The 134,839-nt window shown below is 39.4% G+C and overlaps 3 protein-coding genes, 1 long non-coding RNA gene and 1 pseudogene across 4 annotated transcripts; 3 read left to right on the forward strand and 2 right to left on the reverse strand.

Moving 5' to 3' along the window:
• Positions 1-16,514: 16,514 nt before the first annotated feature.
• LOC118986262 (olfactory receptor 1A1-like) lies at positions 16,515-17,410 on the forward strand (annotated as a pseudogene).
• Positions 17,411-32,755: 15,345 nt separating this feature from the next.
• Positions 32,756-33,745, forward strand: LOC118986251 (olfactory receptor 1A1-like). Its single transcript, XM_037045033.1, has one exon. The coding sequence runs from the start codon at positions 32,756-32,758 to the stop codon at positions 33,743-33,745; it is 990 nt and encodes a 329-aa protein (XP_036900928.1).
• A 41,693-nt stretch (positions 33,746-75,438) lies between these two features.
• On the reverse strand, positions 75,439-76,380 carry LOC118986263 (olfactory receptor-like protein DTMT). The gene has a single exon (XM_037045040.1). The coding sequence runs from the start codon at positions 76,378-76,380 to the stop codon at positions 75,439-75,441; it is 942 nt and encodes a 313-aa protein (XP_036900935.1).
• An 8,203-nt stretch (positions 76,381-84,583) lies between these two features.
• LOC118986265 (uncharacterized) lies at positions 84,584-103,414 on the forward strand. The gene is made up of 3 exons (XR_005066339.1): positions 84,584-84,661; positions 94,295-94,298; positions 103,405-103,414. It is a non-coding gene; the product is annotated as an uncharacterized LOC118986265 (long non-coding RNA).
• On the reverse strand, positions 100,584-121,646 carry LOC118986264 (olfactory receptor 1A1-like). Its single transcript, XM_037045041.1, has 2 exons — positions 121,244-121,646; positions 100,584-101,209 (listed from the first exon to the last, which is right to left on the reverse strand). The coding sequence occupies exons 1-2, from the start codon at positions 121,644-121,646 to the stop codon at positions 100,665-100,667; spliced, it is 948 nt and encodes a 315-aa protein (XP_036900936.1). The 3' UTR covers positions 100,584-100,664.
• Between the last annotated feature and the right edge of the window lie 13,193 nt (positions 121,647-134,839).

Below are 134,839 nucleotides of genomic sequence, written 5' to 3' on the forward strand. Positions count from 1 at the left end.
CGTGGCTAACAGTTTACCTACCTTGGAGATCCCCAGAGACTCTGCCAAACCCAATTCATTGGTCCACCCAAGCTATATTTCCATATGAGTGGCTGGTATTGGCTCATGCTTCACAACTTCCTAAATGCTATCAAAGAAACAACAGCTGGCCTCAGGAGCCCCAGGCCCAGCACCAGCAGCAGCCAGCCTAGATTCACAGCTTCACTTCACCTGGAAATCTATAAGCCCAGCACAAGCAGCAGCCATCTCAGATTTCCCTATAGCTCAGGTAAGGTTGCCCTGGGTCAAAAACAGTTGGGGGCTGACCCTGGTCAGCACCACCTTGGAAACCCTAAGGCCAATACACCCAGCAGACGGCTATAGATAATATCAGAGCACCAACACAGCTGATCATCCATGAAGAGCAGAGATTCATGGTCAGTGGCCACAGCCAATCCTTGCTGTGATTGGCCTGGGAAAATCCCTCCCATTCACCTGCCAATGGAAACCAAGGTTCAACTACAAGAGTGGGTGTACTCAGCCCACACGAAGGGCACACCTCAAGCACTCAGCTTGGGTCATAGGGTTGCTGTACTACTGGACCTTACTGGACACCTACTACATGAAGCCACTCTACCAAGACATGAAGTCAAAGCAGCTCTACCTAGTACGTAGAAACCAACATGGGGAGACTGCCAAAATGAGAAGAAAAAGACACATAGCCTGAATAAATAGACACATAAAAATTCCAGAAAAAGCCCTGGCTGGTGTAGCTCAGTGGATTAAGCGCGGGCCTTCGGACCAAATAACCGCAGTTCGATTCCCAGTCAGGGCACATGCCTGGGTTGCAAGCCAATTCCCAGCAGGGGACGCATGAGAAGCAACCATACATTGATATTTCTCTCTCCCTTTGTCCTTCCCTTCCCCTCTAAAAATAAATAAATTTTAAAAAAGAAAAAAATCCGGAAAAAGAGCTAAACAAAATGGAGATAAGCAATCTTCCATATGCAAAGATCAAAACACTGATTATGAGGATGCTCCAGGAACTTGTTGTGGACTTCAACAGCATAAAAAACATCCAGTCAGAAATGAAGGATACACTAATTGAAATAAAGGACAATTTATGGAGAAACAACAGTGGAGTGCATGAAGCTGAGAACCAAAGCAATGATTTGGAACATAAGAATGTGAAAATAATCAATCAGAACAACAAGAAGAAAAAAATTTTAAAAATGCAGATACTATAAGCAGCCTCTGGCACAACTTCAAGGAGTCCAACATTTACATCATGGAGTGCCAGAAAGAGAAGAGAAAAACTGAGAAATTGGAAATCTATTTGAAAAAACAGTGAAAGGAAACTTCCCTAATTTGGTGAAGGGAATATACATGGAAGTCCAGAAAGCACAGAGTCCCCAACAAGATGGATGCAAACAGGCCCACTCCAAGACACAGCATAAGTAAAATGCCAAAGGTTAAAGGAAAAGGTGCAGCCACTGTGGAAAGAGGTATGGAAATTCCTAGAAAAATAAAAATGGAACTGCCTTTTGACCTGGCAAATCCACTGCTATGATTATAACGTAAGACTCCTGAAACACCAATCCAAAATAATCTGTACACCCCAGTGTTCATAGGAACACAATAGCCAAATCTGGAAGCAACCCAAGTGTCCATCAGTAAATAATGGATCAAAAAATATGGTACATTTACACAATGGAACACTATGCAGCAGAAAGAAAGAAGGAGCTCCTACACTTTTCAACAGCATGGATGGAACTGGAAAGCATTATGCTAAGTGAAATAAACTAGGCAGTGAGGGACAAATACCGTATGATCTCACCTTTTACTGGAAAATAATCAACAAAACAAATAAGCAAGCAAAATATAACCAGAGACATTCAAATTAACAGCAATCTGACAGCAACCAGAGGGGAGGTGGGATCAGATAATTCAGGGAGGGGGGAGGATTTTCAGGAAAAACTATAAAGGACACATGGACAAAGCCAAGGAGGGCTGGAAGCAGGGGAGGAAAGTAGGGATATCTGGGGTGGGGGAGTGGTAGAGGGTAAATGCAGGCAACTGTAACTGAACAACAATAAGATCATTTAAAACAAATAATAAATAAATAGAAATAAATTATATATGGAAGTTAAAGAAGTACTCAATAGGGTGGTTGGCACCTGAAAGGGTTTAAAAAATAAAAATAAAATCAGTAAGAGAAAAAGTTAGTTACCTACAGGGGAATTCTCATAAGACATTCTGCTGATTTCTCAAAAGAAATTTTGCAGGCAGAAGGGATTGGCAAGATGTATTCAAAGTCATTCTAAACAGAGACCTATAGCCAAGATTGCTCTACCCAGCAAAGCTATCATTTAGAATCGAAGAACAGATGAAGAGCTTGCCAGACAAGCATAAACTAAAGGAGTTCATTATCACAAAACCATTGTTACATGAAATGTTGAAGGGACTTATTAAGAAAAAGAAGATCAAAACTATGAACAATAAGATGGTAAAAATACAAATCTATGAATAATTGAATCTAAAAACAACCGAAGCAAACAAGAAGAACAGAGACAGGCCCTGGCTGGTGTAGCTCAGTGGATTGAGCGTGGGCCTGCGAACCACATGATTGCGGTTCAATTTCTAGTCAGGGCACATGCCTGGGATGCAGGCCAGTTCCCAGGTCCCGGCAGGGGACACACGAGAGGCAACTATACATTGATACATTGATCTCTCTCTCTCTCTCTCTCTCTGTCTCTCTGTCTCTCTCTCTCTCTCTCTCTCCTTCCCTTTCCCTCTAAGATAAATAAATAAAATATTTTAAAAAAAGAAGAACAGATACAGAATCATTGTTATAGAGGCCATTTTGATGGTGAAACAGAAAGTCTAAGCCAACCACATTCCACAAAAAATATCATATTAATCATTTCTCTTTTGGTTATGGTGTGGTAGAAACTGTCCTCAGCTCAATAGATTATAAAAAAGATTTATTTCTTCACTTATATTACAAAGCAATTTCAAGCTGCATTCTGCTGTGATTAAAGTGGCCCTTCTTGGGATATGCCATTCTTATACAAAAGGAGAAAGGAGATAGAGAGCTAACCATGCTTCTTAAAGGATTTGCTCTAAGGATTTACTGGTACATATCACGTCTACCTACTCAGCTGCATAGGTAAAACAAGTTACATGCCCAGACAGACAGCAGAGGGACACAGAACTTTGGCCTACCATAGGAAGCACTGACATAGCAAAGAATGGGAGTGTAGCATCCTCCTTCAGGGGAGGTGGAAAATAACTGACCTCCAGAGCACAGTCTAACATCCCTGTCAAAAAATCCTCCCCGAAGAAGGACCAGCATCACTGAGTTCACAGGACATCCCATCAAACTTTTAAAAGGTGTTTTGGAATGGGTGAAAAGGTGAGGTAACTACGAAGTACAAATAAGTAGCTCTGGCTAGTGTGGCTCAGTGAATTGAGCACTGGACTATGAAATTGCCAGTCAGGGAACTTGCCTGGGTTGCAGAAAATGTCCCCAGTAAGGAGTGCTCAAGAGACAACACATTAATATTTCTCTCCCTCTCTTTCCCCTTCCCTTCCCCTCTCTAAAAATCAATCAGTAATATCTTTTTTAAAAAAGTACCAATATATAGGTATAGAATAGCCGGGGAATATAAAGTACAGTATAGGAAATAGAGTAGTCAAGAAATTTATATGCATGACCAATGGAAAGGAACAATATTGTGGGAATGGCCTCAGGCTCTAGGGGGGCGCTAGGTAGGGTGGGGGGCAAAAGGGAAAAAAGCTGGGACAAAAGTAATAGCAAAATCAACAAAAATAATTTTAAAAAAGCTAGAGAATCTCTTTCTCTATTCAGAGTACAGAAAGAGAAGGAAAACTTTCAAAACCACTTGATAAAGCAGGTATAACATTAATTTTAATGTCTGACAACTATTTTTAAAAAGATGAAAATAATATTGGAGAAAATCAGCTATAAAAGTAAGACTCATAACTTTTAGAATCAATAGCACAAATCAGACATTCATATATACAAACAACATCCACTTGGAAGTTGTGATGAAAGAGAAGAACATATTCATAGGGTTGGAGCAAAAGCAGGTTTAGAGTTGAGAGTACATAAAGCAGAATTTATTCTTGTATTATTATTTATTAATTATTATATTGCTTTCCATATGAACAACTGTCAACCTACTATTGCCCCACCCTGTCCAATGGCAGCCAAAAAAGGCAAAATACCTAGGGGAAAAGCTCTTGAGAAGATTTTAAGATCTATATGAGGAACACTTTAAAGCGCCATTAAAGCCTTGATTCAGGCAGAGATAAAAAGATATCAAATGGTGTTAAAGTCATTAGGTGAATGGCTGGTGGAGAACCACATATTTATATGATGCCAAACACACCACACAGATTCCTTCCCAGTCTCACAGGAAGGAACATGTGAGTTTACAATGCAGGGATCAGTCTCTCATTTTACAAATCAAGGAATTAATATTTCTATCTATCAGTCATGGCACAGGGTATAATGTGATGTAGTTTACCAAAAAGTGTTTCACTTCAGTGTGGTCAAACTGCTAGCAATAACTTCCATTTATAGGAAAAAAGGATCTCGAGGAGCAAACTAGCTCCATCAAGAAAAAAAAAGGAGATAAAGATGGGATACTCTACCACCATGCCTCCTAAACTTTAACATGCATATAAGCCACCGTGGGGCACACAAATCAATGCACATTTGCATTCAGTGTGTCTGAAGCGGGACTTGGAATCTGCATTTCAACAAACTCCAGGTTGTGCTGATGCTGCTGTGAGTGAACACAGCTTAGAGAAATAGGAGAGTGGGGCAATCTCTCCAATCAGTCACTGTTGTGCAACACTGAGTTGCTAGAGACGAAGGGTCTGCAGCAGGATTCATAGCAACCAGACACAATGCAAAGTCCTGGATGAAATTCCTATTTTGACAAAACAACTGAAAAAGGTATTTTTCAGTGAAGAAATTTGAATATACAGTAGAATTTGATAATAATAAATTATCATTTATCAGGTTGGTGTGAATAATATTTAGGGAATGTGGAAAACATTGTTTTCAGGACATACGCTTTATATTTAGGAATGTAATATCATGAGTGATCCCAAAGCAATCAAAGAAAAATACACGAATCTGATTCAAACTGTACTACAACAGAGTTTTGTATTTGAAAATCTAATTGGTCCTCTGAATTCTGTTCTTAATTATTAACAAATAAAAGACACATACATTGTCATATCCTTGAGTGTTTAAATTTCAAAGAACATTGACCAAACAATTTAAAAGAGTAGTCAACATATATTGAGAGTTTACTCTCAAGAATACTTTCCAAAGTTTATTTAACCTTCACATCACAGTATGAAATAGAAGCTATGCCTGCCACTTGTCAATAAGTACTACTTGGATTAATGAAAAGGTAAACTACTATGAATAAAAATGAATATCTGTATGGTTTTAATTTGCATCTCTCTGATAACAAGTGATATTGAGCATCTCTTCATGTGTCTCTGGAGGGTGTGGGGAAAAGGGGACTCTGGTCCACTGTTGGTGGGATTGCAGACTGGTACAACCATTATGGAAAACAGTATAGAATTTTCTCAGAAAACTAAAATTGGACTTGCCTTTTGACCCAGCAATTCCACTGCTGGGATTGTATCCTAAGAACCCTAAAACACCAATCCCAAAGAACGTATGCACCCCAATGTTCATAGCAGCACAATTTACAATAGTCAAGAGTTGGAAGCAACCTAGGTGCCCGTCAGTAAATGAATGGATCAAAAAACTATGTTACATGTACACAATGGAATTCTATGCAGCAGAAAGAAGGAGCTCCTACTTTTTGCAACAACATGGATGGAACTGGAAAGCATTATGCTGAGTGAAATAAGCTAGGTGTTGAAGGACAAATACCATATAATCTCACCTTTAACAGGAAGCTAAACAACAAAACAAACAAGCAAGCAAAATATAACCAAAGACACTGAAATAGAGAACAGGCTGACAGTGACCAGAGGGAAGAGGGGAGGGAATTTCAAGAAAAATAGGGGAGGAATTTAGAGGAACATATATAAAGGATACATGGACAACAACTGAGAAGGGTGGAAATGGGAGGGAAGGGGGAGCAAGGGGGGTGGGATGGGATGGGAGTAATAGACAGAAAACAGTACTTGAAAAATAATTAAATATTTTTTTAAAAAAATGAATATCCTCTGGCAGTGAAATGAAAATCAAGTATAGGAATCAGGAGTATGACAGAATGGAAAAGAAAATTTACAAAATCACTGGAAAAGCATTCACCTAAGGAGAATTTTAGTTTAAATAATCTTTGTCTCAGAGTGCTAGTAATAGGTGACATTCCTATAGATGATTTGCAAATGACTAGTCAGGTTCACACAGGCACAGAACCCTGAGTTCTGTGTACATCTCCTGTTTTTAGAAAAGCAATATGATTAAGCCCATTCGGGCTTCACTTTGACCTCAGTTCAATTATGTACCTACACTCTGAAATTTGAGCAACTCATTTACCCCTCTATGCCTGTAAAATGGAGCTATGAATAGCTATTTCATAGTCACTGTGAATAATAAAGTTCTTTAAATATCTACCAATAAAGAGAAGCTATTAGCTCCATCTATGTAAGAGAATATTGATAGATAAACTAAGTAAAAATAATTTGCCTAGTCCACACAGTTTCTAATTGGTAGAATCAAGATTCAAGCTCGATTCCCTCAAAATCTGAAACCTCAGCTTTTATCTTCAACCACACAAAATTGATTCTCCCTCTCATTTCCTGGCTGGCTCAAAGCTTCTTTCTTCCCCATAAGGCAAGAAGAGATACCATTTCCAGTGCTAATAGAATGACATTTATTCACTCAATAATATTACTTGGGTGTGAAGAGAATGTCAAAGACATGTAAGCATCTGAGGATACAAAGAGATTATGTATAAAAAGAAGGATGAATTTGAAAACACTTATTCATAAAGATTTATGCACCCCTATGTTCACTGCAGCACTATTCAAGTTGGCCAAGACATGGAAACAACCTGTGTCCTTCCATAGATGATTGGATAAAGGAGATGTGGTACATATACTTAATGGATTACTACTCAGTCAGAAAAAGAATAAAATATTGCCATTTGAGACAACATAGATGGATCTTGAGACTATCATGCTGAGTGAAATGTTAAATGGAAAAGGACAAGAACCATATAATTTCATTCATATGTGGGATATAAAATAGAAAACAACAGAGGGACAAACCAAAAAACTCAAAGACATAGACAAGAGTATGGTGATTACCAGAGGGGAAGGCAGCTGTGTGCAAGATGAAGAAGGTAAAAGGGGTCAAAATATGATGATAAGGAGACTAGACCCTGGGTGATGAGCACACAATGCAATATATGAATGATGTATTATAGAATGGTACACATGAATGTTATGTTATTAACCAATGTTATGCCAATCAATTTAATTTTAAAAGAAGGATAAATAAGACTTCTGGCCAAGATGGAGGTGTAGGTAGATACATTTTGCCTCCTCACAGAACCAAAAGAAGGAAAACAGCACATTTAAACACACACAGACACACACACATACACACACACACACACAGACAAAAACAGAACTGCCAATAAATAAAATTGTATGGAAGCCTCACAACCAAGGAGTTAAAGAAGAAACATTCATCCAGACCAGTAGGAGGGGTAGAGCCAGGCAGCTGGGGTGGAGAGAACTCACAAAGAGGGAAAAGAGGATGATCAAACATATGAACAGTAAAATAACAACAATTTCACAACTATCAACAACCAAACATAAAAACAAAACAAACTAAACAAACAATTAGAACAAGAAGGAATCACAGAAAGGAAATTACATGGAAGGTTATCAGTGGGGAGGAGGAGTAGGTAGAATAAAGAAAAAGGTACAGAGAAAAAGAAGCATAAGTGGTAGGTACAAAATAGACAGGAGGAGGTTAAGAATAGTATAGAAAATGTAAAAGCCAAAGAACTTATAGCTGTGACCCATGGACATGAACTAAGAAGGTGGAATGGGGGTAGGTGGAATGGGGGGGGGGGGTGCTGGGTGGAAGAAAATAAAGGAGAGAAAAAAATGGGACACTGTATTAGCCTAATCAACAAAATATACTTTCAAAATAAAAATAAAATGGAATAGAATTTAAAAATAAAATAATAAAAGAAAGAAGAATGGAAGAATATATACATGCATGTATGTATGTGTGTGTATATATATATATAATTTCTCCATTCTTGCAAAAGCAATCTGGGACTAGAAAGAGATTCACAGCAGCAACAACAACCAAATCTATGAAATACTGAGGAGTAACCGCAACAGGAAAACATAGGACTTACATGGAGGAAACTATAACATTTCATTGAAGATAATTAATCAAAATATAAAAAGTGGAAAGACATTCCATATTCTTACCTGGGAAGAATTCAATAATGTAAAAATTCTAATCCCTCAGTCCAAAATTCAATGCAATTCCAAGAAAATGACTGAACCTCCACTTTGAAGTCTCAGCTCAAGTTCTCCTCTTCAGAGAGTTCCTTCTTGACATCTGTATTTTAAGAAGCTACGCCCACAGCCCAGTTACCTTCCATGGTGTTCTCATGCTCATTCTTTTCATGGCACTTTCTGCTTGCTAAGATTCTCTTCTTTGTATGTTTATGTGTTCATGGTCTTTTGTTTTCCCTCAGGAAAGTAAGTTCCTTGCCTGACTTGTTCACCACATTATTCTCTTCATTGCCCCCAAGGGTGGTGGTGGAAGTAGACTAGAAACTCAGTCTTTGCTTATAAGCTGTTATAATAGCGAGTTACATAGGATGCCACAGGAGCACATTGAAGGGATATTCAATTCAACCTTGTTGGTCTGGGAGGGCTTCCTGGAAGAAGTAACATCTGAGCTGAGGCAAAAGCAAGTGTGGTACCCTCAGGGCATTGAGAGGGGGTCAGAGAAACTAGGGAATCCAGGGGAGAGAGTAAGGGACCTCTGCATTGATAGAAGGAGAAATTCATGCGTGAGTAAAATGTGGTCTGAAGAATATTTAATAATACAGAAAAATGCATGCAATATAATACCACCTGAAAGGCATTTGAAAAACTTGTGTGAACAATGTTAAGAGGTGCCCAGGCTTACAGCGTCATGAGGTAGAACGGGAACTTCATCCAAAATGGGGTTTGAGGGTCTTTTGTGGGGGAGTCTCCATCACTATTGGTCCCTAAACTGAGGGAAGACTCATCTGCAGGACACTGGTGCGAGGATTCCTGAGTTGAAAGGAAGGACGAACTGAGCAGCCCTTGCAACACCTCTACGTCCAATGTTCGTTCCATTACCTCTAAAGAGTCACAGGTCTGTGGTCATGAAGGAACAGACTCAAGTCTGTGGGACAGACCCCTGGGATGCTTAGTCTTAGGGGACAGTCTGTGAGGATGGAGCGGAGGACCAGAGCTGCAGGGAAAGGGCCTTTCTTCACGCTGTCAGAAGCTCGTCAGTGCACACTCGGACAGAGGAGGGGAAGGGTCACCTGCCCAGAGGAGGGGAAGGGTCACCTGGACTGGACAGAGACACTGGAATGGAGCGATATCTTAGGCTGAATCCCTGTCCTGGACAGGGCAGGACATGACACACTGGGCTGAATGCCTGGCTGGGGCACCCCTGAGAGTACAGGCTCACAGCGACACCCCCAGCCCAAGTACAGAGCATTTCCTGCATGGTCAGACTTAGCCCAGCAAGTTCCCGCCAGACGCTCCCAGAGGAGGAGGGGGTGGGAATTAGGGGACCATAGTATTAAAAGGAGGGAACTCCCTGAAGAGCCCCTGGAAGCAGACATTGCTATTGTCCGGTGCTGAAGAGGAAACTGAGGCTCAAAGAGGCTGAGGAAGGTCACACAGTAGAAAAATCTGGATCCAATTTTTTAAATCTTTATTGTATTTTTTTCCATTACCATTTAGGATCTGTCCTTTACTCTTGTCACTCCTATTGCCACACTGGCACCCTCTGAGGGGAGGAAAGGAAGGCCTCTCCATCAGCGCCTGCCTGAGCCTGAATGTCTCCCTGTGACCTGTTCATTCCTCACCACCATCAGTCTGACACTGCCCCTGCTCCAGCAGTAGCACCACATTCCCTACCAGTCAGCCTCTTGGACACACAGGCTCCCCTCACCCCGCTCCCTAGTCCTCATTTCTGAATGCTCTTCCTCATCCTTCCCTCCACCTGGAACAGTCTCTACACTGTCACCTCCCAACCCCGTTCCCTGTACTGTCTGCCACTGGGAGCAGTGACAACTATAGTTCCCTGATGCAGAGCCAGAGACGAGTACACATTCTCCATTCCCACTGAGACCACCTAACACCAAGGATCAGTAAGACCACCACTGAGACCACCCAACACTGAGACCACCTAACACCAAGGATCAGTCCCATAGGAAGCAGTTTCTCAGTCTAAACACAGACTCCAAATTTCTGAGTGTTCCCTCAGGGGCTAGAAAGTGAAATTGTAGCCATCCTCAAGATGTCATGCTGAAAGGACACTCCAGTCACCAGTCCCTTCACCCTGCTGCAGTAGGGGGCAGCTCTACATCCTGCCTGCTCTCCTGGTCTGCAAAGCTTTCCCAGACACACCAGACTGTAGGGATCCTCCTTTGTCTGCTCTCCTCCATTGCCTACTTTCTGCACCCTTCATTTGGTGGCTCCCACTACCTGCAGGGAGAATCTCTTGTTTTCTGGTAGAAATGAATTTTATACTTACATCATCCTTCCTCCCGAACAGTGTCAAGTTTTTGTTATACTCTCATTATTAAATGCTTAGGTCTTTTCTTCCCTGGTTAACTCTGACACTTCAGAGATAGAGAATACTGACCTTCATATCCTCACTGCACCTGAGACATGCTGCTCTGTGTTTGCTGTTGCCCACAGGGCTGTGCTGTGGCTGCTGTCCCACTCCAACCGTGAGCTTACCTGTCTGCCTGTGCTCCTCTCTGCCAGCATCACCAATGACCTATAGCCTCTTTTTCAATCCTTTGTATCACTGGAGTTGGATATGAAAAGTCTGCTTGTGTATTCAGAGGCAGTCTGCATGTGGAACTATGAACATCATTTCAGGTTCATGTCCAGGTTGCCTGCCTCTGTCACACCATGTCTGTCCAGCACATCAATTGAGGCAGGGCAGCAGACAGGTCTCTCTGTTCATTACATCATGGCCTCTGGAATAACCCTGGGGTGTCAGGCCTGGGCTATACAGGGACTATTGCTATTTATTTATTTCCCAGGTAACATCAGTGTGGTTTCTCTCAGGAGCCCTGTGGGAGTTTGCAGCTCAGTAATTTTCCCATAGCCTTGACATTGCCTCAGGAGCAGTTACTGGGAAGGAAGAAGGATGTGGTCCAGCAGTACTGGGATTTCCTTTAAGAAAATTTGCTAACTGCCCATCTCTTGGGTTGAACTAGAGAGCCACATGAGCCATCCAAAAAATATCTCCTTTGGTTGCTGATATCTGAAATGGCACACTTCAATTGTCATAGAAGTTCTCTGCTAAAATTAGGGTACCTTGTGTGGAAGACAACAACGGTTTGTGAGCTTCCAGACAGAAAACGTTGAGTACTAAGGGGCACCAGGGGCAGCGGGTGCCAGAAAACTCCCAACTCCAGGCACACTCGCAGCTCCAGGGTCACCAGCATTTGCCCTCTCCCAAAGTGTGTACCCAGCGTCAGTATTTCAATTGCAATTGCTGCACATGTGACCAGAGCTTAGATCCAGCACCACCCCACCTCACCAGTATCTCTGGGGCCTGTGCTTTCTTTGCTCTTCCCTCAGAAAAACACTGGAGCCCTGGCTGGTGTGGCTTAGTGGATTGAGTGCTGGACTGCAAAGCAAAGAGTCCCAGGTCCAATTGCCAGTCAGGGTACATGCCTGGGTTGCAGGCCAGGTCCCCAGCAGGGGGCACTTGAGAGGCAACCACACATTAATGTTTCTCTCCCTTTCTCTCTTCCTCCCTTCCCTTCTGTCTACAAATAAATAAATAAAGTCTTTAAAAAGAGAGAAAAACACTGGAAAAGACAGGCTCAGCCCTGGAATATACATGAAGTTGTCTTAGAACTGTTAACCCATCCCACTGAGGAAAAAACCAAATAACTAGAGTATATGTGGCTATGGTTCCTTTTTGAATTTAGTCAAAGGTGCTGTGTCTGAGAATTAGCTTCCTTCCTCCTGCCCCACTTTCAGTGTGGTTATGTTATTCATTTGAAATGCCATGGGAGTAGAGTGGAAATAATTTAACCAGATTATAAACCTCACCATATACACAGTATACAAGTTACACAGATCCTGTACCTGCATCTACAGGTATATTTACATAGAAATAGATACAGGTATAGTATAGTTACAAGTATAGATATAAAATTATGAATAGGGGAAAACCAACTCATACAGAAGGCAAACATAGACAAATAAATGTAACTGCATTTCAAATGAATAATAGAACTACATTAAAAAGGGGGAATAGCCCTGGCTAGCATAGCTCAGTGGATTGAGTGCACATTGCAAACCAAAGGGTTGCAGGTTTGATTCCCAGTCAGGGTACATGCCTGGGTTGTGGGCCAGGTCCCCAGTGGGGGCCACATGAAAGACAACCACACACTGATGTTTCTCTCTCTGTCTCTTTCTCCCTCCCTTCCCCTCTCTAAAAATAACATTTTTAAAAAGGGGGAAGAATGTAAACCTAAATAGCTCTTAAACATAGTTTTTTTACTATGTACCTCAGACTAATGACACATTTAACTGTAAAAACATATTTTATTCTTGTTATTAATTTATTTTTCATGATAGAATTGGTTAGTGATTCTGAATCTGCTTTTGGTGTTCTGTGATTGAGCAAATAAATGACTCTAGTGTGGATAATGAAAGCCAACTTTCTTACTGCTGCCAGGGGGAGTTTCACATATGGGAAGGGGAAAGGCTGGGACAAACCCTGTTTATTGGACTGGGACTGGAGGCATGTGTGTAAACCCATGGTTTTGAAGTGATAGATACATATCCATACAGATAGATAGATAATAGATTATAGATTAGCACACAAGCAGAGAGATGTTGAAGTGTGTGCATATATGCACATCTATGCATACACGTATTTTTTCTGCTCTGTCCACTGAGCAGACCTAGAAGCAATGACACCTCCATGGCAACAAGCACACTTACCATCCATAAATCAGTTTTGAAATATCAGGAAGGGCTTTAAACCCCAAATCTGACAGGCAGGAGGGGAGGAAAGAGCTAACAAAACCCAGGGGTAGAAAGAGACACAGCTATACATAATCAGCTGCCTGGTAGGAGTTATGACTCCTACCAGGATAAGGATAAAGCAGCTAAAAATTTGTATTTTTAGACCTCACTCTCACTCTCTTCACTCCCTCCCATCTCTGCTGCAGCTCCCCATTGACTAAACCAAACCAGACACCAGAGGGAATACAGCAGCACTTCGCTGAGCTGACACTGATCAACTTCCAAAGTGCAGAGCAGGGTAGACAAAAGAGGATGAGTTTGGAGGAGCAAAAGGAAGCTGTCCACCCAGTACAGCATCCAGTGCTATCTAATGGAGCGTTCTTTTTATTTCTCATAGCTAAGTATTCTCATTTCTTTCTTTTATGTTTGGTTACATGTATTTTTTCATTTTAGTTTTTTTAAAATTTATCTTTAGTGGGGAAGGGAAGGAGAGAGGAAGAGAAATATTAATGTATGGTTGCTTCTCATGCATCCCCTGCTGGGAACTGGCCCCTGCTGGGAACTGGCCTGCAATCCAGGCATGTGCCCTGACTAGGAATCGAACCTCGATTGTCTGATTCATAGGCCCGCGCTCAATCCACTGAGCTACACCAGCCAGGGCCATTTTAACTTTATAACATTTAGAATTTCTAGGTCTGTTAATAAAAACGTGACCTGTCAATATCAGCCTAGTTGGACGTGTTGCAGAAAGCCCACCCACACCCTTGAATTTATACTTTCTTACTACCAAATGAACTAACGATAGTCTCTGAGGCCTCGGTTTTGTAGAACCTTCTCAGTTTTGAGTCATTATGATTCTATGGCAATGTAGGAAAATGCATTTCAAGAGAGAACCAAATTCATTTAAGTGTAGACATGAAAAGGCACATCTATTAGGGGAAAGATAATTTTACCTGGATTCCCTATGCCTAGTGTATATTCCCCATGTGCACTATAGGAGACCCCTAGGGCAGCTGGTTGGATGAATGACTGCATCAATTATGGAGTAGAGATCTACTCAGAAAAATTAGTGAATTGCTTAGGATATCCTGGACTATAGTAACAAATAAATTACAAAAGTACATTTGTTTAAAAAGTATAAAAGTTTCTTTTCTATGTAACAGTTCCAGTGTGTCTTTTTAAGACACGGTGGCTCTCCTAGATGTGGAAAACTTCCAATACAGGCTCATTCTGCCTTGTGGCTCAGCCACCCCATTCTGCCTCCTGGCCATTCCCATCAGTTGACAATAGGGCAAATAGAGGGTGAAGAAAAGCCAGAACTGGAACACATGGGTGGGTTGGCTAAAGTTCAGTCACTTGACAATGCCTCAGAGCAAGGAAGGTTGGGCAATATAGTCTAGCTGACTGCCCAAGTGGGATTCAGATTTGGGTAAGCAGCTAATGGTCTGCCACAATTAATATGCCTCAGGATGGACCAAAGAAGAGGGAACCAGTTGTCAAGCAGTTAAGAAAGCATTACAATATTTCAGGCAGAAAATGATGATGGTCAGAACTGAAGCACTGAGACAATAATTAGAAAAATCGTTATGAATTCTTTTCTTTTCTTTTAATTGTACTCTTCCATTACCACTTACCCCCTATACTCTCTTCCACCTCTACCCACTCCTTGTCCCACCACAATCATCATCCTGTTGTCTGTGTCCATGAGTCCTTTTCCTTTTTTGCTCCATTTCTCTACCCCTAAACTTCTCCCAGAGCTGTCATCCTGCACTCTATCCATCAGTCTGTCTCTATGTTGCTTGTTAGTTCAGTTTGTTCATAAGATTCTACATATGAGTGAAGTCATTTGGTATTTGCCTTTCTCTGACTGGCTGATTTCACTTAACATAATGTGCTCCAAGTCTGTCCACATCGTCACAAAGGATAAAATGTTTTTATTTTTTGTGGCCAAGTAGAATTCCATTGTGTAAATGTCATATAGTTGTTTTATCCACTCATCTGCTGACAGACATTTGGGCTGTTTCCAAATCTTGGCAATTGTAAATAATGCTGCACTTATAAATTATTTTAAATAAATAATAAGATCAGATGTAGAAGGGAGGAGTAAATTAGGTGAGTGTGCCTGTGAACATCCCATGTGTGGAGAACCTATAAAATAAACCTGAATATAATTCAATTCAATTGAATTCAATTCAATTCAATATGCAAACACATTGGTGCATGGAATAAAAATATTCCATAATAATCTTGTTTGAAATGATAAAAAGAAACAAGATATGGTCCTCCGCCTCAAAACACATTTGCAGTCTACTTAGATTAGATGCACAGAGTATGAGATTTGGTCAGACAGGTTGACAGGGTGACTGAATGTGGAAATATGGAAAAAAGAGTTGAAGCCCACAAATACAGACCTGAGATTCTACTAAGCACACTGAGGCCATGATGGAGTTAGATGAGTCAGCCAAGGAAATAATAAAGAAAGGTAAAAGAAGGTTGAAGGGAAAAACATTATGATTACATATATTTGAAGATTTGAAGTCAAGATAAAAGCCTATCAAATGTGAATGTCTAGTTTAAAAAATGGAATAGCAGGGAAGTAAATCCCCTGGTCTCACTTTGCCATGGCCTAACCCAGTGACCTTTGCAAATTACAACCTTTTGATTCCAGTTAGACACCTGTTACCTGCTGGTTCTGGGCTCATTCGGAGTTTGGTCAGTGGAAAAATTTCTACTGGTCTAGGGTGCTCACTGACCTTTCTTTACCCTGGAATGTTTTTTCAAAGAGTCCAAAATACTGTTCTTTTTTTTTCATGTGTAATAAAATTAGCATGTGATTTTCACTTCTCCATTAAAATGTAAGGACCTTGAGAGAAGAGACTATGCCATATATGAACGAATGGGCAAGTGAACTGTATTTTTCACATATTCATACTTTTTCTGTGAGCTCTATCAAAGCGTCTAGATATCAGGTGGTTGGGTGATAATCCTGGGTTGGGAATATGGGCACCACTGATTCAAGATCACTTATTACTTACTTGTACAGGAGAGTCCAGAGCCAACTGTCAATTAGTCCTACTGACTAAAAGAAATTCTCCCTCCCACCCCACCCCACAAACCAACATATTTGCCTATTTCTGAATTTAGTCACCCAGGTTTAGACACAACAAATAAGGGAGTCAAAAGAGGTGGTTGAGGATGATTATTACGCAGAATAACTTCATTAATAAATTTGGATTCCTCTCCCTTTTCCTGCTGAAGAATCCATGGGAGAAGACAACAGATCGTCTACCCTGGATTTTATCTTCCTGGGAGTCAACAGGCAGTGGGAACAGGAAGAATTCTTCTTCATCCTCTTCCTCTTCACTTACCCCATTAAAGTGATTGGAAACCTGCTCATCATCTCGGCCATTTGACTTCACAACCTAATGTGTTCCTTCTTGATAACCTCTCCTTGGTTGGCATCTTCTTTTCTTCCGTAACTATCCCTAAGATGCTAGCCAAGTATCTCTTGAGCACCAAAGCCATCTCCTTTGGGGTTGTCTAACACAGATGTATTTCATTATTACCTTGGGTAACACAGATAGCTATATCATAGATGTGATGGCATGTGACCACGCTCTGGCCATCAGCTGCCCACTTCATTACACAACAATGAGCCCACAAGCTTGTGTCTTGCTAGTTATTGGGACTTAGGTGATTAGAGACATCAGTGCCCTCCCCCAGACTCTGCTCACAGCTACTTTGCCCTTCTGTGGCAACCAAGTGGTGGCCAATTTCTACTGTGACACTACCCTTTTGCTCAAGCTGTCCTGTTCTGACTTTAATGGGAAGATGAGGTACCTTGATGTTGCTGTTTTCTCTGTGCCATTGCCATGCATCATCATGTCCTATGTTAAGGTCTTCTCCACAGTCTTACGTGTCCCATCCACCAAGGGTGTGCTCTACCTGTGGCTCCCACCTTACAGTGGTTTCTTTGTATTATGGGACAGTCATGGGCATGTACTTTTGCCCTCTGATCAGTTATAGCTTAAAAGATGCTGTGATAACTGTGATGTACATCGCAGTAACCCCAATGTTAAATCCTTTCATCTATAGTCTGAGAAATTGGGACATGAAGGCTGCCCTGGGGAAACTCTTCAGCAAGAGAATCTCCTTGTAAGCAATGCGAGTTCATACACTGCAGACTGTAGTCACTAATTAAAATGCACTTGGAAATCCATCCCCAATGTCTTCCCTACCTGATAAGCCACCTTTCTTCTTTACAGCTATTACATTCCTCTTTGGAATCTTATAGCAGTTCAATAAGACGTTGTATTGAGATTATCAGTTTGTGCACATTATTGCTCCTTTCAGCAGAGTGGTAGACAAGGAATATTGGGATCTGTCCCAGCTTTGTTACTAATTAATAGAGCAAAGTTGAGAATTTTGGAGTCTTGCTGTCCAGATCTCCATGATAAAAATAATGTCTGGCTTGTCTCTGTCATAGGTTGAGGATCACAGTACTTCAGGATTTGGAGGCTATAAATCACCATCCAAAAGTCATTTTTGGACTTTTATGTCTAATCATCTTTACTTTGCATGCAAACCTGAGGGAAAGGACTGTCTTAATATATCACTCTGCTTTTCCCAAGGTTTGTCATTAAGGAGCATAACTGTTGGTGGAGGTGGAATGAATAAATGTAATCTGATAATGATTAGATGCAATCAGCTTTGACTTTATTTCTCACCCATCATATGTAGATGGTGTTGTCATAAACTCACCCAGGAGCCAATCAGAATTCATATGCATAATGTTTAAACAAAGAATAATTAAAACAGAAAATTAGATGCATAGATGTATTCTCAAAGCAACTAAAGGTGATAAAACATGAATAGTGATGTAACTTAAAAGTTAACTTCAGGAAGAACTTACTTTCACTGGGACTAGGAGAACTGAAGAGAAAAGGTGGCATTACCACAACCATGGAGTTCAGAAGGCCACATAGTACTGCCTCTTTTTGTTATTATTATTGTTGATATAGTTTCTATTCATCTTTACTGCTGGGCATAGAAATAGAAATGATCCCAGACATTGTTGTAGACACAGTCCTCCTGACACCCCTTTGTGTAATATCAACACAATGTCCATCTAATTGGGATCAGTGACTGCAGCCAATACAGAAATCTTTTCTTTTCTGAATGGCCCAAGGTAATTTGATTGAGCCATGCTACAACTTGATTGTTCTTATCATAATAATATATGCTGAAAACATGTAAGTTTCAAAATGCTACTATGGATAAAATTTTCACGAGATTATAAGCAAGTAAAATAACCAAAAAATTCACTTTGTGCGATACACATGGATGCAATAAAAGCACATTAAAAACAAAAACAAAACATCAGTACAGAACTCAGGACGAGAGGATGTTCAAGAGTGGGGACTCGAGGTAATGGAAGTTCAGCACCGTGTAGGCCATGACTAAAGTCTTAATTTTAAGGTTGGGTAGTGGATCAATGATGTTCATAATATCTTCCATTATGAATGAATAAATAAATAGATATTAGATAGATGAATGGACAGAAGCTTGTTAATCAGTAAGAAAACAAGATACAGGGCTTTACATAAAACAGTGATGAGAGTTTTTCTTTAAGAAGGGCTAAGTAGGAGAGAGAGCAGTAAGGGAAGAGTAAGGAGTGGCAAGACCAAGAGGTTAATTAGGCATCTCAGAGCAATCTGGAGTGCAAGAGTGAATACATAGATAAAGAATTCAGAGGCAAAAGTAATGTAGAAATAGAAATAATAGAATGTAGTAATTTTTAGGATAATAAAGGATACCTTTATTGAAATTAGTAAAAAGAGAGTAATTTAAGAGAAATTAGTTCCATTTTGGGCCAATTTTAAAGGGGTCTAGTGGGACACTCTAATGGAAGTATTCAATAAATTTTCCAAGGAAGATATGAAACTTTGCAGCAAAATTAGCAGAGTAGTCCTGGCCCGGTGGCTCAGTTGGTTGGAGTGTTGTCCTGAACACCAAAAGAAAAAAGGTTGTGGGTTCAATTCTTGGCCAAAGCACATACCAAGGTTGTGGGTTCCATCCACTGTCAGGGTGCATAAAGGAGACAATCAATCAATGTTTCTCACATCGAGGTTTCTTTCACTCTCTCTTTCCCTTCCTCTGTCTCTAATATGAATAAACATATCCGCAGGTGAGGATTTAAAAAATTAGCAGAGTGTAAATCAGACTGTAGTTGATAAAGTTCAGAAATAAATGAAATCATGTAAAAGACTGATATAATGACTAAATTTCAAGAAAGCACGTCGTAGTGGAGAATGAAAATTCCAGTTGGGGAAGAAAGAAACTTGTACAAACTCAACTTGATGTCCACACAAATCGACCTATGAGTCTCTCTTAGTTTTCTGTCAGTCAAAGCACATGGCCCGAGATACTTTCGGCATGTTGTCATACTACTACTGAGTATGCATGCAAACATTAGTTTTTCTTTTAATGAAACAATAAACAGACTCAAGACATAGAGAACAGGCTGATGACTGCCAGAAGGGTGGGAAGTTTGAGAGGCTAAATAAAAAAGTGAAGTGATCAAGAAGTATAGATTTGTAGTTGCAGAATGGTCACAGGGGTGTGAAGTAAAGCATAAGGCATGCGGTCAATAATATTGTCATAACTATGTACGGTAACAGGTGGATGCTGGAAATATTGGGGGAACCACTTTATAAAGTATATGAGTGTCTAAGCACTATACTATAAACCCAAAACTCATACAAAACAATATTGAATGTAAACTATAATTGAAATAATTGTAAAAATTAAAATAAGTTAAATAATTAAAAAATAAATGTAGCAATAGTCGACACAAAAGAAAAGTGCCAAGTGCCACATAGTTCAAAATGTGCCATATAGTTCCAAAGAGAGTATTTCATTAAATGTCAAATACATCAAGTACTTATGTACTTTTATTCTATCACATGTATTATTGTCTTTTAAATTTTTTAAATAGCCTTATAATATGCATAATAATAGCCCTCTGTTACAGATGAGGAAACCAAATCCCCCAAAGATGAAGTGACTTACTCGATGTCTTGCATTAGAAAATAGGTGAGGACTTGAGTCCAGTTTCCCCCATACTGACTGCATTCTCCTGACTCGATAGCGGGTCCATGGAGGATATATAAAGGAATGAGCAACGATGTCTAAGTCAGTCAGAATGTGCACACTGGTGGGAGACATGGCTAGAATTTTGAGAGGTAGAGAGGACATTCCAGCCATGATAGTAACTGAATTACAGAACAGAGGGAAACGTGGACTCCCATAGAAAGTCATCAAATTGTAAAGCAAGAAAATGAACTGACAACTCCTGGTCTCAGTTCTCATTCTCATCACTATCATGTGGTCCACCCAAATATACCCAGTCCCACCAAAGAAGATGCCAAGGAACTTCACAAGGAGGAAATGACAGTAACATAAATCACAGCTGTAAGACACTGTTCACGTTTCTGATTTCCCAGGAAGTTGTGGAAATGGTTAAGTGCTGTGTCACTGGGCCATGGGGTTTGGCAGGAACCAAAGTAGAAGAAACATTGTTTTTCTCTAAAACCATGCCTTCCCTGCCCTGAAGAGAAGATGAAAACCAGATGTCCTCTGAAGACAGTTGCTCAAATTATTGACAGGAAAGAAAAACTTTCAAAATAATTTTATAAAGCAATTATTCTATTAATTTTAAAGCCTGATAAATATTTCACAGAACTAAAACCACAGAGGAATCTCACTTGTGAGTATTGCTGCCAAAATTCCCAGAAACATATAAGCAGACACCAACCAAACATTAAAAGGGTTCTCTACCTTCACCACGTGGGGATTATTACAGGAATGCATGGCTAGTTAACTATTAGAAAAAATACTGTTCTATTTTGCCAACTGCTTTTTCTTAGTGCACTGAGATGATTATATAATTTTTCTTTCATTCTATTAATGTGGTGTATCACATTTATTGATTCGTATATGTTGAACCCCTGCTCTTGCATAAAATATTTATGGGGTTTCACTTGCATAAAATATTTTTTTTCATTCCTTCCATTTGAGTTGATGTATGTCCTTAAAGTTGAAGTGAGTCTCTTGTAAGAAGCATATTGGTTTATTTATTTATTTTCTTACCATTCAGCCACTCTGTCTTTGTATCTATTATTAAATTATAGTTGATGTGTAACATTATATTAGTTTCAGGTCTACAACATAATGATCTTACAACTATATAGCCTACAACATGATCAGCCTGATATGTCTAGTAACTATCTGTCACCATACAAAGGTTGTAAATACAATAGTATTGACTAACTTATGTTTTTTTAATAAGAGAATTGAATTCATTACACTTAAAGTAATTGATAGCTAAGGATTACAGTCATTTTGTTCATTGTTGTTTTGGATGTTTGGTAGTTCCTTTGCTCTTTTCTGTCATTTTTACTGTCTTCCTTTGTGACTTGATGATTATTTTTACGGAGGAATGCTTTGATTCTATTCTTTTTGTCTTTTTAAAAATTTATTTAATTATTTTTCAAGTACAGTTTTCTGTCTATTACTCCCATCCAATCCCACCCCCCCCGTTCTCCCCCTCCCTCCCATTTCCACCCTTCTTAGTTGTTGTCTATGTATCCTTTGTATTTGTTCCTCTAAATCCCTCCTCTATTTCCCCTGAAATTCCCTCCCCTCTTTCCTCTGGTCACTGTCCCCCTGTTCTCTATTTCAGTGTCTTTAGTTAAATTTTGCTTGCTTGTTTGTTTTGTTGTTTAGGTTTCTGATAAAGGTGAGATCATATGGTATTTGTCTTTCACCAACTGGCTATTTCACTCAGCACAATGCTTTCCAGTTCCATCCATGTTGTTGCAAAGGGTAGGAGCTCCTTTTTTCTTTCTGCTGCATAGAATTCCATTGTGTAAATGTACCATAGTTTTTGGATCCATTCATTTACTGATGTGCATCTATGTTGCTTCCAACACTTGGCTATTGTAAATTGTGCTGCAATGAATATTGGTGTGTTCATTGAACACCTGTACCACAGGTTCTTTTGGACTGGTGTTTCAGGGTTCTTAGAATATACTCCTAACAGTTCTATTGCTGGGTCAAAAGGCATGCTCATTTTTAGTTTTCTTAGAAAATTCCATACTGTTTTCCATAGTGGTTGTACCAGTCTGCAACAGTCCCATCAACAATCCACTAGAGTCCTCTTTTCTCCACAGCCTCTCCAACATTTGTTGTTTCTTGCTTTGTTTACGATGGCCATTCTGACTGGTGTAAACTGGTATCTCATTATGGTTTTAATTTGCATCTTTCTGATAGCTAGCAATATTGAGCATCTTTTCCTGTGTCTGTGGATCCTCTCTATTTCCTCCCTGGAGAATTGTCTGTCCAAGTCCTTTGCCCATTTCTTAATTGGGTTGCTTGTCTTATTAGAGTGGAGTCGTGTAAGTTCTTTGTATATTTTGGAGATGAAACATTTGTCTGAGATATCATTAGCAAATATGTTTTCCCAAAATGTTGATTCTCTTTTTATCTTAACACTGTTTTCCTTACCATGCAGAAGTTTTAATTTTGATGAGATCCCATTTGTTTATTCTTTCCTTTATGTCTCTTGCTCAAGGGGGCATATCGGTAAAAATATTGCTACGTGAAATATCTGATATTTTCCTGCCAATGTTCCCCTCTAGGACGTTAATGGTTTCACAGCTTATATTTAAGTCTTTTATCCATCTTGAATTTATTTTGGTGTATGGTGTAAGTTGGTGCTCGAGTTTCATTTTTTTTCACGTAGCTGTCCAGTTCTCCCAACACCATTTGTTGAAGAGGCTATTTTTACCCCATTTTATGTTACTGCCCTCTTTCTCAAATATTAATTGACTGTAGAGATTTGGGTTTATTTCTAGGCTCTCCGTTCTGTTTCATTGGTCTATGTGCCTGATTTTATGCCAGTACCATGCTGTTTTGATTACAGTGGCCTTGTGATAAAGTTTGATATCAGGTATTGTGATCCCTCCTACTTTGTTCTTCTTTCTCAAAATTTTGTCTGCTATCTTGGGTCTTTTATGGTTCTATATAAATTTTTGAAGTGTTTGTTCTATGTCTATGAAATGTGCCAATGGTAGTTTAATAGGTATTGCATTGAATCTGTAAATTGCTTTGGGTAGTATGGACATTTTGATGATGTTAATTCTTCCAATCCATGAACATGGTATATGTTTCCATTTGTTTGTGTCTTCCTTGATTTTTTTCTTCAATGTTCTGTAGTTTTCTACATACAGGTCCTTTACCTCCTTGGTTAGGTTTATTCCCAGATATTTTATTTTTGTTTTTGCTATATCGAATGTGATTTATTTCTTGATTTCTTCTTCTGGTGTTTCATTGTTAGTATACAAAAATGCCTTCTATTTCTGGATATTTGTAACCCGATGTTTTTCCAAATTCATTAAATACATCAGGTGGTTTTTTGGTAGAGTCTATAGGGTTTTCCATGTACACTATCATGTCATCTGTGAACAATGCCAGTTTTGTTTTCTCCTTTCCGATTTGGATGCCTTTTATTTCCTATTCTTGTATGATCACTAAGGCTAAAACTTCCAATACTATATTTAATAGAAGTGTTGAAAGTGGACAACCTTGTCTTGTTCCTGATCTTAGTGGAAAAGATTTTAGTTTTTGCCCATTGAATATGATGTTGGCTGTATGTCTCTCATATATGGCTTTTATTATATTGAGGAATGCTCCCTCTATTCCCACTTTTCTGAGCGTCTTTATCATAAGTGGGTGTTGTACCTTATCAAAAGCTTTTTCCCGTGTCTATTGATATGATCATGTGGTTTTTGTCTTTGCTTTTGTTTATGTGATGTATTACATTTACTGATTTGCGAATATTGAACTATCTTTTCATCCCTGGAATGAATCGCACTTGGTCATGGTGTGTGATCTTTTTGATGTGTTTTTGGATGCAATTACCCAATATTTTGTTGAGGATTTTAGTGTCTATGTTCATCAGCAATATTGGCCTGAAGTTTCTTTTTTTTCTCTCTATCTGGTCTGGGACTTAGGATGATGCTGGCTTCATAAAAAGTGTTGGGGAGTTTTCCCTCATTTTAATTTTTTTAGAATATCTGTGAAGAATAGGGGTTAGCTCTTTCTTAAATGCTTTGTAGAATTCTCCTGTGAAACCATCTGGTCCAGGGCTTTTGTGTGACAGGAGTTTTTCATTACCACATTAAATTCATCTTCTGTTATTGGTCTGTTCAGATGTTCTGCTCATCTTTCATTGAGTTTTGGAAGATTATATTTTTCTAGAAATGTGTCCATTTCACCTAGGTCTCCAAATATCTTGGCATACAGTTCTTCATAGTAATTTCTTACAATCCCTTCTATTTCTGTGGTGTCAGTTGTAATTTCTCCTCTTTCATTTCTTATTGTGTTTATTTGTGTCCTCTCTCTTCTTCTCTTGATGAGTCCATCTAATGGCTTGTCTATTTCATTTATCTTTTCAAAAAACCAACTCCTGGATTCATTGATCCTTAAAGTTCTGCTTTTAGTCTCTATGTCATTTAATTCTGCTCTGATCTTGGTTATTTCCTTTCTTCTACTTGCCCTGGACTGTCTTTGTTGTTGTTCCTCGAATTCTTATAGCCATAGGCTTAGGTTGTTTGTTTGAAATGTTTCTACTTCTGTAGGTAAGCCTATATTGCTATGAACTTCCCTCTCAGGACTGCCTTTGCTCTGTGCCATAAGTTTAGGGTTGTTGTGAGTTCATTTTCATTTGTTTCCAGAAACTTTTTGATTTCTTCCCTAATTTCATTCTTGACCCATTCATTGCGTATAGCATACCATTCAGTCTCCATGATTTGGGTGTTTTGGGTTTTTTCTTCTAGGTTGGTTTTTAATTTCAGTCCCTTGTGGTCAGAGAAAATGCTTGGTATGCTTTCAATTTGCTTGAATTTGTTGAAATTTGTTTTGTATCCTATCATGTGGTCTAGCTTTGAAAATGTTCCATGTGCACTTGAAAAGAATGTGTATTAACTTCATTGGGATTAAGGGCTCTATATATATCAGTTAAGTCCATTTCATCTAGGGTGTCGTTTAATGCCACTATATTTTTGTTGATATTTTGTTTGGAAGATCTGTCCATTTTTGACAGTGGGGTGTTAAAGTGCCCTACTATAATTGTGTTGCTGTCAATATCTTTCTTGAGGTCCTCTAAGATTTTCTTTATTTATTTGGGTGCTCCTATGTTGGGTGCATATATATTTATGATGTTAATGTCTTCTTGGTGGATTCTTCCCTTGAGTATTATGAAGTGACCTTCTGGGTCTCTCTTTATGGCTCTTTTCTTGAAGTCTATTTTGTCTGATATGAGAATTGCTTCCCCAACTATTTTTCCTGTCCGTTTGCATGGAAAAATTGTTTCCAGCCTTCTCTTTTAGTCTGTGATGGTCTTTTGTCCTGAGGTGGGTTTCTTGTAGGCAGCATGTGTGTGGGTCATACTTCCTTATCCATTCAGCTATTCTATGTCTTTGGATTGGAGCATTTAATCCATTTACATTTAAGGTTATTATCAATAGGTACTTATTCCTTCCCATTATTGTACCCAAGTTCCTCTCTATCTCTTTCTTTTCCTTCCTTTCCTTAAAACAGTCTTTTTAGTATTTCCGGTAGAGCTGGTTTAATGGAGGCATATTCTTTTTTATTTCTTTTGATTTGCAAGCTCATTATTTGGCCTTCTATTTTGATTGAGAGCCTTTCTGGGTAAAGTACCCTTGGCTATAGGCCTCTATTTCTCGTTACTTGGAATATTCCTTGCCATTTTCTTCTTGCTTGGAGTGTTTCCTTTGAGAAGTCAGTAGCCAACCTTATTGGGGCTCCCATGTATGTTACTTCCTTTTTCTCCTTTGCTGCCTTTAAGATCCTCTCTTTTTCTTGGAATTTTGTCATTTTAATGATGATGTGTCTATAAGTGGGTCTCTTTGGATAACTCGTGATTGGGACTCTCTGTGATTCCTGGACTCGTGTCACTTATTCTCTCACCAAATTAGAGAAATTTTCCACCATTAGTCTTTCAAATCGGTTTTCTATCCCTTGTTCTTTTCCTTCTCCTTCTAGAATTCCTGTTATTTGGGTATTATTACATTTCATATTGTCTTGCATTTTTCTTAATCCCTCCTCATTCTTTCTGAGCCTCTCTTCCTTTTCTTGCTCTTTCTGGGTCTTTTTTCCTACTTTGTCCTCCAACTTGCTGGTATGATTTTCTGCTTCATCAATCCTGCTTTTGATTCCTTCCACTGTGTTCTTCAGTTCAGACATTGTATTCTTCATTTCCTCTTGGCCCTTGCTGATAGTTTCTATTTCCTTTTTCATGTTGATATAGTTTGTGGTGAGTTTATTGTAGCTCCCCTGTAGTTTCTAGTACCTCATTTTGAGTTCTTTGAATGTCCCGATAACCAGTGCTTTGAATTCAATATATGATAGTTGACTTGCCTCTATTTCATCCAGCATTCTTTCTGAGGCTTCCTCCTTTCCTGTTGTTTGGGGATTGTTTCTCTGACTTCCCATTGTTTGTGAGACTCTTCTTGTTAGCTTCAGCTTCTTAAATTGATCTGTTCTGGCTTCCTGGATTTATGGTGTGAACTTCTGTGGTAGAAGACCTGTGAGATTCAGTTGTGCAGTCTCCTGAAGGTATCTTGATATTCTCTGCTTCTACCTACTCCTTTTTTGTGCTCATGTGATCCGTTGGAGTTGGAGGCAAAATGGTTTATGACAGCAGGAGAGTATTTTATGTTATTTACAGTCACAGCTGGTAGAGAAGAGATAGAAGATCTTTAGGCTATATATAGTTAACTGTAATCTTCAACCCAACTTGCCACTTTTAAGAAAGGATGGACAAAAGATAAGTCTCTTGTTGGGAAGCAGAGGCTTATGAGTTGGATCTAGAAAGCAGTGAGATTGCGAGTGGTCAGATTTTGAGGTAAGGTGAGAGTAAAGAATAGTAAGTAGGCATAGCATGTGAGCAAATAGAATTAATCACTATAGTAATAGAATTCAGGAACCTGTGAAGTGGGCTAAAATCCAAGAGATGTGTTGTGAAGTATATAGTGTTGTATACAACAGCAATTATTTACAATAATATTAGAACATCAATCATATGACAGACTCTATGTGATCTGTCTGAATAGGGGGTATAGAGCTTTGGGTAGTGAGCCAAGGGAAAACAAGTGGCATGAAGTATAGAAAATTAGCAATACACCATGGAGGAAAGAACAGGGGAAGCCTGTCAAATAATACAATATAGCCAGCCAAGACTAAGAAGACTATACAGAAAGAGGAGAATACAAAAATATTGTCAAAATATAAAAGAAATTAGAATAATGAAAAAATACAACTATGCAGCAACTTGAGGCTTCTCTGCTATAGCAGAGTGAAATTTGTCTCTCTGTCTCTATTGTTGAGATGCCACCTCTTTGGGTCCCACTCTGGTCCTTTTGCATTTCCCAGTTCTTTGTGTCTCTTGTGGGTAAAAGAAAACAAAACAACAAACAAGTAAAGAAACCAACACAAATAAAAGGCAGCAGAAAGGAGGAATAAGGCATAAGTTTGGGAAGAAAGGAAGAAGGACTAAAACAGGAAAAAAAGAAAGGAAAGGAACAAAGTATTGAAAGATAAAGCAATAATAAAATTAAAAATATATAAGATTACTTTTAAAAAGTTGCTAAAAAAACAAACAAACAAAAAACCCTTCCCTTGTTGGTTTCAAACTGTCCAAACTGGTTTATCTGCTTGCAGCAGGACCTCTCTGAGGGCTGGGGTGCAGGTGCACATGTGTACACACGTGTACCAGCCAGGCTATCAGACTGGGGTGCAGGTGCCCACACACCTGGCAGGCTGCCTGGGTCCCATGGGATCTGGCATTGTCCTTCCCAGTCCTGTGGTGGGACTCAAGTGCTTCCGCCCCTCCTCTGGATGTCTGCCAGGCTGGGTGGGAAGCAAGGCAAGCTGCCGTCACAGGAGAACACCTCAGTTCACTTTCCAATAAAAACTTCTCCGCAAAGCCTGCCTCTCATCCCAGCCCAATCCCCAGCCAGACCAGTGAGAACTGCTCCTCTCAATTCTCCTGGGCTGGCAGGCTGGAGGGATGGCAGGCTGGTGACCACAGAGTCTGAAGTTGAACATGGCCTTTTGTCCTTTTTATTCTTTCTGTAAACTTAAGCAGACAGGTCTCTGCCCGGTATTGCCCAGCCTTGCTTAGACAGGGAGGGAGAGAATCAGCTCTCTCCCACGGACCTTGCAGCAGGCCCAAGGCTCCCAAATAGTATGTTGCAGACCTGCTGGGTGCCTGGCTTCTGAACCACCCTCCATAGCAGACACTTCTGGTGCTGGTCCCAGACTGATGCCTCTGGACCCCAACTGTGGTGGCGGCTCCAAGGCTCCAAGGCTGTTAGGTGCTGGCCAAGGGTGACGGCCCCTGCCGCTGCTGCTGCTTTTGTGTTTACTCACGTCCCAGATTCCCCACTGACCTATAGCTGTCTGGTCTCTCCATCACAATCTCGGTCTCTTATTCTCATAAATACTGGGGAACTGTTGGTTGATTGTGCTGTTCCTCAGTAGATCTTCCAGGATTTTCTCCCAGGGGTATGGGAACTGAAATCGCTCCACCCCCCTCTGTTGCCATCTTCCCTGGTCCCCTGTGTCTAAACTCTTAAGTCTGTTAATAGGTATATTCTTCATTTCTGACATCAGTACTACTCCACTGTTTGAATTCCCATAGTAAATCATATTGATAGCTAATGAGACCATTTCTTTCTCCTTGTTCTCTATCTTCAAATCATCTTAGCTCTTTATGTTTCCTCATTCTTTGCATGCTAAACTCCAGGTTTAAAAGAAATCTGTTGGTTAGGGTTACATCAAATTCATAGATTATTTGGAAGAGACAGATAATTTTACCACCCTGAGTCTCGCCATTAACATTGCTTACCTCTTCATTTTTTTAGCTAATCTTTTTTTGTCCTTCAGTCAAGTTTTGTAATTTTTGAAACCAGTTGAACCTCTTTTGTTAGAATTATTTCTAGATCCCTTAATATTTTCTATTGCCATTGTGAATGAGACATCTTTTTAAAAATTATATTTTCTAATTTGCTATTATTTAAGTCTAAGAACAGTGTTGACTGTTTTAAATATTGATCTGTATCAGACAAACTTGCTGATACTTCTAGAGAGTCCCTTGGGAATTCGTGATTGATTTAGATTTTCTTGGGTTTTCTTTCTAAATAATTATATTATTCTTTCATTCTTTTTTTCCATTTCTCACATACCAAAACATTCTAGTGTTATTTCATAAACAGAGCAAGACTTCACCTGTTTTACACAAAAGACTCAAATTAGCTCTCTCCTTCATACACATCTGTGGCCACATCTCTTGAACCAAAGGGAAATTAAAAACCAGACCCCTGCCTTTAGGGCCTTGTTCCTANGGTCCGTCTCCTCTCCTCAACCTCTGGTCATTCAGTGTCTGCTATACTCTCTGGGGTCCTGCTGTCCCATATGCTGGGTCCCTGTTGGGTGTTCGCCGTGCTCCTCTGCAGAACAGCCTGGTTTTTCTCTGGCGCGTGAAGGGAAGCGAAATCCTTTGTCCTACTCCGCTGCCATCTTCCTGATTCTGGTAGATATATTTTATTACTTTTAAATTATATATAGAATTTCTATATAAAATTTATATAGAATTTCTTTCTGTTTAAATTGGAACAGGATCTGTTGACATCAGCTTAGTCTGTTATATTGCCAAGGATCACACCTCTAAAATAGTACACTTCCATACCAGATGAACTAAGCATAATGTCTGAGCCCTTTTCCTTTATTGAACCTATGAACCCCAAGATATTATGATTCCATGCAAGGACAAGGAAAAGCACTTTAAGAAAGAAGTCTAAATAATTTTAGGTTCAGAGACAGGAAAGGATATCAAGTTTGAGGAAACATACTTAGATCTGCATCCCCTTCGCTTAGCATATAATTCACACAAGCACTATAGGAGATATTGAGAATTAGTGATTGGATCAACTGTGTATTGAATTAATTATTGAGTAGAATTCTCTTTGGAAAACTTAGTGAATTATTCAGGATACCCTAAAAAGGGGATAATAGTGAACACAGGATGATAAATACTGCAGTATAAATAGACCTCAAAATGTGTAATAATTTGAACAGGATAAAAGTTTATGTGTCTCCTATGTAACAGTGCCAGCGGGTATCCTTGGTGGTGGGTGGCTCCGCTGGATATGGAGATCTAGGGGCACCAGCTCATTTCCCTGTTCAGCCATGTGACTCCATTACCCTGTTCAGCCTCTGGGCCAGTTGTGTCTAGCTCACAGAAAGCCCAGAAAGAAAACACATGGATGAACTGGTAGAACTCAGTCACACGACCACACCTCAGTGCAAGGGATCCTGGGAAATCTAGTCTGATTGTACATTCAGGGAGAAGAGAACAAAGTGGATTTGGATGAGTATCTAGTAGTTTTGGCCATTATTAGTATGCCTCAGAGTACAGGTGGACCAAAAAGGGCTGAATCTATAGTCAAGAAGTTAAACATTACAATATTTCAGGTAGAAAATGGTGATGATCTAAGCTGAAGCTCTGAGACAATGGGTAGAAAAATTAAATTATGTAAGAATTATTTTAAATGAAGAATCAACAAGGTCAGATGTTGAAGTAAAGAATAAACTGGGTGTGTGTGCCTGTGAGCATCCCACATGTAGGAATCCAAAGCAATGAACCTCGCTTTCATTCTAGAAATATTGAGTACAAAATTATCTGTTAATAAAATGAACAATATTTCACAATAACCTCTCTGGAGGTGATTAAAATAAATAAAATATGGTTGTACTCCTTTTTTAAAAAGCTTGCAAACTACTTAGGTTGGATGTGCAAAGTAGGAGGTCTGAACAGACATGTTGACAGGGTGGCTGAACATAGAAATAAAGGAAAGAGACATTGAGGCTACAGGTACAGACCTGAGAGTTTACTCTGCAGTCCTGGAAGTGGCTATTGAGTTGGGGAACCACCAAAAGAAATAATAAAGAAAGAAAAGAGAAGACCAAATAGAAAAGCTTTGCAATGTTCTATATTAGAGAGCTTCCAAAGAGGTAAATACTATCAAGGAGGGAGTGAAAGTCTTAACTGAAAATGGGAATCTTAGGGAGGAAATTCACTAGGCTTGTTTTGGCTAAGACTTCAGTCACTGGTCTTTATGATTAAAAGTCTTTCAATGGCAGTGTATGTACCTGTTACTTCCTGGGTTCTGGCATCATTATGACTTTGGTCATTGGAACAATTATTAATTTCCAAGCTGGCCCTTGTACTAACACAGCTTTTCCACTGGAGTATTTTGTCNAATAAAATGAACAATATTTCACAATAACCTCTCTGGAGGTGATTAAAATAAATAAAATATGGTTGTACTCCTTTTTAAAAAAAGCTTGCAAACTACTTAGGCTGGATGCGCAAAGTAGGAGGTCTGAACAGACATGTTGACAGCTTGGCTGAACATAGAAATACAGGAAAAAGACATTTTGGCTATAGATACAGACCTGAGAGTTTACTCTGCAGTCCTGGAAGTGGCTATTGAGTTGGGGAACCGCCAAAAGAAATAATAGAGAAGAGAAGAAAGAAAAGAGAAGACCAAAATAGAAAAGCTTTGCAATGTTCTATATTAGAGAGCTTCTAAAAGAGGTAAATACTATCAAGGAGGGGGTGAAAGTCTTAACTGAAAATGGGAACCTTAGGGAGGAAATTCACTAGGCTTGTTTTGGTTAAGACTTCAGTCCACTGCTCTTTGTGATTAAAAGTCTCTCAATGGCAGTGTCTGTACCTGTTACTTCCTGGGCTCTGGCATCATTATGACTTCGGTCATTGGAACAATTATTAATTTCCAAGCTGGCCCTTGTACTAACACAGCTTTTCCACTGGAGTATTTTGTCAAGAATTCCAAAATGCTATCATTTCCAAATTATATGTAATAAAATTAGCACTTCATTCTGATTTTCCATTAAGTTGTAAGGTCCCTGAGAGCGCAGACTATGCATTACAGGTTAAATTTAAAAAGTAATATATTGCATTTTTCACATATTTTTTATTTTTCCATATACCTAACAAAGTATCCAGTGCATGCAATATAAAAATGAAGTACTTGTTAACTGATTAAATCCTAGTCGTTTGTGTGGTGGTACTGGAATTAGGGAGTGTGGGCACTTCTGATTCAAAGATTACTCACTTCTTAGACATGAGTGTCCAGGCCTAACTGTCAATTAGTCCCACTGATCAACAAGAATATTTCCCCAAAGTCTTGGCTCTCTCCAGATTTACTAAACTCACCTGTAGATATGAGTTGACTTATCACTTGAGTCAAATCTGATGGATAAAGGAAATCATAACACAAAGTAATTTCACCAGTAATTCTGGATTCCTCTTCTCTTTCTAAATAAAAGAGCCATGAGAGAAGATAACAGGTCTTCTGCCCTGGAGTTTATCCTCCTGGGAGTCAGCAGGAAGCAGGAACAGGAAGATTTCTTCTTCATTCTCTTCCTCTTCATTTACCCCATCACACTGATTGGAAACCTGTTTATCACCTTGGCCATTCGCTCCGACATTAGACTTCACAACCCAATGTATTTTCTCCTTGCTAACCTCTCCTTTGTTGACATCTTCTTTTCTTCTGTAACCATCCCTAAGATGCTAGCCAATCATCTCTTGGGCACCAAAGCCATCTCCTTTGGGGGCTGTCTAACACAGATGTATTTCATGATTGCCTTGGGTAACACAGATAGCTATATCCTGGCTGCGATGGCATATAACCGTGCAGTGGCCATCAGCCACCCACTTCATTACACAACAATTATGAGCCCACGAACTTGTGTCCTGCTATTTGTTGGGTCTTGGGTGGTTGGAAATGTCAATGCCCTTCCCCAAACTCTGCTCACAGCTAGTCTGTCCTTCTGTGGCAACCAGGAAGTGGCCAGTTTCTACTGTGACATTACCCCTTTGCTCAAGCTGTCCTGTTCTGACATCCACTTTAATGTGAAGATGATGTACCTCAGGGTTGCTGTTTTCTCTGTGCCATTGCTATGTATCATCATCTCTTATGTTAAGATTTTTCTCCACAGTCCTACCACCACCCTTGGTGGTATCCCATCCACTAAGGATGTGCTCAGAGTCTTCTCTACCTGTGGCTCCCACCTCACAGTGGTTTCTTTGTATTATGGAACAATCATGGGCATGTACTTCCGCCCCCTGACCAGTTACAGCTTAAAAGATGCTGTGATAACTGTGATGTACATCGCAGTGACCCCAATGTTAAATCCTTTCATCTATAGTCTGAGAAATCGGGACATGAAGGCTGCCCTGGGGAAACTTCAGCAAGAGCATCTCCATGTAAGCAATGGGAGTTCATGCACTGGAGACCGCAGTCACCAGTTAAAATGAACTTGGCAATCCATTCTCAATGTCCTCCCCTTTCAAGGAGCCACATCCACTTTTTCCAGCTAAAGTCTCTTTTTCTCAGATATTTTTATCAGTTTGTGATTCATCTTATTGAAACTGTCGCTTTGTCCACATTGCCCTTCAGCAGAGTGGCAGCACACGATATTGGGTTCATGTCTCAGCTATTGTACTGACTCTCAGAAGAAAGTGGAAAAGGTCTGAAGCTCTGCTTCCACATCCACATTTATGAAAACCATTTCTGCCTGCCACTGTCACAGGATATGAATAAAAGACTTCTTTTTTTGAAGGATATAAATCACTAATCAAATGTCAATTTTTATCAAGGTATTATGGTTATTCATCTCCACTAGGCTTATTATCTGCTGAGGGCAGGTCTTAACACATCACTGTATGTTTCATAATTTTGGTCATATTAAGTGCACCCAACAACTCCTGGTGGAAAGTGGGATGTACAAATGAAAATATCAGTCTCTGAAATGTAATGTGATAGTGATCAGACATAATCATGCCAGACATTATTTACCCACCCATAAAATCTTTAAATAAGCTGCCCTGGGGAGATATTTTTGTTCATGCTCTATAGGGAACAGATCAGCATGGCAATGACAAATGTAGCCCAGTATTGATCCAGAAAGCCGATCAATGTGAGGTGGCACATGGGAGCCAGGTGTGCCGATCAGCTTTCCCATGGGGAATCAGGCCTGCATTGTACCTAGGATGCTATGAGACTTGCTTTTGCTAAAACTCCCTCACCCTGAGTTAAGACTGAAAATGTTTAATGTATATCTCTGAAGCAACTCCCTAAATTCTGTGCTAAGATGTACCAAGGATGAAATGTAACCAAATCAATCATTTTATCATTCCCTTGCATTTACAACTTTTTCTTCTTTTTTGTTATCTGTAAGAAGTAATAACTTAACTAAATCTAGAAATAATGAGAACCTTCTTTGATGTAATTTGACTGGAAACCAATAAAAGCCTGTCCAGGAAAGGGTCGGGGCACTATCCTCTTGAGAGAGTGGTTGTGCTCTCTCTTTTTCTCTGTCGGGGCCCGCCAGACCGCAGGGGATCACGGACAGAGCCCCCACTGTGAAAACGGTGGCGGGACTTGGTTTCTGGTCCCCGGAGCCGGCGGGTATCTTGACATCTTCCGGACCTTCTCCTTCTCAGCCTTGAAGGCAGGAACAAGGTCTTGGCATGTGCGTCATGTTCCAGGAAAGAGATAATCTTGAGGACACTGCTATCTGTGGGCTAATGTTCTCAGGATGTGAGAACATCTTGCCCTCTTGATAGCCTTTGGTAATGTACCAACTTTTGTAAAACAGCATTGTTCTCGGGCCACTGTAGTTCTGCATATAAGCCAGCAGTTTCTTGAATAAACTTGCCATTTGCCAGCCAGGAGCACATGGACCTCTCCATTATTTTAATTAAGTTAAGTCCATCGCCTCACTTCGCGACCACCTTGCTGCCGCGGGCGGCGGCATTTCTCCACAGAACTCAGGAGTCTGTGTGAATTTGTGTACCACATCTACAACACACCGACTTCGGAGGGCTGGAGTCTGCATCAGTTCTCTATTGTGGATTAAAAGAGACTGTTTCCAAAGAGCATAACACTCTCCCTAAAATCTTTCTAAAATGGCACTCACAAATAGTTACTGCATTTTCAAGTAATAATTATTCTAATGTAATTAATATTTTAAAGTGCTGATTTAATTAACTATAAAATGAAACAAAGCTACAATGACAAAAATTCGAGTATCAAATAATAAGTGAAGAAAAGGGGAAGTATTAAAAATTCAGGGAGGTGGGGAGCGCTTGGGGTGGGGAGGGGGAGGGGGAAAGGCAGAAAACTGTACTTGAAAAACAATAAAAAATAAATGATATGACTGTGTTTCTTCAGATTGGCCCAGGCTAGGTGAGGCTTTACTTCTGGGTGACCTGCACTGATTCTGTAGGTGATGTCCCCAAAACAGAGGTGGTTAACCCAGCAGGTCAGTAAGTACTCACTGAAGAACTCTGCTAACATATGATTTCATTCTATTCATGAAAAAATTGTAAAGCTTTTTCAAAATATTAATGAAATATAAATGATCATCCTTAAATATCATACTCTCAAAGAGAATAACACTTTGAAGAGATGGATTGAGTGTATCTAAGAGCAGAGTGCAAGTTGCTTCATTATGTACTATTTTAACTACCAGTAAAAACATAAAATTATTACCTTCTACAGATAACTCGCATTTCAGAGAATTGTCCATGAATATTAGAAGATGATGTTATTCACCTTTTAATGCTTCCTGAGCCTCTAAAATACCAAGGAAGAGAACTAACCGAATTATTCTCCTTTTAACCAAAAGCAATTTGATTACAAATGCACATGAATCTGTGTGTGAATGCATTACCAAAGCTTGGAGGGAATTGTCAAATCTGGCTATTAAAAATGTTACATAAACATATGGTCTGTCTCTCCCCATGAGAATATGAAACTGAACATATGTTTTGTTCTCCTGTAGCTTCAGCTCTTGGGGCTAACATATGAGGGTGGACCCAGAAAACGGAATTTATCGAGATGTTTTTTCCATACTCAATAGTCTTCAACTCATTGATTCTGATGCCTTCTAGTGCTTCTGCCATTGTTTCCTTCACCCCTTACACAGTGACAAAGCATTTTCCTTTGAGGACATTTTCATCTAGAGAAAGACATAAAAAAGTTGCTCAGGGAGAGATCAGGTGTATAGTGAGAGTGGGACAGGGGTTGTGCTCTTTGGGGTTTTTGGTAAAAAACATGCTGTGCAGTATGGGCAGGTGCACTCATAAATAGCTCATAGGAAATGGGCAACCTTACTGAAAGACTCTTCAAAAAATGCACTGGTGTGGAACACAGCTTCTCACAACTGGTACACTGACACACATGGGTTCCTAGAAAACTCACCTAGCACGAGAAGCCTGTACTACAAAGGGCCCACCCTCCAGAAGATAATTCCACATTTTTCGGTCTACCCTCATATAATATTTATTTACTGCATTGTATTAAATTAATAAATGAATCGTACAATATTATGTGTAAATAATGAGTGCAACAAAGCTACTTTCTTGTTGTAGTTAAATTCAAAAAAGCCAAATAGTTTGAGATATTTCAAATATTTTCTGCAGTAAGTGCAATATTAAGTGCCAAGAGTGTGCTATAAAAGAAAAATGGGAATGTAAACTCTTAGAAGAACTTCATACCATAAACTACTCTGTCTAGCTGACATTATATCTCTGCTTTAATTTCAACACAGAAAGCTGACCCCCCTAACTGTATTTTCTACAGTAATTGTAAGAATCAATATGCATGTTTATACCTTTAAATGCAAATAAAAATCATTGCTCCTATATGTAAAGTCATTTTCTCAGCCCTCTCCCTTTGGCTCTGTCAAACATGCTTTCCTGGAGTGATTTTAACCCTATCATTGAAATTACTTCCTGTACCGATGTCCAGAGATGGACCAGGTCTGGAAGACTAAATAGCTAGTATGTCTGTTTGGGTCAGTGAAGGTTCATTCAAGAAACACAAGTCGCCCTGGCTGGTGTAGCTCAGTGGATTGAACATGGGCCTGTGAAGCAAAGGGTTGCTGGTTCGATTCCCAGTCAGGGCACATGCCTGGGTTGCAGGCCAGATTCCCCAGTAGGGGATACATGAGAGGCAACCACACATTGATGTTTCTCTCCCACTTTCTCCTTCCCTTCCCCTCTCTCTAAAAATAAATAAATAAAATATTAAAACAACAACAATAACAACAAAAGAGACACAAGTCACATCTGGTATGTTTAAAACAAGAAGATACAAAACAGGGAAGTAGATACATAGTTGTGTCCTGAAAGAGGCTAAAGGATGGAAAAGACAGATACCAAGGTAACTGAGAACTAACTAACTGCAGGAAGGAGGTACCTCCCCTAATTACAAAAGGGAAAGGTGTGGTACCAGAACCCAGGAGCTCAGAAAAGGAATGACCACCTATCTGATGCTCTGAGGGGAGCTGCTCAACAGCTGCCACCTGGGCTTCTCCTGCTGAGGTGACCCAAACTTTTATTCCTGAGGTGGGATCTGATTCTCAATCTTGCTTCTCCTTCTAGGTGGTGGGTACCGTACTTGCCATTAACCTCTGTTGGTGGGGAAAAAAACAATAGGCATGACAGATATAACTTTAGACGTGGGCCCCATTGCCCCTTCACTGAGTCTCAGCCACACGATGTCCTTAGTAATTGGTGAGTGTTCCAGCCAGAAGACAAATCTCTTTTCCCAAATGGCCCACAGAGACATGTGGCAATTTGACTGAATCTTACCAACATAACAGTAGTATTTTAAAATGTAAATCCTAATAGATTGTTGTGGATAACCTTTTAGAAGGTTACAAACAGCTAAAGTAACCCAAAAAAGAAATTTTCTTAGAATAGGTATAAATGAAAAGTTGCATGAAAAACAAAGTCAAGCAAGAGGAGCATAGAATTGAGAATAAGAGGAAATTCAAGAGGAGAGAGTTAGGAAAATGCAACTAAAGAGAGAGTGTAGTTAGATGTAAATTATTATTAAGGACTCGACTTCCAGGTTGCATGGTGGATCTCAGGCACAGGTCCCCACAAGCCAGATGGTGGACCAGTACTGTTCCAGGCCTGTAAGGTACTGGGCCACACAGCAAGTGGTGTTCTTGAACATAATGTGTTTGAATCATCCCCAAACCATTTCCCCATCCCATTTCGTGGAAAATTTGTCTTCCATGAAAATGGTTCCTAGTGCAAAAAAGGTCGGGGACCAGTGGTCTAAGGGCATTTATGGTATTATTCATATGGATAAATAGGAAGACAGATGATAGATGATGATGATGATGATGATAGACAAATAGATAGATAGATAGATAGATAAAAGATGGATAGATAGATGGATAGATAGATAGATAGATAGATAGGTAGATAGATAAATATAGATGATAGTTGATAAAAGGTCTCTGCATGGAGAAATGATGACAATTTGCCTTGAGGTGAGACCGGATAGATAGAGAGAAGTAAGGGATTAGGAAAAGGTGGTGAGAGCAGGAGTTTAATTTGGCAGATGTAAAAAACTGAAAAGCTCCAAAGAATTTACAGCAATCTAAACATGCAGTGAACATAGAGGTAAAGGGTCTAGATGCCAAGGTAGGGTGAAAAGAGAAACAATTGAATGTGGGCTTTCTCCACACCTGTTTTTCCTCCCTCGTGCAAGCTGAATGGAACTAGCTCAGAGGCTGAATGGGACACTGGAGCCTCGTGGTGAAAGGAGCCACCCAAACCTAGGGTCCTTGCAGGCATTACTACAGAGAAGGCATAAGCTTTTATTCTGTATAATCTCTTATACATTTTGAGATCTATTCATTACTATGGTATTTGTTATGTTCTACTGCGCTATTTATTATCGTTTTTCCAGGGTATTGAGTAGATTTCCTTTAGAGAAATTACTGAGTTATTGGGTGGTTATGGATGAGGGAGAGCTAAGAGTGTCAAGGGTGATACCTGAAGTCCAGAGCAATTTTATTGATTATTTTGGAAGATCATCATTTCCCCCTTAATTTTAATATTTCTAAAACTTATTATTTTATCACTACAATATTTTAAACATATAAAATAGACACACAATAAAACTTATTTATTTTTATTTTATATTTCACATGCATATATTTAACATACATGTTTTATATTATGCAATTTATGTATTACAGTTCAATTGCATAACCAGTTCAAATTACTATAACAATACAGTCTGCTGTGCTTTTCAGCTAATCCAAAAAGGAGACAAACATACAGCTTGATATCAACTCTACACTGTTCAAGTCTCTTACTTCTCCCATCAGAACTCTCATTCTGAATCAAAATTCAGTCCTTCTATAAAAGTCTCAGGTTTGAGGCTCATAATTCTGGGTGATTTTATCTATTTCCATAACTTTGCCTATCAACTTCATTCTCAGATCCATGCTCTGTTAATGGTACTCCAAAGTTTCATATGTCTCAGTCTTCTTTTTATTTGGATATCTCCTTTAAAAGATGATCTGGAGGAACTAGGTTCTCTTAAAACACTCTTGTTCATTATTTTCATTAAAAGCTCAAACTTAGTTTTCTTTCTGTAGCTCAACTTCAAAACCTAGAAGATACCTTCTTGTTGTTTAAATCCCTTGTCTGGTCATTCTAATATCTGGGTCATCTCATGGCTGGTCTTCATTAAATGTCTTTTTCTCTTACATCATAATTAAAATGGCAAAATTCCAAGACAAAGAATCTTAAAGGCAGCAAGGGAGAAACAGGAAGTAACATACAAGGGACCCTGATGAGGCTAGCANTACATTTACACAATGGAATAGTAGATGGCAGAGAAAAAGAAAGAACTCCTACTCTTTGCAACAGCATGGATGAAACTGGAGAGCATTATGCTAAGTGAAATAAGCCAGGAGGTGAGGGACAAATACCATATGATCTCATCTTTAAGTGGAACCTAATCAACTAAAGAAAAAAGCAAACAAAATATAACCAGAGATACTGAAATTAAGAACAATCTGACAGTAACCAGAGTGGAGATGGGAGGGCGTAATGGCGGGGAGAGTGGAAGCAAGGGAGGGAGGTGGGTTTGGTTGGGTTGGGGGGTGGTGATGGGGGATAAATTTAGACAACTGTAATTGAACAACAATAAAATAACTGAAGAAAAAAGGCACATTTTGAAACAAATGTTAGGCCAAAAAAAAAATGAAATAATAAAAGATGAAGTTAATTGTCACCAATAAAGTGATTGTGTTTGAATGGAAGTTATAATCATACTTACTAACTCCATAATATGGAAAACCAATTATGATAATAAATGGTTTCATGTTCTTAAAAAATTAAAAATGATACTTCCTTATGACCCAGCAATCCACATCTCTTAGTTTATCCAAAAATAAAACCCTGAAACACTAATTCAAAAGAAAATAAGCACTTCACCTCAATTTTCATTGCAGCATTATATACAATAGCCAGAATATGGAAGCAGCCCAAGTGTCCATCTGTAAATGAGTGGATAAAACAGCTATGGTGCATTTACATTATGGAATACTACTTGGCTGTAAAAAAAAGAAGAAGAAGATTTTATTTTCTGCAATAGTGTAGATGGACCTGGAGAACATTATGCTAAGTGAAATAAGCCAGTCAGAGAAATAAAAGTACCATATGATTTCACTCATATGTGGAATCTAATGAAGAAACTCATCTAACAAGTAAAATAGGGACAGACTCATGGAAAGAGAGACGTGACAGCTCAGGACACAGGGTTGGGGTAGGGGTGGAGGAATCAAGCAAAAAAGAAAAAGAACTCATGGACACAGACAACAGTGTGGTGATTAGGGGAGGTGGGAGTGAGGGGATGGGTGTAGATAGAAGAGGATACAGGGAGGATGAATTGAAGGAGGTATTGAAAAAACACACAATAAAAAGTGAACTATTCAAAATAAAACATCCCATGAGGCAAATGTTAGAATTTTTATTTACAAATGTGGAAAGCCCCAGTAGTAAAAGTTCTGACAGAGAACACACTGTAATGTTTGTTAGGGTGGGCGGGTATAGGAGGAAGCCCCTGGCTGGACTACAAATCAAGATGGCCAATGGTCAAAATGGCACCCAGAAACGACGGCTGAGGTCCAATCAGAGAGCCGGGAGGGTGGGCTTTGCCAAAAGTGACATCCGCACAGAAACCAATGCCGTATGGCCGCTTTGTTTAGAGGGGACCAATCCCCAGGGGGGCCAAGGGAAATAACCCCTTCCACCCCCCATCATCCCTATTCAGCGATGAGCCTCCCTGACCTCCTCTGCAGAGCAGGGAATCTCGCCCAGGTGAATCTACCTCAATAAAGCTCTATATTTAGCCTATTTTTGTGGCTGATTGGCATTTTTTCCTTGGCAGAGGTTGAGAAAAACCTTTCAGTGTTGTCTGAATTTTTTTCCCAGTTAGTTTAAGTTTACATCACCTGGCTTCTGTCAATCCCAATTTATCTTACTAAGCGCTCTCTAAATTATGCTCACTGCTTTTCCCGCCACATCTCTTAAATCAGATCAGGGGCCTAAGAGCTGCTGGTGGGGCCAATGAATAACAATTAAGAAACCATCACCACAACATTTCCACTCAGAATTTCTCATGCAACTCCTCTCACAACTGGAAAAAAGCAAACCCACTGCCCATCCCTGCTGAAACACACAGAGCCCTCCAGTGTATTTCCAGTGGAAACTTAAACCTCTTTGCCAATGCTAACCTACCTTTGATCAACATTTGCAAAAAGCATAAGAATTTGACTTATTGACTAAAATAGGCTCAGGATACCCTACCCAATAATTCACTTTTGAGAATGCTAAGCTTTTTTAAAGTATTTTTTATTGATTATGCTATTACAGTTTTTCCAATTTTTCCCCATTTATCCCTCCTCTGTCCTGCCCCCTCAACCCTCCAACATTTCCCCCCACACCTTAGTTGAAGTCCATGGGTTGTACGTATAAGTTCTTTGAGTCCTCTGCCTCCTACACCATATTTTATATCTCCCCATCTATTTTATGCCTTCCAATTATGCTCTTTCTTTCCTGTAACTTCCACCCCACATTCCTCCTTTCCCCTTCCCCACTAAAATCCCTCTATGTGATGTCCATTACTCTGGTTCTGTTCCTGTTCTAGTTGTTCCCTTAGTTTTTGTTTTCATTGTTTTTCTTTTCTTTTAGGTTCATTTTTGATAGTTGTGAGTTTGTTGTCATTTTATTGTTCATATTTTTATCTTCTTTTTCTTAGATAAGTCCCTTTAACATTTCATATAATAATAGCTTGGTGATTATGAAATCCTTTAATCTGTACCTGGGAAGCACTTTATCTGCCCTTTGATTCTAAATGAAAACTTTTCTGGATAGAGTAATACTCTTGGATGTAGATCCTCGCCTTTCATGACATCAAATGCTTCTTTCCAGCCCCTTCTTGCCTGTAAGGTTTCTTTTGAGAAATCAGCTAATAGCCTGATGGGCACTCCTTTGTAGGTAACTCTCTCCTTTCTTCTTGCTGCTTTTAGGATTCTCTCTTTATCTTTAATCTTAGGTAACTTAATGATGATGTGCCTTGGTGTGTTCCTCTTTGGGTCCAACTTTTTTGGGACTCTGTGAGCTTCCTGGACTTCCTGGAAGTCTATTTCCTTCACCAGATTGGGGAAGTTTTCCTTCATTATTTGTTCAAATAAGTTTTCAATTTCTTGCTGTTGTTCTTCTCCTTCTGGCACCCCTAGGATTCAGATATTGGAATGTTTCAGGTTGTACCAGAGGTTTGTAAGACTGTCTTCACTTTTTTGAATTCTTGTTTCTTCATTTTGTTCTGGATGGAGGTTTATTTTTTCCTTTTGTTCCAAATCTTTGCTTTGAGTTCTGGTTTCCTTCCTGTCACTGTTGGTTCCCCAAATATTTTGGTTTATTTCATTTTGGGTATCTTTCATTTGTTTTTTCATTTTTCAACCAAGCTCAATCAGATGTGTGAGCATTTTGATTACCAGGACTTTAAATTCTCCATCAGATAGGTTGGCCATCTCCTCATCATTAGTTTTCTTTCTGAGGTTTTGTTCTGTTCTTTCGTTTGGGCCATATTTCTTTGTCTTGGCACACCTGGTATGTTGTAGGGGGACAGGGCCTTAGGTATTCACTGGAGCAGGGCAACCCTCCTTGCTTCACTGCAGTGCTAACGGTGGGGGAGGTGCCAAAGAGGGAGCAATGCAGCTCTCCCGCTCATCTCTAGTGCACTTTTCAACAGACTCTCCTGTGAGACTGGGAGTGTCTCTCACTGCGACAACTGCTGTAGTCCACCATAAATTCTGAGCCTCAGTTCCCCCTTAAGTCAGCCCCGCCAGTGCAGCCCACCACCTCGCTTTGGTTTTTCTTAGCCAGCAGGCCCGATCTGCTGTCTTACCAGTCTGGTTGTTCTGGTTGTTTTTTTTCTTTAGTTCCTTGTTTGTTGGAGTTCTATGCACTTTGATTTTCTGGCTCTTCTGGTTGTTTATTGATTTTCGATTGGTTGTTATCCTCCTTTTGGTTCTGCAAGGAAGTGAAAGGTTTCTACCTACACCTCCATCTTGGCCAGAATTTCAGAATGCTAACCTTTTAATGTGTCTCTTCTAGGTTTAATTGTCATGCATTATAGAGTTAAAAAATAAAAGAAACGATGGCTCCTCTCTGCCTTCCAACTTCATGTCATGAGGAAAACTATATAATTCCAGTTCTAGATGAGGAAAATGGGATAAATAAAGAGTTTGGAGAGAGTATTCCAGGAGTTATCAGCACTGTATCAGACACTACAGAGTTCACTTGGCTGAAGCTCACTCAATGTCAATATCGCACATCTCCCTTTCTTAACAGTAATATAGTTTTCTTCATGCCTTTCCCATCCTGATGCAGCCCATATGCTTTAGCAGAAGAGGAGTCCATCCGCTGCCAGCTCCCTTACTTCACCATTGGCTCAGGTAACCAGTCAGCAAAGGAAACTCTCTTCCATCACCATTGGCAACCTGTACAATCAGAGGAGCAGAAGGAGGGGTTTGTGATCCTCCTTTGTCTGGGGCCCTTCTCTCATCCTAACCCATGATGTAAAATACATTATAGTGATTCTCTCCTTGTTCTTTTGTTTATTATCGTCAGTCAACAGTGTGTAGAAGATCTTGCCATTTCACCACATACACTTGTATAGCCTGATTTTGGGGCTGCTTGACGTTGCTGCTTCTTTTGCTAAACTTTTATGTAAACAGGATAAATATGACCTCTCTGTATTGTCCCCTGGGTTGTATATTCTTTCTTCACTGCAGTCTGAGGCCTGTTAGCTCAAAAGCCTGCTGATATCAAACTGAAAATTTTACACATGCAACTATTGTTAAAATAAAGGTTACTCTCCCCCTTGGGAGTTCCCTTGCCCTCTTATCCTTCAGAGTAGCAACTCTGCGGCTGCTGTCCAGTCTGCTCTTGGGAGAGATGAACCTGCATGCAGACCCAGTGAAGTTTTGCAAAAGTAAGCTTGTGTGTGCTACTCCCGCCTAGTGGTTATATCTTTTTTCTTGCCCAGTCCCCAGAGCCCACAAATTTTCCACACTGATTTCCCTTGGGTTTCTTATGGACTTCTAATCCATGGGCCTGGAGTGGGGCTGTATCTCAGCTCTAGATATGGCCAAGCAGCATCCTCATCCTCCAAGGTTATAGGTTTAGGGAAGGGCATGGGACCCAGGAGGGGTCTTTGCCTCCCCATGTATAATGCGCAATTTTTTGCCCAAATTTTTGAGCGAAAAACAAGTATGTGCATTATACATGGATATAATGATTACATACCATAGGTATAATAATGGGCATGATAACCCCAGGTATAATCCTCACAAAAACGTGGGTGAACATTATGCATGAGAGTACATTATACACAGCAAAATACGGTGTATAGAAAGAGCTGCTACAGCATCATCCTGCCATCCCAAGGAGGAAACCTCTCAGAGTCCAAGGAATCGAAGCCTCCAAAACTCAGTTTCTGTCTCTCTTAAAACTGCCTTTCTCTGTTTTGACCTCATTCTCAAATGGACTAAAGAATAAAGATTTCCCCACTCCTCACAAGAAGATGAAGTGTCTCTGAGGGTGCAGGCAAGGGAGAATGAAGTCCAGAAGACAAAGAGGTCCAGAGAGGACCTTTCTGAAGTCCAGAGAGGTGGATGTTAGGAAGGAAGGAAAGAAGGAAGGGAGTGAGGGAAAAATGGAGGGAGGAAGGAAAGGAGGGAGGGAGGGAGGGAAGGAGGAAGTCAGGGTACTGATACAAATAATGCCAATGAAAAGAAGTGAAATCTTTGGAAATATTAGAAAGATTTTTATTTATGGGCTTTGCTGAAGACTATCAGCCTAATAGCAGAGCTTTAAGAAGCTTTGGAAGAGTGTCCTGCTTGGCTGGTGTGTCTCAGTGGACTGAGTGATGGTCTGGGAACCAAAGTGTTGCTGGTTTGATTCCCAGACAGGACACATGACTGGGCCATGGGCCAGGTTCCCAAGGGGGGTGCTGGCGCACAATAGGCCACACATTGATGTTCCTCTCCCTCTCTTTCTCTCTCCATTCCACTCTGTCTAAAAATTAATAAATAAAATCTTTCAAAAAGAGAGTGCTCTAACTTCAGAAAGGGAAAGGGGTTGCTTACATAGGCAGAGGAGTAAGCAAAAAGTACATTTGGTGCTGTGTGAAATTTCAGTTAGGGTATGTTCAGTTCAATGACTGACAGTTTTACATCAAAACCATTCTAATAATTGTGCATTGAGCACAATTTATCACTTTGGTAATTTAGAAGGAAATACGAGCATCACAATTATTCAAATTTTTTTATTTATTACATTTCAACTTGATATATGTATATATACATTCATATATACTCTTCTTCTTGTGTTTGTGTTGCATAGTATACCTCCGGAAGTTATTCCACAAGTCAGTATGAACTGATGTGAAACTTGATGATATTTATCTTGTATTTATTTATTTGTGTGAGAATTGTAACTACACTAGTATAGAGCACATTTTAAATGGCTTACCCTGAAGAAAAAGTGAAGATATTAAAAGGCTTATTGTATGATTTATTACTATTCAGATGCAGAGTCCAAGACGGGCCAAGATCCTGATTAAGAGTTGGCTGAAGAAACCCAAAACACTAATTTGAAAGAATATATGTGCCCCTATGTTCATTGCAACATTATTTACAATAGCCAAGATTTGGAAGCAGCCCAAGTGCCCATCAGTAGATGAGTAGATAAAACAACTGTTGTACATTTACACAATGGAATACAACTCAGCTGTGAAAAAGAAGAAAATGTTACCTTTTGTTGTCACAAAAGGGTGGGTGGGCCCATGGGTGGGCCTCAAGAGTAACATGCTAAGTGAGTTAAGCCAGTCAGAAAAAGACAAGAACTCATATGTGGAATCTAATGAACAAACTGAACTAACAAGAAAAATAGAAACAGACTCATAAGGTAGAGTAAGGCTGACCGTTGTTGGGGCAAGGACAGGGGGCTGCAGGGGTGGGAGGAATGAGCAAAAAAGAAAAAAGAGAAAAAACTCATGGGCATTAACAACAGTGTGGTGATTGCCAGGGGGAGATGGGGGTAGGGCAGTGGAGGAGGGTTTAGTGGGGATAAATGGTGGTAGAAGGAGACCTGACTTGGGTGGTGCATACACGGTACACTGTACAGATGATGTGTTGTGGGATTGTGCACCTAAAACCTATACTACCTTGTCAATTTGTGTCACCCCAATAAATTAAATAAAAAGAAGAAAGAGAATGGGATGCTCTGTGCAGGAACCAGACAGGTAAAGCTAGGTGAGCACAGCTCCAACTCACGTGCTAGTAGAGAAATGCACTTAACAATCAAAGGGCATTAAAGCAATATTTTATTTTTCACAGAGCCCAAAATCAAGAAAAGAAAATTAATACTAAAAATCATAATAGTATTTCACAGCAGGGAGGAGGCACATTCAGCCATTGCTGACGGTAGGGTGATTAGCAAATTCTTGCTTGATGAATTCCTTCTCCACATTTGTCAGGAGTTACAGAAATGTTCACCTCTTCAACCCTGGATTTTCTATCTGGGGTCTTAGAAAAGATGGATGGAAAAAAAGGCTCAAGTCGACATAACTTCTTTAATAATTTTTTCAACAATAGTGATTAAATAACTTGTGGTGTGTCTACAAGATAGTGAACAGCTATCTTGTACCTGCTTACTGGTACCTGGTGCAGTGTCATGTCAAGTGTACTAAGGGAATGGAAAGACTCAAAGAGGTTTCTTTGAAAAAAAATCTGGTCAGGAGGGTAAATGAACAAACCCTACATAACACAATGGGGATGGTCACGGATAATAATAGTAACAGCCAACATGTAGCCAGTGCTTGCTGTGTGCTGGGTATTGTGTAAGAGCTTTGCATTTGCTAATTCATCAGGTCCTTGGAGCATCCCTGTGCAGCAGCTCCTACTATTTTCCCATGTTACAGGTGAGACACTAATGTACGGATCATTTCAGTAACTTCCCCTCAGATCTCACAGCTGGTAGAGGGCAGAGGGATGCCAGAGTCCCAGGGAAGTGAACAGAGGGACCTTCTTCCCTAGTGGGAACTTGTACTGGCAGCCCTTTTCTTCCTTTATACTTCCCTGTGCCCCCTCTGTATAAAGTGTGCTTTTCAGATGCTTTGATTTGCCCCTACTGCCCTCCCCATACCAAAGTCCTCTCATCCTTCTGCTCCATTTAAACCCTGTTCCTCCAAGAAGTGCTCCCTGAACACCCAAGCCATGGGCACAGCTTCCATTCTGAGTCCCAAGTCTCTCTCTACCCTGAATATTAACTATTCAGGGTGCACCCTCAGAATATTCCATCTTCCAATGAAGGGATCATCAGACTCTGTCAGTTCATCTCTCTCCATTTACTAGTAAGGAAACTGAGTCCCAGGAGGGAAAAGAGACTTGTCCAGGGTCCCTCAGCTGGTCAGCACTTGAGTGCCTCACTGATTCCATGACTTCTCTGGCATGCCTTGAAGCCCAGCAGGACCAGAAGCCCCATGGATGCTGAACAATGTTTTCAAATGAATGACTAATGGAGCGGAAGAGGCTCATCCCCTGGGATGTGGCTACCAGTTCTGTGAGCATTAAGACCCACTAGGAGGAGGGAAGGCAGATGAGAGAGGGAGGGCGGGGCAGGGGGAGGGGGTGCAGAGACTGCCCTCAGGAGAAATTGATTACCTTGGGGATTAGGTCTGCTTTGCCAGACCAGTGAGGAGGACAGGACAGTCAAAAGGCTTCAGGACAGAAAGGAGAAATCATCTTGCCTGGGAACCAACTGCACACCGCTGAGATACTGGCATCTCTGACCTGGGCCAGAGGGTGATGAACACCAGGATGCCTATAGCCCACTGGGAGTAACTCCACAAGTGTCCCCTGATCCTGCTGTCCTGCGGTGAATCTGCCAGCAACTCCAGCCCCCTTTGCATCCCTTGACTTCTGGGTTAGATGGGGCCTCTGGGGCTGAGACAGGCCTGGGCTAGGACAGAGCTTCAGAGGTCCATGCCAGGAGACTGGGCACCTAGGTCCCCAGCTTCACTCACTGCTCTGCTCAGAGTGGGACTAGAAAAGAGTTCTTCCCTGAGCAGAGGAATCAGATTGAAGTCGCAGCTTTAGGGGTGATGGTAGCAGTTCAGCAAAGGTACAGCCAGGGGAAAGAAACCAGGGATCCCTGGCTGTGTGATCTCTAACCAGCCTTGCCCCTGTTGGGCAGAAGGAGGCTGAGGAGTGATAGCATTCCCTGAGCACAGTGGGCCAGCCCAGACGGTCACCACACTGAAGGTTGTCCATCCCAAGTCTGGGTTTCTAGACCCCTCATTCCCTCTAATCCACCNGTGAGCATCAAGACACACTAGGAGGAGGAAAGGCAGACGAGAGAGGGAGGGCGGGCAGGGGAAGGTGGGGCAGAGACTGCCCTCAGGAGAAATTGATTGCCTTGGGGATTAGGTCTGCTTTGCCAGACCAGTGAGGAGGACAGGACAGTCAAAAGGCTTTGGGACAGAAAGCAGAAATCATCTTGCCTGGGAACCAACTGGACACCGCTGAGATACTGGCATCTTTGACCTGGGCCAGGGGGTGATGAACACCAGGATGCCTATAGCCCATCGGGAGTAACTCCACAAGTGTCCCCTGATCCTGCTGTCCTGCGTTGAATCTGCCAGCAACTCCAGCCCCCTTTGCATCCCTTGACTTCTAGGTTAGATGGGGCCTCTGGGGCTGAGACAGACCTGGGCTAGGACAGAGCTTCAGAGGTCCATGCCAGGAGACTGGGCACCTAGGTCCCCAGCTTCACTCACTGCTCTGCTCAGAGTGGGACTAGAAAAGAGTTCTTCCCTGAGCAGGGGAATCAGATTGAAGTCGCAGCTTTAGGGGTGATGGTAGCAGTTCAGCAAAGGTACAACCAGGGGAAAGAAACCAGGGATCCCTGGCTGTGTGATCTCTAACCAGCCTTGCCCCTGTTGGGCAGAAGGAGGCTGAGGAGTGATAGCATTCCCTGAGCACAGTGGGCCAGCCCAGACGGTCACCACACTGAAGGTTGTCCATCCCAAGTCTGGGTTTCTAGACCCCTCATTCCCTCTAATCCACCCAGTCTCTCTGGCAAGGTAAGGAGAGAAGAATATAGCTGGTTGAGGAAGGTAACCCTTGGAGCTAAGACTGAAGAAGAAAGCTGGGAACAACGATGGAGGTCTTCAGATGCCACACTTAGCAGCTTGTGCTGTACTGGATGGGCACTGGGTAGCCTGGCAGGGCAGTTCAGCTAAGTGGAAACATCTCTCAGAATCCCCAGGGCTTTACAGCTCTGGCTTTCTCCCTCTCTAAGGCTTTCAATCCCAGCCTACAGGAAGCACACTGAAGTCTCTGGGAGAAGACAACATATCTGTCCTCAAGACCCAGGACTTCTAGCCTGGAGGGAGACCAGCCCACAAACTGTACAGACAGGGTTGAAGCCTGGCATACTGCTCTTCAGGTGAGAAAAGCCAACATTTTTCTGAGTCTTCTCTCCTTATGTCCTATCTCCTCCCACCCCACTCCACTGTGCCTCGCAGTGTAGGGAAGAAGAGGCCACATTTTAGCTGTCCCCACCGACAAAACATCACCCTCTGCCTTCCCATTCTCTCCCACTGCCTAAAATGCCCTTCCCACTCCCAAGTCCCCAACTGGTGGTCTCCTACATATTCTTCCAACCTCAGTTCAAATCTCACCTCTTCTTGGGAATCTTCCCCCAATCACCCAAGCAGAGGAAATCACTCATTCTTCATTCATAGAGTTAGTGTTGTGCATATTACATTGTGCTTGACTGGAGGTCAAGGACAATGGCTGACCTGACCTACCTTTTTGGTCTTAGAGACCAACACAATGCCAAAGCCAAAGCAGGCATGCAATAAATAAACATAAAATGTAGTTTTGAGCTGTTATACTGCCACCTGCAAACTCCACACAGCCTGATGCAGCTACAGCCCAGTGTCCAATAAAGAAAAATGCTGACAAAGCAGAGGGTGACCACAGTGAAGAAGAACCTGAAATTAGGTTTTATCAGAAAGAATATAAGGCACCAGGGGTATTTAAGTTGAAGAAAAGATGACTTACTACATTTAGGATGAATTCTTTTGAGCACTCTGTAAAACGCCACAGAAAAAGCAGAATTGATGTATAGCACCCACTGGGCAAAACTGGGCACAGGGTTTTCCTTTGCAGAGTCCCAACTCTGAGAAGTCCCAGCTCTTGTAGAACTAGGTATACAGCTACAGCCCTCCAGCAGTAGACTGACCAGATTGCCTCTGGTTGCATCAGGAAGAAACCATTGGAAGCTGAGGGAAAGGGAATGGATGTCTACTGAGCATTCATTCTCTGCTACATGGTTATATATACACTGCCTTATTTTAATCTTAACGGCAACCCTGTAAGAGAGAAACAACCCCCATTTTATAGATGAGGAGATGGGGATGAAATGAAGAGAAGTCCATGTTCACACAGCCAGTCAGTATTAAAAACCAGCTGACTCTGCCCCCAGAGTCAGAAAGAAAAGCCATGTTCTTTCCTCTGTGTCACACAACTGCCCACTGTGGTGGGGAGGGAAGGTCAGGGGCTCTGCAGAGAAGAACCCTGCACCCTGAAAGAGAATGGATTGGAGAGGGGCAAGGTCCTGGCTCTTCAACACGACAGACTATGTTGGAGTAGGGGTGGGGTGGGGTTGGCATAAGCAGATGAAATCATGTCAGCCAATGGGTGACAGTGATAAAGAAATAGAAAAATTAAAAATAAGATCTACCAGGGGCTTCTCAAAAGCAACAGGAATGGACACTGCAGTTGGCCCACAATCTTCTCATTTCTACCCTCCTTTTACCTCTGTTTTCACTAATTGCTCTTTAAAAGCTTCACTCAATAAATATTTATTGGATACATTTTGTGGACAGATCACTGGGCAAGATAGTGAGATGCAGCTCCTTCCTGCAAGGAGCCTCCTTGCTAACAGCAGTGCCGACTTTCTGTACTCTGGGGTTTCACTGAAACTTTGCCCTCTTTCCTGGCGAAGCAGGAACAGGCTAGGCTACTAATAGAACATTTCTAGAAGCTATAGAGCAATGGAAGGAAAGTGTATGTTTTAAGGAAGCAATTGAGAGGGAGACAAAATGAGTGCATTGTTTCCAATATGACTGAAGTCACTTGGGACACTAAGTTTTCTGCCAATGAGGTCAGAGCACAGACAAATCTTGTCTCAGTGTCATGTGTAGATGTTTGACCTTCGTTCAATGCCTCTAACAATAACCCCACACAATCCTTTGCCGGGGTTTGGATGCCCACTGCCTCACACACCATGCTCTGACGGCGGGGTGAAACCCTGTTTGTTCTCTAAAACCCAGTTCAAATCTTTGAATTCTTCCCAAATTCCTCCTTTCAGGATAATTTACCCTGACTTAGTTCATAAAATTAGTAAAGTATGACACACTCTGCTAGCTACACTAGGTTGAACTGTTTGCCAGCAAAACTAAGGCTCACTAGTCTCTCTCTTCCCCACGTACCTAGTACAGGAGTCACCAAACTATGGCACAAAGGCCAAGTCTGGCCCCCTATCTTTTTTTGTGAATGAAGTTTTATTGGAACACATCCATGGCCATTCATTTACATATATTGTGCCTGTTTTCATGCTACAACAGCAGAGTTGAGTAGCGAGCTGCAACAGAGACCATAAGGCCCACAAATCTAAAATATTTACTATATGATCCTTTACAAAAAAAGATTTGCTGAATCCTCAGCTAGCACATCATGTGTGGTGAATAAGTGGATGCAGCAAGGTCCTCTGTGAGGATGCTTCAAGGGGTGTTCAGATGACCTGGGTCCCGATTTTGCCCTTGAATCTTTGTTTGACTAAGCAAGTGATAATGATAGAAGATAGATAGATAGATAGATAGATAGATAGATAGATAGACTTCTGCATGCCTATTATATGCTAGATACTATGCTAACTATTTAAAATTTATTATCTACTTTATCCTTACAACCAACTCCAGGGAGACTACTAGTATTTTTCTCATTGGAAGAAGAAGAAACTGAAGCTCAGAGGGGTCAAACTCCCTGAGCGGCAGAGGCAGGACTCAATCTGGTCTGATCTGTTCCAAAGCTGGGGACCACCCACTACCCTAGGACACCCTTCTGAGATTCAGTTTCTTCATACAATTAGGATTATTGAGTGAGCAGTGTGGTTTTCAAGCCATGATTAGGAAGCAGAAATTTTAAAATATTACATGAAACACCAACATGCAGAAGTCTACCTAGAGAGGCCAGAATTTAGACTTGCTGCCTCATCTCACCCCTCAGCATCGCCACCTGTCTGGTCACCCAATGGCCCTGGCCAACCTCACCTTCACCCCCAAGTTCCTCCTTATGGGCCTGATGGAAAGCCCTGACACACACCCGCTGCTGTTCCTGCTCTTCCTTGGCATCTATCTGCTCAACGCCCTGGGAAACCTGAGCATGGGGGTGGTGGTGAGGTCCGACAGGGCTCTCCAATCCACCATGTTATTACTTCTTGGGTCACCTGAGCCCCGTGGACGTCTTTTACCACGGTCACTGTCCCCAGACTGCTGGCCACCCTGCTTCACCCAGGCCAGGCTGTGTTCTTCCCAGAATGTTTTGCCCAGCTGTACTTCTTCTAAGTTCTTAAGGTATAATTTTCCTCAGATTTTTAATTTCTTGTTTTAAAGTTGTATATAGTATTCTCATGGCTTTTAATGTCCCTTTTAGCTGTTAATTTTGCTCCTTTTCCACTCCTAGAGTTCTTTATTTATGCATTTCTTCTTGTTTTATATGCTAACATTTTATCTCACATTACTATTTGCAAAGAACTAGTATTGGATTTGCTATTATTCCTCTATTGTTTCTTGATTTTTGACACTACTTTTTCACTTTCATATTTTTTAATTCCTTCCCCCTATTTTCCTTGTGTTGATTTTGTTATACTTTTCTAGATTCTTGTGGCTTATATGTTCTCTGACTTCAGGAGAGGGGAGTTTCTGCTATGTTCACTGTTGATGGAACTTGACATCTCTCCTCTTAGCATTAATATGTTACTTTTCTTTTGAGAAGGGAGCTGATAGCCTTCTCAGGGCTCTCTTGTTCTGCTGATTCTCTTAAGCTCTGCCATCTTCTATCTGGTTCTGGTCTCTGTCCTCTAGCTGCTACAGGGTGCCTCACCCCTTATCCTGATGGCCTTTGTAGACACACTGGCCCTCAACTCAACTGCCATCTAGTCTTCACCAGGGCATGTAAGAACTTTTCACATGTTTATGGCACAAAGTGACTGAGCAGCTTGGTGTTTGTGTGTATGTGGAGATGGAGGTGAAATTTTAAACACTGTTTCATTATGGCTCAGCACTGCCATGATGTGGCTGCACCATGTAGTGGGGGGCTCTTCTGCAAAGCTGCCTCTTCCCAGAGTAGGAGCCAACAAGGATGGAGCTCTCTCTATGCCTTCCAAGTTCACTATCCCCAAAACTACTTGGAAGATTTTATCATTCCCTTTCCTGGTTGTGGGAGAACCAAGAACAGGGCCCCACACCAACATTTAAATTCTCATCAGAAACACTCTTATTTTATATTATTCTTGAAGAGGTATGCAAAGTAATTCAAAAAGAGAAAAAACTGAACTAAATATTTAAAAGGAGTATGCACAATTATAAATATTTATATTCTCTTTGATTGTATGCCTTCAATAACCAAATATTTAACTGAAAATTCTTATTAGAAAACAATAAGAAGATTCAATAAGGTGGACTGTTGTGAAGTTGATATACAAAATGATTAGTAACTCTTCTATGTACACAAATAATTACCTTTCCCAAGACACAAGAATAACCACCCCCAACATTTTTAACGTACAATACCTAGTACTAAATATCCAGTATTGGAAACATAGTTAAGAAACAACCACTTTCACTTACTTTTGCAGGGAGTTCACCTTAGAAGAATTTTATGGAGGCAATTTGGCAGTCTCTACCCAATTATTAAATGCTCATATCCTTTGATCTAATTCACCCATTTCTAAGAATGTGTCCCTAGAAACACAGGAAAAGTCTGTCAAAAACATATGGAACAGAAAATAAAGTCTAAGCATTGTTCAAAATAATAAAAAACTGAAAACAATCCAAATGTCCATCAAGAACAGATTATTTACAACAAACAAGTGTTGGAGAGGATGTGGAGAAAAGGGAGCCCTGGTAAAATATCGGGACTCCAGCCTAGTGCAGCCACTGTGGAAAACAGTATGTAATTTCCTCAGGAAACTAAAAACGGATCTGCCTTTTGACCTGGCACTTCCACAGCTGGGGTTATACCCTAAGAATCCTGAAACATCAATTCAAAAGAACCTATGCACCCCAACGTTCATGGCAGCACAATTTACAATACCCAAATGCTGGAAACCACCTAAGTGACCATCAGTAAGTGAATGGATCAAAAAGCTAGGGCACATTTACACAATGAAATACTATGCAGCAGAAAGAAAGGAGCTCCTATCCTTCATGACAGCATGGATGGATCTGGAAAACATCATGCTAAGTGAAATAAACCAAACAGTGAAAAACAAATACCATATGATCTCACCTATAAATGAAACCTAAGCAACAAAAAAAGCAAGCAAAATATAATCAGAGACATTTAAATAAAGAACAAACTGACAGTAATCAGAGGGGAGGTAGGAGGGATGGGGGGAATGGGGAAGGGTCATCAAAGAACATATATAAAGGACACATGGACAAAGGCAAAATGGGGTAGGATCAAGGGTGAGAGGTGGGAATGGCTGGGGGTGGGGGAGTTGTTGGGGGAAAATGGAGACAACTGTACTTGAACAACAATAAAAAACAAACAAACCAAAAGGGTAACACGAAAAATTACATTCAGAATTCAAAATCCAGAAATGTAAAATCTCAGTGTATAAACATTGAATTTTCTTTTTCAAAGCATATAGCTACTTTATTTTATTATTATTGTTTTACATTATTTTAATTGTTGATACTATTACAAGAGGGTCCATTCCCTGCCCACCTCCACCATTTGCCCACCTCCACCCAGCCCCCACTCCCCCTTTCCTTTGGCCACCACCACACTCTTTTCTGCATCTATGTGTTCTGCACACATATTCTGTGGCTGATCTCTTCACCTTCTTTCATCCAGCTCCTCAATTCTCTCTCCTCTCTGAGACCTGTCACTCTTGAACATTGGATTTTCCTCTGCCTCCAGCTTCCTAATCATTGTTGTGGGTGGCAGTGCCTCTTGAAGAAGAAATTTCACCTTTGAAAAGGCCAAATAGTAAAATTTCTAAATTATAAAAATATGTAAAATTATAATGGCTAATTATAATCTTAATTAGTTTCACCATTGGTCATATTAACACATATAAAGATTTTCTTGAAATCAAATTTCCATGATGTTTTAAATAAACCTCTGACTTACTAAAAAAAACCCCAGATTATTTAATAAATTGTAGTTAATGCATCCATTCCAGAAAACACTATTTAACTTCTAAAAGAGTTACATGTCCTTGTATGAAATGATGAATTCAAAGCGCATTTTAGCCCTGGCTGGTGTAGCTCAGTGGATTGAGCATGGGCCCCTGAAGCAAAGGGTTGCTGGTCCTATTACTAGTCAGGGTACATGCCTGGGTTGCAGGCCAGGATCCCAGTAGGGGACACATGAGAGGCAACCATACATTGATGTTTCTCTCCCTCTTTTTCTCCTTCTCTTCCCCTCTCTCTAAAAACAAATAAATAAAATATTTTTAAAATCTAGCTGAATGGATTTCATTTAAAAAATGTGCGTTTTATATGAAAACAATGAGGAAATAACATGTCTGTTAATTATAGAAATAACAAATCTATAATTTAGATTTATTTACTTATTATATACCATGCTATTCTGAATATTCCTCAACTTTTAAATGCCTTCATGGGAGGGAGGAGAACTAGGGAGGGCCCTCACATTCTACCTCATTATTTATTTTTTATTGTTTAAATATTTTCTAGTGAGAAGGTATTATTTCTATAATCAATAAATATTTTTGAAACAAATGAAGTCAAAGTTGTCATTATTAGGAAAAGTTATGAATGGATATTAAGGTATAAATTCATTTCAGGGAACAGGAAAATGCATTCAAATCAATAAATATTTATTCTACACACTGTTGTGGACCACTTGCCTGGTTCTAGGAACTGTAACTCGACCCCCTGTAGCTAAGGACCTCTGGAATGTGAACCGAAGGAGACAAAGTTTGTCTCTGGTAGCAAATGCTGCCTCAGTTTTCTCCCTTCCCCCAAAGCATGGTCAGATGGGTAAGACCCCTCAGAGGAGAGGCAACCTAGGCCAGACACAATCACTTGGGAGGTCTTCATGGAAGGACTTGGAGGCTGCAACAAAGAGCAATGGACTCTTGCCCCCCTCCCCTGGCTTTGACAAAGCTCAAGTACCCATGTCTTCTGGGAGAAATGCTTCCTGGCTCTAATACCCTTAAGCCTGAATACCTGATGGGGAGGGGTGCAGCTCCTTGCCTTGCTAGAGCATGTCCTGGGAAAAAATCTGGTATCACAAAGATTTCCTAATAAATGTGATATCTGCTGTGCTAAAAGTGCTTTCATTCGTATGTTAAAGGTTCCAGCAAGAAACCCTAAAAGTCTTCCTGAAAGACTCTGACTCAGACTAAGCCCTCAGATTTCTTTGAAATGTTATCTACTCTTTGATCCTTGCAGCCCTGTATTCCTGTGTATTACAACCCAATAAAAGCCACTGGCGGAGGGGGCTCAAGGCCTTTTTCCTCTGGGAAACTGGCCACTTCTCCCCAAGCAGATCACATTATGTCTCAGTCATATTTACTCTCATCCATGGCACACGGGGGTACTTGTGAGGTAAGTCGCCTCCAAAAAATACAGGAGACACAAGACACTAAACTAGGCACTACTGAGAGTACAGATCATCTGTCTTCAAGACCCTTGATGAGAAAAGAAATAAACAAAGAAAGCATCAAATAGTATCAGCATCATATTCCAGAGGAAAAAAATCTGGGAGTCATAAAAAAGCTCTAATTCTTTTATTATTATTTGTTTTATTTTATCCTATATATAGGCTGCCATATAATGTCTATAAATTAACCAATACATAGGAAAACTCAATGGTCCATTACACATCATATGATTTTAATTCAAAAAAGGAACTCTCATCCAAAATATGGATAGTATCAAAATAAATAATTTGTTATTAACAAATGATTGATACAGTTAAAGACAACAGATAATTTTTAATATGATCAATAAATGCGTAAATCAAGTAACTTCTGAAAATTAAGAACTAAATTGATTAACAAGAGGAGAAATGCTGATTCTGCACAGTAAAATTTAAGAGAGCATCTACACAATAAATGGAAAGACATTCTCATGGAATAGACATATTTGGCAAAAGCAAAGTACTGAAGTGGCAGAGTAAATTTGATTTATTAGAGAATTAAAAATTACTGTCCATTCTTTTTTAAAATATATTTTATTCATCATGCTATTAGAATTGTCCCATCCCCCCCACTTGTACTCCTCCACCATGCACACCACCTCCCACTCACACTCCTTCCTTTTAGTTCATGTCCATGGATTGTACATGTAAGTTCTTTGGCTTCTACATTTCCTATAATATTCTTAACCTCCCTCTGTCTATTTTCTACCTACTATTTATGCTACATATTCTCTGTACATTTTCCCCCTCTCTCTTCCTCCCACTCCCCTGTTGCATACCCTCCCTGCAATCTCCATTTGTGTGGTTTTGTTCCTGTTATACTTGTTTGGTGAGTTTGCTTTTGTTTTTGTTTTAGGTATGGTTGTTAATAATTATGAGTTTGCTGTCATTTCACTGTACATGTTTTTATCTTGTTTTTCTTAGATAAGTTCCTTTAACATTTCATATAATAAGGGATTGGTGATGATGAACTCCTTGAATTTGATCTTATCTCAGAAGCACTTTATTTAAGCACATTTAAGAGAAGCACATTTTAGAATGCCCTTCGATTCTAAGTGAGAGCTTTTCTGGATATAGTAATCTTGGCTGTAGGTCTTTGGATTTCATGACTTGGAATACTTCCTTCCAGCCCCTTCTTGCCTGTAAGGTCTCTCTTTGAGAAATCACCTGACAGTCTGATGGGAACTCCTTTGTAGGTAACTGTCCCCTTACCTCTTGTTGCTTCTAGGATTCTCTCCTTCCTTTTAATCTTGGCTAGTGTAATTGTGAGGTGCCTTGGTGTGTTCCTTCTTGGGTCTAAGTTCTTTGGGGCTCTCTGAGCTTCCTGGATTTCCTGGAAGTCTATTTCCTTTGCCAGACTGGGGAAGTTCTCCTTTATTATTTGTTCAAATAAGTTTTCCACTCGTGGCCAGTTCTTTTCCCCTTCTGGTACCCCTATAATTCGGATATTGGAACATTTAAAGATGTCCCGGAGGTTCCTAAGCCTCTTCACATTTTTTTCAATTCTTGTAACTTCATTTTTTCCTGTTTCGTCATTTTTCTCTTCCTTCTGATCCACTCCATTGATTTGAGTCCCAGTTTCCTTTCCATCACTATTGGTTTCCTGTGGATTTTCCTTCATTTCAATTAGTTGAGCCTTCATTTGTTCCTCTAATTTGTGACTAAAATTGACCAGTTCTGTGAGCATCCTGATCACCAGTATTTTGAACTGTGCATCTGAGAGGTTCGTTATTTCTTTTTCCCTTAGAGTTAGAAATACCACAAGAAATACTAAAAAGACTGCTTTAAGGAAAGGAAGAAAAAGAAAGAGACAGAGAGAAACTCGGGTACAATAATGGGAATGAATAAGTACCTATGAATAATAACCTTAAATGTAAATGGATTAAATGCTCCAATCCAAAGACATAGAATAGCTGAATGGATAAGGAAGCATGACCCACACATATGCTGCCTACAAGAAACCCACCTCAGGACAAAAGACCTACACAAACTGAAAGTGAAGGGCTGGAAACAAATTTTCCAAGAAAACGGACCAAAAAAAAAAAGCCAGAGAAGCAATACTCATATCAGACAAAATAGACTTCACAAAAAGGGCCATAAGGAGAGAACCAGAGGTCACTTCATAATACTCAAGGGAAGAACCCACCAAGAAGATATAAACATCATAAATACATATGCACCCAACACAGGAGCACCCAAATGTATAAAGACAATCTTAGAGGACTTCAAGAAAGATATTGACAGCAACACAATTATAGTAGGGGATTTTAACACCCCACTGTCAAAAATGGACAAATCTTCCAAACAAAATATCAACAAAGATATGGCATTGAACAACGCCCTACATAAATGGACTTAACTGATATATATAGAGCCCTTCAACCCAAAGAAGCTAAATACATATTCTTTTCAAATGCGCATGGAACATTTTCAAAGATAGACCACATGGTAGGACACATAACGACCCTCAACAAATTCAAGAAAATTGAAATCATACTAAGCATTTTCTTTGACTACAAGGGACTGAAACAGGAATCCAACCCCAAAGGAGATAATCCAAAACACTACAAATCACGGAGATTGAATAGCATGCTATTAAACAACAAATGGGTCAAGAATGAATTTAGGGAAGAAATCAAAAAGTTTCTGGAAACAAATGAAAATGAACTCACAACAACCCAAAATTTATGGGACACAGCAAAGACAGTCCTGAGAGGGAAGTTCATAACAATACAGGCCTACCTATAAAAGATAGAAACATTTCAAACAACCTAACCCTAGGCCAACAAAAACTCAAGGAAAAAAAGACACCCCAGAGCAGGTAGAAGGCAGGAAGTAATCAAGATCAGAGCAGAATTAAATGACATAGAGACTAAAAGCGTAATTCTAAGGATCAATGAATATAGGAGCTGTTTTTTTGAAAAGATAAACAAAATCAACAAGGTTTAAGCCTCCAAATCAGAAAGAAGAAAACAAAACTATCATTGTTTGCAGATGATATGGTAGTGTACATGGAAAATCTTATACACTCTACCGAATATTTTAAGGTTCATCAAGAAAAGGAGACAGAGGACCCAAATAAACACAATCAGAAGTGAAAGAGAAGAGATTACAACTGTCACCACAGAAATACAAAGGATTGTAAGAAATTGCTATGAATAACTGTATGCCAAGAAATTTGAAAACTTGGGTAAAATGCACAAATTTCTAGAAAAATATAATCTTCCAGAACTCAATGAAGAAGAATCATAAAGCCTGAATAGACCAATAACAGCAGATGAAATTGATGCAGTAATCAGAAATCTCCCACTGCACCAAAGCCCTGGACCAGATGGTTTCACAGGAGAATTCTACAAAGCATTTAAGGAAGAGCGTTATAACCCCTATTCTTCAGAGACTATTCCAAAAATTCAAAATGATGGAAGACTCCCAGACTCTTTTTATGAAGCCAGCATCATACTAATTCCAAAACCAGATAAAGACAAAAGAAAGAAAGAAAACTTCAGGACAATATTGCTAATGAACATAGACACTAAAATCCTCAACAAAATATTGGCAAATCTCACCCAATACATTAAAAAGATCACTTACCATGAGCAAGCGGGATTCATCCCAGGGATGCAAGGGTGGTTCAATATTTGCAAGTCAGTAAATGAAATGCATCATATGAACAAAAGCAAAGACAAAAATCACATGCTCATATCAATAGATGTGGGAAAAGCTTTTAATAAGATACAATGCCCATTTATGATAAAAACACTCAGCAAATTAGGAATAGAGGGAGCATTCCTCAATATAATAAAGGCTATATATGAGCGACTTACAGCCAACATCACACTCGGGGAAAAACTAAAAGCTTTTCCACTAAGATCAGGAACAAGCCAAGTTTGTCCACTCTCACCACTTCTATTCAATGTAGTATTAGAAGATTTAGCCACAGTGATCAGACAAGAAAATAAAATAAAACACATCCAAATTAGAAAGGAGAAAACAGAATTGTCATTGTTTGCAGATGATATGGTAGTGTACATGGAAAATCTTATACACTCTACCCAAAAACTGCTCCACCTAATAAATGAATTTGGCAAAACAGCAGGATGCAAAGTCAGTATTCAGAAATCAAAGGCGTTTTTGTATACCAACAATGAAACACCAGAAGCAGAAGTCAAGAAAAAAATCCCATTTGATATAGCAAAAAGAAAAATAAAATACTTAGGAATAAACCTAACCAAAGAGGTAAAAGACCTGTGTACAGAAAACTACACAACACTGAAGAAGGAAATCAAGGAAGACACAAACAAATGGAAACATATACCGTGTTCATGGATTGGAAGAATTAACATCATCAAAATGTCCATACTACCCAAAGCAATTTACAGATTCAATGCAAAACCTATTAAAGTACCAATGCATATTTTGCAGACATAGAAAACACACTTCAAAAATTTATATGGATCCATAAAACACCCTGAATAGCTGCTTCAATTTTGAGAAAGAAGATCAAAATAGAAGAGATTGTAATACCTGATACCAAACTGTATTAGAAGACCACTGTAATCAGAACAGCCTAATACTGGCATAAAAACAGGCACATAGACCAATGGAACAGAACAGAGAGCCCAGAAAAAGGCCCAAGCCTCTAAAGGCAACTAATATTCAATAAAGGGTGCATTAACATAAAATGGAATAAAAATAGCCTCTTCAACAAATTGTGTTGGGAGTACTGGACAGCTAAGTCCAAAAAAAAAAAAAGAAACTCAGTCACCAGCTTATACCATACACAAAAATAAATTCAAGGTGGATAAAAGACTTAAGTATAAGTTGTGACAGCATTAAAGTCCTAGAGGAGAACATTGGCAAGGAAATCTCAGGTATTTCACACAGCAACATTTTTACTGATATGTCCCCTAGAACAAGGGACATAAAGGAAAGAATAAACAAATGGGATCTCATCAAAATTAAAAAGTTCTCATGGCTAAAGAAAACAGTATTAAAATAAAAAGAGAATCAACTGTATGGGAAAACATAGTTGCCAGTGATATCTCAGACAAGGGTTTAATCTCTAAAATATACAAAGAATTTACACAACTCCACTCTAAGAAGAGAAGCAACCCAATTAAAAAGTGGGCAAAGGACTTGAACAGACACTTCTTCAGATTGGACACACAAAAGATACAAAGACACATGAAAAAGTGCTCAATATCACTAGGTATAAGAGAGATGCAAATTAAAACCACAAAGAGATACCACTTTACACCAGTCAGAATGGCCATCATAAACAAAGCAACAAATAACAAGTGTTGGAGAGGTTGTGGGGAAAAGGGGACCCTAATTCAGTGTTGGTGGGATTGGAGACTGGTACAATCATTATGGAAAACAGTATGGAATTTCCTCAGCAATCTAAAAATGGATCTGCCTCTTGACCCAGCAATTCCACTGCTAGTATTATATCCTAAGAACCCCGAAACACCAGTCCAAAAGAACCTATGCACCCCAATGTTAATAGCAGCATAATTTACAATAGCCAAGTGTTGGAAGCAACCTAGCTGCCCATCAGTAAATGAATGAATGAAAAATCTATGGTACATTTGCACAATGGAATACTGTGCAGCAGAAAGAATGAAGGAGCTCCTACCCTTTGCATCAGCATGGATGATACTGGAAAGCATTATGCTGAGTGAAATAAGCCAGGTGGTGAAAGACATACCATATGATCACACCTTTAATGGGAACCCAAACAATAAAACAAACAAGCAAGCAAAATATAACCAAAGACACTGAAACAGAGAACAGGCTGGCAATGATCAGAGGGGGAAGGGTAGGGAATTTCAGGGGAAAAGGGGAAGGATTTACAAGAACAAGTATAAAGGACACATGGACAAAAACTAAGGGGGCTGGAAATGAGAGGTAGGTGGGAAGCACTGGGGGTGGGGTGGGCTGGGATGAAAGTAAAACACAGAAAACTGTACTTGAACAATTAAATAATTTGAAAAATAAATCAATAAATTTTCTATTGGTTAGGTTGGCTATCTCCTTATTTCTTTGTTCTGAGGTTTTGCTCTGTTCTTTCATTGGGCCACATTTCTTTCACTTGGCATACCTAGTAAGTTATTAGGGGATGAGGCTTAAATATTCACCATGGCAGTGCAACCCTCTTTGCTTTACTGCAGGGCTTCCTGTTGGTAAGGTGCCAGAAAGGGAGCAATGCAGCCCTCTTGCTCATCTCTACTGCACTTTCCAACAAACTCTCCTGTGACACTGGGAGTTTCATCCATCATGGTAACCCCAGCTATAGCCCACAGTCAGGTCTGGGTCTCAGTTTTCCCCTTAAGTCAGCCCGTCCCCCACAGCCCACAGACCCCGGTAGCCAGCCCCTTCCCCAAGGTCCCCAGCATGGCCGCAGTTTTTCTGTGTTGGCCGTGCAGTCTGGGCCTTACCAGTCTGGTTGTTCTGGTTGATTTTTTTCTTTAATTCCTTGCAGAATTAAAGAGAATATCAGAGTTCCATTCGGTTTCGTTTTCTGGCCCTTTTGGTTGTTTATTGTTTTTAGATTTGTTGTCATCCTCCTTCTGGTTGTGCAAAGAAGTGGAGAGTTTCTACCTATGCCTCCATCATGGCCAGAACCTCACACTATATTTTTTATCATAGGTTTTATTCTTTTAGTTTATTGATATAATTATTTAATTTTAAATTAAGGTTATTGGGATGGTATTGGTTAATAAAATGATATAGGTTTCAAGTATAGTTCTATAATACAACATCTGTATATTGCATTTTGTGCCCACCACCCAAAATCAAATCTTTTTTCACCATATATCTAACCTTCTTACCACGTGACTTAGTAATCCTCTCTTCTGGACATCTACCCAGAAAATTTGGTAGTGTTTATTCACAAAAATATACGCACCCCTGTGTTCAGTGCATCATTATTCACAGTGGCCAAGACATGGAAACAACTGAGATGTCTTTCAATAGATGATTGGTTAAAGAAGATGTGGTACATGTATACAATAGGATACAATATATCCCAATATATATATTACTCACCCATAAAAAAGATGAAATAGTGCCATTTTCAAAAACATGGATGGATCTTGAGAATATCATGCTAAGCAAAAGAAATCAGACAGCAAAAGTTAAGAACCATATGATTTCACTCATATGTGGGATATAAAACTGAAAGCACTAAATGAACAAACAAGAAAAGCATAAATTCATAAACACAGACAACAAGGCAACAATATGGTGATTCCTGGAGGGAAGAGGTGTGAGGAGAGTAAATGGTAAAGGAGTTCCTATATATGGTGATGAAAGATTTGGCCTTGGGTAGTGGGCACACTATGCAATATACAGATGATGTGTCATAGAATTGTACACTTGAAATTTATATAATATTCTTAACCAGTATCACCCCAATAAATTTAATTTTAAAAAAGAAGTTTTCTTGCTATGCATCCTTCAAAGAGTTTTACAATTTCAGGCTTCACCTTGAAGCTCTTAATCTATTTTGAGTTGATTTTTGTGTATGATGAAAGGTAGGAAGCAGTTTCACTCTTCTTCCTGTAGATATCCAGCTTTCCCGGCATCGTTGGTTGAAGAGACTTTCCTTTCTTCATTGAATGTTCTTGGCACCCTTGCCAAAGATGAGTTGATCACATACACATGCATATATTTCTAGGTTCTCTATTCTGTTCCATTGTCTATATAGCCATCTATATGGCAGTACCTGATGGTCTTAACTTTAGCTTTGTAATGTACAGAGTGCAACAAAAAGAGGTTTATAGTTGTGAGTATTTCAAAGACAAAATTTATTCTTGTATTATTATTTATTTATTATTATATTACTTTCTATACAAAAATCTATAAACCTTCTTTTGCCCTTCCTTGTAGTTTGAAATCAGGAAGTGCGATGCCTCTGCTTTTGTTTTCTTGCTCAAGAATTATTTGGATTTGTGGGGTCTCATGTAGTTCCACATGATTCTTAGGATTTTTTTCTATTTCTGTTAAAAATATATTTGGGATTTTGATAAGGATTGCAGTGAATGTATACATCACTTTGGGAATGTGATCATTTTAGAATATTAACTCTCCCAATCCATAAACATGATATTTCATTCCATTTATTTATGTCTGCTTTAAATTCATTGAACTATATTTGATAGTTTTTAGTGTACAAGTGTTTAACGACCTGGTTAAGTTTATTCCTAAGTACTTTTTGATGCTACATCAAACTTATTAGTTTCTGCACAACAAAAGTCAATAGAGTAAAAAGACATCCTGCAGAATTGGTAAAATATTTTCAAAACATCTAGCTGATGAAGAAGGAGTTAATATTATTCAAAATATATAAACTTCAACTACTTACAGCAGAAATAAATGATCCAACTTCAAAAAAAGAAAAGTACTCAAATGTATCTTTCTCCAAAGAAGACATACATAACACCTCCAGATATACGAAAAAGGTACTAAACCATACCAATCAACAGAGAAATGCAAATCAAAACCACAGTGACATACAACCTCACACCTGTTAGGATGGATAACTTTTATTTTATTTCATTTTTTATTCCACACCTAAGATATGTTTATTGATTTTAGAGAGAGAGGAAAGGAGAGAAAGAGAGAGAGAGAGAGAGAGAAACATGAGTGCCTCCTATACATTCTCTGCTCAGGTATCAAACCCAAAACCTAGGTATGTGCCCTGACAGGGAATCCAACCCACAACCTTTTGATGTCCAGGATGATGCTTCAACCAAGTAAACCACCTTGTCAGGGCAGGATGGATGCATATTATTTTTTAAAGATGATTGTTGGAGAACATGTGGGGAAAAGTGAGTACTTGTACACTGTCGGTGGGAATGTAGAATGGTGTAGCCAATATGGAAAACAGTATGGAGGTTCCTCAAAAAATAAAAATAAAACTACCATATAATTCAGTAATCCCAATTCTGGGATAAGTACATAACCAAAGAAAATGAAATCATTATCTGAAAGTTATCTGCACTCTCATGTTCACAATAGCCAAGGTATGGAAACAACCCAAATGTCCATTATTAGATAAATAAATAAAGGAAATGTGGCATATGCAGTAAGTGCAACAATACTCAGTATTAAATAAAAATCAGCATTTTTACATCATGAATAAAATTAGAAGGCATTATGTTAAGTGAAATAACACTGTTACAGAAGACAGATACTGCATGATTCCACCAATGAGGTATCTAATTTAATCAAACTCAAAAGGAGAGAATAGGATGGTGGTTATCAGAGACTGAGAAAAAATAGAATTATTTATCGATTGGTAAAAACTAAAGTTTCCATTTTGTAAGACGAGTATCTTCTAAAGATCTGTAATACAAAATAGTACCTACTGCTGATATTATGTTACTATGCATGTTACCATGTAAAATATGTCAACAGGATAGACCTCATGTAATGTATTTGTTAAAGTATTTTTTTAAAGACCCACAAAAGTACACAAGGAAACTAATGGAGGTGATATATATGCTAAATAACTTGGGTGTGGTGACATATTATGGGTGTGCGATACGTCAAAATTCATTAAGATGTATACATTAAACTTGTGCAATGTTTATATATTTTACCTCACTAAGGCTAAACGTGTAATATAAAACAAACATAAAACTCGGAGGAAATATAAACTGTTCTTTTGGCATATTAAGATTAAAGTATTGATAGAGCACTTGAAGAAGGCCATCTACTATGAAGATAAAAAAAAATTATGAAGTAGAGAAAGGTCTAGACTACAGATAGAGGTATAAAAGTAAAAAGAATACATGAGAATTCCAGCCAAGATGGAGGCGTGGGTAGACACACTGTGCCTCCTTGAACAACCAAAATAAGGACAACAACAATTTAGAAACAAAGTAACAACGAAAACTGAAAGAAAATTAAACTCTATGGAAGTCCAACAACCAAGGAGTTAAAATAGACACATTCATCCAGACTGGTAGGCGGGGTGCAGTTGGGCGGCCCAGCAGAGAGGGGTCGCACCACAGGAAGCAGTGACACCTGGCATGCGCAAGGCACCCCAGGCATGCAGGGCGGCAGCAGGCATGCAAGGAGGCACTGGGCAGACCCTGGGCACCCAGGCGGCGGCTGGCAGATCTTGGGCATGGGGTGGCAATGGACAGACCCAGCAAGGTGGCGATTGAGAAGTGGGGCACCATGCACAAGGTGGCTGGCTGACCAGGCAGAGGTCCCACATTTGCATGCAGATAACTGGGGAGCAAGATGAATCTCGAAACCCAGGTTCCTAGCCCCAGAAACAAAGGCTCAAAACACTGATTGAAAACACTGGTGGGGGTTGAGACACAGGGAGAGACTCCCACCCTCACAGGAAAGTTTGTTGGAGAAACCCACAGAGTCGTAGAATGCACAGAAGCCCACCCACACAGGACTCAGCATCAGAAAGGCCCAATTTGCTTGGGGGAAACAGTGGAAGAGACTGAGGTGCAACAGAGAGAAGCAAAGTGCCATTGTTTTTCCATTTTGGACCCTGCCTTCACATAGAGTGTCACAACCCAGCGACTTGGGTTGCCCCACCCTGGTGAACACCTAAGGTTCTGCACCTCATATGCAACAGGTGCAGACAGACCAAAACATTGTGGCTCAAGCAGAAAAACAGCTCAAAGACCCAGAGCTAATACTTCTAAGTGACCAAGAGATAGTCAACCTATCAGATGCACAGTTCAAAACACTGGTGATCAGGATGCTCACAGAATTGGTTGATTTTGGTCACAGATTACATGAAAAAATGAAGGCTACACTATGTGAAATGAAGGAAAATGCGCAGTGAACCAATCATGATAAAAAAAAAACTGGGACTCAAATCAATGGAGTGGACCAGAAGGAAGAAAGAAACAACCAATCAGAAAAGGATGAAGAAACAAGAATTCAAAAAAATGAGAAGAGGCTTAGGAACCTCCAGTGCATCTTCAAATGTTCCAACATCCAAATTATAAGGGTACCAGAAGGGGAAGAGGAAGAGCAACAAGTAGAAAACTTATTTGGACAAATAATAAAGGAGAACTTCCCCAATCTGGCAAAGGAAATAGATTGCCAGGAAGTCCAAGAGGCTCAGAAAGTCCCAAAGAACTTGGACCCAAGGAGGAACACACCAAGGCATATCATAATTACACTAGCCAAGATTAAAATGAAGGAGAGAATCCTAGAAGCAGCAAGAGATAAGGGGACAGTCACCTACAAAGGAGTTCCCATCAGACTGTCAATGGGTTTCTCAAAAGAGACCTTACAGGCAAGAAGGGGCTCAAAAGAAGTATGCCAAGTCGTGAGCGACAAGGACCTACATCCAAGATGGATAGATTGCTCTATTCAGCAAAGCTTTCATTTAGAATGAAAGGACAGATAAAGTGCTTCTTAGATACGGTCAAGTTGAAGGTGTTCACCATCACCAAGCCCTTATTTTATGAGATGTTAAAGGGACTTATCTAAGTAAAAGAAGATAAAAAACATGTATTCTAAAATGACAGCAAACTCACAATTACTAACAACCACACCTAAAATAAAAACAAGCTAAGGAAACAACTACAACAGGAACAGAACCACAGAAATGGAGATAACATGAAGAGGTAGAACAGGGGGTTGGGAGGAGGGGGGAAGGTACATAGAGAAAGTAGCATAGATGGCAGGCAGAAAATAGACAGGGGGAGGGCGAGAAGGGTATGGGAAATGTAGAAGCTATAAAATTAAGACACATGGACATGAACTAAAGGGGGGAATGTGTGAGGGAGAGGGTGTGCAGGGTGGAGGGTAATGAAGGGGGACATGGGACAACTGTAATAACATAATCAATGAAATATATTTTTTAAAAAAGAAGGTGGCCTTCTAAGTCAGGAAGAGAGTCCTCACTAGGAAGTAAATCTGCCAGCAGCCTGAAATTGGACTTCCCAAACTGCAGAACTGTGAGAGAAATAAAACTCTGTTGTTTAAGCACCGCCCCCCCCAAAACCATGAACAGATTAAAATTATGTATTCAGGTGTCATCATTTGAGGGAGAAAAATAAGAAAAAATTGGACCAAAGATGGCAACCTACACAGTGCCACACATGGAGTTCAGATTGAAAAATGAGGGGACAATGAGGATGGTGAGGTAGGTGAGAGCACAGCCCAGTTCTCTCTGCGCCTAGTGGGAACACCTAGCCCATTTCTGAAGAACTGAGTGAACAGCCAATGGAATTCCAGCTCATATGAAGTTTGGAGGTCAAAAATTGTAGAGGACATTGGAAAACAGACAGTGAGGAGATTGCACTGGGACAGTAAGGCCCCTGGGATCTGTGCAGGGACCTAGCTCACTCTGGCCCCTGGCTGGTGTCTGATGCAGGATATGGGGAGGAGAGTTAGATCACCAGCTCCCTTCCCTACCAGAGCAGGGAGGGCAACCTGGCACCAGGAGAAAACTGGATGCTGAAAGTTGCTGGGGGAAATAGAGTTGAAGTGGGAGACACACAGAGGTGATATACATCTGGTGGGACTGGGGATGCCAGAACCAGAGAAATTGGGGTGCTGGGTGACACTCAGAGAAGGGAGAAGAGATGAGCTGTGTCAGACCCTTACCTGGATAGTCTTCAGACGGGTTAAAATGTTGAGCTGTGTGAAAAGCTGTGTGCTTGTTAAGAACTGTGGGCAGCTGCTTTGTAAGGAAGTCTAGAACATGGGCTAGCTTGCCCTGAGGGTGATTTGAGCTGTGCACACCCAGAGAATGAATGCTTGGCAGCTCCCAGAGGACCTGGGCTAGAGGCTAGGCAACTGTGAATATTGTGGCCCAGACCTAGTCCCCATCCTCTCAAAACCATAGGAAAGGAGAAAAGTGAAATCCAGTCTACCTCATCCTGTGGCATCAGGAAGACCAGCAAAACTCACTCAATGGGTTGAAAGTCAGCAGGAGACTTATTTTTATTCTTTCCTTTCTCCTTTTTTACTTCCCCCAAGTGACACAGCAAGACATGGAGTTACAAAAGGTCCAAAGGGAGATGCAAAGGGGGAGCACAAGACTAAACTCAAGAATTGAGAAGCTGAGACAAATGTCACTTTGCTATCCCATTGAATTGGCATTTTATTGTTTATGTGTATTATTATTTTTATTACTTTTATTTTATTAGTATTTTTATTTCTCTTCCTTATGTTTAGTTTTCTTCATTTTATTTCTCTGTTTAATGGGATTGTTTGACTGGTTTTCCTTATTCTCTCTTTATTTTAATTTTTATTCTTTCACTTCACCTTGCTCCAATAAGACACTACTCTTGACTGTGTACTTTCTATTCTGGTTACCCAATTCATATATTTTTGTCATATTACTGTTATTCTAGTACTATTGTAAATAATTGTTGTTCCATAAAATTGTACCAATTACACAGCAACCCTCCCTAATCTTAGCCCACTTCACTTCATTCCTGAGCATTATTATTGTTTTGGTTAACTCTATTCTCTCTCACACTACACCTACATTCTATCCTTTACTCTCAGTATATCTCATCATCTCACCTTGCACAAGCACTCTGTTTTCTAGATTCAGCTCACAATCCTCCTCCCATCTAACAAGAGTCTTATTTCTCTTTCACCTTTTATAAAAGCTGGCTAGTTGTGTGAAACATCACAGTCAATCCTATACTTATCCAAAGAACCTCCTATCTCTTCTCTACTTGCTGGTACTTTAAATCCCATAAAATACTCTCCTGCTGTCTTAATTCTTTTTGCCTATCCCCTGCCACTGATCATGTATGAGAATAGGTGGGAGCTGTGAACATCAGGATACCTGCTGGAGGAGAGAAACTACCAACAAAGGAACCACCAAAAGGAGAAAAACCCAAGTACAACAAGAAAGCCCACACAAAGAGAAGAAAGGAAAAACCTAGAGCATCCACACAAGGACATCAATGAGACCACACCACTGAACCCCACAGAATTCCCACCATAGCAGTTCACCCTACAAATACAGCTAGCACAGCAAAACATCAGAAAATGTGGAAAAAAACATCTAAAAGAGCCACCTAAAAGGAGGAGAGAAAAAAAAACAATGTGCAATCAAAAGAAATGGAAGACTCCCCACTAAAAGAGCTAAATGAAATGGAGGTAAGCAAACTATCAGAAATAGAATTCAAAATAATGATTTTAAAGATACTGAAGGATCTCACAGACAATAATGAAGAACTGGGTGAGAACTACAATAGTATGAAAAAGCAAAGAGAAACTATAAACAAAACCAGAAAAAATGAACAATAAAATCTCAGAAATAAAAAGCTCACTAGGATGAATTACAAGCAGGCTGGATGAAGCAGAGGATCAAATCAGTGAGCTAGAGGACAAGGTAGAGGAAAACATCCAGAAAGATCAAGAAAAAGAAAAGAGGCTCAAAAAGAATGAAGAGGTGTTAAGGAACTCAACAACAAACAAAATCAAACATGAAATAAATAATATCTGCATAATAGAGATATCAAAGGAGAAGAAGAGCAAGAGATAGAAATCCTGTTTAAAAAAGTAATGATGGGAAACTTCTCTAATTTGATAGGAGAAAAAGTCACACAAATCCAGAAAACACAGAGAGTCCTAATCAAAAGGAACCCTAAGAAGCTCACTTCAAGACACATCATAATTAAAATGGCGAAATTCCAAGACAAAAAGAGAACCTTAAAGCCAGCAAGGGAGAAACAGAAAGTAACATAAAAGGGAGCCCCAAGAATAGCAGCTGACTTCTCAATGAAAATGCTCCAAGCCAGAAGGGAATGGCAAGCAATAATCCCAGTAATGAAAACCAAAGGCCTGAAACCAAGACTACTCTATCCAGCAAGGCTCTCAATTAAAATGGAAGGCCAAATAAGAAGTTTCTGGGACAAGGAAGCCCTCCTCCAAATCAGCTCTGAAAGAGATGCTAAAGAGCTGCTTTAAGAAAGGGAAGAAAAAGAGTGAGAGAGAGAGGAACACAGGTACAAAAATGACAATGAATAACTACCTATCAATAATAACCTTAAACATAATGGTTGTACCAGTCTGCAATGCCAGAAACAGGGAACTAAGGTCCCCTTTTTGCCACAACCTCTCCAACATTTGTGTTTTGTTGCTTTGTTTATGATGGCCATTTTGACTGGTGTAAAGTGGTATCTCATTGTGGTTTTAATTTGCATCTATCTGATAGCTAGTGATATTGAGCATCTTTTCATGTGTCTCTGGATCCTCTGTATGTCCTCCTTGGAGAAGTGTTTGTTCAAGTCCTTTGCCCATTTTTTAATTGTGTTGCTTGTCTTCTTAGAGTGGAGTCGTGTGAGTTCTTTTTTATATTTTGGACATTAAACCTTTGTCTGAGGTACCATTGGCAAATATGTTTTCCCAGACAGTTGGTTCTCTGGTACAACCATTATGGAAAACAGCATGGAATTTTCTAAGAAAACTAACAATGAATATGCCTTTGGACTCAGTAATTCCACTGTTAGGAGTATATCTGAAGAACCCTGAAACACCAATCCAAAAGAACCTATGCACCCCAATGTTAATAGCAGCACAATTTACAATAACCAAGAGTTGGAAGCAACCTAGCTGCCCATCAGTAAATGAATGGATCCAAAAACTATGTTACATTTACACAATGAAATTCTATGCAGCAGAAAGAAAGGGGCTAATACCCTTTGCAACAGCATAAATGGAACTGGAAAGCATTATCCTGAGTGAAATAAGCCAGGTTGTGAAAGACAAATACCATATAATCTCACGTTTAACAGGAACCTAAACAACAAAACAAACAAGCAAGCAAAATATAACCAAAGACACTGAAATAGAGAACAGGCTGACAGGGACCAGAGGGGAGAGGGAAGACAATTTCTGGGGAAAAGGGGCAGGATTCACAGGAACAAGTATAAAGGACACATGGAAAAAAACTAAGGGGGCTGGAAATGGGAAGGAGGTGGGAAGCACTGGGGGAGGTGGGAGCTGGGATGGGAGTAACAGACAGAAAACGGTACTTGAACAACAATTAAATTTTAAAAATGGGCAAAGGGCTTGAACAGACACTTCTCCAAGGAGGACATACAGAGGACCCATAGACACATGAAAAGATGCTCAGCAGCACTAGCCACAAGGGAGATGCAAATTAAAACCACAGTGAGATACCACCTCACACCAGTCAAAATGGCCACCATAAATGACTCAACAAACAAGTGTTAGACAGGATGTGGAGAAAAGGGAAGTTTAGTGCACTGTTGGTGGGAATGCAGGCTGGTGCAGCCACTGTGGAAAACAGCATGGAATTTCCTCAGAAAACTAAAAATGGAACTGCCTTTTTAAAAGATTTTATTTATTTATCTTTAGAGGGGAAGGGAAGGAGAGAAAGAGAAATATCAATGTATGGTTGCCTCTCATGTGTCCCCCACTGGGAACTGGCCTGCAACTCAGGCATGTGCCCTGACTAGGAATTGAACCATGGTTGTTTGGTTTGCAGGCCCGCGGTCAATCTACTGAGCTATACCAGCCAGGGCTGGAACTGCCTTTTGACCCAGTGATTCCACTGCTGGGATTAGGCCCCAAGAGCCCTGAAACACCAGCCTAAAAGAACCTATGCACTCCAGTGTTCACAGCAGCACAATTTATAATAGCTAAGTGCCAAAGGAACCTACGTGCCCATCAGTAAATGAATGGATGAAAAAACTATGGTACATTTACACAACAAAATTCTATGCAGCAGAAAGAAAGAAGGAGCTTCTACCCTTTCCAACAACATGGATGGACCTAGAGAGCATTATGCTCAGTGAAATAAGCTAGGCAGTAAGGGAAAAATACCATATGATCTCACCTTTAACTGAAACCTAATCAATAAAAGGAACAAGCAAGCAAAATATCAACAAAGACATTGAAATTCAGAACAGGCTGACAGTGACCAGAGCAGAGAGGGGAGAGGTGTTGGGGAAAAAGGGTGAAGTGTTTACAGGAACAATTTAAAGAACACATGAACAATAACAAGGGAGGTGGGAACAGGGGGAAACTTTATAGAAATAAATAAATAAATAAATAAATAAATAAATAATCATTTCAATCATATATATTTTGATCATTATAATGGTCAAAAAAGAAAGAAAAGAAATCACATGACTAATAGTTCAGGACAGAATTTTTTTAATCCCTGTGGAGGAACAGGTAAGTTAAGAGCATCTAATAAGCAATAAATAGTCCAGTTCAGCAAAGATAATCAAGACAGAGGAGTTTAAATTCTAGTCAGTGCCTATTTGGAAGAACAAGTAGTTTTAAAACACAGTTTTAGTTAAAAAAAAACCACACATGATAAATTACTTCTTTAATAACTAGAGACATAGACAGTTCAAAGCTTTTAAATGGTGCTTCTTCAGAATCACCTGGGATAAGAAAGAGGAAGAATTTGCTAATAGGTCACCCCAATTCTGAGTTTAAATACACACCTCCACTTCATTTTACTGCATATTGTACAAAGTGTTCAGCTTTTAACATTTTTAAAAAGATCAGTACTAAAAAAAGAAGTGTATTAACATATACACATTAATATGAATATGCCTTTTGAATAACATCATTCAAAAATACTAAGCTTGATTTTCATACAGAAGAGGATGTTTTATTTTTGAAAAATACTCTTTCCAGGGCTCCCTTCATGTCTCTGTTCCTCAGGCTGTAGATGAAGGGGTTCAGCATGGGAGTCACCACAGTGTACATTGTAGCCATGATGATCTCCTTAACAGAATTATCAGATGATGGGCATAAATAGAGACCAATAAGTGTCCCATAGAACAGTGACACCACAGCCAGGTGGGAGCCACAGGTGGCGAAAGCTTTGCAGATGCCTCTAGCAGAAGGGACCTTGAGGATGGAGGACACAATTCGTGCATAGGACATGATGATGAGTAGGAATGGGATGACAAGAATAAGCCCTCCCATGATAAATATCACCAACTCATTAACTCCAGTGTCAGAGCACGACAGCTTCAGCAGAGCAGACATGTCACAGAAAAAGTGGGGGATCTTGTTGTCAGCACAAAAACACAATCTAGCCATGAGTAGAGTATGTAACAGGGCGTGCAATGTGGTCAGCACACAGGACAGTGCCAGCAGGGAGAAACAGAGCTTGGGACTCATGATGGTGGTGTAGTGCAGTGGGGAGCAGATGGCCACATAGCGGTCATAGGCCATGGCCACAAGCAGGAAGCTCTCCAGGTCTCCAAAAAACAGAAAGAAGTACATTTGGGCTAAGCAGCCTGCATAGGGGATGGATGGGACTTGACTCTGCATGTTCTGCAGGAGCTTGGGCATTGTGACAGAGGAAAAGCAGAGGTCACAGAAAGACAAATTACTGAGAAAGAAATACATGGGTGTGTGGAGGTGAGAGTCCAGGTGTATAAGCACAATGATGAGGAGGTTCCCCAGGACAGTGGTAAGATACATAGCCAGGAACAGCGTATAGAACAGGTTTTGCTGCTCTGGCTCGATGGGCAGTCCCAGAAGAAGGAACTCTGTGATAATGGTTTGATTCTTTCCTGCCATAGCTGTGTCCAGTATCTTTAGAAAGAAAGGAGAGTGTCCATTTAAATTTGAATTAAAAAATGAGTACATTTCTATGACGGTATTTTGGGCACTCTACAAAAACACTTTATATCACCTTTTCACGACAATTACAATTTCTCTTCTCCAAACCTCTATAATCAGAACTTTTATAGTGAAAAAAATGACTTATTTTTTTACTTCTATTTTGTACATAACAATGTTCCAACTTATTTAAAACAATATTCTCCATTAGCTTCTGTGACACATAATGAGAATCAGTATTCCTCAATCCTGCCTGGCCAGACCCTCTCGGTAACTACGACTCCTCTGCTCAATCAGTATCTTACATGATGATGTTCCTCTGGGCTTTTTTCTAAACAGTGTTCTCTGATAATTCTGTATATACTACCGAGAAAAACTTATCTACTCCAAAGAATTAAATTACCCTTTAAACCTCCGATGTAGATGTCTCACCTATAAAAAGGGATGTTCAGTTACTTAATGATTATCTTTCCTTGTTTGTATCATAGGCATATAAATTTCTTTAAATATGTGTATTGATTTTAGAGAGAAAATGGAGGGGGGAGAGAGAGAGAGAGAAAGAAAGAAAGAAAGAAAGAAAGAAAGAAAGAAAGAAAGAAAGAAAGAAAGAAAGAAAGAAAGAAAGAAAGAAAGAAAGAAAGAAATTGTTTCCCATATGTGTTTCGACCAGGGATTGAAACCTACAACCTGGTTATGTGCCCTGACCAGAAATGGAACCCCCAACATTTTGGTGTATGGGACAGTCTCTAACCAACTGAGCCTCACCAACCAGGACTATCATAGGCATTTTAAGTTTGACAGATCCCAAAAGAAAATTACCATTTCACCCTGTCCCACTCCCAAGCCCCCCTCCTTTAATTATCCAGGTATCATTGAAAGAGTTCCAGGCTCTCCAGTCATAAAGCTGTCTTCTTTCATTCCCATCTGTCTCTCATCATCAACATCCATCTGTAAACGAGTGTGATAGATTCTACCACTTAATTCTCATTCATCCATTCCTTTTCTCAACTCTCACTATCCTAAACCAAATACATGACTTCATATCTCATCTATACTATTGAAACAGCTCTTCATTCATATTCCTGCTTCATGCTGGAACCTTACTTCTTAAGTATCTCTCAGTCTCACTGTGGCATTCTAAGATGGAAACCTGATCATCATTCTCCTCAAGTCTTCATGTATCCCCATTATTCTTAAGATACAGGAAAATTCCTTTCAAAAACACACTTCATCTTTTTTGCCCATACAGTGAAGGGAAATACAACCAATAATGTTGTGAAAACTATGCACAGTGACAGATGCCTACTGCCCTGTGTAGTGATCACATTGTAAGGCATATGAATGTTAAGTCAGTGTATTATACACGAGAAACTAATATAATACTTTAAACCAACTATATTCATTTTTGTGAATCAGTAGAAACAATAAACAACAACTTATTCTAAAGGACTTCAGATATTGACATTAAGGATCAAAATATAAAATTTCTACAAATAAATATTTATGAAACTAGAAGATACAATCACAATGTTGTCAACTGCTTTTTCACTTAACAATTTTTCATGATCATTTTCCTATACATAGTTAAATTAAGAAGTGCTCATGTCCTGACCTTTTCTACCACCAAAGCTTCATCTGGCCACACAATGCACTCCCATACCTCTCTCTAGTACTGCTGGACTTCAACATGATGATCTTTTCCTCCACCTTTCTGCGCTTGCTTTTCCTCCTGCCTAACATCTTCCTACCTCTGCACCCTCTTCACCAGGCTTTCCCTTACTTATCCTGCAGGTACATTGTATGTCACACACTAAGCTAGACCTTCTCTGTCTCCCCACAGGTGAGCACCACTGCTGTGTTTCATGGCACATTGTGCTTGTCCCCATTGGGATTATTTGTTCACAGCTGTCTTCCCTGCCAGATTGTAAGATCCGCGCAGGAAAGACCATGTCTCCTCAACTGCACCTGGTGCAATGCCTCCATGTGGTCCATGTTTCACAAATATTTACTGGCTGTGTTTCAGGCTGAGACATGCATTTCTCCAAATTTAAAGGAAGCAGAAGTCCTTTCAAGCAAAAGTCATTACTCCTGCTACATTTTGACAGAGCCAAAAGCCTCTAGACTCAACCATTTAGCACTAAATATGACATTATAGAATTTAGCACTAAATATAGATTATAGCACTAAATATGTATTATAGAATCACTAATCACCATTTAGCAGTAAATATGGATTATAGAATTTACCAATGTAATTTTGTGCCCGTGGAAAATGTTAGGGTACCTCAGATTCACTACTATCACTGGTATAGAAAATAAAGATAGGTAGATGGATAAATAGACAGGTAACCTCCCATTGGTTCTATTTCTCTGGAGCACTCTAAGACACCTTAGTGTGCCTCAAAGCAGAGAAAGCAGAGGAAAAGCACTAAGAGATGTGACAGGCTCCTTCAGTAAAGGCACAACTGAGTGCATTTGCTTGGGACTTTCACCCTTGATACTGTTCGATCTGGCCATAGTAACAGTTCTTACACTTGGACTTTATGTACCAGTGATACAGTGGAGAAAAACATCCAGGGAAAACCATATACCTGGTTCCTCTGAATTTTGCTTCCCAGATAGATTAAAGGGACCCGACTCCTGTGACAATAGTATAACTGGAGATAACACACAGGAGGCAGAACTTGAAGGTGCTACCACTGATGATGCAGTGAGCCTCTCATCTTCTTCACCCAGTAAGTCAGTAGTCCTCTGTCTGATCGCACATGAAAAGTCACCTAGGCAGTCAGTGCTTCTGAAATTAATGTCCGTGCAAATCGCCTTGGACTTCTAGTAAAACACTGATTCTGATTACATAAGAAGTGGCAACTTTTTAAAGTAGCACTGTGTTGATGCCGATCCTTGTTCTCTAGGGATGACACAATGAGCTGCAATTATATATGATACCGTTCAAAATAAAGATCACTCATCTCCTTCAGATAAATTTAATGAAAATAGCTGAGATGGGGCGTATGCAAAGGTTTTTAAAGCTCAGGATGGTTCTAAAATAAAGCAAGGGCTGGAATACTTGCATTAAAGCCTACCTCAGAACTGTCATTATATTAAATTTATATTATATTGTTGAAATACATTCCATAGGAAGTGATATATACGAATGCTATTATTAATCAAAAGATTGTAAAAAAAAAAAAGATTGTAACTTATCCACATAAATCAAAGTATTTTATATTTATTTATTTTATTGAATTTTTAGAAAAAAATGGAGGGAGGGAGAGAGAAAGAGAAAGAGAGAGACAGAGAGAAACACTGATTTGTTCTTGCACTTATTGATGCATTCATTGGTTGATTCTCTATGTGCCCTGACCAGAGGTTGAACCCTCAACATTGGCACATATAGATGATACTTTAATCCATGAGCTACTCTGAAACAATATTAATCAAAATATTTTAGAACTTGAGGAAGTCTTGGGAGGCTTAGAAGTGGAGGAATATCATACCTGAAAACTCCCAGGCCAAACATTACACAGCCTGGGAATTAAGATCCTCCAGTAGGAAGGACCCTAACAGACCAGCTCATTCATCCTCTGCCCAACTTACCAAGTCTGCCTGATGGTGATTCCAGGACCCTGGCCTGAGATCCTGTTTCCATTTATTCACTAAGCCATGTTGAAGTAACAGCCTCTGTAGTTATCACCTGTGCTACAATACCCTTTCTCACATCTCCCATTCTACACACCCTTTGGTCTCAGGAGCCTTGGATCCCAGAGGAGGCTAGATCCTGGAGCAATTCATTAAAAGCAAAATAATTACTAAGAATCTCTCAGGATATGTGCTCTCAGAATATTTTTACAGTGTGACTGATTATAGTCACTGACCACACTGGACGGTGCCTGGGAAAGGGAAGATGTGGAATATAGAGAAGCCTGTGTATGGATGCTTAAACACTGCTTGTTTAGGGAATGGACAGTAGTCCTGTAGGTAAGAAGCCTAATTTTCAGAGGTGATAGAGGAGGGTGGTTGGAGAAGACATGAAAACTACAGGGACCTAAGTGGGAATACCTTAAATTATCCTAGGATATATGTAGGAGGCCTTACTTGGTGGGCAATTACAAGCAATTGGTGTCCTTTAAGCAGAGTGCCACAAAAGATACATATTTTAGAAAGATTCTCAGGATGGTAGAATCTCACTACAACCCAATTCACCAAAAAGACACCCAAGGGGAAAGATACATTTGCAGCAAACAAGTATTACATCCCTATGAGCCAACCATATGCATGTATATGGAAGAGACAAGAAGAGGGGAAAAGATAAACTCTCCCAGTTCATGTTCAATTTTTGTCAAGCCTAGATTAATAAGTGAATTCAGTTTGAATCCCACTGAGGTATGTCTATTCCCTTACCTCTCTAAGAAAACCTTAATATGCCTGCTGCCACCATCATCTCTACTACCATACATATGTGCCAGATTGATCCTAGTCTCCAGCTCTTCCGTATGTTGCAGTTGATTGCAAGACCATGGTTAACATTTAAACTTCTTCTTTCACCACACAATCCATGTTCTCCTTGGCTATCATCTGAGCTGGATGGGCTCCTTTACCCCAAGATATTATGCATACCTTTATTTCTAAAGAATATGCATTTTCATATGCCTTGCTCTATTGGGTTTTTACAGTTTTAATTACTACTTATTATTAGACATGGCAATGCTAGGTCATAACAAGTGAATTTCACAAAATTTTATGCATGATTTTCTCTGATCTAGTTGTGTAGAGCATCCCAGTTTTTCCTTGGTAATCAAAATCGCCACTCCAAACACAACCACAAACCTAATCTTTGTCTGTTGGTTCATATAAGAACTACAAATGTCCCAGTATCCAGCTGCACTTCTGATTCAGTGAAACCATTGTCACATCCTCTGGGAGAAGCTCTCCTGGAACACTTCTTGTGCACCATTATCCATTCTTCAGCCTCACCTCTTAAACAAGCTACAGCCACAGCTACAGTAACCAACTCCACAATGACTTCAAACAGCTTTAATCGATGTAACCTATAGCATCTCATCTCCATTCTGGTCATTACACGCTCCCCTATTCTTGCTTTCAGACTTCCATAACTTCATGAAACAAGATTTAGGAAAAATTTGTCAGTATTCATACAAATATTCAGGTACACAATCCTTTGTTATAGTGTGCGAACTCCAGACTAAGCTCTTTTTTTCTTTGTTTCTTTCTTTGTTTCTTTCTTTCTTTTTGCATATGGAACTAATTTTTCAAGCACTGATCATTGAAAAGACATTATCCACTGTATTGCCTTTGTACCTTTGTCAAAACAATTGCTGACATATGAGTGAATACATTCATGGACTTTATATGCTATTTATTCTATGCTCTCTATGCTGATCTATATTTCTATCTTTTCTTCTAATACAACACTTTCCTAATTATATTTATTAATAGTGAATCTGGAAAACAGGCAATATTAGTCATCTTATTTTGTCTTCACTTTCAAAAATAAATTTGCTTTTGTAGTTTTTTACTTTACATATAACCTTTACAATCAAAATATCAATTTGTACCCCAAGTAATCTTTTTGAAATTTTTATTGAAATTGTATTGAATCTCCATATAACTTTTGGGAGAATCAACATATTTACAATATTGAGTTTTGTAATCCATGTATGATATATATATTCATTTCTTTAGGTGTCTATGATTTCTTCAATCAGTATTTTGTGATTATCAAGATATAAATCTTTGCATGTATTGTGTGAGGTTCACACCTAAGTATTTAATGGTTTGGTGCTAATATAAATGATACTCTATACTATAGAGTACCAGAGTACTAATTTATATTAGTACTAATACATGCATACTAATATAACTGGTACTAATATAAATGATACACTATAAAAAGTGGTTACTCTGAGGTGGGTCCTAGATCATGGCATAGGATGTTGTTGAACTTGCCTCTTCCCATGATCACACTAAATATATACCTATAGGCTGAAGGCTGGATGACCAGCTCTGTACAAAAAACAAAAAGTGAGATTGTGTAAAAAAGGTTGGGGCTTACAGAAGCATTGTGAATTATGTGCCAATGAAGGTTGTTTTTTACATTCTCTGTGTACCTAGGTAGTGTAGGTAAGAGCTCTATCCAGGAGTCAGGCTGGCCTCCATAGCATGTTCCCGGCCTTGCTGTCTTGAGACCACTTTGTCCCCAGACAATCAGGGAATAGCTGTATATGCATGTCCACAAGACCACCCAATCTGAAGCCAGCTCCAGCCCCAGAGAGCCAGTGTCCCAGGTGCCACACATGCCCACCTTGGCTAAAATTGGTTTGACAAAACCTTCTATAAACAGTCTACACAGAGGTTATTTTTACACAAGATCTCTTTTTCAAGATTTTGAAAGATAGCTATTTCATCTAATTCATACAAACACAGAAAGTCAAAGAAAATGAGAAGACATAGGAATATGTTCTAAATGAAGAAAGAGAAAGAAAACCCTAATGAAACAAGATAAGTGATTTTCCTGGAAAAAGCTTAAAAGTAATGGTCAAAAGAATGTTCACCAAATTTGAGAGTAGAATATAGAAATTCCATGAGAACTCCAACAGAGTTAGAAAATGCAATAAAATCCAATCAGCAGATCAAATAATACAAAGGCATGAATTGGCAACATGGAAGACAGAAAAGTGGAAATCAAATAATCAGAACAGTAGAGAGAAAACAACTTTTAAAAGTGGGGGCAATTTAAAGCACCTCTGGGACAACATCAATCACTGTAACATTCACATGATAGGGATCCCAGGAGAAGAGACAGAGAAAAGGGCATAAAATTTATTTAAAGAAATAATGGCTAAAAAAATTCCTAACCTGGGGAAGGAAACATACATCCAGATTCAAAGAGCACAGATATTCCAAACAAAAGGAACCCAAAGAGACCCACACCAAGGCATACCGTTATTAAAATGGCCAAAGTTAATCTTGAAGGCAACAAGAGAAAAACAACTAGTTATATACAAACTTCCTAAGGTGATTGACTGATTGCTCAGGAAAAACTTTACAGGAAAAGGCAGTGGCAGAATTTACTAAAAGTGAAAAAGAAAAAAGTCCAGAGAATACTCTACCCAGCGATGTTATCATTCCAATGGAAGCACAGAGAAAGAGATTCCCAGAAAAATAAAAACTAAAGGAGTTAATAACCAATAAACCATCTTTACAAAAATGTTAAAGGGTTTTCTTTCTTTTATTTTCATCTTTTTTGTTTTCTGTAATTTTGATATATTTTATTGATTATGCCATTATAGTTGTCTCCTTTCCCCCTTCATTCCCCTCCACCCCACACACTCCCTCCCCGCATTATCCCCTTTAGTTTATGTTCATGTGTCACAAGATCTTTAGATTCTATATTTCCCATACTATTCTTCCCCTCCCCCCTGTCTATTTTTGACCTACCGTCCATGCTACTTATTCTCTGTACCTTCTCCTCGCTTCACTCCCCTGTTGCTAACCCTCCTTGTGATCTCCATTTCTATGGTTCCATTCCTGGTCTAGCTGTCCACTTAGTTTGCTTTTGCTTCAGGTGTGTTTGTTAATAACTGTGAATTTGCTGTCCTTTCACTCTTCATATTTTTTATCTTCTTTTTCTTAGATAAGTCCGTTTAACATTTCATATAATAAGGGCTGGGTGATGATGAACTCCTTGAATATGTCCTTATCTGAAAAGCACTTTATCTGCCCTTCCATTCTAAATGAAAGCTTTGCTGGATAGAGCAATCTTGGCTGTAGGTCTTTGGATTTCATGACTTGGAATACTTCTTTCTATCCCCTCCTTGCCTGTAAGGTCTCTTTTGGGAAATCAATTGACAGTCTGATTGGAACTCCTTTGTAGGTGACTGTCCCCTTATCTCTTGCTGCTTCTAGAATTCTGTCTTTCATGTTAATCTTGGGTAATACAATTATGATGTGCCTTGGTGTGTTCCTCCTTGGATCCGAGTCTTTGGGACCCTCTGAGCTTCCTGGACTTCCTGGAAGTCTATTTCCATTGCCAGATTGGGGAAGTTCTTCTTTATTATTTGCTCAAATAATTATTAATAAAAATATTAATAATAAAATAATAATATTAATAATAATAATATTATTTGCTCCTCATTTTTTTCAAATCTTGTTCCCTCATTCTTTCCTGTTTGGTTATTTCTTTCTTTCTTCTTCACTGCACTGACTTGAGTCCCAATTTTGTTCCCTGTGCGTTTTCCTTTATTTCCTATAGTGTAGCCTTCATTTTTTTCATCTAATTTGAGAGCAAAGTCAACCACTTCTGTGAATATCCTGATCACCAGTCCTTTGAACTGTGCATCTGATAGGTTATCTATCTCTTGGTCCCTTAAAAGTATTCACTCTGGGGCTTTGATTCATTCTTCTGTTTGAGCCACTTTTGGTCTTGTCACACTCCTATGTATGAGTGCCCTGGAGTCTACAAGGGCAGGGCAACCCAATGGCGGTTTTGTGACACTGTCTGTGGAGGCTGGGTCAGAGAGGGACAATGGCACTTGCTCCACTCCTATTTCAGTCCCTTCCACCACTTCCCACAAGTAAATTCTGTTCTTCTGGTGCTGCTTCGCAGGTGGATGGGCTTGTGTAAGTTCTAGGACTCTGTGAGTCTCTCCAATGAACTGTCCTGTGAGACTGGGAATTTCTCCTGCCACCTTTTCAATCAGTGCTTTTAGGCTTTATTTCCCACAGTCAGGGCTGTGGGTTGCATGGTCTGTCTTGCTGCTCATTCTTGCCTAGTTTATCTGCGTGAATGTGGGACCAAAGTCCCCTTCATGCCACCTACACTCCCAGGTCTGGCAGCCACCACCTCTTCCCGCCGTGATACCACTCCACCAGCTGCCGACTACACCCTTCTTACCATTCTGGGTTGAATGATTGTCGGACTTCCATAAAGTTTAATTTTCTGATTGTTCTGGTTGTGTTTTTGTTTCTAAATATTTGTTGTCCTTATTTTTCATTGTATGAGGAGGCACAGTATTTTCTCTTTTTTAAAAGATTTTATTTATTTATCTTTAGAGGGGAAGGGAAGGAGAGAGGGAGAGAAATATCAATGTATGGTTGCCTCTCATGTGTCCCCTGCTGGGAACTGGCCTGTAACCCAGGCATGTGCCCTTACTGGGAATCGAACCGCGATCATATGATTCGCAGGCCTGCGCTCAATCCACTGAGCTACACCAGCCAGGGCGAGGCACAGTATTTTCTTTTTTTTCTTTCCAATTTTTTTATTTAATTATTTTTCAAGTACAGATTTCTGTCTATTACTCCCATCCCATCCCACCCCCCATCCTCCCCCCTCCCTCCCATTCCACCCTTCTCAGTTGTCCATGTATCCTTTATATAGGTTCCTCTAAATCCCTCCCTTATTTCCCCTGAAATTCCCTCCCCTCTCCCCTCTGGTCACTGTCAGCCTGTTCTCTATTTCAGTGTCTTTGGTTATATTTTGCTTGCTTGTTTGTTTTGTTGTTTAGCTTCCTGTTAGAGGTGAGATCATATGGTATTTGTCCTTCAACACCTGGCTTATTTCACTCAGCATAATGCTTTCCAGTTCCATCCATGTTGTTGCAAAAGGTAGGAGCTCCTTCTTTCTTTCTGCAGCATAAAATTCCATTGTGTATATGTACCATAGTTTTTTGATCCATTCATTTACTGACGGGCACCTAGGTTGCTTCCAACTCTTGGCTATTGTAAATTGTGCTGCTATGAACATTGGGGTGCATAGGTTCTTTGGGATTGGTGTTTTAGGGTTCTTAGGATACAATCCCAGCAGTGGAATTGCTGGGTCAAAAGGCAAGTCCAATTTTAGTTTTCTGAGAAAATTCCATACTGTTTTCCATAATGGTTGTACCAGTCTGCAATCCCACCAACAGTGGACCAGAGTCCCCTTTTCCCCACACCCTCTCCAACATTTGTTGTTTATTGCTTTGTTTATGATAGCCATTCTCACCGGTGTAAAGTGGTATCTCATTGTAGTTTTAATTTGCATCTCTCTGATAGCTAGTGATATTGAGCATCTTTTCATGTGTCTCTGGATCCTCTGTATGTCCTCCTTGCAGAAGTGTCTGTTCAAGTCCTTTCCCCATTTTTTAATTGGGTTAGTTGTCTTCTTAGAGTGAAGTCGTGTGAGTTCTTTGTATATTTTGGAGATTAAACCTTTGTCTGAGGTATCATTGGCAAATATGTTTTCCCATACAGTTGGTTGTCTTTTTATTTTAATGCTGTTTTCTTTAGCTGCGCAGAAGCTTTTTATTTTGATGAGATCCCATTTGTTTATTCTTTCCTTTATAGTCCTTGCTCTAGGGGACATATCAGTAAAAATGTTGCTGCGTGAAATATCTGAGATTTTCCTGCCAATGTTCTCCTCTAGGACTTTAATGGTGTCATGGCTTATATTTAAGTCTTTTATCCACCTTGAATTTATTTTGGTGTATGATGTAAGTTGGTGCTCGAGTTTCATTTTTTTGCATGTAGCTGTCCAGTTCTCCCAACACCATTTGTTGAAGAGGCTATCTTTACCCCATTTTATGATACTGCCCCCTTTGTCGAATATTAATTGACTGTAGAGAGTTGGGTTTATTTCTGGGTTCTCTATTCTGTTCCATTGGTCTATGGAGGCACAGTATTTTCATCTATGCCTCCATCTTGGCTGGAAGTCCTGACCAAACTCTTTACATACTAAACAAACAAGAGTAACCAGCAGCAAGATGAACACATTCCCAGCCCTGCAAAGATCTTTCATGTTCTCTTCTAGACACTATTCCTACAAGGGTACTCACTCCCCTGACTCCTAATAGTGTCCATTAGCTTTGCTCATTTTTGTACTTTATTTAAACGGTTTATCTTTTATACTCTTTCTTGTTTGCTTCTTTCACTTGCTGTTTTACATGTGAGGTTCATCTATATTGTTGTATGTGCTTGTAGATTGTTCATTTTCATTGCTGTATAGTGTTCTGTTGTGTGAATATACCATTAAAACCTATTCTGCCATGGAGGGACATGCTGTTTCTACTGGCTCTTAAGAACAATACAGCTTCACTCTTGGGCATTCCTCTGTAGAAGGGGAATTACTGGGTAATAGGGCAGGTCCATGTCTAATTCTTATAGATCATGCTAAACAATCTTTTCATAATAATTTTGAATGTATATATATGCATAAAGATTAATATTTAATTATTTTAATAAAAGAGGCACTTGTCCAACCCCTAGCATTTTATAAGAATTCCAGTTGCTCCACATTCTTATCATGATTTGGTATTTTTCCATTCTTTCATTTGAGCTTTTTATTGGGTGTATAGCTAGTAATATCTTATTGTGGTTTTACTTTTCATTTCCATGATGACAAATAGACCAAACATCTTTTCATACGGCTATTCTCCATAAGTGTATCATCTTATATAACATATCATTAAGTGCTTCCCCCCCTTTTTTATTGTTGTCTGTGTTTTTCATGTTGATTTATAGTAATTCTTTGTATATCCAGATTATGAGTGCTTTGTCAGATGAATATAGAAATATCTTCTTCAACTTTTTGGGTTGATATTCATTCAATTAACAGTATGTTCAGAAACAGATTTTAATTTTAGTATAGTCCAATATATTAATTTTCATTTTATAGTTTGTGCTTTTAAAATCTTGTTTAATAATTCTAGCTAAGCCCTGGTTGACATGGCTCAGTGGATTGAGCGCAGGCCTGTGAACCACACGATTGCGGTTCGATTCCCAGTCAGGGCACATGCCTGGGTTGTGGGCCAGTTCCCAGCAGGGGACTCACCAGAAGCAACCGTACATTGGTACTTCTCTCCTTCTCTCCTTCCCTTCCCCTCTATAGATAAATAAAATTAAATTAAAAAATAATCTTAGCTGTCTTTGCCAATATTCTCCTTTAAGAGATACATTGTTTTTAATTACTTTTTCTTTTTGTTAAAGATTTTATTTATTTTTAGACAGAAGGGAATGGAGAGAGAAAGAGAAGGAGAGAAACATCAATGCGTGGTTTCCTCTCACGTACTCCCTACTGGGGACCTGGCCCATAACCCAGGCATGTGCTCTGACTGGGAATGGAACTGGTGACCCTTTGGTTCACAAGCCTGAGCTCAATCCACTGAGCTACACCAGCCAGGGCAAAAGATACCTTGTTGTATCTTTTAGATGTGCTATCAATCTAGAATTGATTTTGGTATCAGGTGGGAGATACATCAACATACATTTTTCTCCCTAAAGCATGTATATTCAACTGATTCAGTCCTGCTTACTGAAAAGACCACCGTTTCCCCACTGCATTGCCATATGAATTTTACCATTGGTCAGGTGACTGTGCATATGTGAATCTGTTTCTAGGCTCTATTCCATTTGTCAGTTTGTCTGTCCTTGAGTCAATACTCTACTCATTAATTACTGTACATTCTAATAAGGTTGATACATGGCCAAATCCTTCGTTTTCTTCTTACTTAGTATTTCTTTCATTATTGTTGACTGAATTTTCATATGAATTTTGGAGTAAGCTTGCCAATTTCCTCAAAAAGACCTACTGGGATTTTGATTTTTACTATATTGAAATTAGATTAATTTGGGGTCTCATTATTAATTTTTGTAATAATGAGACTGCTAAATCATGAAACTGGTGTATTTTTCCAATGTTTCATTAAAACTATCTCAGTAACATTGTGTAGTCTTCAGTAAAGTTCTTTGACATCTTTTTCTGATTTATCCTTTATATATTTAATGCTTTTAGAATGCTATGGTAATTATACCCTAAAAACCCTGAAACACCAGTTGAAAAGAACCTATGCACCCTGATGTTCATAGCAGCACAGTTTACAATAGCCAAGTGCTGGAAGCAACCTAGGTGCCCATCAGTAAATGAATAGATCAAAAACTATGGTACATTTACATGATGGAATCCTACACAGCAGAAAGAAAGAAGGAGCTCCTATCCTTGGCAACAGTATAAATGGAACTGGAGAGCATCATGCTATGTGAAATAAACCAGGTGGTGAGGGATAAATACCATACGATCTCATGTTTAAGTGGAACCTAATCAACAAAACAAACAAGCAAGCAAAATATAACCAGAGACATTGAAATTAAGAACAATCTAACAGTAACCAGAGGGGAGGTGGGAGGGATAATGGGGGGAAAGAGGGGAAGGATTTTCAGGAACAACTATAAAAAACACTCGGACAAAACCTAGGGGGTGGGTGGAAGCAGGTGAGGGAGGTGGGGATGGCTAGGATTGTGGGGGAGTGGTAGGGGTAAGTGCAGACAACTGTTCTTGAACAAGAATGAAATAATTAAAAAATTAAAAGGCTATGGTAATTGATGACATTTTGAAGATTTTGTTTTCTATTTGTTTGCTACTCATATGTAGTAATACAATTGATTTTTGCTTATTGATGTTGTATCTGGTGATCTTGTTAGGGACATCAATGATTCCATTTGTTTGTAGATACTTTTGTATTTTTTATGTTTGTACTTAGGTTTTTGAATACTGACATTTTTTCTTACCTTTCAATCCCTATGGTGTTTTTGTTTAAATTACTTTTTTTCTTGTCTTAGAGCAGGAGTGTCAAACTCATTTTCACCAGGGGCCACATTCACTTCGTGGTTGCCTTCAAAGGGGTGAATGTAATTTCAACTCCTTAACTGTTAAGGAATAGTTACATTTATACAGTCCTAAAATTGTTTTGGCCCTTTGAAGGCAATCACAAGCCTGATGTGACATCTGGTGAAAATAAGCTTGATACCCCTGCTCTAAGACAAGAAAAAAAGCATTAACTAGGTCATTCAGTACAATGTTAAAAAATATTTGGTGATAAGTGACTCTTGTTTCCTCACTGATCTTTAAGGAAAGCTTTAAATATTTCACAATTGTGTATGTTTCCTTTCAATTAGGGGGTCGACAAACTATACTTTGTGAGTGAAATCTAATTGCCATTTGCTTTTGTAAATAAATTTGATGGGAACACAGCCTGGTCCACTCATTTACATATGATTGCTTCTATGTGACAGTGACAGTTGTACAAATGTTTATTTATTTACTTACATGTGTGCAACATCATAATGGTTTTTAAGTGCACAGTTCTGTGATATTAAATACATTCATATTGTTGTGCAACAATCACCACCATCATCACCGGTAACTCTTTTCCTCTTTTAAATCTGAAACTCTATGCTAAGCAATAACTCCCTGCCCCCAAGCCCCTGGTAACCACTATTATACTTTCTGACTTTATGATTTCAAGTACTCTAAGCACTTCATATAAGTGGAATCATGCAGTATTTATCTTTTTGTGAATGGCTTAATTCACTTAGCATATAGGATGATGTCCTCAAAGTTGGTCCATGTTGTAGAATATTGAAGAATTTACTTTCTTTAAATGTAAAAAAGGGTTGTCTAATAGCCCATTGTATGAATATACCACACTGTGGTAATCCTTTTGCTGGATGATTGACACTTGGGTTGCTTCCATGTTCCAGTTATTGTGAATAACACTATGAACATAGATGTACAAACATTGCTTTGAGATCCTGATTTCAATTCCTTGGGGTGTATACCCAGAAGTGGCATTGCTATGTCATTAAATTCTATTTTTAATTTTTTTAGAAATTTCCACACTCTTTTCTACAGTGGCTATACCTTTAAATTCTCAACAGTGCACAGTCTTCCAATTTCTCCATATCTTTACCCATACTTGTTGCTTTCCATTTTGTTAATAATAGTCATCCCAATGAGAGTGAAGTGATGTCTCATTGTAGCTTTGATTTACATTTCCCTAATGATTAGCAATGTTGAACATCTTTTCATGTGCTTATTGGCCATTTTTATGTCTTTGAACAAATGTTTTTTCCCATTTTTGAATTAGCTTGTTTGTTTTAGTTGTGGAGTTTTAGGAGTTCTCTCTATATTCTGGATATTATTCCCTTATTAGAGAAATGATCTAAAATATTTTCTCCTTTTATTTTTATATTTTTGTATTTACTGTAGGTTTTTCTTTGTTGTGACTATGAGGCTTGACGAAAACTTGTTATAGGTATAATGTGTCTTTTAATATGATAAAATATATCTTCAACCATATGCAATGACTCTCACTTGTACTTCCTCCCCACACTTTGTTATTGTTGTCAGAATTTACTTCTTTTTAAATGATGTAACCACTAGCAAATTTTTGTAGTTATCCCTAACACTTTTGTCTTTAAATTTTTACACTATGGTTATATGTGACTTTTGTACCACTATTACAGTATTATATTATTTTGTATATGTTTACATATTTAACTTTAACAGTGAGATTTATAGTTTATATACTTTGGAGTGCTGTTTAATATCCTTATATTTAACTTGAACTTCCTTAAGCATTTCTTGAAAGGCATGTCTAGTGGTGATTAACTTCCTCAGCTTTTGTTTGCTTGGGAAAGACTTTATTGATTTTTTTCTTTTTTTTAATCCTCACCTGACAATTAGTTTATTGACTGAGAAAGAGAAAGAGATTGATGTGAGCAGGAAACATTGATCGATTGCTTCCGGTATGCATGCCAACCAAAGATTGAACGCACAACCTAGGTATGTGCCTTGTCTGGGAATTGAACCTTGGGGGTATGGGACAATGCTCCAACCAACTGAGCCACCTGGCCAGGCGATCCTTCCTTATTGAAAGAAAGTTTTGCTGGAAATAATGTTCTTGGCTGACAATATTTTTTCTGTGAGCACTTTAAATTAAATGTACCATCTTACTTTTCTCTGGCCTGTATGGTGACTTCTGAGAAATCATCTAATATTCCCACATCCTTTGTATGTGATGAATTAATTTTTTCCTGCTGCTTTCAAAAGAAGCTCATTGCCTTTGACTTTGCAATACTATTATAATATGTCTTTGTGTAGACCTCTTTAGGTTGAAGCTATTTGGAATATTTGTTGAGTGCACTCACTCACAGAGTGCACTTACACAAACTTAGGTGGTACAGCATGCTACACACCTAGGCTCTGTGGTCTAGCCTGTTGCTCCTGGGCTACAAATCTGTACAGCATATTACTCTGCTGAATACTGTAGGCAATTGAACATCACGGTAAGTCTTTGTATACCTAAATGTAATAAACATAGAAAAGGCACAACAAAAATACGGTAAAAAGGCTTAAAAATGAAACACCTATGTAGGGCACATTCCATCAACAGAGCTTGCAGGACTGAAGTTCCCCTGGGTGAGTCAGTGAGTGACTGGGAAGAGCATGTGAAGGCCTAGGACATTAGTGTACACTACTGTAGACTTTATAAACACTGTACACTTAGGTTACACTAAATCTATAAAAAAAAATGCCTTTCAGGTCCAAATAAGCTTTTGGGACTACCATCATACACACCGTCTGTTGTTGAGAAGACTGAAAGCATTCTCTTCTCTTATTTTTTTAATCTTTCTTTTTCCTTTGGGACTTCATAATGAGTGTATTAATTTTTTACTGCTGTCTTGTAAATCTCGTATTCTCTCTTCACTATTTTTTTTTGTTTCTCTGCCTTGGTAATATCAGAGAACCTATCTCAGCATTCACTAATTCGTTCTTCTGCTTCATCAATTCATCTATTGAAGCTGACGTTTTCAGTTCATCCATTGAATTCTTCAGCTCCAGACTTTTTATCTCTTTGTAGTGGTTTCTATCTTTTTGTTGAACTTGTCTTTTTGTTCATATATTATTTGTAGATAGTGTTTTGTGTTCTCTACAGCTCCGTGAGCTTATTTGAGAATGTCATTTTGAATTTTTGTCAGGCACTTTGTATATCTTCATTTCTTTAGGGTGGGGATTAGAGTTTTATACTGCTTCTGTTTTGGTGACATAGTTCCCTGATTCTCTGTGATTGCAGTAGCATTTCATTGTGTGTGTTTGTGTTTGTGTGTGTGTGTGCGTGTGAGGAAGCAGTGACAACTTCTACTCTTTTCAGACCAACTGTGTCAGGGAAAGCTCCTCTGCAGTCTTCTGGGCAAAAGATTCTGCATGGGCCACTTGGCAGTATAAGGGTGGTTCTGATGCTGGAGTCTGTGAATGGGCAGGTCCAGGGTTGGTGTTCACTGGTTGGGAGGCATGGTGTTGGGCCATTATGGGCTAGTGAGCACACTACTAGGCCTTGCAGGCCAGTGGGTGCAAACTGGGGTCCATAGGTGGGTGGGCCTTTTGCCAGGGTATGCAGATGGGCAAGACTGTTGCCATGGGCCACCAGTTTGTAGGCTTGCTGCCAGGCACTGTGGGTGGGCCTACTCCCAGGAGCTGCAGGCCATTTGTTGAGAACTTATGCTGCTTATCAAACACCCCTGCATCTTTGCTATTGTCCCAAGCTACCTCCAGGCAATCAGGCCATGCCTATTTTTCAGCCTTAAAAAAGAAGGAAATTCTGCCAGTTGTGACAACATGGATGAATGTGGAGGATATTATCCTAACTAAAGTAAGCAAGACTGTGTGACCTTATCTATATGTGGGCTCTTAGAAAGTTAAATTCACAGAAGCAGGGAGTAGAATGGTGGTTATCAGGGCAGGGAGGTGAGGGAAAGAGGCAGATATTGGTCAAAGGTTTCAAAATTCCAGGTTTGTCAAGCAAAATACAACCAAAGACACTGAAATAGTGAGCAGGGGGGCACTGACCAGAGGGGAGAGGGAAGGGAATTTCAGGGGAAATAAGGGAGAGATTTAGAGGAACAAATATAAAGGATACATGGACAAAAACTAAGAAGGGTGGAAATGGGAGAAAGAGGGGAAGATGGGGGTGGGATGGGATGGGAGTAATAGACAAAAAACTGTACTTGAAAAATAATTAAATAAATTTAAAGAAAAATTCCAGCTTTGTGGATAAATAAGTTCTAAGGATTTAACATATAGTGTGAGAACTGCAGTTAGTACTACTGTACTGAAAACTGGTAATTTGTTAAAAGAATAGATGTCACATGCCCACAGTAGAAGAAAAAAACTGGTAATTATGTGAGATTGATATGTTAATTAACTTGCCCGTGGTGATGATTTTACTTTGCCCATATCTATTAATTATCATGTTTTACACATGATAATTAATACATATAATTTTAAATACTTGTAATTTTTATGAAAAAGAAACAATGGTTCTTCAAATTTGAGATAAGGACACCATATACTTCATTTACACATGTCTCTATTTTTAAATCCTCTGGTGGGTAAGTAGTAATAATATAGACAATTTGTTGTAACTTAGCTGATGGAAATAATTTTCAGTTTTCAATGCTAATGGCAAAATTATCACTCTTACCAACTGTCCCTTTGTGTTATTATATAATTATAGAGAAAATATAGTAAAATGCTAGTAAGCTTGCTGCTAGGAAAGTGAATAATAAAATGAAAGAGTAGTGATGCAACCTTGGGGAGATACTTACATTTTGATAACAATTTGGCAGTATAGAACATGAGCTTTAAACTCTCCATAAGTACACATGACATATTTATTTTAAGAATGTAGGCTAAGAGAACAAATTACATAAAAAGTAATGGTTGCTGGAATTGTTATTTTTAACATTCAAAAATTTGAATCAATCCTTAGGCAGTATGGTCGGTCAATCCCTGACAAAACTACGAAGTAAGAGTGTGTTGGCATGTCTGAGAAAGTGTAATTCTGACAAATGTGCAAACTGCTTCATTAAGGGGACATTCATATATAAAATACAAATACTGTTTAAGTTAAAAAGTGTAACTAAAATGATTGGTGAATATTAATTTCAATAGTGAAAGATGTGTATGGAATGGTACAAACCTGTGCATTTTAAGTGAAGTGGATAATTTTTACTTTCAATTTAAGTATGCAGTAAGCATGGTTTCAGAGGTAGACTGAAATCTTCCCAGCACATGGATCCGTGTAAGTGAATGATCCTACATTAAACCCCACCATGTTCTTCAATAGAATGATTTAAGCACAGGATCCCTTCTTGTTTCAGAGTGCAGGGATAGGCAGTTCTTTATTAGCAGTTTTGAGAGTGAATTAACATTGTCTGCTGATGCTCACCTTTAATTTTAACAGGTAATACCACTATAATAGCTGACATTTATTGAAAGTATACTATGTGTTATGAATAAGCCATTTACCTGTTTATGTGCATATTTAAATCATCACAAAAATGTTTTACATATTTTATTCAAACTCTACTTCTTGATGACACAATAAGGTGGGTTATACTTGCTTTGAAAGGTTAAGTAATTTCCCAGGATCATGCAGCTTACAAGTGGCAAAGCCAAGATTTGAACTTGCTTCTGTCTAACTCTAGAGCCAATGCTGTCTACTGCTTTGCTACACTACTTGTTATTGTCAGAAGGAGTGTGTGAGTTTACTTTAAGGTAAGTAGGGAGCAGGTGAGCTGGCTATCCACAGCTGACTTCCACTGGTGAGATATCTGCAGTAATCACAACCTATGTCATTGTAGTGTGCAACCAGATTCTTAAAGGGAAATGGGCAAGAATGAAATAAATAGCCTTTTATTTTCTTGCAGAATCTAATTGTGTTGCAGGAAGAAACTCACACCAAGAGGAGATAGCGGAAAGCAGGAGTAGTTTATTATGTGCACAGGCCCAGAGGAGTCAGTCTCCAAATTCTGAGCCCTGAACAAAGGGTTCTTGGGGTTTATATACTCTGCAGGGTCTTCCTGTCTACATGGTAAAGCGGGATACAGAAGCGGAATGCGGAAGTTAGTTCTGGCTACGGGGCTTATCTTAGTCCTTGGGAACATCCTGTTATTTGCTTTCTGAAACGCCCAACTAGCTCTTCCCCGGGGTGCCTGGGGGGTTTGGGTGAACAAAGGTTTCCTGTATCATTCCCCCCTTTTATGCTAAACAGCACTGTGCCTGTTTTAGCATCATAATATCTGAATGTTCACCCTCAGAAAAATCTATCCTTTGGTAATAATGCCTCTGTAAGGAGAGGATCTTTGTGATGGCTTTTCTGGTTACAGTAGTTTCTAGCTGCTGAACTGTTGTCTGCACTAAACTTGGCCCTAAGGTTAAAGCTAGATATAGGATGAGAAGGGGCCCTAGAATCAGGGCTAGCAAGGAAAATAAGGCAGATTGCCACCAGTTGCAACTTTCAGTAAGAATATTGGTATTTTCTAATCTCTTATGGATTTATTTTAGTTTGTTAATGTTTTCTTCTACTATTCCACTTTCATTTATATAGTATCAACATTCTTCCTGTAGGAATAAACAAGTCCCCCCTTTTTCTTCGGTGAGTAGGTCTAGGGTTCAACGGTTCTGTTGGGCTCCTCCAGCTAGAGAGGTTATCTGTCTCTGTCACGAGGCCATGGACAAGGCTGAGGTGTCCATGGCCTGGTTTAGATCTTCTCGTAGTTTTTGTATGGACTGGAGGCTAATTGTCAGCCCAGCACTGCCTAACCCAGGCCAGATTGCCGATATGGCAAAGCTCAGCCCTACTAGCATTGGAGGAAGACTGCCCTCTTTGGAGCCCCTGGGCGATCAGAGTATTTAGCTTGCCAGCCTGATACAGTACTAACTGAGGAGCCAACCCAACCAGGTAGCATGGGGCTGGACTGTTCAGGTTCATCGTCCAGTAGAGGGTCCTGTTGCACCAGAAGAAAGTTCCCGGTGGGCCTCTGATGAGTCTGGAAGATGGCAGGGTCTGGTTACAGGAACTGGTCGATCTGTAGCACTCCAGGTCCCTGTCCCTGGTAGAAGGGTCTTGGAACAAAGGTACTCCTGGGAGGGAAAAGGAGTCTTGTCCGCCCTGACCACTGGTCATGCTGGTGATATTATGGGGTGGCTGAAGTGGCACTGTGGTCAGTGGCAGCCTGTTGAGATATGCACATAAGAAACAGTCACAGTAATTGCCTGGATTGGACAAATTTAACATCTGAGCTCCTTGTTGTATTAGTTTTATCCAAGAGAAGGGCCCAATTGATTTTTGGTTACTTAATTCTCCTGATGGTCTTTTCTCTTGTTCTTCTATAACTGTATGAACATGATAAATCATATTCAAGTTGGGATTCTTAACCTCTTCTGCTTTATATATAAAGATGTCCCCTACTGGCCCAGAATGGTATTGGGAGGCATAGATCTTTCCTTTTATGCCAGTCTTCCATTTATCTGCTTCTGGCTGTTTTATGGTTATTTCTATGGAACTAAGTCCAGTATAGGTTAGGATGTTACACTGGTAATATGGGCAACCTCTATATTTATCAGGCCACCATTAACAATAGTCATGTGGTTGGTTATCTAGGATACAAATAGCAGGAAAATAGTTTCCTTGTTTCATCCACTCTTTTATACTTTGTATCTTGGATGTTGTTATGGTCAGTTTTATCTCCCCCTTACAGCTATTTTCAGGGCAAGTGGGCATCCCTATGTTATGGGTTATTACATTGTTGTCCCTACTGTAGGTTTCCCTGGCATAGAACCTCCATACATATGGCTGGTTGAGGGCTGTTCCCCCTATCGCCCATAGGAGTAATAATACCCAATTCATTTCTGTTAGTAACCCCCTTTACTCGGGGAAACTTAAGCTTAGGCCTAAATTAATGTAGTTGTGGGCAATAGGTTATGATAGACAGGAAACACAGAGGTAAGCAGAAGCTATACAGTAAAATAGAATAATAACCCCAATGCTTTCTCCTAGGGTCCAATCTTCTGGAGTAGTGGACCCTAAACCTAAACCTAAAATTCCTGTTATTAGGACTACTGGGATTAAAAACCCAGTTGGGCATTTGTCCAGTTTAGTCTTTGGAAACTATGTTCCACTGTGGCTCCATCCCAGATCTACGTCGTCGCAGCCGTAGGGAGCGAAGTGGCTCCTCAGGGTCACCTTCTTGGGGATCTGCTGCCGCCTTCACTCAGGAGTGGTGAATCCATGGCGTTACCCCTGCAACCTTTAAGGCAGTGGGGGTAGTTAAAAGGACTTGATGGGGCCCCGTCCATATAGGTCGGATGGGTTCTTTTTTCCTGTCTTTTACCCATACATATTGTCCTGGGTGATGAGGGTGCACTGGCCCCCCTCTGGGCTTAGGTTCAAACCCTAATCGGGCTTTTCCTATCTGGTCTAATACTTTCCCTAGCTGCTCTAGATATCTTCTCTGCTCTAATTCCCCATTAATAACTAAATTAGTAGGTTTAACTATTTTAGTTAGTGGGGTTGGCTTTCCATATACTAATTCATAAGGGGTATACCCTGCTTGGTTTGGGGTATTTCTTGCTCTAAGCAGGGCTATTGGTAACACGTCAGTCCAGGGTAGTTTGGTTTCCTGGCAGAGCTTAGCTAAGGTTTCTTTTAAAGTTCTGTTCATCCTTTCTACCTTTCTGGAGCTTTGGGGCCGGTAGGCTGTGTGGAGTCTCCATTTTATATTCAGCAGCCGCGTTAGGTCTTGTACTACCTGTGAAATAAAGGCTGGCCAGGAAGTGATAACACCTCCTGTTATCACTTCCTAGACTTGACGGCAGTCCGTGTCGGGGAATTATTTCTCTTAATAAGGCCCTGGATATTTCTCTGGCCTTCTCAGTCCACGTAGGGTAGGCCCCTACCCAACACGAGAAGGTGCAGATCAGGACCAGCAGATACTTATACCCTCAGCTTGCCTTGACCTCAGTGAAGTCTATCTGGAGGTCTTCAAAGGGCTGTGTTCCCCGATACTGGATGCCCAGTGGGACTCGGTTATTTCCAGCTGCATTATTCCTAGCACAGGTAACACACCTGGTGGCAGTGCTGTTACAATGAGCAGTGAGGTTGCATATGTAGATATATCTCCGGAGTAGATTCTCTGGGGCTGTTTTTCCTAGTTGGGTCAAAGTATGACAGTTCTGGACTACTTGTGCTGCCTGATCTTGGGGTATATAGATATGCCTGTCTGGAAGCTTCCAGAGGCCCTCTGGTGTCTGAGTGGCTTGGGCTTTCTGTGTCCATTCTTCCTCAGCTGGTTGGAACTCTTGGTGGTTGATGGGGGAACTGATTAAAGGGCCCTCTATGGCCTCAGTGGGGCCTTGTTTTCACGAGGCAGCTTTCCCTGGGCTGCTTGGGGGCTCAGGTGAACAAAGGTTTCCTGTATCAATGGGTCATGGTATACCTTATTGTATATATACAGCTCCCCCAACGTTTATTGACTCATCTTTCCAACAAATTTTGCTGATGTTGCTTTTTGGTAACCATCAATAATAATCAATGTATTATAAAATATTGGCCTGAGTTGATCTTGGGAGGAATATAGAACAGAGTGGGCTAACTGTGGACATATAAGTTGTGAACTGGTGATGGTGGACCTGAACGATAGGAAGAATAGTTTGAACTTTATTCTGCCAGTAGTAGAGAGTTACTGGAGTCTTCTAATAGGATGAGAGACATGGTGATATAAGCAACCACATTCTTTGGAGATCAGTATGATTGTGGTGTGCAGAATAGGTGGAATGGGGAGAGGCTGGGGACTGGAGAACTTCTAGGAGGGGATGTCAATGACTCTAGTAAGTAATTATGAAGTATCCATAAAACCATTTTTTCCTGGCCCTTAACTGTATGATTACAATCATGCCAGTGGTGTATAGAACATATTAAGAGGACTAGGCATTATGCCAAATAGTAAGCATTGGGACAGCTAAGGTAAAACTAACTTGGAAAAGTTTTCCCAAAAATAAAAATGAAGATTTTCACATGACATTGAAGATGCTAAGAGTGATGGAGTTCTAGAGTGATTGGTAAAATATGGCAGCAGGTCAATCTATATACTCCACAGAATCCTTCCCAGTCCTAGCTTTTGTTCTTTCAGCATGGGGGTGGCACACACAGGGAGTCCCATTCTAAAAGGCACTGTTGGTAGGAATCCAAGGTATCCAGGTCACAATGATGAGGGGAAAAAAGTTTTCTTTCCCTGGAGTTCATTCTCAGCCACATACAACAGCACAACCAGATATCCCTGGTGTCATGAGTTGTTCCCTGTGCTTTCAAAGGTTTTCAAGCACATCTTTAATCACATCATATGCCAGGATGGCAATGAGTTTAAAACAGTATGGTTTTAAGAAGTTTAGCTAAAAATATTGATGTGAAAATGAGTTTGTTCTGATGCACTCTTATAGGTTAGGAATGAAATTTTCAAGTTCAGATCACAGGTCCTAGAAGTAAATTTCTACTTTCTCTCCCTCTCTTGCTCTTCACTGCTTACTTGTGGTGAGTACACCTGATGGGAGACCACCATAGTGGTGTGAAGTCACTACCACTGAGGGAAATAAATTTTCCTAACCCAAATTAGCTTTCTCAGGGAAGATTTGATGTCTCTGTTCCTCAAGCTGTAGATAAAGGGGTTCAGCATTGGGGTTACTGCTGTGTACATCATTGACGCAAGTGCACCATTCAGTGATGAGGGGGTTGAGGCGGGACTGAAATAAACAGAAGAGGAAGTCCCAAAGAATAGAGAGACCACAGAGAGATGAGAGCTGCAGGTAGAAAGGGCTTTCTTCTTCCCCTGAGTGGAGGGGATCTTCCAGATTGTCAAGAAAATGTATGCATAAGAGATAATAAGGCAAAGCACACACCCCAGGACCGTGAGACCTCCGATGCTGAAGATCACCAGCTCATTGATGAAGGTGTCTGTGCAGGACAGTCTCAGAAGTGGGATAATGTCACAAAAGAAGTGTGGGATCTTGTGCTCTGCACAGAAGGACAGGCTGTTTACTAACAGTGTGTGTAGGAGGGAAGAGAGGCCACTCGTGATCCAGGATGAAGACACTAGGAGGACACAGAGCCCAGGGCTCATGACCATGGTGTAATGGAGTGGGTGGCATATGGCTACATAGCGGTCATAGGCCATGACTGCTAAGAGAAATGCCTCCAGTGTCCCAAACAGTATAAAAAAATATAGTTGTGATAGACACTCTGCATATGAGATGAGTTGACTCTGGATCCATATGTTTTCCAGCATCTTGGGGACTATGCTGGACACAAGACCAGTGTCAGTGAGAGAGAGGTTGGCCAGGAAGAAGTACATAGGTGTGTGGAGTTGAGCGTCAGTGATGATGGCCAGGATGATGAGGAGGTTGCCTGTCACTGTGATCAGGTACATGGACAGTAACAGCCCGAAGAGGACCTCCTGTTGCTCTGGCTGGTCTGAGAGCCCCAGCAGGAAAAATTCAGAGACGCTGGTCAGGTTTTCCCATCCCATTTATCTGTAAGCAGGAAGGAGGGATAGTTGAATGAGGTTGATAAGCCCTGGATTGTGAACTCTGAAACTTATTCAACATGCCAATGTTGATCTTCTTGTAAGAGGTGGAATCATATGAGATATCCAATATTTAACTGCTTGGGAACTATAAAAAATGGCAGTTCCATGTAGTTTAATGGAATGTTAGCAAGTGCCTGTGTTTGGTGCTGTGGGAAAGCAAAGATTTGTTTTTAATGGGAGAGCATTTGTTTGTTTTTAAACATTATCATATAAGCATCAACCGAATGCACACATTTCAGAGCTAGGCTGGAGGTGTTTGTTGGCGCACCTCTTGTAATATTCATGTGGACCTTATGACGTTAATCCATCCTAAGATTCTTCCCAACTTAGTTTTCAGGCTGAAATGTTCTTCCCTCTCTAATTTATCCGTCTAGCTAAACTTCAGACGTCAGCCTAGGTGCTACTTCTTCTAGGAAGCATTCTCTGATTACCTTTTTACAACAAACTCAGGTTCATGCCTCTCATGTCCCTGTGCCTTCCCCATCACAGAAGTTTTTTTTTTCCTGAATTGTGTCCATTGAGTTACTTTCCTGTGTCCTTTGCACTCTCACTGGAGTGAGTATCTTGAGAGTAGGCAGGGAAGTGCCTTTCTTACTCATCTTTAAAATGTAGCATTAGACATGAACATGGTATAACATAGATACTCAGTGAGTGTCCAGCATGTGAATAAATAAACCCCCATAGAATAGAAAAAAGAGAAAGTAAAGTTAGATAGAGGTAACATCAGGCATAGAAAACAGTGTGAATCTTTTTGTTAGTAGGTCATACGTAGCTTTGATTTAATGGAGTCTTGGCCATAAGAATATGTAGAAAATATCATTACAGAGACACAAAGATGTCAAACAAAGCAAATATATTCTTTCTAGGTGAAATTCTGGGAATGGAACAGTGTTTCAGGTGAGGAATTGACCCACAGATTTAGTCCTCAACTCTTTGCTAATTGTTTCCCTCCGAAGTAAAATATGTCCTATGAATCCGTGAGCCCTAGTAGCACTCACTGAAATAACTACTCCCCAGGTGACAATGGCATCTTGTGTCCTATTCAATCACTGACCATGGACATCTCTCACCAAACTGTCTTCCTTCTCTCTGTAGGTATCCCAGGGCAGTTGTTTGCTGCTCCATTCTCATTAAAATCTTCACCAGAAGAAGTTCTGGCCATGATGGAGGCATAGGTAGAAACCCTTCACTTCCTCACACAGCCAAAAAGAGAAAAACAAGCAATCTAAAATCAAGAAACAACCAGAATTGCCAGAAAGTCAAACTGCATGGAATATGTAAATTAGAGGGGTCCCAGAAAGTGAAGAACAACAGAAAGAAATTAAAAACTTATTTGAACACATAATGGAAAAAAACTTCCCCAGTCTGGCAAAGGAAAAAGACTTTCAGGAAGTCCAGGAAGACCAGAGAGTCCCAATGAAATTGGACCCAAAGAGGAACACACCAAGGCACATCATCATTAAGTTACCCAAGAATAAAGACAAGAGACAATCTTAAAAGCAGGAGGGGAAAGGAAGGGGTTACCTACAAAAGAGTGCCCATAAGGCTGTTAGCTGATTTCTCAAAAGAAATCTTACAGGCAGGAAGGGGCTGGAAAGAATTATTCCAAGTCGTCAAAGGCAGGGACCTACATCCCAAAATACTCTATCCAGCAAAGTTTTCATTTAGAATGGAAGGGCAAATAAAGTGCTCCCCAGATAAGGTCAAGTTAAAGCAGTTCATCATCACCAAGCCATTATTATATGAAATGTTAAAGGGATTTATCTAAGAAAAGGAACATTAAAATATGAATAGTAAAATGACAACAAACTCACAACTATCAACAGATGAACCTAAAAAAATAAAAGAAAGAAAAGCAATGAAAACAAAAACTAAGTAAACAACTGGAACAGGAACAGAATCGGAGAAATGGACATCACATGGAGGGTTTTTAGTGGGGAAAAGCAGGGGAACAATGTGGGGGGGGTGTACCAGGAAGAAGCATAATTGGTAGGCATTAAATAGACAGGGAGAGGTCAAAAATGGTATAGGAAACAGAAGACTCAAAGAACGTATATGTACAACCCATGGACAATAACTAAGGAGGGATGCTGGAGGGTTGGAGTATGCAGGGTGGAGTGGGGATAAAGGAGGGAAAATTGGGAAAACCGCAAAAGCATAATCAATAAAATAGAATTTGAAATGTTCTTCACGAAAGGCAAAAATAAGAAGCCCAGAATCAGAACACAATACATACTAGGTTTTGTTCTGTTGAAGGTAGCATTGCCAAATGGTAGGAAAGGGGAGAGAGATTGAACAAATGATGCTGGGACAAGCTACTTCACTCTCTGTGGAAAATTAATTTAGATTCATTCCTCACAGTGTTCGCTGAATGAATTTCAGGTAACTAAAGTGTTATATCTATAGATATAACTGTAAAGCAACCAGAAGAAAATAAAGAAAAATAGATATTTGATATAAGGACAAGGGTGGCCTTTCTAACTAAAAAGAATGGAAGGAACAATAACGGAAAAGAAAATTGGTTTCATCAAATTAAATTAAAATTTTCTCCTTTTAATAGGAAATATCACACACTAAGTATAAAAAAGCAAGTGAAAGAGTGGAAGCTGATTTTAACATACAGTATAGAAAATTAATATTCTTAGAGTAGTAATTAATGATTTTAAGTAAATATTAATTCATTAATTATTTAATAATTATAAGTGCAGAACATTACCCACAATAGAAAAATGGATGATCACATCCAGCATGGGCAGAACAGGATCTAGTCTCAGTCACTTAGTTCCAAGACACACACTCTCCACCCTCTTCATGGTCACCATAAATCACCATATCTTGTCTGCCAGCAGCTGAAATCCCTAAGATCATCCACTTGTGTGCAACTGGCCCAGATATGATCATAATAAATGGTGTCTTCCCCATGTTCTCTCAAGGGTCTCTACACTGCTCAGGTCCTGTGTTCATTAGATTTTGTATTCTCCACACCCCATAGAGCTAGCTCTAGGTGTAGCTGATGGATTAGTGGCTTTCAGTACATGGCTGCATTGGTTGACCTCTCCCAATGGCCCTTATGAATACAATCACTTCTATAGTTTCCTGGCCTCAGTAGCTGTTCTTTTTGCCACTGCCCAAAGCTAACCCTCACCTCTCCCTCACTCAGGACAGAAGGTCTATTGACTAAGGCAGATCAAAGTGTTTCAGAATGTCCACTCTCCTCAAGCTTGTCTCTTGACCATTTCTGGCTCAGCAGACAGAAACCTCAGCCCTCATTCCCCCACAAGCTTTCCTCTTAGATCCCTGAATCACAGACCAGAGACCTCACATCCTTCTTTCTTTCCTCATTTTCTGCAGTTTAGTCCCAACTTTTAGGACATGTTTCACATTAAAAATACAAAGTATTTTATCAAAATACTAAACTCATTCAATGCAGTGTCCTTCCTTTTCCTATGGGGGGCAGAGAGCATTTTCCAGGCTTGTCATAAATCATAACTCCTACCACTCAAAACAAATTTGTTCTTATGTTCTATATTAGCTGTGTGCTGTTTTAACACATAAATGTCTGTGGTATATAATAATTTTTTGTGAAATTGATCCGGATGCTTCCTAGACTCAGGTTCAGTTTGAACATGGAAGTGCAATTTAGAGGACCTGCGTTTCTCACTGATGAGAAAAGAAATGTCCAGAGCAGAGGAGTAGAAGCACCCAGGGTAAAAACACAGGGAAGAAGGTATTGGTGGGGAACTGAGTGATCAAGAAATTCCCATACTTGGGAATATTTGTTCCTATTCCTATTACTATTCCCATTCTTATTCCAAACATAAACATTTTAATCCCACCTCCCAAACTAATATATATTTTTTATTAGTATGTTTGTTAAAAATTAGTCAAAGAACATATATGCAGGACCCATGGACATGGACAATGGTGTGGTGACGGCCTAAGGTGGGGGGAAAAGAAACTAAGTGGAGGTGGTCAACTGGGAAAAAAGTGGGGACAACTGTAATAGCATAAACAATTAAAAATTTTTTAGAGTAAACAGTAAGCCAGTAACAGTGATTACTCATCAGATGTATGGCGACTTGGGTGGATGAGACACAGGAGAGGGAGGGAGAATTTCGTGTGTAGTTTTTAGTACATTTTCTCTCACATTGTATTTTTTTAAAAAGTAGGTTGATATATATCATCTTATACTGTTTATATTAGTTTTAGGTGTACAATATAGAGAGAAGTTTAAGCCATGTGAATATACTATTTATTGAAAAATAAATCTAAACTGTACAAAATAAAAGACAATGCAGAGTAAAGCAGCCTCTCTCTTCTGGAGATTCCATAAACAGCAGAGGAATTAGTTTAGTTGCACTCACATCCTTTTAATCTCTAAATGCAGTGTTAGGCCATGAGTGTGCTATTCACACTTCATGCATCTGTGTGAGTGCATGTGTATCTCCTGCAAAGGCTGGAGGTTGAAAGGAATCACTGTGGAATTATTTGAAGAGAAGTCACTGTTGATTCTTGTGCTCTGTTCTCCTAATAGCATGTGTCTCTCATTGTCTGTAAGATTTAATGGACATGGGCCTCTGACTCTTTTGGTCACTGAAGCAGCACAGGATCATCATTGTTGGAACAGGACTATTTATGAAAGATAGGCTCCCAGTTGACCATAGGGTAGGATGGGCAAAAGAAAAAGAGGGAGAGAAAAGAAGCAGAAAGGGTCATATATCATGTATCCTAGTCCTTACCTGGTTGTTCTTGCCAGTTGCTGAGGGTGTTACTGGAAGGCTTCTGTCTACTTCACACACATCTCTCCAGCTGTAGATGGCCAGAAGAAGGTGACAAGAACTCCATTTAAAGGCATGAAAATGAAATACGCTTCACGCTCTGAATGTGTTGAATAATGACTCTTGCCAACACTGCATCTGTTCAAATTTTGTTTTGCCTCATAGTATTAGACTACTTCTTATTTTTATCCATATTGAGAGAAAAGGACAAGAGTTCTGTGTTAAGATTGCAATCATGCCAGTATATGTCATCCTGGGAAGCTACATTTACCGAACACCAAACAGCACCAAATAACAGCCAGATAACGTCTTTTCTGTGCATGTGGGAATATGCTGCTAGTGTCTGCCTCTTTTACTTGCTAATACAACCTATGAGAATGGCATTCTTGTAATTTCATCAATGTCCTGGGAATGAAAATTCTGCTATTCTTAGATGTAGGTTGGGCCATTCTCAAAATCTGTTAAATCAATGGTAATTAATTCTGTGAAGTACCCAGAATGCAAGGGGACTGAGAGCACAGTGTGTTGTCCCTGCTGCGAGCTGGTCCAAGAGAAGCTAATGAGTTAGAAACCTATGACACTTCTGTGGTCCCAGTGGGATGCTAGCAGTTCATTCACCAGAAAAGCAGCTAAATTGTTTTGGTTGATTCATTTAGCCTTGTGATATCTTTCAGGGACTTTTCAGGGAGGGACAGATAGAAGCCTGCAGCACGTAAAAAGGGCCAGATGAGGTGAGCCACTGTTGGCTCAGAGAATACCTTACCATCTTGTCTTCTTCTTGACACAATGATCTTAGTTCAGGCTGAAGCTTTGTTGGTATAGACCTACATGTACAATATGTAGCCTTTTTTTTTGGTCTGGGGAGATCAGGAGTAGGATCAGGGTATTCCTTATCATGGCAGGTGTCAGCAAGCTGAATCTTGTCTTTGCAGGTGTTTCATGGACAGATCTATGGGGCAGGTGAAAGCTAAAAGACACCCAGCAAATGAAATCTCTCTTTTAATACTGGAGAAATGATCTTGCATAATGGCCCTTCTGCTCCAACTTCATCTAACCAAGGACACAGAAAATTAAAGAAGCACAATATATGGGACCCACCAACTTGGGAATATGGGTTATTCTTGGGTCTCCCTGGGACAGTAGCCACTTCCTTGTGTGTTCTAGAAGTACTTGCATGATACACCCTTAAATCAATAATTTAAGGGTTTAAATCTATTACTGCATTTTATTCCATACAATAACCACATACTTCCATGTTAGAAGAAGTCTGGTTTAATCTTTTTTCTACCACAAGTAAAAGGAAAAGAGTGAACTGGTCATATAAAAAGAACATACAACGTTACTTGTAACATTGTTGTTTGAGACTCAGAATTCACTCAATAAAGTGGAGGGGCAACTGGAACAGGTGACTGGACAGAAATTGGGAAAAGAGTAATGTAGGTGCTGGAACGAGAAAAATGATCTGTACCAAGTCCTTTCTATACCACTTCCTCTTTGCTTAGAATCTGGAGAAGTAAAACATAAAGAGAGCTCAAATTCAATCATGTTTCCACAGTTTGACCATATCAGCCTCTTCAAAGACCCCTTTATCTTTTTTTCATTCCTATATTAGCATGGTAACAAAAGATTGTAAGTTACTTAAAGACTGTAGTATGGTAGCTGGGAATGAATTCTAGCACTGTGAACCTGTGCAAGTTTCTTAAATATTTCCAGCCCAAGTGTTTTCACTTTAATAACACCTGAATAACTTGTGCATGAAATGGGTCCCAGCTAAGGATGAAGAATCAAATTGAGATTTGAGTCACCGCCCCCAAAAAAGAGATTTTAGTTTTATTTAATACAAGTTTTGTGCCTGCTGAAACAAACAAATATACCAACAAAACTCCAACATTTTTGGAAAATGCAACAAAATGCATAATATAATATTCACAATGTCTAGAAGTCACCAAAAATACTAGACGTATAAGGAAATTGCAATAAAAGAGTCATTCTCAATCAAAAGAAATTTATTTTATTATTATTGTTATTATTATTATTATCTTTTCATTGCTGTTCAAGTACAGAAAGCACCCCCCACCATTCCCTCCACTGCAACCATCCCTACCACCGACCCCTGATCCCACCCCTTCTTGGTTCTGTACATGTGTCCTTTATAGTTGTTCCTGAAAATCATTCCCCCACTACTACTTTATCCCCTCCCACCTCTCCTCTGGTTACTGTCAGATTATTCTTAATTTCAATCTCTCTGGTAACATATCTGTATGTATTTTAGTTTCCAGTTTTTATTTTATTTATTTTATTTTATTAAATACTTCTGAATTTCATTGTTGTTCAAATACAGTTTTCTGACTTTTCCCCCACCTCTCCTCATCACCCCAGGCATTTCTACCTTTCTCTTCTGTTTCCACTCTGCCTTGTTTTTGTCCATGTGTCCTTTATACATGTTTCTGTAAACCCTTCACCCTTTCCCTGACATTATCTTGTCTCTTTTGCCCTCTGGGCTGTCAGTTTCTTCCTAATTTCAATGTCTCTGGTCATAATTTGCTTCCTTGTTTGTTTTGTTGATTAGGTTCCACTTAAAGGTCAGTATTTGTGTTTTACTGCCTGGTTTATGTCACTTAGCATAATGCTCTCCAGTTCCATCCATGCTGTCACAGATGGTAGGAGCTCCTCCTTTCTTTCTGCAGCATAGTGTTCCATCATGTAAATGTACCATAGCTTTTTGATCCACTCACTTACTGAGGGGCACTTAGGTTGCTTCCTGCACTTGGCTATTGTAAATTGGGCTGCTATGAACATTGGGGTGCATAGGTTCTTTTGGATTTGTCGTTCAGGGTTCTAAGGGTATAATGCCAGCATTAGACTTGCAGTTCCATTTTTAGCTTTCTGAGAGAATTCCATACTGTTTTCCACAGTGGCTGCACTAGTCTGCATTCCCACCAACAGTGCACAAGGATTCCCTTATCTGCACATCTTCTCCAACACTTGCTGTTTATTGATTTCTTTATGTTGGCTATTCTCCCTGGTGTGAAGTGGTGTCATATTGTGTTTCTAATTTGCATCTCTCTGATGGCTAGTGATGCTGAGCCATCAGCATCTTTTCATATGTCTTCTGGGTCCTCTGTATGTCCTCCTTGGAGAAGTGTCTCTTCAAATCATTTGCCCATTTTTTAATTAGGTTCTTTGTCTTTTTGGAGTTGAGTCTAGTTAGATCTAAATATGTTTTGGAGATCGTAGCCTTGTAGGAGGTATCATTGGCAAATATGTTTTCCCTTATGATTGGTTGTCTTTTTAATTTTAATGCTACTTTATTCAACCCTGCAGAAGCTTTTTAACTTGATGAGATCCTAGTTCTTTATTCTTCCCTTTATTTCCCTTGCTCTAGGGGAAATATTAGTGAAAATATTGCTGCATGGAATATCTGAGATTTATGTGCCAATGTTTTTCTCTAAGACCTTTATGGTGTCACAACTTTTACTTAAGGTTTTATCCACCTTGAATTCTTTTTTGTATATGGTGTAAGTTGGTAATACAGTTTCACTTTGCTTTGCATATATCTGTCCATATCTCCCAAGACCATTTGTTGAAGAGGCTGTTTTCACTCCATTTTACGCTTCTGCCCTCTTTGTTGAATATTAATTGACCATAAAGGCTTGGGTTTATTTCTGGGCTCTCTGTTCTGTTCCATTGGTCTATGTGTCTGTTCTTATGCCAGTGCAGGCTGTGATTGCAGTGGCCTTGCGATACAGTTTAATATCAGGCATCGTGATTCCTCCTATTTTGTTCTTCTTTCTCAAAACTGCTGCAGCTACTTTGGGTTGTTTATGGTTCCATATAAATTTCTTTTTTTTCCTTTTTCTTCTTTTTTAAAAATATATTTTATTGATTATGCCATTACAGTTGTCCTACCCCCCCTTTATTCCCCTCTCCCCTGCACACCCTTCCCCCACCATTATTCCCCTTTAGTTTATGTCCATGTGTCCCTAGTTCTTTAGATTCTATATTTTCCATANTGCTTATTGATTTGTTTATGTTGGCTATTCTCACTGGTGTGAAGTGGTGTCATATTGTGTTTCTAATTTGCATCTCTCTGATGGCTAGTGATGCTGAGCCTTCAGCATCTTTTCATATGTCTCTGGGTCCTCTGTATGTCCTCCTTGGAGAAGCGTCTCTTCAAATCATTTGCCCATTTTTAAATTAGGTTCTTTGTCCTTTTGGAGTTGAGTCTACTTAGATCTAAATATGTTTTGGAGATCATAGCCTTGTAGGAGGTATCATTGGCAAATATGTTTTCCCTTATGATTGGTTGTCTTTTTAATTTTAATACTACTTTATTCAACCCTGCAGAAGCTTTTTAACTTGATGAGATCCCAGTTGTTTATTCTTCCCTTTATCTCCCTTGCTCTAGGGGAAATATTAGTGAAAATATTGCTGCATGGAATATCTGAGATTTATGTGCCAATGTTTTTCTCTAAGACCTTTATGGTGTCACAACTTTTACTTAAGGTTTTATCCACCTTGAATTCTTTTTTGTATATGGTGTAAGTTGGTAATACAGTTTCACTTTGCTTTGCATATATCTGTCCATATCTCCCAAGACCATTTGTTGAAGAGGCTGTTTTCACTCCATTTTACGCTTCTGCCCTCTTTGTTGAATATTAATTGACCATAAAGGCTTGGGTTTATTTCTGGGCTCTCTGTTCTGTTCCATTGGTCTATGTGTCTGTTCTTATGCCAGTGCAGGCTGTGATTGCAGTGGCCTTGCGATACAGTTTAATATCAGGCATTGTGATTCCTCCTATTTTGTTCTTCTTTCTCAAAATTGCTGCAGCTACTTTGGGTTGTTTATGGTTCCATATAAATTTTTTTTCTTTCATTTTTCTTCTTTTTTAAAAATATATTTTATTGATTATGCCATTACAGTTGTCCTACCCCCTCCTTTATTCCCCTCCCCCCTGCACACCCTTCCTCCACCATTATTCCCCTTTACTTTATGTCCATGTGTCCCAAGTTCTTTAGATTCTATATTTCCCATACTACTCTCGCCCTCCCCCTGGTCTATTTTCCACCTACTGTCTATGCTACTTATTCTCATTACCTTCTCCCCCCTTCTCCTCCTCCCACTTCCCTGTTGCTAACACTCCATGTGATCTCCATTTCTATGGTTCTACTCCTGATCTACCTGTCCTCTTAGATTGCTTTTGTTTAGATGTGGTTGTTAATAAGTGTGAGTTTGCTGTCCTTTCACACTTAGTATTTTTATTTGCTTTTTCTTAGATAAGTCCCTTTAACATTTCATATAATAAGGGCTGTGTGATGATGAACTCCTTGAATATGTCCTTATCTGAAAAGCACTTTATCTGCCCTTCCATTCTAAATGAAAGCTTTGCTGGATAGAGCAATCTTGGCTGTAGGTCTTTGGATTTCATGACTTGGAATACTTCTTTCTAGCCCCTTCTTGCCTGTAAGGTCTCTTTTGGGAAATCAATTGACAGTCTGATTGGAACTCCTTTGTAGGTGACTGTCCCCTTATCTCTTGCTGCTTCTAGAATTCTCTCCTTCATTTTAATCTTGGGTAATGTAATTATGATGTGCCTGGGTGTGGTCCTTTTGGGGTTCACCTTATTTGGTACTCTCTGAGCTTCCTGGGTTTCCTGGGAGTCTATTTCCTTTGCCAGACTTGGGAAGTTCTCCTTTATTATTTGTTCAAATAAGTTTTCCACTTGTTGCTGTTCCTCTTCCCCTTTTGGTACCCCTATACTTCGGATGTTGGAACATTTGAAGATGTCCTGGAGGTTCCTAAGCCTTTCCTCATTTTTTTGAATTCTTGTTTCTTTATTCTGTTCTGTTTGGTCATTTTTTTCTTCCTTCTGGTCCACTGCATGGACTTGAGTCCCAGTTTCCTTTCCATCACTGTTGGTTTCCTGTGCATGTCCCTTCATTTCAATTAGTTTAACCTTCATTTTTTCATCTAATTTGTTACTAAAATCAACCAGTTCTGTGAGCACCCTGGCCACCAGTGCTTTGAACTGTGCATCTGATAAGTTGGCTGTCTCTTGGCTGCTTAGAATTATTGGCTCTGGGGCTTTGAGCTGTTCTTGAGCCATAATGTTTTGGTCTGTTCACGCCTGTTACATATGAGGAATGAAGGCTTTCAGGCTCTAATTCCCATTGCTGGGGCCCAGGCCTGAGTGGTCGGTCTCACTGCTGGCAACTTCGCTTTGTTTGTCTGAATGGGAATGTGTGACCACAGTCAGCCAGCCTCCCTGGACCCTCACTGGGTCTGCCTGTTGCCATCCTGTGCCTGGGATCCACCAACCTCCACCTGTGATCCTGTGTACCTGGGTTGGTCCTGCGAATCTTTCCTGCGCGACCCCACTCCACTGCTCACTCCGCCCCTCTTACCAGTCTGGCAGAATGGTTTGTTATTGTCGAACTTCTCTACTGTTCAGTTTTCTGTGTTTTGGCTGAATTTTTGTTACTAAAACTGTGTTGTCTTTAAATTTGGTTGTGCGAGGAGGCACAGTGTTTCCACTAACACTTTCATCTTGGCCGGAATTCCTTCATATAAATTTCTGAAATGTTCATTCTATATCTATAAAATATGTCATTGGTACTTTAGTAGGGATTGCATTGAATCTATAAATTGCTTTGGGTAGTATAGACATTTTGATGATATTAATGCTTCCAATCCGTTAATTGTTTCCATTTGTTTGTATCTTCCTTAATGTCTTTCTTTAGTGTTGTGTAGTTTTGTTCATTCAGGTCTTTTATCTCCTTGGTTAGGTTTATTACTAGGTACATATTTTTTTTTGCTACTGTATCAAATGGGACCTATTTTCCCTGATTTCTCTTTCTGATATTTCATTTTTGGTGTACAAACATGCTTTTGATTTCTGAATATTGATTTTGTATCCTGCTGTTTAGCTGAATTCACTTATTAGGTTGAGTACTTTTTTGGTGGAGCCTATAGGATTTTCTATGTGCAGTATAATGTCATCTGCAATGACAGTTTTGTTTCCTCCTTTCAATTTGGATGCCTATTATTACTTTTTCTTGTCTGATTGTGGTGGCTAGGGTTTCCAATAATATATTGAACAGAAGTGGGGAAAGCAGACATTCTTGTCTTGTTCCTGATCTTAGTGGGAATGCTTTTAGTTTTTGCCCATTGTGTATGATGTTGGCTGTATGCCTCTCATATATGGCCTTTATTATGTTGAGGAATGTTCCTCTATTTTCACTTTGCTGAGTATCTTAATTATAAATGTCTGTTGTACCCCTGGCTGGCGTAGCTCACTGGATTGAGTGCAGGCTTGCGAACCAAAGGATCATGGTTCCATTCCCAGTCAGGGCAAGATTCCTGGGTTGCAGGCCAGTTCCCAGCAGGGGACACACAAGAGGCAAACGTACATTGATATTCTCTCCCTCTCCCCTTCCCCTCTAAAGATGAATAAATAAAATCTTTAAAAAAACCGGTGAGAATGGCTATCATAAACAAAGCAATAAACAACAAATGTTGGAGAGGGTGTGGGGAAAAGGGGACTCTGGTCCACTGTTGGTGGGATTGCAGACCNTTCCTCCTTTCAATTTGGATGCCTATTATTACTTTTTCTTGTCTGATTGTGGTGGCTAGGGTTTCCAATAATATATTGAATAGAAGTGGGGAAAGCAGACATTCTTGTCTTGTTCCTGATCTTAGTGGGAAAGCTTTTAGTTTTTGCCCATTGTGTATGATGTTGGCTGTATGCCTCTCATATATGGCCTTTATTATGTTGAGGAATGTTCCTCTATTTTCACTTTGCTGAGTGTCTTAATTATAAATGTGTGCTGTACCTAATCAAATGCTTTTTCTACATCTATTGCAAATCATGTGATTTTTGACTTTTGTTTATGTGATGTATTACATTTATTGATTTACGAATATTGTACCATGCTTGCATCCCTAGGATGAATCCCACTTGATCATGCTGTTTGATCTTTTTAATGTATTACTAGATGTGGTTTGCCAATATTTTCTTGAGGATTTTAGCATCTGTGTTCATCAGTGATATTGTCCTAAAGTTTTTTTTTCTCTGCTATGTCTTTATCTGGTTTTGGGATTGGGATGATGCTGGCTTCATAAAAAGAGTTTTGGAGTCTTCTGTGTTCTTGGATTTTCTTTTAATAATCTTTGAAGGATAGGGGTTGGCTCTTCCTGAAATGCTTTGTAGAATTCTCCTGTGAAACCATCCAGTCCAGAGTTCTTGTGTTTTGGGAGTTTTTTAAAATTACTTCTTCAATTTTGTCAGCTCAGAATTGTTTAGGCTTTCTGCCTGTACTTCATTGAGTTTTGGAAGATTATAATTTTCTAGAAATGTGCCCATTTCACCTAGGTCTTCAAATATCTTGGCATATAGTTCTAGTTCTTCACCATAATTTCTTACAACATTTTGTATTTCTGGGTTATCCATTGTAATCTCTCCTTTCTCATTTCTGATTGTGTTTATTTGGGCCGTATTTCTTTTTTTTTTCTTGGTAAGTCTGCTTAAAGGCTTATTGATTTTGTCTATCTTTTTAAAGTACCAGCTCCTATATTGGTTGATCATTAGAATGGTTCTTCCAGTCTCTATGTTGTTTAATTTTGCTCCAATGTTGATCATTGCATTCCTTCCTCTTTGCATTGTCATTGTTGTTTTCCCTCCATTTCATGTAGGTATAGGATTAGGTTGTTTGTTTGAAATGTGTCTATCCTTTTTAGGTTGGCTTGTACTGCTATGATCTTTTCTCTCAGGACCACCCTAGCAGTGTCCCAAAAGTTTTGGGTTGTTGTGTGTTCATTTTCATTTCTCTACAGAAACTTTTTGATTTCTTCATTGATCTCATTCTTGATCCATTCATTATTTAATAGCACACTATTCCATCTCCACGAGTTTGAGTGTTTTTTAAATTTTTCCCTTGATGTCAGTTTTGAGTTTCAGTCCCTTGTGGTCAAGAGAATGCTTAATATAATTTCAATTATTTTTAATTACTTGAGGTTTGTTTTGGGTCCTATCATGTGGTCTGTGTTTGAAAATGTTCCATGTATAGCCCTGGCTGGTGTAGCTCAGGCCTCTGTTTTACATTATTTGAAATATTTCTTTCCAATCCCTTTTGGCTTGTAGTATTTCTCTTGAGAAGTCAGCTGCTAGCCTCATCAGGGTCCCTTGTATGTTACTTCCTGTTTCTCCCTTGCTGCCTTTAAGATTCTTTGTCTTGGAATTTTGCCATTTTAATTATGATGTAAGAGAAAAAGACATTTAATGAAGACCAGCCATGAGATGACCCAGATATTAGAATGACCAGACAAGGGATTTAAACAACAAGAAGGTATCTTCTAGGTTTTGAAGTTGAGCTACAGAAAGAAAACTAAGTTTGAGCTTTTAATGAAAATAATGAACAAGAGTGTTTTAAGAGAACCTAGTTCCTCCAGATCATCTTTTAAAGGAGATATCCAAATAAAAAGAAGACTGAGACATATGAAACTTTGGAGTACCATTAACAGAGCATGGATCTGAGAATGAAGTTGATAGGCAAAGTTATGGAAATAGATAAAATCACCCAGAATTATGAGCCTCAAACCTGAGACTTTTATAGAAGGACTGAATTTTGATTCAGAATGAGAGTTCTGATGGGAGAAGTAAGAGACTTGAACAGTGTAGAGTTGATATCAAGCTGTATGTTTGTCTCCTTTTTGGATTAGCTGAAAAGCACAGCAGACTGTATTGTTATAGTAATTTGAACTGGTTATGCAATTGAACTGTAATACATAAATTGCATAATATAAAACATGTATGTTAAATATATGCATGTGAAATATAAAATAAAAATAAATAAGTTTTATTGTGTGTCTATTTTATATGTTTAAAATATTGTAGTGATAAAATAATAAGTTTTAGAAATATTAAAATTAAGGGGGAAATGATGATCTTCCAAAATAATCAATAAAATTGCTCTGGACTTCAGGTATCACCCTTGACACTCTTAGCTCTCCCTCATCCATAACCACCCAATAACTCAGTAATTTCTCTAAAGGAAATCTACTCAATACCCTGGAAAAACGATAATAAATAGCGCAGTAGAACATAACAAATACCATAGTAATGAATAGATCTCAAAATGTATAAGAGATTATACAGAATAAAAGCTTATGCCTTCTCTGTAGTAATGCCTGCAAGGACCCTAGGTTTGGGTGGCTCCTTTCACCACGAGGCTCCAGTGTCCCATTCAGCCTCTGAGCTAGTTCCATTCAGCTTGCACGAGGGAGGAAAAACAGGTGTGGAGAAAGCCCACATTCAATTGTTTCTCTTTTCACCCTACCTTGGCATCTAGACCCTTTACCTCTATGTTCACTGCATGTTTAGATTGCTGTAAATTCTTTGGAGCTTTTCAGTTTTTTACATCTGCCAAATTAAACTCCTGCTCTCACCACCTTTTCCTAATCCCTTACTTCTCTCTATCTATCCGGTCTCACCTCAAGGCAAATTGTCATCATTTCTCCATGCAGAGACCTTTTATCAACTATCATCTATATTTATCTATCTACCTATCTATCTATCTATCTATCTATCCATCTATCTATCCATCTTTTATCTATCTATCTATCTATCTATTTGTCTATCATCATCATCATCATCATCTATCATCTGTCTTCCTATTTATCCATATGAATAATACCATAAATGCCCTTAGACCACTGGTCCCCGACCTTTTTTGCACTAGGAACCATTTTCATGGAAGACAAATTTTCCACGAAATGGGATGGGGAAATGGTTTGGGGATGATTCAAACACATTATGTTCAAGAACACCACTTGCTGTGTGGCCCAGTACCTTACAGGCCTGGAACAGTACTGGTCCACCATCTGGCTTGTGGGGACCTGTGCCTGAGATCCACCATGCAACCTGGAAGTCGAGTCCTTAATAATAATTTACATCTAACTACACTCTCTCTTTAGTTGCATTTTCCTAACTCTCTCCTCTTTAATTTCCTCTTATTCTCAATTCTATGCTCCTCTTGCTTGACTTTGTTTTTCATGCAACTTTTCATTTATACCTATTCTAAGAAAATTTCTTTTTTTGGTTACTTTAGCTGTTTGTAACCTTCTAAAAGGTTATCCACAACAATCTATTAGGATTTACATTTTAAAATACTACTGTTATGTTGGTAAGATTCAGTCAAATTGCCACATGTCTCTGTGGGCCATTTGGGAAAAGAGATTTGTCTTCTGGCTGGAACACTCACCAATTACTAAGGACATCGTGTGGCTGAGACTCAGTGAAGGGGCAATGGGGCCCACGTCTAAAGTTATATCTGTCATGCCTATTGTTTTTTTCCCCACCAACAGAGGTTAATGGCAAGTACGGTACCCACCACCTAGAAGGAGAAGCAAGATTGAGAATCAGATCCCACCTCAGGAATAAAAGTTTGGGTCACCTCAGCAGGAGAAGCCCAGGTGGCAGCTGTTGAGCAGCTCCCCTCAGAGCATCAGATAGGTGGTCATTCCTTTTCTGAGCTCCTGGGTTCTGGTACCACACCTTTCCCTTTTGTAATTAGGGGAGGTACCTCCTTCCTGCAGTTAGTTAGTTCTCAGTTACCTTGGTATCTGTCTTTTCCATCCTTTAGTCTCTTTCAGGACACAACTATGTATCTACTTCTCTGTTTTGTATCTTCTTGTTTTAAACATACCAGATGTGACTTGTGTCTCTTTTGTTGTTATTGTTGTTGTTTTAATATTTTATTTATTTATTTTTAGAGAGAGGGGAAGGGAAGGAGAAAGTGGGAGAGAAACATCAATGTGTGGTTGCCTCTCATGTATCCCCTACTGGGGAATCTGGCCTGCAACCCAGGCATGTGCCCTGACTGGGAATCGAACCAGCAACCCTTTGCTTCACAGGCCCATGTTCAATCCACTGAGCTACACCAGCCAGGGCGACTTGTGTTTCTTGAATGAACCTTCACTGACCCAAACAGACATACTAGCTATTTAGTCTTCCAGACCTGGTCCATCTCTGGACATCGGTACAGGAAGTAATTTCAATGATAGTGTTAAAATCACTCCAGGAAAGCATGTTTGACAGAACCAAAGGGAGAGGGCTGAGACAATGTCTTTGCATATAGGAGCAATGATTTTTATTTGCATTTAAAGGTATAAACATGCATATTGATTCTTACAATTACTGTAGAAAATACAGTTAGGGGGGTCAGCTTTCTGTGTTGAAATTAAAGCAGAGATATAATGTCAGCTAGACAGAGTAGTTTATGGTATGAAGTTCTTCTAAGAGTTTACATTCCCATTTTTCTTTTATAGCACACTCTTGGCACTTAATATTGCACTTACTGCAGAAAATATTTGAAATATCTCAAACTATTTGGCTTTTTTGAATTTAACTACAACAAGAAAGTAGCTTTGTTGCACTCATTATTTAAACATATTATTGTAGGATTCATTTATTAATTTAATAAAATGCAGTAAATAATTATTATGTGAGGGGAGACCGAAAAATGTGGAATTATCTTCTGGAGGGTGCTCCCTTTGTAGTACAGGCTTCTCGTGCTAGGTGAGTTTTCTAAGAACCCATGTGTGTCAGTGGACCAGTTGTGAGAAGCTGTGTTCCACACCAGTGCATTTTTTGAAGGTTGCCCATTTCCTTATGGGCTATTTATGAGTGCACCTGCCCATACTGCACAGCATGTTTTTTACCAAAAACCCCAAAGAGCACAACCCCTGTGTCCCACTCTCACTATACACCTGCTCTCTCCCTGAGCAACTTTTTTTTATGTCTTTCTCTAGATGAAAATGTCCTCAAAGGAAAATGCTTTGTCACTGTGTAAGGGGTGAAGGAAACAATGGCAGAAGCACTAGAAGGCATCAGAATCAATGAGTTGAAGACTATTGAGTATGGAAAAGACATCTCAATAAATTCCGTTTTCTGGGTCCACCCTCATATGTTAGCCCCAAGAGCTGAAGCTACAGGAGAACAAAACAGATGTTCAGTTTCATATTCTCATGGGGAGAGACAGACCATATGTTTATGTAACATTTTTAATAGCCAGCTTTGACAATTCCCTCCAAGCTTTGGTAATGCATTCACACACAGATTCATGTGCATTTGTAATCAAATTGCTTTTGGTTAAAAGGAGAATAATCCGGTTAGTTCTCATCCTTGGTATTTTAGAGGCTCAGGAAGCATTGAAAGGTGAATAACATCATCTTCTAATATTCATGGACAATTCTCTGAAATGCGAGTTATCTGTAGAAGGTAATAATTTTATGTTTTTACTGGTAGTTAAAATAGTACATAATGAAGCAACTTGCACTCTGTTCTTAGATACACTCAATCCATCTCTTCAAAGTGTTATTCTCTTTGAGAGTATGATATTTAAGGGTGATCATTTATATTTCATTAATATTTTGAAAAAGCTTTACAATTTTTTCATGAATAGAATGAAATCATATGTTAGCAGAGTTCTTCAGTGAGTACTTACTGACTTGCTGGGTTAACCACCTCTGTTTTGGGGATATCACCTACAGAATCAGTGCAGGTCACCCAGAAGTAAAGTCTCACCTAGCTTGGGCCAATCTGAAGAAACACAGTCATATCATTTGTTTTTTATTGTTTTTCAAGTACAGTTTTCTGCCTTTTCCCCTCCCCCTCCCCACCCCTAGTGCTCCCCACCTCCCTGAATTTTTAATACTTCCCCTTTTCTTCACTTATTATTTGATACTAGAATTTTTGTCATTGTAGCTTTGTTTCATTTTATAGTTAATTAAATCAGCACTTTTAAAATATTAATTACATTAGAATAATTATTACTTGAAAATGCAATAACTATTTGTGAGTGACATTTTAGAAAGATTTTAGGGAAAGTGTTATGCTCTTTGGAAACAGTCTCTTTTAATCCACAATAGAGAACTGATGCAGACTCCAGCCCTCTGAAGTCGGTGTGTTGTAGATGCGGTACACAAATTCACACAGACTCCTGAGTTCTGTGGAGAAAAAGAGAGAGCACAACCACTCTCTCAAGAGGATAGTGCCCCGACCCTTTCCTGGACAGGCTTTTATTGGTTTCCAGTCAAATTACAACAAAGAAGGTTCTCATTATTTCTAGATTTAGTTAAGTGATTACTTCTTACAGATAACAAAAAAGAAGAAAAAGTTGTAAATGCAAGGGAATGATAAAAATGATTGATTTGGTTACATTTCATCCTTGGGACATCTTAGCACAGAATTTAGGGAGTTGCTTCAGATACATACATTAAACATTTTCAGTCTTAACTCAGGGTGAGGGAGTTTTAGCAAAAGCAAGTCTCATAGCATCCTAGGTACAATGCAGGCCTGATTCCCCATGGGAAAGCTGATCGGCACACCTGGCTCCCATGTGCCACCTCACATTGATCAGCTTTCTGGATCAATACTAGGCTACATTTGTCATTGCCATGCTGATCTGTTCCCTATAGAGCATGAACAAAAATATCTCCCCAGGGAAGCTTATTTAAAGATTTTATGGGTGGGTAAATAATGTCGGGCATGATTATGTCTGATCATTATCACATTACATTTCAGAGACTGATATTTTCATTTGTACATCCCACTTTCCACCAGGAGTTGTTGGATGTACTTAATATGACCAAAATTATGAAAGATACAGTGATGTGTTAAGACCTGCCCTCAGCAGATAATAAGCCTAGTGGAGATGAATAACCATTATACCTTGATAAAAATTGACATTTGATTAGTGATTTATATCCTTCAAAAAAAGAAGGATGGCTCATAATTGTTGTGTAATGAAGGGGGCGGCTGATGGCCACTGCACGGTTATATGCCATCGCAGCCAGGATATAGCTATCTGTGTTACCCAAGGCAATCATGAAATAAATCTGTGTTAGACAGCCCCCAAAGGAGATGGCTTTGGTGCCCAAGAGATGATTGGCTAGCATCTTAGGGATGGTTACAGAAGAAAAGAAGATGTCAACAAAGGAGAGGTTAGCAAGGAGAAAATACATTGGGTTGTGAAGTCTAATGTCGGAGCGAATGGCCAAGATGATAAACAGGTTTCCAATCAGTGTGATGGGGTAAATGAAGAGGAAGAGGATGAAGAAGAAATCTTCCTGTTCCTGCTTCCTGCTGACTCCCAGGAGGATAAACTCCAGGGCAGAAGACCTGTTATCTTCTCTCATGGCTCTTTTATTTAGAAAGAGAAGAGGAATCCAGAATTACTGGCGAAGTTACTTTATGTTATGATTTTCTTTATCCATCAGTTTTGACTCAAGTGATAACTCAACTCATCTCTACAGGTGAGTTTAGTAAATCTGGAGAGAGCCAAGACTTTTGGGAAATATTCTTGTTGATCAGTGGGACTAATTGACAGTTAGGCCTGGACATGTCTAAGAAGTGAGTAATCTTTGAATCAGAAGTGCCCACACTCCTCAATTCCAGTACCACCATCCAAACACCTAGGATTTAATCAATTAACAAGTACTTCATTTTTATATTGCATGCACTGGATACTTTGTTAGGTATATGGAAAAATAAAAAAATATGTGAAAAATGCAACATATTACTCTTTTTATTTAACCTGTAAGGCATAGTCTGTCCTTCAGGGACCTTACAACTTAATGGAAAATCAGAATGAAGTGCTAATTTTATTACATATGATTTGGAAATGATAGCATTATGGAGTTCTTGACAAAATACTCCAGTATAAAAGGTGTGTGTCAGTACAAGGACCAGCTTGGAAATTAATAATTGTTCCAATGACCAAAGTCATAATGATGCCAGAGCCCAGGAAGTAACAGGTACATACACTGCCATTGAAAGACTTTTAATCACAAAGAGCAGTGGACTGAAGTCTTAGCCAAAACAAGCCTAGTGAATTTCCTCCCTAAGATTCCCATTCTCAATTAAGACTTTCACCCCCTCCATGATAGTTTTTATCTCTTTGGAAACTCTCTAATATAGAGCACTGCAAAGCTTTTCTCTTCGGTCTTTTCTTTCTTTATTATTTCTTTTGGTGGTCATCCAACTCAATAGCCACTTTCAGGACTGCAGAGTAAACTCTCAGGTCTGTATCTATAGCCAAAATGTCTTTTTTCCTGTATTTCTATGTTCAGCCAAGCTGTCAACATGTCTGTTCAGACCTCCTACTTTGCGCATCCAGCCTAAGTAGTTTGCAAGCTTTTTTTTAAAAGGAGTACAACCATATTTTATTTATTTTAATCACCTCCAGAGAGGTTATTGTGAAATATTGTTCATTTTATTAACAGATAAGTTTGCACTCAATATTTCTAGAGTTAAAGGAAGGTTCATTGCTTTGGATTGATACATGTGGGACGCTCACAGGCACACACACCCAGTTCATCCTTTACTTCAACATCTGACCTTGCTGATTCTTCATTTAAAATAATTCTTAATTTAGCTTTTCTACCTATTGTCTCAGAGCTTCAGCTTAGATCATCACCATTTTCTACCTGAAATATTGTAAGGTTTAACTTCTTGACTATAGATTCAGCCCTTTTGGGTCCACTTGTACTCTGAGGCATACTAATAATGGCCAAAACTACTAGATACTCATCCAAACCCACTTTGTTCTCTGCTCGCTGAATGTACAATCAGACTAGATTTCCCAGGATCCCTTACACTGAGGTGTGGTTGTGTGACTGAGTTCTACCAGTTCATCCATGTGTTTTCTTTCTGGGATTCCTGTGAGCTAGACACAACTGGCCCAGAGGCTGAACAGGGTAATGGAGTCACATGGCTGAACAGGGAAATGAGCTGGTGCCCCTAGATCTCCATATCCAGCGGAGCCACCCACCACCAAGGATACCCGCTGGCACTGTTACATAGGAGACACATAAACTTTTATCCTGTTCAAACTATTACACATTTTGAGGTCTATTTATACTGCAGTATTTATCATCCTGTGTTCACTATTATCCCCTTTTTAGGGTATCCTGAATAATTCACTAATTTTTCCAAAGAGAATTCTACTCAATAATTAATTCAATACACAATTGATTCAATCACTAATTCTCAATATCTCCTATAGTGCTTGTGTGAATTATATGCTAAGCACAGAGGATGCAGATCTAAGTATGTTTCCTCAAACATGATATCCTTTCCTGTCTCTGAACCTTAAAGTATTTAGACTTCTTTCTTAAAGTGCTTTTCCTTGTCCTTGCGTGGAATCATAATATCTTAGGGTTCATAAGTTCAATAAAGCAAAAGGGCTCAGACATTAGGCTTACTTCATCTGGTATGGAAGTGTACTATTTTAGAGTTGTGATCCTTGCAATATAACAGACTAAGCTGATGTCAACTGATCCTGTTCCAATTTAAACAGAAAGAAATTCTATATAAATTTTATATAGAAATTCTATATATAATTTAAAAATAATAAAATATATCTACCAAACCTACATGTAAGAAATGGGAATGCAATTGTGAAACAGAGATGATGATGCTGTGTCCCCTTGAGATTTCCAAGTAGGAACAAGGCCCTAAAGGCAGGGGTCTGGTTTGTAATTTCCCTTTGGTTCAAGAGATGTGGCCACAGATCTGTATGAAGGAGAGAGCTAATTTGAGTCTTCTGTGTAAAACAGGTGAAGTCTTGCTCTGTTTATGAAATAACACTAGAATGTTTTGGTATGTGAGAAATGGAAAAAAAGAATGAAAGAATAATATGATTGTTTACAAAGAAAACCCAAGAAAATCTAAATCAATCACGAATTCCCAAGGGAATCTCTAGAAGTATCAGCAANTGTACTATTTTAGAGTTGTGATCCTTGGCAATATAACAGACTAAGCTGATGTCAACTGATCCTGTTCCAATTTAAAAAGAAAGAAATTCTATATAAATTTTATATAGAAATTCTATATATAATTTAAAAATAATAAAATATATCTACCAAACCTACATGTAAGAAATGGGAATGCAATTGTGAAACAGAGATGATGATGCTGTGTCCCCTTGAGATTTCCAACTAGGAACAAGGCCCTAAAGGCAGGGGTCTGGTTTGTAATTTCCCTTTGGTTCAAGAGATGTGGCCACAGATCTGTATGAAGGAGAGAGCTAATTTGAGTCTTCTGTGTAAAACAGGTGAAGTCTTGCTCTGTTTATGAAATAACACTAGAATGTTTTGGTATGTGAGAAATGGAAAAAAAGAATGAAAGAATAATATGATTGTTTACAAAGAAAACCCAAGAAAATCTAAATCAATCACGAATTCCCAAGGGAATCTCTAGAAGTATCAGCAAGTTTGTCTGATACAGATCAATATTTAAAACAGTCAACACTGTTCTTAGACTTAAATAATAGCAAATTAGAAAATATAATTTTTAAAAAGATGTCTCATTCACAATGGCAATAGAAAATATTAAGGGATCTAGAAATAATTCTAACAAAAGAGGTTCAACTGGTTTCAAAAATTACAAAACTTGACTGAAGGACAAAAAAAGATTAGCTAAAAAAATGAAGAGGTAAGCAATGTTAATGGTGAGACTCAGGGTGGTAAAATTATCTGTCTCTTCCAAATAATCTATGAATTTGATGTTACCCTAATCGACAGATTTCTTTTGAACCTGGAATTTAGCATGCAACGAATGAGGAAACATAAAGAGCCAAGATGATTTGAAGATAGAGAATAGGGAGAAAGAAATGGTCTCATTAGCTATCAATATGACTTACTATGGTAATTAGAACAGTTGAGTAGTACTGATGTCAGAAACGAAGAATATACCCATTAACAGACTCAAGAGTTCAGACACAGGGGACCAGGGAAGATGGCGGCAAAGTAGGATGGAGCAATTCCAGTTCCCGTACCCCTGGGAGAAAATCCTGGAACATCTACTGAGGAACAGCACAATCAACCAACAATTCCCCAGCATTTATGAAAATAAGAGATCAGAGATTGTAAAGGAGGGACCAGACAGCTACAGGTTAGTGGGGACTCCAGGATGTGAGTAAAGACAAAAGCAGCAACAGCGGCAGGGGCCGACGCCCTTGGCCAGCACCTAATGGCCATGGAGCCGCCACCACGGTTGGGGTCCAGAGACATTGGTCTGGGACCTGCACTAGGGGCATCTGCTATGGAGGGCGCTTCAGAAGCCCAGCACCCACCGGGTCTACAACAGACTCTTTGGGAGCCTTGGGCCTGCTGCAGGGTCTGTGGGAGAAAGCTGACTCCCTCCCTCCCCATCTAAGCAATGCTGGGCAATACCGGGCAGAGACTTGCCTGCTTAAGTTTACAGAAAGAGTAACAAGGACAAAGAGCTGTGTTCAACTGCAGACTCTGTGGTCACCAGCCCACCAGCCCTCCATCCCACCAGCCCAGGAGAATTGAGAGGAGCTTTGTCCTCACTGGTCTGGCTGGGGACTGGGCTGGGATGAGAGGCAGGCTTTGTGAAGAAGTTTTTATTAGAAAGTGAACTGAGATGTTCTCCTGCAAGGGCAGCTTGCCTTGCTTCCCACCCAGCCTGGCAGACATCCAGAGGAGGGGCGGAAGCACTTGAGTCCCACCACAGGACTGGGAAGGACCATACCAGACCCCGCGGGACCCAGGCAGCCTGCCAGGTGTGCAGGTGCCTGCACCCCAGTCTGGTAGCCTGGCTGGCACGCAGGCGCGCAGGTGTGCACCTGCACCCCAGCCCTCAGAGAGGTCCTGCTGCAAGCAGATAAACCAGTTTGGACAGTTTGAAATCAACAAGGGAGGGGTTTTTTGTTTGTATTTTTGAGCAACTTTTTAAAAGTAGTCTTATATTTTTTTAATTTTATTATTGCTTTATCTTTCAATACTTTGTTCCTTTCCTTTCTTTTTTCTTGTTTTAGTCCTTCTTCCTTTCTTCCTAAATTTATCGCTTATTCCTCCTTTCTCCTGCCTTTTTTTGTGTTGGTTTGTTTATTTGTGTGTTACTTTGTTTTCTTTTACCCACAAGAGACACAAACAACTGGGAACTGCAAAAGGACCGGAGTGGGACACAAAGAGGGGGTATCTCAACAATAAAGAAAGAGAGACAAATTTCGCTTTGCTATAGCAGAGAAGCCTCACGTTGCTGCATAGTTGTATTTTTTCATTATTCTCACTTCTTTTATATTTTGATAGTATCTTTGTATTCTCCTCTTTCAGTATAGCCTTTTTAGTCTTGGTTGGTTCTATTGTATTATTTGACAAGTTTCCCCAGTTCTTTCCTCCACAGTGTATTGCTAATTTTCTTTACTTCACACCACTTGTTTTCCTTTGGCAAACTACCGAAAGCTCTATATCCCCTATTCAGACAGATCACATAGAGTCTGCCCCATGATTGTTGTTCTAATATTATTGTAAATAATAGCTATTCTATACAACTGTAAATAGTTTACAACACATCTCTTGGATCTTAGCCCACTTCACAGATTCCTGAATTCTATTGCTGTAATGATTAACTCTATTTGCTCTCATGCTATGCCTACTTACTATTCTTTACTCTCACCTCACCTCAAAATCTAACCACTCGCAACCTCACTGCTTTCTAGATCCAACTCACAAGCCTCCACTTCACAACAAGAGGGATCTTTTGTCCATCCTTTCTTAAAAGTGGCAAGTTGGGTTGAAGATTACGGTTAACACTATATATAGCCACAAAGATCTTCTATCTCTTCTCTACCAGCTGTCACTGTAAATAACATAAAATACTCTCCTGCTGTCATAAACCATTTTGCCTCCCCCTCCAACTGAAAACACGTGCACAAAAAAAAAGGAGTAGGTAGAAGTAGAGAATATCAAGATACCTGCAGGAGACTGCACCACTGAATTTCACAGGTATTCTGCCACAAAGGTTCACACCATAAACCCAGGGAGTCAGAACAGATCAATTTAAGAAGGTGAAGTTACCAAGAAGAGGCTCACAAACAATGGGAAGTCAAAGAAACAGTCCCCAAAAAACAGGAAAGGAGGAAGCCTCAGAAAGAATGCTGAATGAAATAAAGGCAAGTCAACTATCAGATATTGAATTCAAAGTACTGGTTATCAGGACATTCAAAGAGATCAAAATGAGGTATCAGAAACTACAGGGGAGCTACAATAAACTCACCGCAAACTATATCAACATGAAAAAGGAAATAGAAACTATCAGCAAAGGTCAAGAGGAAATGAAGAATACAATTTCTGAACTGAAAAACACAGTAGAAGAAATGAAAAGCAGCATCGATGATGAGGAAGATCGGATCAGTGAGTTGGAGGACAAAATAGAAAGAAACTCCCAGAACGAGCAAGAAAAGGAAAAGAGGCTCAGAAAGAATGAGGAGAGATAAAGAGAAATGCAAGACAATATGAAATGTAATAATATCCAAATAATAGAAATACCAGAAGGAGAAGGAGAAGAACAAGAGACAGAAAACCGATTGGAAAGAATAATGATGGAAAATTTTCCTAATTTGATGAAAGAAAGTCACACAAGTCCAGGAATCACGGAGAGTCCCAATCAAGAGGAACTCAAAGATGCCTACTTCAAGACACATCATCATTAAAATAGCAAAATTCAAAGACAAAGATAGAATGTTAAAGGCAGCAAGGGAGAAACAAGAACACACAAGGGAGCCCCAATAAGGATGACTACTGACTTCTCAATGGAAACACTCCAAACAGGAAGACAATGGCAAGGAATATTCTAAGTAATGAGAACCAGAGGCCTGCAACCAAGGCTACTTTACCAAACAAGACTCTCAATCAAGATAGAAGGCCAAATAAAGAGCTTCCAAGACAAAAAAAGTCTAAAAGAATATGCCTCCACCAAACCAGCTCTACAAGAAATACTAAAAGGGCTGCTTTAAGGAAACAAAGGAAAAGAGAGAGACAGAGAGGAACTCAGGTACATAAATGGCAATAAATAAGTACCTATCAATAATAACACTAAGTGTAAATGGATTACGTGCTCCAATCAAAAGACACAGAATAGCAGAATAGATAGGAAAGCATGACCCACATATATGCTGCCTACAAGAGACCCACCTCAGGACAAAAGACCACCACAGATTGAAACTGAAAGGGTGGAAACAAATTTTCCAAGTAAATGGACAAAAAAATAAAAGCCTTCATACCAATGCTGATATCAGACAAAATAGACTTCAAAAAAGGGGCCATAAAGAGAGACCGAGAAGGTCACTTCATGTTACTCAAGGGAAGAATCTACCAAGAAGATATAAACATCGTAAATACACATGCACCCAACACAGGATACATTTGGGTGCAAATGTATACAGACAATCTGAGCGGACTTCAAGAAAGATATTGACAGCAGCACAATTATACTTGGCGACTTTAACACCCCACTGTCAAAAATGGACAGATCTTCCAAACAAAATATCAGCAAAGATATTGTGGCATTAAACAACACCCTAGATGAAATGGACTTAACTGATATATATAGAGAGCTCTTCGTCCCAAAGAAGCTAAATACACATTCTTTTCAAATGCACATGGAACATTTTCAAAGCTAGACCACCTGATAGGACACAAAACGAGCCTCAACAAATTCAAGGAAATTGAAAGCATACCAAGCATTTTCTCTGACAACAAGGGACTGAAATTAAAAACCAACAGCAGAGGAAAAAAAACAAAACACCCCAAATCATGGAGACTGAATGGTATGCTATTAAACAATGAATGGGTCAAGAATGAAATTAGAGAAGAAATCAAAACATTTCTGGAAACAAATGAAAATGAACTGACAACAATCCAAAACTTATGGGACACAGTAAAGGCAGTCCTGAGAGGGAAGTTCATAGCAATACGGGCTTACCTAAAGAGGATAGAAACATTTCAAACAACCGAACCCTATCCCTGCAAGAATTCGAGGAACAACAACAAAGACAGCCCAGAGCAAGTAGAAGGAAGGAAATAAGCAAGATCAGAGCAGAATTAAATGACATAGAGACTAAAAGCACAATTCTAAGGATCAATGAATCCAGGAATTGGTTTTTTTAAAAAGATAAACAAAATAGACAAGCCTTTAAGTGGGCTCATCAAGAAAAGAAGAGAGGACACAAATAAACACAATAAGAAATGAAAGAGGAGAGATTACAGCTGATACAACAGAAATAAAAGGGATTGTAAGAAAGTACTATAAAGAACTATATGCCAAGAAATTTGAAAACCTAGGTAAAATGGACAAATTTCTAGAAAAAATATAATTTTCCAAAACTCAATGAAGAAGAAGCAGAATGCCTGAACAGACCAATAACAACAGCAGATGAAATTGAGGCAGTAATCAAAAAAACTCGCATCACACAAAAGCCCCGGACCAGATGGTTTCACAGGAGAATTCTACAAAGCATTAAAGAAGAGCTAACCCCTATTCTTCACAGATTATTTCAAAAAATCCTAAATGATGGGAAAATTCCAAACTGTTTTTATGAAGCCAGCATCATCCTTATACCAAAGCCAGATAGAGACAAAACAAAGAAAGAAAACTTCAGGCCAGTATCGCTGATGAACATAGATACTAAAATCCTCAAAAAATGTTGGCAAATTGCATCCAACAATACATCTAAAAGATCGTACACCATGACCAAGTGAGATTCATCCCAGGGATGTAACGATAGTTCAACATCTGCAATCAGTAAATGTAATACACCAAATAAACAAAAGCAAAGACAAAAATCATATGGTCATATCAATAGATGCGGAAAAAGCTTTTGATAAGGTTCAACACCCATTTATGATAAAGGTACTCAGAAAAATGGGAATAGAGGGAGCATTCCTCAACATAATAAAGGCCATATATGAAAGACCTACAGCCAACATCATACTCAATGGGCAAAAACTAAAATCGTTTCCACTAAGATCAGGAACAAGACAAGGTTGTCCACTTTTACCACTTCTATTCAATATACTATGGAAGTTTTAGCCTCATTGATCCTGGAAAAAAAGGAAATAAAACTCATTCAAATCAGAAAGGAGAAAAGAAAACTGTCATTGTTTGCAGATGACATGATAGGGTACATGGAAAATCCTACAGCCTCTACCAAAAACCTGTTCAAACTAATAAATGAATTTTGCAAAACAGTGGGTTATAAAGTCAATATCCAGAAATAAAAGGCATTTTTCTGTACCAACAATGAAAGAGCAGAAGCAGAAATCAAGAAAAAAATCCCATTTGATATAGCAAAAACAAAAATAAAATATCTGGGAATAAATCTAACCAAGGAGGTAAAAGACCTGTATGCAGAAAACTACACAACATTGAAGAAATAAATCAAAGAAGACACAAAACTAATGGAAACATATACCATGTTCATGGATTGGAAGAATTAACATCATCAAAATGTCCATACTACCCAAAGCAATTTACAGATTCAATGCAATACCTATTAAAGTACCAATGGCGTATTTCACAGACATAGAACAAACACTTCAAAAATTTACATGGATCCATAAACGAAACCAAATACGAGCTGCAATGTTGAGAAAGAAGAACAAAGTAGGAGGGATCACAATACCTGATATCAAACTGTATTACAAGGCCACTGTAATCAAAACAGCATGGTACTGGCATAAAATCAGGCACATGCACCAATGAAAGAAAACGGAGAGCCCAGAAATAAACCCAACTCTCTGCAGTCAATTAATATTTGACAAAGGGGGCAGTATCATAAAATGGGGTAAAGATAGCCTCTTCAAGGAATGGTGTTGGGAGAACTGGACAGCTACGTGGGGAAAAAAAAAGGAAATTTGAGCACCAACTTACTCCATACACCAAAATAAATTCAAGGTGGATAAAAGAACTTAAATATAAGCCATGACACTATTAAAGTCCTAGAGGAGAATATTGGCAAGGAAATCTCAGATATTTCACACAGCAACACTTTTACTGATATGTACCCTAGAGCAAGGAATATAAAGTAAAGAATAAACAAATGGGATCTCATCAAAATTAAAAGCTTCTGTATGGCTAAGGAAAACAGTGTTAAAATAAAAAGACAACCAACTCTATGGGAAAACATATTTGCCAATGATACCTCAGACAAAGGTTTAATCTCCAAAATGAACAAAGAACTCACACAACTAAACTCTAAGAAGACAACTAACCCAATTAAAAAATTGGCAAAGGACTTGAACAGACAATTCTCCAAGGAGGACATACAAAGGATCCAGAGACCCATGAAAAGATGCTCAATATCGCTAGCTATCAGAGAGATGCAAATTAAAACCACAATGAGATACCACTTTACACTGGTGAGAATGGCCATCATAAACAAAGCAATAAGCAACAAATGTTGGAGAGGGTGTGGGGAAAAGGGTACTCTAGTCCACTTTTGGTGGGATTGCAGACTGGTACAACCATTATGGAAAACAGTATGGAATTTTCTCAGAAAACTAAAATTGGACCTGCATTTTGACCCAGCAATTCCACTGCTAGGATTGTATCCTAAGAACCCTAAAACACCAATCCCAAAGAATCTATGCACCCTAGTGTTCATAGCAGCACAATTTACAATAGCCAAGAGTTGGAAGCAACCTAGGTGCCAGTCAGTAAATGAATGGATAAAAAACTATGGTACATTTACACAATGGAATTCTATGCAGCAGAAAGAAAGAAGGAGCTCCTACCTTTTGCAACAACATGGATGGAACTGGAAAGCATTATGCTGAGTGAAATAAGCCAGGTGTTGAAGGACAAATATCATATGATCTCACCTTTAACAGGAAGGTAAACAACAAAACAAACAAGCAAAATATAACCAAAGACACTGAAATAGAGAACAAGGGGACAGTGACCAGAGGGGAGAGGGGAGGGAATTTCAGGGGAAATAGGGGAGGGATTTAGAGGAACAAACACAAAGGATACATGGACAACAACTAAGAAGGATGGAAATGGGAGGAAGGGGGGAGCACGGAGTGTGGGATTGAATGAGAGTAATAGACAGAAAACTGTACTTGAAAAATAATTAAATAAATTTTAAAAAGACAAAAAGAATGGAATCAAAGCATTCCTCTCCAAAAATAATCATCAAATCACAAAGAAAGACAGTAAAAATGAAAGAAAAGAGCAAAGGAACTACCAAACATCCAAAACAACACTGAACAAAATGACTGTAATCCTTAGCTACCAATTACTTTAAGTGTAATGAGTTAAATTCTCTTATTAAAAAAACATAAGCTAGTCAATACTATTGTATTTACTACTTTTGTATGGTGACTAGACATATCAGGCTGATCATGTTGTAAGGTATATAGATGTAGGATCACTATGTCGTACACCTGAAACTAATATAATGTTACACATCAACTAGAATTTAATAATAGTTACAAAGACGGAGTGGCTGAACGGTAAAAAAAAAATGAATAAATAAACCAATATGCTCCCTACAAGAGACTCACTTCAACTTTAAGTACATACATCAACTCAAAGGGAAGGAATGAAAAAAAATATTTTATGCAAGTGAAACCCCATAAATATTTTATGCAAGAGCAGGGGTTCAACATATACGAATCAATAAATATGAAACACCACATTAGTAGAATGAAAGAAAAATTATATAATCATCTCAGTGCACTCACAAAAAGCAGTTGGCAAAATAGAACACTATTTTTCTAATATTTAACTAGCCATGAATTCCTGTAATGATCCCCACGTGGTGAAGGTAGAGAGCCCTTTTAATGTTTGGTTGGTGTCTGCCTATATGTTTCTGGGAATTTTGGCAGCAATACTCACAAGTGAGATTCCTCTGTGGTTTTAGTTCTGTGAAATATTTATCAGGCTTTAAAATTAATAGTACAGTTGCTTTATAAAATTATTTTGGAAGTTTTTCTTTCCTGTCTACAATTTGAGCAACTGTCCTCAGAGGACATCTGGTTTTCATCTTCTCTTCAGGGTAGGGAAGGCATGGTTTTAGAGGGAAAAAAATGTTTCTTCTACTTTGGTTTCTGCCAAACCATATGGCCCAGTGACACAGCACTTAACCATTTCCACGACTTCCTGGGAAACCAGAGACATGAACAGAGTCTTGCAGCTGTGATTTATGTTACTGTCATTTCCTCCTTGTGAAGTTCCCTGGCATCTTCTTTGGTGAGACTGGGTATATTTGGGTGGACCACATGATGGTGACGAGAATGGGAACTGAGACCAGAAGTCGTCAGTTCATTTTCTTGCTTTACAGTTTGATGACTTTCTACAGGAGTCCATGTTTTCCACCTCTGTTCTGTAACTCAACTACTATCATGGCTGGAGTGTCCTCTCTGCCTCTCAAAATTCTAGCCATGTCTCCCCACCACTGCACACATTCTGACTGACTTAGACATTGTTGCTCATTCCTTTTTATCTCCTCCTTGGGCCCGCGGTGGAGTCAGGAGAATGCAGTCGGTATGGGGGGAACTGGACTCAAGTCCTCACCTGTTTTCTAATGCAAGACATTGAATAAGTCACTTCATCTTTGGGGGATTTGATTTCTTCATCTGTAACAGAGGGCTATTATTATGTATATTATAAGGCTATTTAAAAATTTTAAAAGACAATAATACATGTGATAGAATAAAAGTACATAAGCACTTGGTGTATTTGACATTTAATGAAATACTCTCTCTGGAACTATATGGCACATTTTGAAGTATGTGGCACTTGGCACTTTTTCCTTTGTGTCGACTATTGCTGCATTTATTTTTAATGATTTAACTTATTTCAATTTTTAAAATTATTTTTTTGGCATTTTATTCTTTTTTTAATATAATTTTTATTTAATTCTTTTTCCAGTACGGGTTTCTGTCTTATATTCCCAACCCCGCCCGCCCCCCTCCCCATGCTCCCCGTCTCCCTCCCCTTTCCACTCCCCACCCTTACTTATTGTCCATGTGTCCTTTATACTTGTTCATGTGACTCCATTCCCTTTTCCCCTATGATTCTCTCCCCTCTCCCTTCTGGACCCTGTCAGCCTGTTCCATATTTGAGTGTCATTGGTCGTATTTTGCTTGCTTGTTTGGTTTGTTTAGAATCCTGTTAACGGTGAGATCATATGATATTTGTCTTTCACTGCCTGGCTTATTTCGCTCAGCATAATGCTTTCCAGTTCCATCCATGATGTTGCAAAGGGTAGTAGTTCCTTCTTCCTTTCTGCAGCATAGAATTCCATTGTGTAAATGTACCATAGTTTTTTGATCCAGTCATTGACCGATGGACATCTAGGTTGCTTCCAACTGTTGGCTAGCATAAATTGTGCTGCTATGAACATTGGGGTGCATAGGTTCTTTTGGATTGGTGTTTCAGGGTTCTTAGGATATACTCCCAAGAGTGGAATTGCTGGGTCAAAAGGTACGTTCATTTTTAGTTTTCTTAGAAAATTCCATACTGTTTTCCATAGTGGTTGTACCAGTCTGCAATCCCACCAACAGTGAACTAGAGTCCC

Source organism: Sturnira hondurensis, unplaced genomic scaffold (assembly GCF_014824575.4).
Source record: "Sturnira hondurensis isolate 20B ecotype Veracruz unplaced genomic scaffold, ASM1482457v3 Scaffold0004248, whole genome shotgun sequence".
Taxonomy (NCBI): Eukaryota; Metazoa; Chordata; class Mammalia; order Chiroptera; family Phyllostomidae; genus Sturnira; species Sturnira hondurensis.

Excerpts from the sequence above, each read along its gene's own strand:
- LOC118986251 (XM_037045033.1), top strand. The coding sequence starts at position 32,756 with ATGAGAGAAGATAACAGGTCTTCTGCCCTGGAGTTTATCCTCCTGGGA.
- LOC118986263 (XM_037045040.1), bottom strand. The coding sequence starts at position 76,380 with ATGGCAGGAAAGAATCAAACCATTATCACAGAGTTCCTTCTTCTGGGA.
- LOC118986264 (XM_037045041.1), bottom strand. The coding sequence starts at position 121,646 with ATGAGAGAAGATAACAGGTCTTCTGCCCTGGAGTTTATCCTCCTGGGA. Across the intron at positions 101,210-121,243 it reads CCCCCTTCATTACACAACAA|TCATGAGCCCTGGGCTCTGT; the intron begins TTATGAGCCATC and ends ATTACACCATGG.